The 144179-nt window shown below is 41.4% G+C and overlaps 1 protein-coding gene across 1 annotated transcript; it reads left to right on the top strand.

Annotated features, from left to right (window-relative positions):
- Window positions 1-30939: 30939 nt before the first annotated feature.
- LOC126101208 (uncharacterized) lies at window positions 30940-142682 on the top strand. The gene is made up of 6 exons (XM_049911902.1): window positions 30940-31073; window positions 46585-46692; window positions 84454-84615; window positions 116307-116582; window positions 133325-133510; window positions 142498-142682. The coding sequence occupies exons 1-6, from the start codon at window positions 30986-30988 to the stop codon at window positions 142680-142682; spliced, it is 1005 nt and encodes a 334-aa protein (XP_049767859.1). The 5' UTR covers window positions 30940-30985.
- The last annotated feature ends 1497 nt before the right edge of the window (window positions 142683-144179 follow it).

Below are 144179 nucleotides of genomic sequence, written 5' to 3'. Positions count from 1 at the left end.
CAGATACGAGTCTGCTCATAAAATTGGCATATTTCTAGCAAGCAAATGGTATTATTAGTCTTTACATCTTTATGGCGCCTTAATGGTGTGGTGTCCATAACACAGCACAATCACTTCCAATACAGATGGGCTTCGTTAACATTAGGCTCTCCTGTAAACATAGTTCTGTCGAAGAATACAAATATAGCTATATCTTTCTGAAAGGTAAAAATTCAGCTCATATTTTTTGTAAAATTACTTTTTGCTTTCCATTACTACACTACTGGCCATTAAAATTGCTGCACCACGAAGATAACGTGCTACAGAAGCGAAAGGACATGCTGTGATATGCAAATGAATAGCTTTTCAGAGCATTCTCACAAGGTTGACGCCGGTGGCGACACCTACAATGTGCTGACATCAGGAAAGTTCCCAACCGATTTCTCATACACAAACAGCAGTTGAGCGGCTTTGTTTGGTGAAACGTTGTTGTGATGCCTCGTCTAAGGAGGAGAAATCCGTACCATCACGTTTCCGACGTTGATAAAGGTCGGATTGTAGCCTATCGCGATTGCGGTTTATCATATCGCGATATTGTTGATCGCGTTGGTCGAGATCCAATGACTGTTAGCAGAATATGGAATCGGTGGTTTCAGGAGGGTCATAAGGAATGCCGTGCTGAAGCCCAACGGCCTCGTATCAATAGCAGTCGAGATGATAGGCATCTTATCCCCATGGATGTAACGGAACCTGGAGCCACGTCTCGATCCCTGAGTGAACAGATGGGGACGTTTGCAAGACAACAACCATCTGCACGAACAGTTCGACGACGTTTGCAGCAGCATGGACTATCAGCTCGGTGACCATGTCTGTGGTTACCCATGATGCAGCATCAGAGACAGGAGCGCCTGCGATGGAGTACTTAACGACGAGCCTGGGTGCACGAATGGCAAAACATCATTTTTTCAGATTAATCCAGGTTCTGTTTACAGCATCATGATGGTCGCATCCGTGTTTGGTGACATCGCGGTGAACGCACATTGGAAGCGCGTATTCGTCATCGCCATACTGGCGTGTCACCCAGCGTGATGGTATGGGGTGCCATTGGTTACACGTCTCGGTCACCTCTTGTTCGCATTGGTGGCACTTTGAACAGTGGACGTTACATTTCAGATGTGTTACGACCTGTGGCTCTACCCTTCGTTCGATCCCTGCGAAACCCTACATTTCAGCAGGATAATGGATGACCGCATGTTGCAGGTCCTGTACAGGCCTCTCTGGATACATAAAATGTTCGACTGCTGCCCTGCTCAACACATTCTCCAGATCTCATACGAATTGAAAACGTCTGGTCAATGGTGGCCGAGCAACTAGCTCATCTCAATACGCCAGTCACAACTCTTGATGAAGTGTGGCATCGTTTTGAAGCTGCATGGGCAGCTGTACCTGTACACGCCATCCAAGCTCTGTTTGAATCAAGGCCCAGGCATATCAAGGCTGTTACTACCCCCAGTGGTGGTTGTTCTGGGTACTGATTTCTCAGGATCTATGCACCGAAATTGCGTGAAAATGTAATGACACGTCAGTTCTAGTATAATATATTTGTCCAATGAGTACCCGTTTATAATCTGCATTTTTCCTTGGTGTAGCAATTTTAATGGCCATTAGTGAGTTTATGTTTTATTCATCTTACTTTTTCTTGTCAGTGAAAGTAATTTAACAGAGAATCTCTCGTTTCTGGTGCTCTCCAGTGGCACAGAAAACTGGAATTACTTTAAAAATATTATTGTCAAATTGACAATCATCAGTTTGAAAAGAAATATGGTTGATAATGAAAACCTGTCCTACACTTAATTAATTCACTCAAAGAATTAGTTTCATTTTTACTACACTTTTACAAAATACTAAACATTGGAAAAATAATTCTTTTACAAAACTGTTGGATAGCGATTACTGTCAGTTACGTTTCTCTTGCCTCACCTTTATTACAGTTACATATGTGGCACATAAACAATATTGTCCTTAAAGAAACTTTTCAGTTTTAAACTTTGACATGAGATAACAGTATCTCACAAGAGTGTTGTTCCTTGGAGCAAGTTTTAGTCTTTCGCCCCTGTAACAGGGGATAAATATACTTTCCCTTTCCCTCTTATTCCATTTTGTGTTGATAGCATTCAATTTGTGTGTGCTGTAATCTTTACCTGAAATTACCAAAATTACTTAGAAAGTTAAGGTTTCTCCAAATGTGAGAATATGTTCCAAAATACAAGATAAGGATGTTCATAAGCACAAATATTCAAGTCAAAATCAAATATTTTGTAATCAAGAAAATCATGTCAGTACAATATCTAATAGCATGTGTTTTATTACTCTACTGTACACCAAAATAATAAGTGTTACAAAAACCTGTTAAAAGTTAAAACTATTTTGGAATAGGAGGTTCTGACAACTAACTTAAAGTGCCATTTTCAAGGCAGGGATAACTATTAAGATATTAAAGAGACTCTGTTCATTTATAAGTATAGCATGTTCCACAGTAAAAGACCTTCCCGTGTTTCAGAGTACAACTTACTGCACGATTGATGTTGTATGGCTTAGCTGCCCACAGATTATGTAATCACTTTTAAAAATAAACATTTTATTCACTAGAAAACCTGTAAGTAAATAGTTAACAGTATCCACCAAATAACTTTGACATATAAATACCACATAAATAAGTAGAAATCATACTGTTTACAGACGCTGCACGAAACACAACCTCATGGCTCACAACAACAAAAACAACAGGAAATGCCAGAAATGCTATCTCTGGTGTATCTTGCTTCATTTTATTCTAATATTGACCACTAGATTTAAATACCATCGACAAAATTTCATGTGTTCCTGGCTATACTGTCCTCCAATAGAAACACATTCCCATAAATATAACACAACAGGATACTAGTTACAGAAGCACTTTTGCACAGCAGTCTCTTCCATGTACTGCATGGGAATGCAGTGTGGTAGTTTCCTGTTTTTTTCCACATGAAATACAAAGCGAAATTAAGGTTGAAGAGGAGCAATATCTGCCGGAAGAATCAAAGGGAGTAGTAACTGTGTCACTTGAGCGCAGTTGCAGATAGTTTAGTGATGCTCTTCATCTACTTACAAAATATTATTTTCTTACAAACTATTATTTTCGTAGAAGCTCTTATTTTCAAACCATTATTTTCTTATAAACTATTCAACTAGTCACATACAGATGCAAGCCACAAAAAGCAAAAAATTATTAAAAATTTTCAACTAAAATTCTATGCTGCGAATCATATCTCAAATCCATTTTACCATATGTTGCCACATAAATAAGTGTATCTTTCGGAATTTTATCATTAAAATTTGCACACAGCTTCATTGTAGTTTTCTGTGTAGCTAACACATTCATTCTTCTAGACATACTTATAACATAGACATTTTTATAAAGAAACAACTCCACAGAAAAGTGCAAAACATTCACTATCAAACATGATTTACTCGTTGCTGAGTTTCAGGCCTCTGCCTTGTGTACACGACACTTCACGAAGACTAAGTTCAGAATCAACTGAACTGCTTCATTTTTTTGAGTCGTTATTAAGTACACAGCCTAGGATCGAAAATGTTTTATTAAATTGCTAGCACTACCCATGCATAATGCACTTCTGACTTTGTGAGATTATAGCCATATACTTCAGTCGACGTATCCAATGAGTTTTGACAAAGTAAAGAAGTTTCCAATTCTATATGTGACAACCTTGGTCCGAGAACAAACAGAATTACACTGATTTCTAGTTTAATATTTTAAATAATATTACCCAGAATAGCTGTTAAACAGTTTAATTAGCTTAACATCAAAGTTTAAACCACCAAAATCGCTTCAGAAATAAAAAAAATTTCGTAATATTAATTTTCTGCGTCCAGAGAGCTTGCTTAACTGCTGCAAGACAGGTGTAGCTGAGAGCGACAGAGATAGAGAGATCAGAGTCGGAGCTAGTTATCTGAAGGTCGCGCAACTGTTATAAAGTAGTTAGCACTTTCTGCTTGCCTCCAGTGGAGTTAACGATCTCACATGGACAGGACTTACGCAATTTCTTGCGCACGCCGCGGCCAGCGGAGGTCGATATTTAATTTAATTTCACCATCTTTAAAAAATTCTAAGTCCCAGTTAGTTATTATTTTATTAAACCGTTCTGGCAAAATAATTTTAAACTTATTATCGAGCTGTAGACACATTTTATCACCATATCTAGTTTTTAAACTTTCACAGTCATTAATGTAATGGTGCTCATTTACATCAAGCTCACTAACCTTTTTCAACAAATTAGAATTGCTTGCATTATTGACCTTCTTCAGTAAAGTGTCCATTTATATAGAATAAAATTTTGATAAAGTTTTAAATTTTAATCTTTATAAATATGAATGGGATGAATTTCAATTTGACACATTTGTCGAAAGAAGTAATAATACAAGAGAGAAACAAGTTGAGTGTAATACTTGCAAAGAATATTTTAAACCATCATTAATTATAGAACACTTGAACAGTCTGAAGCATACTAAACATGTTGTGCACGAAAGAGAATCTATGGAGAAGAATACGAAAAGTACTTTGATAACTATGAAGAAACAGATATAGAGATATGGGAGGAAATAGAAAATTCCAATTCTCTCTTTTCTATGACAGTAAAACAAATAGTAGATTTTAATTTACCAATTAATAATTTACCTACAAAATTACAAAATTACATTAAAGCTTATTCGTTATTTTTGAAAGTTTATCACTCTTATAGCCAAAAAGTTAAACAATCTAGAATACAACAAAATGCAACTAACTAATTTATTCTGTTTGTATAAGGCATGTGATATGAATTTCTTATTTGCTTTAGAAGATATAGATAATTTTAATACCCATAATGCACTGTATCATAGTTATCTAAAACAATTCTTTTATCATACTGAAATGAAAATTCTTTCTTAACCTGTTAGTTGACCAGATTTGTAGTATCAACATCTCTGGTTATCTGATTGTATTCTAACTGTGTCTTTTCTTTAACTTCACTTTCTATTAACCTCTTCATTGATTCACCATTGAACTTTTGAATATTTCTGCAATTTAGAGTAAAGCCTTTTACCTTCTATTGTGTCTTATTGTCTCCTCGTAATAAAAACTTTTTGGTCCTGTTGAAGCCCAGTCAGTAATCCAATTATTTCGTAATTCATCTGTCCATTCACCTAACATACAACCTGTTTCCACAGTATTTTTACCATCATCAACATATACTACAGAATCGATATCCAAATGTATGACAGATCCTTCTAATTTATCTAACACATCGTATTATCTAAGTCTTGCATTTGATGTAGTGAATGTAGCAATGAAAATATTAGTAGCTGCACTGTTTTCCACGCAATGATACTTGAAATTATATCTCATTTGAATCATTTCCTCTGTGACAAAATTTACATCTAAGTTATCTAATCAATCATCCAACAGTATCTCATAAAAGCGCTGTAAATTGGTCACATATTCTGTTTGATTCATATTTTGCCTTTGTCCAAATTTGCCCCGTAATGAATTAAGACAAATTTTAGCAACAGGTCGTTTTCCAGGGTTTTCCTTCATTCTATCATGATCCAAGTCAATATTCAACTTCTCTTTCACTGTTTTGATGTATTCTTCATAACTTTCAAAATTATGAGAACTAGTATCTAATTTTATTTGCATAAAGTCTTTCACATAATTTTTAAACAGCATATTGCATTTATTTTTAAAGTCCCATACTTCATAGACTTCTAAAACCTTATATCCTTTTTCTACTGAATTCTTAACTTCATCAGTCATCCAATTTCCAATAAAACTTCTTTCTTAATTACTGTGATTGCATTTACTTATTTGTTCTTCTGCACATTTGACACACAAAGGAAATGATAAGTTTTCATTTTTATCGATTTGCATGCATACAGGTAAAACAGGATGATACAATCCTCTAGGAGCCAATACTTTACATTTTATTAAGCCATACCAATTTTTAGAATAATATATTGGCCTATGTATTTTTCTTGGATTTGCTCTGGATAATTATCATAATATTTCATAGTAGGATAAAGACTACATACGTCAATATATTTTATTTTTGAGTTAATACCATTTGCTTTAGCTCTTAATTTTATTGCATTTGTTCGTCCACCATAAAATGCATCTCTTGGATTCAATGGTTCAATAACTTCTGGTAACTGTTCAAGCTTTTTATATACTGTTGAGTTCACCCAATCACATTCCCACATTTCCACTAAATTGTATGCAGCATTTCGTATTTCTGCACTTCTTCTCAATGTCTTTTGATAAAGATCATCGATTGTTTCCTAATTATTGTTGTTAATTGTTTCACTTTTAAACATTTTTTACATGTCTATAACAACCATGGTACTGATAAACAGTATTAATTTCTTTGTCAAATCAATCTACTTTTGCTCCAACAATTCTGACTTCTGCACCATTAAGAGCATATGAGATATTATTGTTGTTTAAACAATTCAGTCGAGCTATCGATTATGAAATGTCCCTTTAGAAAAATTATAAATGACTGTGCTTAAACCGACACACAATATTTTTTACGCAACACAATCTGACTTCCAATAATCTCTACAAAAGAATGGCCCTGACTCACATTAACGTATATCTTTCACAAATCACTTACCTCACAAAAATCTTCATTGCTCAAATTACTGCAATATGGCGAGTGCCAATACTAAATAAAAGATTCTAACTACTGAAGGCACTAACTACTGATAGGCATACTTAGCAAATGAAAGATTTTGATAGAGAACAAACAATGTATTTACCTTAATAGTGTTCAAAAGTTATATATATATATATATATATCACTTCATGACGTCCAGTCTTACAAATTTACTGTCTGTGATGGACACATTTCCAGATCATTTGCTCTCAAAACTCCGCCATCTCTCTCCCCATGTCCACCACTGCTGGTGGCTCACCTCCAACTGCTATGTGCTGTTCACATCCAACTGCCCAACACTACAATAGCGAATATTGCAACAATGCCAACCAGCTGCAGACTGCACACAGCACAGTCAGTGATTTTCATATAGAGTGCTACAAGGCGTTACCAACTTAAAAACCTAAACAGCCTACTTACATAGCCCCCATACTGCCCACAAAAAATTTTACAAATTGCTTTGGGCAAGGGCCAATACAGATTTGAAAAAAAATTTTCATAATTACAAATTACAAAGATATCAAATGCACACGCTTATTGATGCAATATTGGTCAAAAGCAAAGATTTTCTCACAGTCCACAAAGACAATCCTGATCATTAATCACAGCAGTAACTGCAGTTTGTTTTTCAAAGTCTGAGCAGTAAAAGAAAAAGCACACCGAACTAATGGATTTCCATGCAGTCTTGAAGAAGTCGTGTTGTCCTTCCAACAGAAAGACAGTGCTGTCTCTTGACATGCAGACAGGTAATGGGCCACAACAGAGCAAACCCATAACAGAGTCAGCCGAAGTTTTGAAAAATATTGGTAGGTAGGTCATCACAGAGCAGACCCACTGTAGTCCTGGTAGAGATGGCCAGCAGCCATCTGTTGCGACTGTCCAGGTGCACAATCACCATTGAAGAGTCTTGTGGACAATATAGCAAGTCCATGAACCACCACTTGTGCACTCACAAAAATTTTTTTTGAAATGTCTTTAGAACCAGCAGTGCTGTTAACCAGTCCCTTGCTGAACCATTAACACAGGTGCAGTCACTAACAGTCCCCAACTTCTCACATATTGTGCATATAATACGACCAACGGAAATGTGTGCAGTGAAATATATGCTTACAAGTCACTTAATTTGATGAACTGGTGTGCGTTACAATTTTATAACATGAGAATACAATTACAAAGATACAGTAAACTTCATTAAAACTTAATAATACAGCTAACATTTGTAGTAATACAGGCTTTACAAAAGAATAGAAATAGACATATACATCAGTGTTGCAGGGATTATGACATAAGTAAATATGTAAAACATCAGAATAGCTTTCGAAAATAATGTCTAAACATCTGTACAAAGTAAATAACATATTATTAGAAAAATTTTAGAACATAACTCTTATCAGCTAAACACATAAAGAGAGGAAAAACACAAATACACAAGAGTACACAAACACATAGCGGAATAACACAAAAGGAAAGGACAGGGTATGTTTTCAGCGTAACATTTGGTACTGCAGTCAGACCCAAAACTTCATTCCATAGACCTTTCGTCTTATTTTAACATTTGCTGCTGCTGCAAAAAAAAAATCCTATCTAACCCTGCTGTCCCTAAACCCTACTGTTTTGTTCATATCCTTTCTCAAAATAAATATTTCTCATTGTACAATACACATTTTTGCCCAAATTTTTTTCATGTAACTTCTCAATGCATTCTTTCCCTATTCTTCATAGTTAGTTTCTTATATAGTCTACCCCCTCTTAAGCTAACTTAAATCTACTGAGCTCAGATATATATACTAAGGGACGAGGGAATGCAGCAACACATAACAAATTAACACAAACAGCAATGACAGAAAAATGCTAATTGGCAAAGTTAGTAGCAATAAATATAAATTAGCAATGCAAATGCAACATTACAACTAATACGATCCAATGTCCAGCAACAAGAAAAATAAATCAGTGGTAAAACTGGCTTAACAGAGTAATACAAAGACAAATTCAGTAACACTATGTCTGGCAAACAGCAGCAGCAAATGCAATAACTTATATCTAAACATGACAAAGTTCAAGTAGAACAAATATAACAGTAAAGATAGGAAATGTCTAATAACTATGTCACGTGTTAACACTAGTGATGCATCACCTTGTCCTACTCTACGAAACAAGTTACCAATTTGTTGAAAAAATTATCTTTGCAATTCCTGTGAAGGGAAATGTCTATTTGTGCTCTCTTTTCTAAGAAAGTACATCATAAAATTATTCTTTACTGGGTCTGTAGACAGAAAATAGTGATATTAGTACATCTATTAAATTTTATTTTAACCATTGCTGCAGTGCAACTAGAAACTAGACGTTAAACAAAATGAGCAAATATATACATAAAGCAAGGCGTGAAACGTCATTCACTAGGCAAATGACGTCTCCAAAGGCAGTAAAAATATCTCTCAACTAGAAAAACAATAGATGTAAAATGTTGCTCATCATAAATTAAGAGCTCCACAGTGTAATCATATGTTTTGAAGAAAGTCTCTTCGGGTTTGCTGCCGATCCTACAATCAACTTGACTCGATATTTCGGCGATCCAATTGGTCACCATCTTCAGGAAAATGCTGCTTCTGCTGATGAGACCCGCTGAGAACTGACGCCAGGTTGCAAAACGACGTCCTATATACGCCACCGTTCAGTACACGATACATGCGCCGCCCATCACGGTTTCTGCCTTCCGAAACAGGGAGGTGGCGCCGCCCTTAGTGAAACACTGCTGGCAACGATATATCTCAATCAAGGCCCCACCGAAGAACGTTCAGTTTTGATGCGAGATAACACAGGATTCCACGTTTTGCTAAGATGAAACCCATTGTCTCTGCTGATTAAATTATCAGCCATCCTAATTTCAATCGCCTCTTTATAGACACTGTTCCAAAAACCGGAAATGTTGGCAACCACAACAGTTTCCTCAAATTTCATTTTGTGTCCCTCATTTAGGCAGTGTTCTGATACCGCCGATTTTTCCGGCTGTTGTAGCCTCGTATGACGGCGATGTTCCACACACGTGTCATGCACTGTGGGAATAGAACGGCGAACACAAGCTTTCCCACATTGACAAGGAATTTTTGTACACCCCCGACAGCCGCGGCCCGTAATTAAAGGCTCTGAGGCGGAGCCGCTCCAAAATATATGTTAAAGTACATTTCGCAAGAACGTATTACATAATTTAAATTATCAGGACGAATTTCGCATATTTGTCATTCCGATTAAAATAACGACGGTCAACGTTTTTGGAACTGTTTGTGTCGATAGATGTTTTCCGAACGGTTAGTAGTGTTTAGGCTGCGCCTTTGGAATATCCGGAAGCTGCATTTAGTAGCGATTTGAGGGCGTGGCTTCTACATAGTACTGCTCTTTATGGGAGACCCGAAGGCTCAGAGCTTGCAGCCTAAGGGTGTCGTACCAACCACCACACGTTTTTCACGTTCCACTATCTATGTAATAAAGGAATGTAGAGTGGACGAAACTTCGCTATCCAGTCTCTGTCTCTGCACATCTCTATTACGCTTCGATGCGTCATTAATTGACGTTTAGTATTATTGTTTTGATAATGTTTTACATAGTTGTTTTGTTTCTGCCATTGGCTACTTTATCCACATTTAGAATAAGTTTGCAAATATCCCGCAAGAGTGCACTAGACTACAGTAACATAACAGTACTGCCATCTATCGAGAGTTTCATAAGCGATTAGAGGACAAAGCGCGCGAAATTTGTCCCGTTACTTTACTTTCCTTGCTTGCTGATGCCGACTGCTTTCGTTGATACCGTGTGATATTAGTAAGTTTCTTTTTTGGAGTGTATTTTGCAAGATTTTAGTGAGTTTTACTTCCTTGTGAATATCTGCGACATACCGCGAGTGTGAAACCAGCGCAATATGAATTCAGTGTGCAATTTAACAGGCAAACACTTGGAACACGGCCATAGGATGAAAGTGAAAGAACTTGGTGCACCCAGACCCGATCTAACGATCAATCAAGAACAGAAACAGTGCAAATCTAGGCAAGGATACAAACGCAGTTTTAATAGAGTAATGTACGATGCAGCTGAGTGGTTGTGTGGTTTTGAAATGAAAAATGCATTTTTCTGTTTCACCTGTCCTCTTACAAATAGTACTGATAGTGCCTGGACTGAAACTGCTATCACTGACTTAAAGAATTTTCACGCAGAGGTGAAAAGACATAATTCCAGCGAAAAACATTTCAATGGTTTCATTGAGTTTTCAATGCTAGGGAAAGTGGACATTATGTGCCAATTATACGGTGCTTACCGCCTTAATAAAGATATATAATTAAAATATACATGATATATAATTAAAATGTATAAGAAAATCGGTATATGAGGGTAGACTGATAGACTGTATCAAATTTTGCGGCAAATTCGAGCTTGCCACGACGAAACAGAAGATTCCAAAAACCCAGGAAGTTTTCGAGGATTAGTCTGTCTTATGGCAGAACTGGACTGCATCTTGAAGCAGCACATTGAGAAATCTGAAAACCGTGTTTTCTTAAGCCTATCGAAGACAATTCAAAATGAACTCCTGGACTTAATTTATGAGGTATGCCTCAATTCATCAGGAGTGAACTGTCGAAGGCAAACTTTCTCGCAATAGGAGTTGATGAAACTACTGACTGTGCAAATTTGTCACAAGTGGTCCTAATAATTCGCTATGAGCTACTGGGACAAATAAATGAAAGATTTATTTCCTTTGTACGAAAAGTCATAATACAGACAATGTAACTGCAGCTGTTCTCAGCGAGCTAGAGAAAATGAATGTACATGAAACACCTGAAAAACTGATAGCTCAGTGTTACGACGATGCTCCTGTAATGAGTGGCCATAAAAGTGGAGTTCAAACTCGAATTACAGAAATGTACAGGAATGCTCACTTTATTCACTGTTACGCCCATCAGTTAAATTTAATTGTTGAACGTTGTGTGACGGGCAATGAACAAGTGCGGATCTACTTTAGCGACTCGGAAGGAATTTTCACCTTTTTTTCCCGGTCTTCTAGCCGTACAGCCATTCTTGACGAAGTAGTGAAGATGCGTATTCCTACCTGTCCTCAGTCCAGCAGATGGAATTTTAAATCACGGAGCGTAACCACTGTGTACAAATACCAAAAGAAAATTATTGAGCGCTTAAAAAGAATTATTGATGATGATGATGATGACAGTGATTACAAGACAATAAACAAGGCCACAGGACTGAAGGGTTTCCTGCAAGACGAAGATTTCCTCTTCTGGTTAAATTTTTTTAATTCAGTCGTGTCTCATTGTGACATTCTCTTTAATCAACTGCAGCAGAGGAATATTGATGATTTCACTGCCTCGTGATGACTGGGTGTTGTGTGATGTCCTTATGTTAGTTAGGTGTAAGCAGTTCTAAGTCCTAGGGGACTGATGAGCATAGATGTTAAGTCCCATAGTGCTCAGAGCCATTTGAACCTATATTGATGCAGTGAAAACTGTTGAATATGTATCGCACTTTGCAGATTCTATCCAGCAAATTAGGGCCTCACTTGAAACTGACGATCACTGGGAACAGGTAGAACCAACTGCAAAATGGGGACGTATTACAGAATCAAGAATAGTGTGTGCACAAAACGTTTGCGACCTCATCACAACTCAGATCAGAGAACGATTCAGTTTCAATGATCACTTATCGATTGCACAGCTGTTGGATCCATCATTGTTTGCTAAACATCAAACTATTTTTCCGGAAAAAGAGCTTAAAATAAAATATGGAGTTTCAGTCTTCGATCGCTATTCTTTATTTTCAACTACCGGTTTCGGGCTAGCTGCCCATCTTCAGATCAATTGTTGTAGTTACAGAGTAACTTGTCCGTACAGAACACACAGTTCACTGTCATAAGTAAAGTAAATTTACTTTACTTATGACAGTGAACTGTGTGTTCTGTATGGACAAGTTACTCTGTAACTACAATTGATCTGAAGATGGGCAGCTAGCCCGAAACCGGTAGTTGAAAATAAAGAATAGCGATCGAAGACTGAAACTCCATATTTTACTTAATGAACGATCGCGGAATTCCCAGTGAGACAACTATGTCTAGTTTTAATAAGCTTAAAATACCTGTTAATTTGTTCAATTTACAGTCTTCAGATCTACGTCATGAGCTGAACGTGTTGTACAGCCGAAAAGATTTTATGAAAGTGTCAGGTGCTTTGACCTTGTTGAACTATTTTTACGATAAATATCTAGCTAAAGCTTTTCCTGGAAGTGTAAAACTTCTGAAAATAATAGTAACCTTCCCTATGACGACTGGAGAGACAGAACGCTGCTTCTCTACGTTAAAGCGAGTGAAAATATTCATGTGCAACACTATGAATGAGAACGGACTTTGTGTGTTTGCAATGTGTTCCCTAGAAAAAGAATTACTGAATCGGCCAAATTTCAAAGAAATGGTCATAGACCATTTTGCTGCGCAGAAGGGGAGACGAGCTGACTTCGTCTATAAACAAATGAATTGAGGTAAGTAAAAGTGCATTCATAGTTGATAAGAGGTAATTTCTTTATATGAAGTCCTAGTTAACCTATTAAGTGAAGTGAGTGAAAAAGGGTAGTGTCATGTTTAGCCAGTCATAAATGTGATGACATTATCCGGAACGTATCACTCTTGGTACCAGTACAGAGTGTTGCGCTACAGTGTCACATTTTGTGTACTTCAGCACAACAAACCGTACTAAAAATGACGTATTTTGGAGAGATCTTTAGTGCGCTATTTCACATACATTCATATTTTCATAATACACAATAAATACGAACTGTTCGCTTCTCAAACATGTGAATTAATATGTCAGTTGCACGGATTGCTCATGCCACCCAATCACAGCACAAGACCTGTGACATCACCAAAACATCATAGCATCGTCATGCAAACTCGTAAACTTCGAGCTTTGGAGGTAAATTACAATAAACACCTTAAATTTAGAACTGAAAACACCAAAAATATTAAGCAGCCACAAAGTTCACATTCATCACATTAGAGATCTCTCCGAAACGCGTCTCTTCATATGATTTGCTGCAGTGTCAGAAAATGTAATGATGACGTATAAAAACACTAACCAAAGATTTTAGCTTCTAATGTTATTTAATACCTGATTATAGAAGATACAGTACGTATAATTATGGTTAGAGAGTGATCTGCCCGCCCCCCCCCCCCCCCTCCACACAAATTCTTAGTTGTTTATGTCAGACTAATGTGTAGCGTAACCTGAGGTCAATGTTGGCTCCGATCGATAAATGTCGCAGCCTTCCCCAGTAAAGAAACCATGAGCCCTGCCTGAACCCAGCTTTCCTAAGCCCCAAATCATCCTTCACAGAGCCGAGCAAAGCCCTAATCTTATAAGGTGGACGGAACTCACTCTTAATGTTAAAATTCCATAAAACTCATCCAATATTAAACGATAAGCCTCCAGGATAAGGAAGAAAGACCACAGATCTATGTTCCTCTTCGTACACCTCCGGAGATGGTCCAGACTCCATAGCCCAACGAACCTGCTTCTCGGTGTATCCATTTTCCGTAAAACTGGACGGATTTTAACGAATTTTAACATTAATAGTGTATTCCGTCCACCCTCTAAGATTAGGGCTCTGCTCGGCTCTGTGAAGGATGATTTGGGGCTTCGGAAACCTGGGGTGTACAAAATTCAATGTCAATGTGGGAATGCTTACGTTGGCCGTTCTATTCCCACAGTGCATGACACGTGTGTGGAACATCGCCGTCATACAAGGCTACAACAGCCAGAAAAACCGGCGGTATCAGAACACTGCCTAAATGAGGGACACAAAATGAAATTTGAGGAAACTGTTGTGGTTGCCAAAATTTCCGGTTTTTGGAACAGTGTCTATAAAGAGGCGATTGAAATTAGGTTGGCTGATAATTTAATCAGCAGAGACAATGGAATTCCTCTTAACAAAACGTGGAATCCTGTATTATCTTGCATCAAAACTGAACGTTACTTGGTGCGGCCTTGATTGCGATATATTGTTGCCAACAGTTTTTCACTAAGGGCGGCGCCACCTCCCTGTTTCGGAAGGCAGAAACCGTGATGGGCGGCGCATGCGCAGTGTATTGAACGGTGGCCTATATTGGACGTCGTTTTGCAACCTGGCGTCAGTTCTCAGCGGGACTCATCAGCAGAAGCAGCATTTTCCTGAACATGGCGACCAATTGGATCGCCGAAATATCGAGTCAAGTTGATTTTAAGATCCGGCAACAAACCCGAAGAGACTTTCATAACTTATTATGCAGGGAAAGCCTACGTAATCACATATGTTTTCAAGTCTGAGTGTGTCGTATTTGCGATGCTTTCTACAAAGAAATGTCAAAAGCGAGGATAATGGCCTCTTTTTTTCTCCACCTAATGGCTTTCTTTTTTCAGGCGACTATCGCTGAGCTGGGCGCCCACAATGCATTACATCAAGGTCACATACCTTTCTTACCGAAATTTACAACAGAAGGTTCCGCTACAATGACAGTTTGATGTTGTTGTTGTTGTGGCCTTCAGTCCTGAGACTGGTTTGATGCAGCTCTCCATGCTAATCTATCCTGTGCAAGCTCCTTCACCTCCCAGTACCTACTGCAACCTACATCCTTCTTAATCTGCTCGGTGTATTCATCTCTTAGTCTCCCTCTCCAATTTTTACTCTCCACGCTGCCCTCCAATGCTAAATTTGTAATCCCTTGATGCCTCAGGACATGTCCTACCAACCGATCCCTTCTTCTAGTCAAGTTGGGCCACAAACTTCTCTTCTCCCCAATTCTATTCAATACCTCCTCATTAGTTACATGATCTACCCACCTAATCTTCAACATTCTTCTGTAGCACCATATTTCGAAAGCTTCTATTCTCTTCTTGTCCAAACTATTTATTGTCCATGTTTCACTTCCATAAATGGCTACACTCCATACAAATACTTTCAGAAACGACTTCCTGACACTTAAATCTATACTCGATGTTAACAAGTTTCTCTTCTTCAGAAACGCTTTCCTTCCCATTGCCAGTCTACATTTTATAAGTGATTCTTCTTAGTGTTGTAGCTCTCTGGGGCACTGTGGGATGCTCTCAGGGACACTCTGGGATGCTCCCTGTGTGAGTATCGTCTGGGTTCTTATCAATGTGTTCAAAATATTTTTTTCTTTTTTTTAAAATCATCTTCTAAAGGGTGCGGGATTTCCGACTCCTGGGGAGGTGGGTGGGTAGTTCTTTGGTGTGACGTCATAAGCGAGTGACTGCGTGTGAGATCGCTCTCCAAGTTTTTATATATTTTTAGGTTTCAGATATATATTTTAACGGTTTTTGTGATAATATTTACTATATAAGTGACTTATTAGTGGTTTCTTCATTCACCTCTGCCTTTCTTGTGTTGTGACCTGATATTTGTGAGTGTTTCATATCGAGCAACGTAATCTCTTACCTGTGTTTGCATTCCGTGCTGACCAGTTACAGCTGTAGCTTCGCATCAAAAGCGAAGTACTAATTAATTGTTTGTGTATAGTGGTTTATTTAGGAACTATAGTAGTCTTCAACCAGAGTTTTTTGTGTTTTCTGGTGAAATAATTTCAGAAGAACCTTTTGGGAACTGTTTTCAGCTTCGTTACTGTCTCATTAGATGTTTGATTCTCTTTCTGTATTAGTCTTCTGTTTTATTCACATTTGTTGTTTATTAATACTGTTAGTAATAGTAGTTACTTCCCTTGTAGAGTAAGTTTGTGTATATTGTAGTCAGTTTTTAACATCTTCTTATTGTAGTAGCGGAACTTAGAAAAAGTGAAATTTTACCATGAGGGAGAAGTGTGGGCTTTGCCATAGGTTGGTGAGTAGTAGATTGCGGTGTGAGACTTGTTCGAAGTATTTTCACTTGGGGGAATGCAGTGGGGAAGCCAGTGGGCATTCTGGTGAGATCCTCTTCTGGAACTGCAGGTTATGTAGCAAGAGTAAGTTGATAGAGGAGCAGGAGCGTAAGATCTGTGCCCTTCAGGTGTAGTTGAAAAACGCACAGGAGGAGCTAGATAGGATGAGGAGGGAGAAGGGGGTTGGGGAAAGGGAGCTGGCTGTTGGCAAGAGATCTGCTAGGAGAAGAAGATTTTCAGATAGTTTTACTATTGGTGTTTAGAATAGAAATGACAAACTGTCAGAGTCTAGTGGAGAGGAATCTCTAGCAGCTGTAGATGTAGGAAGTATGCAGCAAACCTCGGTAGTTACTGTGCCTAGAACAGTTGCAAAGTCGAAGAGGAAGAAGAAGGTTCTTCTGTTAGGTAGTTCTCATGGCAGAGGTGTAGGCCAGGAGTTGCAGGAAGTGCTGGGGAGTGAGTACCAGGTCACCAGCATTGTGAAGCCTAATGCAGGATTGGCTCAGGTGACTGTTAACATAGGGGGGTTATGTAGGGATTTTACTAAAGAGGATCAGGTAGTGATTGTGGGTGGGGCTGGTAACAGTATTGATAGGGATGGGGAGTATGACATAGATGGTGACCTGGAAAAGATAGCCACTCAGACTGGCAACACTAATGCATTTCGTGGAACTGTTTCAGCGTCACGATCGGCTTCTTCTTAATACAGCCGTCAGGCGTAATTACATGAGACTTGGGGGTGCGCTGATGACAGAAAGCATGGGTCACATTTCAGTGGTGTCGGTGGAGGCTATCAGCAGGACGGGTTTCACTAGACATGGCCTGCACCTCAACAGGTATGGGAAGGGGAGGTTGGCAAAGCTTATAGGTGACAGCATAGGTGGGGTTGGTGGAATCACTCATGGGAAAATTCCTACAGTAGTGCGTGTTAGAGCTGCACCTTTTTTAGATTGAAGTCAGCTGATAGGTATTCCTGCTTAAGGGAAGTCTCTCTAACAAAGGAACCACTTTTGACAAAGCTTAGGTATCCGAGTAATGAGGGAATTAGTATATTTCATCAAAATGTACAAGGTATTAGAGATAAAGTTAGTGAACTGCTTATAGATGTTGACTCTGAAATTATTGTTATATCTGAACACTTCTTAAATAAGGGGATGATTCAGAGGCTTCCTTTACCAGGATACAGGTTGGCTGGCAGCTTTTCGAGGAGCTCTTTGTGGTGTGGGGGAGTAGCCATGTATGTGAAAAACGGCATCCCATTTGAGTCAATTGATGTTTCAAAGTACTGCACTGAAAAGGTGTTTGAATGTTGTGCAGATGTGGTTAAATTTAACCGAGCTAAACTTCTAACTGTAGTTATTTATAGATCCCCAGACTCCGATTTCACAACATTTTTGCTAAAGCTAGAGGAGGTTCTTGGTTCACTTTATAGGAAATACAAAAAGTTAGTTATATGTGGGGACATCAGTATTAATTGTATAAGTGATCGTGCAAAGAAGAGGATGCTGGTAGACCTCCTAATTCATATAATCTTATGCAAACCGTATTCTTTCCAACGAGAGTGCAAGGGAACAATAGAACAACCATAGACAAGGTTTTTGTTCATTCATCATTACTAGAAGGGCATTCTGTTAGCAAAAAGGTGAATGGCCTTTCAGATCATAATGCACAAATTTTAACTCTAAAAGATTTTTGTGCTGCAACACGTGTTAAATATAGCCATCAGCTGTTTAGGAAAGCTGATCCAGTTGCTGTAGAGACCTTTGTAAACCTTATCAAGGAACAAGAGTGGCAAGATGTTTATAGCGCTGATACAGTAGACAATAAATATAATGCTTTTCTCAAGACTTTTCTCGTGCTCTTTGAAAGTTGCCTTCCGTTAGAACGTTCAACACAGGGTACTAGCACAAACAGGCAGCCTGGGTGGCTGACTAGAAGGATAATAATATCTTGTAGAACAAAGTGGCATTCATATCAAAACGTTAGATACAGTCAAATTCTAAATGCAGCAGCCCATTACAAACAGTATTGTAAGGTGCTTAAAATGTTATTAGGAAGGCAAAAAGTATGTGGTATGCAGATAGAATAGCTAAGTCTCAGGATAAAATTAACACCATATGGTCAGTCGTAAAGGAAGTGGCTGGTCTGCAGAGACAGGTCGAGGATACAGAATGAGTGCGTAGTGGGAATGTCCGTGTTACTGATAAGTCGCATATATGTACAGTATTTAATAATCACCTTCTGAATTTAGCAGGTGAACTAAATAGAAACCTAGTCCCAACAGGGAATCATATAGCGCCCTTAGAAAAAAGTGTTCCGAGACTGTTACCTGAAATGCTCCTCCATGATACTGACAAGAGGGAGATTGAGTTAATAATTAAATCAGTAAAGACCAAGAACTCTCATGGATATGACGGGGTATCTAGCAGAATACTGAAGTATTGTTCTATGTATGTTAGCCCAGTACTTAGCCGTATATGTAACTTTTCCTTTAGGAGTGGTCGGTTTCCTAACCAATTAAAGTACTCGGTAGTGAAGCCACTTTATAAAAAGGGAGACAGGGATAATGTTGACAATTATAGACCTCTCTCTATGCCATCGGTGTTTGCTAAAGTTATCGAGAAGGTTGTATATGCAAGGTTATTGGAGCATTTAAATTCACACAATTTGCTGTCAAACGTTCAGTTTGGTTTTAGAAATGGTTTAACAACTGAAAATGCTATATTCTCTTTTCTCTGTGAGGTTTTGGACGGATTAAATAAAAGGTTGCGAACGCTAGGTGTTTTCTTTGATTTAACGAAGGCTTTTGACTGTGTTGACCACAAAATGTTACTGCAGAAGTTGGACCATTATGGAGTACGGGGAGTAGCTTACAATTGGTTCGCCTCTTACTTTAGGAATAGAAAGCAGAAGGTAATTCTCCGCAATACTGAGAGTGGTAGTGATGTTCAGTCCCAATGGGGTACTGTTAAGTGGGGCGTTCCCCAATGGTCGGTGCTGGGGCCACTGCTGTTTCTTATTTATATAAATGATATGCCTTCTAGTATTACAGGTGATTCAAAAATATTTCTGTTTGCTGATGACACCAGCTTGATAGTGAAGGATCTTGTGTGTAATATTGAAACAGTATCAAATAACGTAGTTCATGAAATAAGTTCGTGGCTTGTGGAAAATAATTTGATGCTAAATCACAGTAAGACTCAGTTTTTACAGTTTCTAACTCACAATTCAACAAGAACCGATATTTTGATCAGACAGAATGGGCATATTATAAGGGAGACGCAACAGTTCAAGTTCCTAGGCGATTGGATAGATAGTAAGCTGTTGTGGAAAGCCCATGTTCAGGATCTTGTTCAGAAACTAAATGCTGCTTTATTTACAATTAGAACAGTATCTGAAATAAGTGACACTTCAGCACAAAAAGTAGTCTACTTCGCATATTTCCATACGCTTATGTCATATGGTATTATTTTTTGGGGTAATTCTTCTGATTCAAAAAGGGTACTTTTGGCTCAAAAACGGGCTGTTCGAGCTATATGTGGTGTAAGTTCGAGAACCTCTTGTCGACCCCTATTCAATAGTCTGGGAATTCTGACATTGCCCTCACAGTATATATTTTCTTTAATGTCGTTTGTTGTTAGCAATATTAGCCAATTCGCAAGAGTTAGCAGCTTTCACTCAGTTAATACTAGGCAGAAATCCAATCTGCATGTGGAATGCACTTCCTTGACTCTTGTGCAGAAAGGAGTGCAGTATTCTGCTGCATCCATTTTCAATAAGCTACCACAAGAACTCAAAAATCTTACCAGTACGCCAAACTCTTTTAAGTCTAAATTTAAGAGTTTCCTCATGGCTCACTCCTTCTATTCTGTCGAGGAGCTCCTGGAAGAGCTGAAAATTTAAGCAAATTCCAGTGTTACATTGTTGATTTTCTTTATTTAAATTTACGACTTGTCACCTGAATATGTTTCTTTATATTTCATTTTATCTGTCTCTAATATAGTGTTATAATTTCATGTATTGACTCGTTCTATGACCATGGAGACTTCTCCTTAATTTGGTCCCATGGAACAATAAATAAATAAATAAAAATAAAATAGCCTCTCTACTTCGACCATCATCAGTTATTTTGCTCCCCAAATAGCAAAACTCCTTTACTACTTGAAGTGTCTCATTTCCTAATCTAATTCCCTCAGCATCACACGACTTAATTCGACTACATTCCATTATCCTCGTTTTGCTTTTGTTGATGTTCATCTTATATCCTCCTTTCAAGACACTGTCCATTCCGTTCAACTGCTCTTCCAAGTCCTTTGCTGTCTCTGACAGAATTAAAATGTCGTCAGTGAACCTCAAAGTTTTAATTTCTTCTCACTGGATTTTAATACCTACTCCGAATGTTTCCTTTCCTGCTTGCTCACTATACAGATTGAATAACATCGGGGAGAGGCTAAAACCCTGTCTCACTCCCTTCCCAACCACTGCTTCCCTTTCATGTCCCTTGACTCTTATAACTGCCATCTGGTTTCTGTACAAATTGTAAATAGCCTTTCACTCCCTGTATTTTACCCCTGCCACCTTTAGAATTTGAAAGAGAGTATTCCAGTCAACATTGTCAAAAGCTGTCTCTAAGTCTACAAATGCTAGAAATGTAGGTTTGCCTTTCCTTAATCTTATTTCTAAGATAAGTCGTAAGGTCAGTATTGCCTCACGTGTTCCAACATTTCCACAGTTTGATACAAATAAAATTTCACAAGTCAAAAAATTACAGTAGAAATGTGTAGAAACAAAATCCTATAAATATAACAGTGTCCAAAAAATTTTGGCCGGCATTGTGATACACTCACGCATGTACACACATTTCATAATTCTTAAAGTACGATTCTTGGTTTCCAACATCCTTTTCCACAAATCAGAGTCCTTAACCTCTACTCATTAGTCGTTACCTTATTACACATATAGATATTCATCAACACTTCTTCATCTTTATAAATATGTAGCATAATCAAATTCCTCATATAGCATCAGCTTATTGATCATAAACATACCTCAACAGCATAATACACATCGTCATCATAATAATAAAATCATAACACCTCAGCCAAATCTCAAAAACGTCGTAGCTTTCTGCAATAATTTGAAAACCTAAAAAAAATTCTCTGCTCTATTCCATAGTGTCATCTACCTCAAACGTACATTAAAATCATCATCCCATACCAAACAATCAATAGTTCCGAAAAAATATGAACAGTTCACTAAGTATAGACAAAATACAATTTCATAAGTGTGAAGTTATCCAACTGTGTAAGTGCATAAACATGTGTCACTGAGGTAGTAAGAAAAATGTTTGTCTCCCTCAGTTAAATGATCAGATAGCTGTGTAATTTATGTGTTAGAGAAACATGGTACCAATGTGTAAAGTTGTATAAGCAAATACCATATTAGCTAGGGCTCCTTGTGCTTGTCAAACACATGTTACACAAAGTAGGCATGGACCTTGTACAGAGTTACTATTATCTATAATTTTTATACCCAAGTGTTTGATCTCCAATAACATTAGTTAGTTCCTGTGTAGATGGTATATGGCCTTGTATTTTCAACACAGTACTTCAAAATGAATTGGGAATCATAACCTTTTGCATAGTGAGCTATTAATGTGTGATAACTGTTCTTTGTAGAACAAAATTCTTAATTTGTCTTAAATTTGTAAACAGTATCACCTTTAAAATTTTGAACAATTATAAGATTTGGAATATGTGTTCCGATTTCTTGAGTTGTTTTGTAATCAGACCACATGTATTTCTCAGTATAGGTACAATTCACTTTTTTAGGGAAATCTTTTTCACAACATTTAAACTCTTTACCACCAACTGTTTTATTACACGCAAAGCACTGGTAAATATAAAAATCTTGGAATTCTCCATTAACATAGCAACCTTCATTATTACAATTTGGGCAACCTTGCATCATAAATTCCTCACGAAATTTTCTTTCACAGATACCACCTTTTTGCAACACGGGTTGCATATAACATTCATGATTTCCGATTTCCACTACTTGTTGACAATTTCTACAAAGTTCAAAGCCACATTTATGTTATTTAGATCTTAAACAAATCTTTTGACATCCTTCACACTTGTAAGCTGTATCACAGACTTCTTGGTGATTGTTCAAGCATTTTTCGTTATAACAGTATCTATTGCATTTCTCAGAATAAATCATATTTTCTTCTCTTTCATGTTCTGCACCTATGCATAATATGCATATTTTTCGCTTTATCTTACACATCTGTGAGCAATCCTTGTTGTTATATGGCTTGTTGCACTTACTCAGAAGTGTACTGATCCCAAGAAAGCAGTCATACTATTAATTACATCCAAATGGTTGTGATCTTCATACAGATAAATCTTTATATCTTTCTCAGCACCACTATAGATAACCGCATTGAAATTTTCAGCACATACAACATTTATTTTTATATCCAACAATTCTTCAACATTTTAATGTCATTTTAAGTGAATCCTACTTCATTGTATTCACCCAACTGATTACATAATATATTGGATAACTCTTTCTGTAATTTATATTTATCTCCTTCTCTGATTTTCTTTATTCCATTTGTCAAAGCAACAATTGCAGATCTAGGACAGCAAAGATTATCATCATTTTTAATATTTGTGATGCACCTTTTAGTCTTTTTGTCTTCAGCTAGATTTATTATTTTTTTAAGCCCGCTACCTGTAGGAATTTCTAACATCTGAATATTAAACGATGTTTCTGCCACATCAACAGTTTCATCAGATGTTAAGGTATCCCTCATTTTATTGCATAAGACTTGAACGAATTCTTGAGTATCATTTGATGCATGATAACCTGTAGAAATTGGACAAAACAGTTTTGGATTATTGACTGTTACATTCAGCTTATCTCCTTTCCTTAAATTAGTCCTCTTTTTAGCCACATCTACCATGGAACTTAATGCTTTCGTTATGTAATCTGTTTTCTCACTAGCAGTATCCAGTTTGGAATGTTAGCATCGTTAAAGACAATTTTATACTCAACAGACCATCCTTTAATTTCAATAATATCATCATCAAATCTGTAAAAGTTATTTATATTCAGTACACACTTTGGTCTTAATCTAGTTTTTAGGAATCCATCTCGATGAAATTCAAACTCTTGTAATACAATGGCATTAATGAAATCTGATTTCTTTAATGTACTGTGTCCTTTAATACCAAGATTTTTAGCTCTAGCTTTGAGTTCACTTACTTTCAATTTTTCAAGAGTTCTTGTGGGAAGAGGTAAATTATTTGAAATAATTAAGTTGATAAGACCATCCTTTCTAAGTGCACTATATCCCTGTAAATTATTCATTCTGTAGTAATCGCAAAGTTGAGCAACTGTAAAACCTTTCAGAAAGGCTTCCATTTATTAAGGATAAATATTAATAGATTTGAAAAATTTGAAATATCCAACAAAGATTGCTACTAATTTATTTAAGATAAGTTTTAATAGATTAGAAAAATTAGAAATCAGCAGCAAAGTTGACTACTTATATATTTAAAATAGATTTTAATAGATTTAAAAAGTTAGAAATCAACAGTAGAGATAAATTTTAAATATACTAAGTATGTAGTTCATTTTTAATGTGTGTACTTGTCTGTAAATGTTTTCTGAGATCGCTTTTTATGATTGAAGCGATTTCATAAATTCACTGTAGCTCCATTTATTGACATATGGTCACAACACACTACAGATACGTAGAAAAACTCATAAAGTTTTGTTCGGCTGAAGCCGCACTTCACGTTTCTGCCGTCAGAGCGCTCGAGAGCGCAGTGAGACAAAATGGCGACAGGAACCGAGAAAGCGTATGTCGTGCTTGAAATGCACTCACATCAGTCAGTCATAACAGTGCAACGACACTTCAAGATGAAGTTCAACAAAGATCCACCAACTGCTAACTCCATTCGGCGATGGTATGCGCAGTTTAAAGCTTCTGGATGCCTCTGTAAGGGGAAATCAACGGGTCGGCCTGCAGTGAGCGAAGAAACGGTTGAACGCGTGCGGGCAAGATTCACGAGTAGCCCACGGAAAATTGGCTCATGCCACAACTGGAGACCGACAGTGCTGACTTCATCTTTCAACAGGATGGTGCTCCACTGCACTTCCATCATGATGTTCGGCATTTCTTAAACAGGAGATTGGAAAACCGATGGATCGGTCGTGGTGGAGATCATGATCAGCAATTCATGTCATGGCCTCCACGCTCTCCCGACTTAACCCCATGCGATTTCTTTCTGTGGGGTTATGTAAAAGATTCAGTGTTTAAACCTCCTCTACGAAGAAACGTGCCAGAACTGTGAGCTCGCATCTTCGATGCTTTCGAACTCATTGATGGGGACATGCTGCGCCGAGTGTGGGAGGAACTTGATTATCGGCTTGATGTCTGCCGAATCACTAAAGGGGCACATATCGAACATTAATAACCCTGTACTTCTTTTCCACACTCACACTCTATTTTTCTTTTTTGTGTATATTCTAGTTGACAAGTCTTACATCTACTTGCGAGTTTGTGCCTAGATGTATGGCTTACGTAAAAACAGCCAAGGTCTCTAATTTGTTGACAGCCAATGCATTTTTTAAAATGGTTTAACTGCTGTTGTTGTTGTTGTTTGTAAAAAGAAAGAAAATCTTTCATGTCCTTAAACGTTACCAAACAACTCCTATCATTAGACTACATTAATGATCTAACTAAAAATCACTTAGAGAAAATGTACTCTTTAGACCTGATAACGCCTGAAGAAGTAGAGCTAATTGACGAAAGAAGAATTGAAAGAAACAATAAATCAAGCTCTTGATGATTGCGTAAATGAAAATAATTTAAGTTGAACTAGATTACAATTGTTGGATCGAATAAAAATTGAACATCACATTAACAACACAAAGATCTGTAATTGCTTTAAAGAACTAAGACAATGGGAAAGCTGTAAAGAACCGATTACACATAAAGAAATTAATGTTACAATTTCTTATTGATTTACAAAAGTCAATGGTCGGAAAATCTGACCGTCAATTTTCTGCTTTTTAAAGTATTCATAGACAATACAAAGTTCATCACCTTTCAAATTATATAAATCATTTACAGCTTCGTCAGTTAATCGATTTATGGAATTAGAGACTGTATCTTCATCATCAGGATAACACACATTTATAAAATATGAAATGGTTAATTTTCGAATTCATACTGTACGATAGCTTGAAATAGAAATAATTTTTAATAGATGTGTAACCTGAAGTTACACTTATTGCCTGGTCTAACTTATAAAATAACTTTATCTTTATTTACCTAACTGTTGTGAGAATTATCAGAACCTAACCATTTAACATAAACTTTATCTCCTTTCTTTCTTTAAACTCTTTCAACTAAGTATACATCTGGATATCTCGTTTTCTGTAGCTCTTCTTCATAAAAATTACCTTCGATATCTTTCAATTTACATGTGATCGGATTAGAATGAAAAACATCTTCAATAATTTCTGTTGACCAATTTGCTGTATATCCTTTTTCAAAAAGGCCTTTAAGTTTACTACTTCTAACTTTATCACCTTTTTCAAATTTAGCCTTATCATTAGGCACAATGATGTCTATCTTATCGTTCTTTTCATTAACTTCTATTGGCTTCATTTTTATAGTTCGATGAACTGTTTTATTGTATTCACCAATTAGATCTTTAAATGTAACCATTTATAATTCTTTGAAAAGCGAATTTCTTCCACATCTTATCTATAAGTGTTTTGTTAAATCGTTCAACAACAGATGCTTTTAATTCTGAAAAAGTTGAATAATGAGTAATGTTAAATTTCTTCATCAGTTCTTTAAATTCTTTGTAATAAAATTTTTTACCATCATCTGTTGGCATATTTTTTGGTCTCCTGGAGCTGAATATTTTTTCGAATGCATCAGCCACATTCTTACCTGTTTTATCTTTACTAGGAACAGCCCAAGCAAATTTTGAAAATACATTGATAACAGTCAAAAAATATTAGTATCTTCGATTTATGTTCGAAATTCCGTTCAAATTGCCTGAATCCATTTCGACTAAGTTGGCATGGCATAAATCATCTGGATCCAGAGAAGTTACATTTCTTCATGTAAAATTTTTCTCATTGGCTTATGTAATTTATTCATTATGTCTTCACGAATATTACCACTCACAAATTTTGTATTACGAATTTACTTTTCGTCATTTCACAAATTGTACAAAGACCTTCAATTCTTTGTCTTCTATTTTTAGTTGTTACTCTATGTGGATTATGTGTATCAGTAAATTACTTACACTTCAAACAATAAATGTGATAGTCATGCAAAGTGTGGTTGTCCATTTATATATAGATAAAATTTATTAAACTTTTAAATTATTTCACCAAATACAATTATATTTACATCCACAGGAATAGTTTTAATAGAGTCTTTCAACTTTACAATTAGAAAATTTGGAAAAACAAAGTTCAACAATCTCTTTTATCAAATATTTAAATTTATTACCTGTATTTGATTCTATTTTATTTGGATTATTATCAGAATATATAGTTCCTGATTGAATAAATATATCGGCATAATTTGAGCGATCAGAACTTGTGAATAGTGTGTTCATGTCATCCATAGTTATTTGCTGTTTAGTTAAAAGATTCATTAATCCATCAGTTCTTTCATATGTTCTATTACCATTTGTTAATTTATCGCCTTCAAATTTTTCAGGTAATTTACCAACAAATTTAAATGTACCAGCAGGCTTTAATCCAAAAACTTTATCTTCACTATGATTGTGTTATTCTAACATTCTTTCACTTATGTTTATTGCTTTAACATCCTTGTCTTTTAACTGTTTTCTTTCATCATAATTATCTAACAACTTTGTTGTTTCCAACTCGCTTAATGTATAATCTCTTTTATCACTTTCAAAATATTAAGGAACCATTTGTTTTTCAACTTCTCTATTTTCTTCAATAGCTTTCAAAACATTGTCACCCAGTCCTTCGATTCCTTGTTTTACTTGTTCAACAGCATCGATAACTGGTTGATCTTCTTTTTTAAAATTGTCATGCTCTGTTCTTGGCTGTTTTTTCCATTTTTTAAACTCTTCCTTTAAATGTTCTGTTACTCTCCTGTTCTCTCTGGCTTTTTTTAACCATTTCTTGATCGTACTTTGCAAACATTTATTTATGAATAAAAATCATTGATTAAAATATTTATGTTGTTAAGAATTGTTCTATTTTATTTCTAAGGTTACCTTCATTTGTTTTTCTAGACGCATTTATTCAGAAAAATCCAAATTCATCATTCCAACATTTGCTACACATTTCTTTAAAATTATCAAACTTTAAATCTCCAGCAACAAATTCGTGATGAATAGGATTTAAATTTTTAACATTTGTCTAAATATATTTTAAAAAATTAGGCTATGTCTTACTAATTGTTTTGGTATTTTTGAGTAAGTTTGAGCAAAGTAAAAACAATCTATTCCTTTATGTCTTCCTCTAGTAAAATATTATCTAACGATATCTTGATTTTCTAGAATGAAATCATCAAATACAACAACTGAATTATATTCACATTTATCTAATGGAATGATTTCTTCATTATTTCCAATGTATGTAGCTATCTTTTCATTGTGCTTATACTCATAGACTTAAAAATCCAAAAATTCCCATATCTTTCTTTGAACCACAGACTGTAGAGATTGTAGGATTTGATGAAAAAAGAAATTTTGCGTTAGATTTTACAAATTTCTATAACTGCGGAATTTTATATGCCTTATTTCATTTTCGCTGCTTTCCAGACGAAAAAGAAATATAATCTGTTATTTGACTCTTCCTTATTCGATCATGTTAAATTACAGAATATCATTATTAAAAATGGCAGAAACGAAATTTTTCCTCAAGAAATGTGGAATCTAGATCCGCCAAATAATTATTTAAGAGCTTATGATGCTTTCTTAGATTTTAAGAGACCTACACAATTGAATGGTGATGTTAATGTGAGTCCATTCATCTTTATTGAAAATTATCCTGTCTGTGTTATAAATATGTCTAGAAGAATGAATGTGATAGCTACACAGAAAACTACAATGAAGCTGTGTGCAAATTTTAATGATAAAATTCGGAAAGATATACTTGTATATGTGGCAATGTATGGTAAAAAGAATTTGACATATGATTCGCAGCATATAATTTTAGTACAACATTTTTAATAATTTTTTTTGCTTTTTGTGGCTTGCATCTGTAAGTGACTAGTTGAAAAGTTTGTAGGAAAATAATAGTTTGTAAGAATAATAATTTGTAAGAAGATGAAGAGCATCACTTGCAGAGAATACACTAGCGCACAGAACCACATGGAACCTGCCTTAGGATTGTAGAGCACAAAAACTTTTTACAGGTCGAACCAGTCATTTTCTTCGTATGTGGGAAATAGAACATTAGTTCACTGTAAAATATATTTTCCTTATTAATTAATTTAATAGTCTGTTAATTTCAAACTATCAGTGTTCAGTCACTACATTCGTTGTTAAATATTACCTGCACGTGAAACCAACAGCACAGTGTAACCTGCAAGATTAAGATGTCTCAGGTATCTTCCAGGGACGTGAAGTGATATCTAACGTTCCACTTTATGCTTACAACAATTAAAAGTCTTAAATTTCCCTAGTAATTAAATTAAATTTGATGTTTAGATTTACAACGCTTGACTATTTCTAAGGAAAAGAAACATTGTTGGAGAGGAATAATCGCAGGCGATGACGAATGACATGCACATTTTGCACCTGTTACTTATTCGAGCTACCAAAATGCAGAGGAGTTCTTGGAGGATATTGTCACACTTGTCTCTCAAGGTGGTTTACAGTTCTTTCAAGATTCGGACGGCTGCTGTTCGTTGACAAACACGTCTGCCAAGAATATCCCAGGCTTGCCCTATAGGGCTTAGAGCAGAGGGGTACATAGGACATTCCATACGTTCAATACCTTCATTTTCCAGTGTGTGCAGTACCTCAGTGGCCCTGTCTGGGTGGGATTTGTCACCCATAAACAGAAAAACGGGACCCACCGCACCCCTAAACAGGTGGACATGGTCCTGAATAATCTCCCTACAATGCCGTTGTGCCGTAAAGTTACCTCGTGCAAAGACATGCAGCGGTGTTTACCCATTGTGTATAACGTCTACTCACACGAAAACTCCTTGATCATGTCGATTACGTATATGAACATTCCACTGTGACTAACATGTTCCCGGCTCTCTCCACTGTAACTGGTGGGCACAATCACTTACATTGTCAAATGGGATTGGTCAGAGAACACCAGTCTGCACTATAGTTGCTGACCCCAAACAACCAGTTCCCTACGATAACTATCTCTTTCTTGACGATGGAGTGGATGAAGAGAGTTCCATATAACAGGCTTCTGAGCATACAAAACATCCTGATTTAATCGTAGCGAAATGATTCTGGCAAAGACACGCTTGCAAGATGTGCCGCTACCGGTGTCGGAGTGTGATATTTGTTCCTTTTCCCTACTAGGGCTACGTATCGATCTATATGCTCATCCTCGACTGCCAGCACTGAAATGGTGTCTTTCAGACATGTTGCCGTACCATAAGGAATGTCGCACTAATCGGCCATACAGCAAACTTCTTAAAACACCGTAGTGCACGTACTGTAGAATGTATACATATCGCTATTGCACAGGCTTCGCTGCAGTTAACACGTCCTTTCCTCTACATTTCCTTTTACTGTCATTCGTCAGGCAATTTGTCGGTTGTTCCGTAGCGACTGGCAGTTGTTGATTAACAGGTCTCAGTTGTTCAAAAAAATGGCTCTGAGCACAATGGGACTTAACATCTGAGGTCATCAGTCCCCTAGAACTTAGAACTACTTAAACCTAGCTAACCTAAGGACATCACACACATCCATGCCCGAGACAGGATTCGAACGTGCGACCGTAGCAGTCGCGCGGCTCCGGACTGAAGCGCCTAGACTTGCTCGGCCACCACGGCCAGCTGTCAGTTGTTCCTCAGAAACAGTCAAGCAGCGTATTTTCAGAGGTGCTACCTGGCAAACAAGCGAACATCGTTGAGGCTGTGTCATATACCGCATAAAAATCATGTTACGTCAGCAGCATTGCATTACTTACTGCCCTGTGATGACATAAAGTGTTCGAAATGAATACTAAATTTCACTTGAAGTACCTTGCCTTCTGTAACATGGGGATGCTGTTTTAATAACTGTTTTCTTTTCTAGCAGGAAATCGTCTTTTCGAAGAAGTATTTTGTGTGCCAGGAACGACCTTCATGAAGGGGTGTAACAGATGTATGTGCAGGGAGACTGGCACGAGTGCATATTGCACCGCAAAGGACTGCTTAATGCAACTACGTTCAGGTAAGTTTAAGCATGCAACAGCTAGAGCGATAATATCCCCTAAACAGTAGAGATAAGTTTATCAGATAACCTACCATATTGTCCTTTCTTCTTGCCAGTGTTTTCCTCACACTCTTTCCCTCATCGACTCTGTGCACGACTTTATCAGTGAATACCTTACCAGTACACCTAATTTTCTACATTATTCTGCACCACCACATGTCAAATGCTTCCATTATCTTCTGTTCCAGTTTTTCCACAGTCCATGTTTCACTAACATACAATGCTGCGTTCCAAATTTACATTCTCAGAAATTTCTTCTTCAATTTAAGGCCTTTGTTTGGTATTAATATACTCCTGTTGGTCATAAAAGCCCTTATTGGCAGTGCTAGTCTGATTTTTATGTCCTCCTTCCTCCGTCCGTCATGGGTTAATTTGCTGCATAGATAGCAGAATTCCTTACCCTCATCTCCTTCGTGATAACCAATCCTGATATTAAATTTCTCGCTACTCTCATTCCTGTCACTTCTCATTGCTTTCGCCTTTCTTCAATTTACTCTCAACTCATATTCTTTAGTCATTATACTGTTCATCTTCACTCACACTGACAGGGAATTTTATCGCTGATGTCCTTTGTCCTTGAATTTTAATTCCAGTCTTGAACCTCCCTTTTATTTCCATCATCGCTTCTTCGATGTGTAGACTGAATAGTAGGGGCGAAAGTTTGCATCCCTGTCTTATACACTCTTTTTAATCCGAGCGCTTCGTTCTTGGTCTTCACGCATAAAACGTGACATGTAAGTTCTGTTTCTTTTTGTACTGTTAATCAGTTTTCAGTCTTCAAACTGTATTTCTAAGTTTTCACATAAACAAAATGTTACCATGTGTGCTGCTGTCAAATAAAACTTTGCCTGTTACTTCACGTACTAAATGCTGTTCATCATAACATCCAGCTGAATATACTTTAAATGTTAAGTAGCCTACGTATGTTGATGCACTACCAGGTGGTACTCTTGTGTAATGTTCACCTTCCCGCAGTTGCTGTTCCTACCTGTGGTTTCATATGTATTAGCAGCAGTCTATGTTCAAGAGCCTGCCGGCTTAGTTCTTTCACCTCCCCTGCCCTTAGCTGTATATGTTCAATGTCTCCTGTTATTCCTACTTGGTATGAGTCCCTCATACTTGAGCGATGTAGTAGGATGTGTTGTCAACAATATCATTTGTAGACTGATTGTATTCTACCAACTAACCGAAGTCTGCTTCCTGACTTTACCTACGATTGAACCTATGTGATTGTTCCTTCTGTGTATTCTTTTTTCAATTTTTGAAGCCTTTCTCGCTTGATATTTATCTTATACGTGACATGTAAGTACTGTTTCTTTCCTGTACTGCTAGTCAGTACCTACACTTTTATATAAAAATATTTTTCCCATAATTTTGTATCTGTGTCATAGGCCAATTTTAGTATTTAATTGCTGATGAAGGGACTCATAGAAGTGTTGAAACCTGGTCAAAAAAATTTTGTGACTGAGGGCTGTAATTGCTTTAACTTCGAGGTGAAGTGCATGGCAGGCGGTGCGTCATACTTACCAATTATTAGGGTGTTTTTTCATTCCATTTATGTATTTAATATGGAAAGAATGATTATTTCAGTCTATCAGTGCATGGCTCAGCAAGTCTATTCTTGACACCACGTTCCCATGGGAGGGATAAGTAGGAGGCTGTACTATATTCCTAGAGTCATCACATAAAGCCGTTTCTCTAAACTTCCTGAGTAGACTTTCTCAGAATAGTTTCTGTCTATGTTCAAGAGCCTGCCGGCTTAGTTCTTTCACCTCCCCTGCCCTTAGCTGTATATGTTCAATGTCTCCTGTTATTCCTATTTGGTATGAGTCCCACATACTTGAGCGATGTAGTAGGATGTGTTGTTAACAATATCATTTGTAGACTGATTGTATTCTACCAACTAACCGAAGTCTGCTTCCTGACTTTACCTACGAATGAACCTATGTGATTGTTCCATTCCATTTCTCTAGTACGTTTTACACCCAGTTATTTGCATGAGTTTAAAGATTCCGACTGTGACTTACTAATATTATTACATTCGTAGGACACTATGGGCTGTTTTGTGAAATACCCAGTTTTACATTTCTGTACACGTGAAACAAGTTGCCAATCTTTGCATGACTTTAAAATCCCTCTGACTAATATTTGTACAGCTTTGTTCGGACTGCACTTCGTTGTAGACAACTACATTATCTGCGAAAATTGTGAGGTTGCTATTTTCCATCCCTGTAACATCATTAATATACAACGTGAACAGCAAGGGACCCAGCACACTTCCCTAGGGTATACCCACAGCCACTTCTACATCTGTCATGACACTCTCTCCAAGAAAACATGCTACATCTCCCCTACCAAGGAATCCTCAATCCAGTCACAAATTTCGTCTGATACCCTACACGATCATACTTTTGATAATAAGTTTAGGTGTGCTTCTGAGTAAAAACCCATTTCGAAAATCAAGAAATACTGTACCTATCTGACTACCTTGGTCCATAGGTTTCAAGATGTCAAGTGAAAAAAGTACGAGTTGTGATATCTCCACCATGAGTGGGATTCTTAACTATCTTCTATATAGTTTTCCGATAAGGCATTTACTATCGTTTTACAGGATATATTGTCATGCCCAACACTAACAAAACTTTAATTGTCCCAGTTGATTTTCGTATGATTCAAATATCCTTCAACAATTACAGTATGGTTAGGGAAATTATGAACAAGCGAAGTGAGGTTTTCTCTATTGTTGTAGGTTACACCAAGATATCAGTCTGGTGATCGATAGAAGGACCCTAATCATAATGATATGCCCACGCTTGATACTTATTGTTGCCAGAAGTATCACACATGCAGCTGTGACTTCTATCTCAGTGGATTTGAATTTCTTCTACACTGCAACAAATACACCACGTTCATTACACATTTGCCTGTCCTTTCGGATATGTCTAAGTTTCCCCAAAGTTCTAACCACTGTCAACTTCAGGCTTTAATCTGCTTGCTGTACCTAGTATGTTATAAAGATGTGTGGGAGCTGTTGCTCAGCCTGTATATTGCTAGATTCAGAAGCAAAAAATTATTTACATACGTAACAATCTCACAACTGTAAGTAATAGATTCAAATGAATTCATACAAAATATAGGTTACCGTTCCTGTACCTGGATAGATTGTAATGACAACACACATTTCGTCTACATCATGTCCATGTCTTAACTTACCAACTGACAATATTGCTCAGTGTTTGCTGGATTCGAAGTCAGTTATTACAATTTTAGTCATTCCCTCGGTTGAAATGATAATTAAATGGACACCCTAGCTGCAAACAGGCGTTGATGTACTTCATTGGGGACATACTGAAAATGTGTGCTCCGACCGGGACTCGAACCGGAGATTTCCTGCTTGCATGGCAGAAGCTCTAGCCATCTGAGCCACCGAGGGCACAGAGGATAGTGCGCCTAGAGGGACTTATCCCTTGACCGCTCTCCGTGAGACCCACATTCCCAACATGTCCACACCACTACATCGTATTGCGCCTGATAGATGTTTGCCCATCGTACTCATTACTTGTGGCAGATTAATGTACCAAGTCCTGTAAGAGTTCGGGCATAGCGTGTGCGTTCGCACAAGAAGGTCAATGGCCGGGAAGCCATATTTTAACTATATATGGCGGTAGTATCTGTTCCCGAAAGAACAGATACCATGCAGCTCTGCTAGAAATGAAATGATAATTAAATGGATACCCTAGTTGCAAACAGGCGTTGATGTACTTCATTGGGAGCGTGCTCTATCCTCTGTGCCCTCGGTGGCTCAGATGGATAGAGCATCTGTCATGTAACCATGAGATCCCGGGTTCGAATCGCGGTCGGGGCACACATTTTCAACATGCCCTAAAGAAAGAAAAATCAACGCCTGCAAGGTCATCTACGGTAACTGTTCTTTCAGGAACAGATAGTGCCATCATATACATTTCCTCGGTTGTTCAATACAACAGTATCTGAGGCGGAATATTCACTGTTTTGGACACAAAACTTACCTTTCAGTAAATTTACCAAATTCATTAATTTGTAGATGCAACTGAATGATTTCGTCTTAAAATTCACTGATTTCGATACATCAATGATAGTTAAAATTCACTGATTTCGATACATCAATGATAGTTTTGGACGTTCAGTTGGCTGATTTAGATAAGAACTCGGTGATTTCAATCCCAACTTGCGATTCCGACATACAGTTGATTGATTTTGATGCATAATTTGTTGATTTAGACACAATACTAACTGCTGACAATGTAAAATTTACTGTTTTCGAAAGAGAATTTGAATCCAATGGTCACAAGGAAAATGTGCTTTATTTATTACTGTTCCCACAAGTAATGTTATTCCCTCGGTCCTAAGAACAAGGAGCAGTGTGTTGAAAAGACTTAAGGCGGTCCCTACTAAAGAAATTGCTCTTCAAAGTGGAGTTTGCATGGAAAACAGGCAGCGGAAGAGATCAAGGTAGTAAAAATATAAAGACAAGAGTATTTTGCAAAAACAGTTGTAATGGAGAAATAATAAGAACTGTTGCTAGAGAAAGAACGGAACACTGTTGATGTGCAAGTATGGCTACAAATTATTATTTTAAACACAGACTATGGAAAATCTGGGTAGCACAGCGGGATACAGGGTATCTGATGGAAGGAATATAAGCACATGTAAAGATCGACTATTAGTTTATGCAAACGCGACCGGGCGATCGAGGGATAGTAGCAATGGCGAGTGTTAAAACGTGTAGGGCAGGCAAAAGGTCAAGAAAAAATAATAACTGTATTGCACAGACTTTTAGAGACGTTGCTCCTGTAAGTGCAGTTAATGTGAAAAAAAAAAAACTAGAAACTGTAGGAGACTCTAGTCAAACAAAAGAGAAACTGAGGTACTTAGCGAAACAATCGTCACAAAGGATAAATACAAGATGCTACTGGGAAAAGAACAGGCCACTGGTGATGTGCAAGCAAATCTTACTTTAAACACACTGAGTGGAAAAATTTGTAAACGATAGGAGTGGAAGGGTGAATTGCAATACCTGCATTTACAGGAAATAACAATGGAGTGTGCGATGTGTTGAGTTTTGTCTGTAAGTATATTGAATAACTCTATGCATGTTGAATAACTCTATGCATGTTGTTTGTTAAAAATGTAAGCGTTGTTATAGATCCTTGATCGTAAATGAAAAAGCTCAATCCTGCATCCAAAAATTAAAAGAAGTACGTATACTTTATCAAATTACGTGACTTTTTGGTATTAAACTTTTGTGTAGCACTGTTATTGAAGTTCATTTGTTCTATGGCAGCAAAAGATACGCATATGACATGTTAGCAGCACTGATTTTGTGGGTGTCAATATGCATGCAGTGGCATGTCTTGTCTATGGAGTCTCTATAGTGGATTTGTTACATCTTCCAAGTGATCTGGATCCAAAACTCATTAATACTGTGACATACAACAAGAAATACACATTGGTTTCCATGATTCTTCCGAAATGTAAGACATGTTTCCACAAGCTTTATTTATGGTCGCCTGTGGATCTGCGAAATATCTAAACTCTGTGCATTTCGGCGAAAGAGTCTGTGAAGCTCTAAAAAATTTCGAGAACTTTCAACAACCAAGTCCGGTCGCGGAACGGGGAGACACTCGGCTCTAGTTTCCAGAAACACGAATCTCATTGGTGGACACACGACTACTTGCTCATCAGGTGCTCTGTGGCTACCCAGAGAATACTGATGCTAATCGAATCACCCCAGATTAAAAAAAAAAAAGACTGTAACCACACAGTTAATAAACTACTGAAGAACCAACTGCCACGCACTTTAGAAATGTTATCTGATAAGATCATGAACTCATCAGGGGCTTATAGTTGGAGGACCAGGGCATTTAAGTTGAATAATTTAATTATAACCATAAAACCTACTAAAATCATAGCAATTTACTCAAAACACATTAACCACGAGATTGCAAAAAAAACATTAGAATGGATTTAGATAAATAAACTAAAACAAGGATCAGAAAAACGAATCGTTGTTAATGTCACCACCAGCATGATACTGGACAATTAAAACCTAGAAGGATTCCTTACACATAAAGAATACGAAATTCGTTTTCAAACGTGATGAACAATATTAGCCCAAACAGAGCATACAACACATCAAAAAATGAAGGATGGAACAGAAAGATTCATCACCAGACCGGTGAACTCCGATTAATTAACTCAATACCGGAACTAAACCATAATGGTTACGAAAAAGGTCCTCTTTGAAATAACACTTAGATTGCTGATAACATGCCTACTAGTGAGTGAAGCGCGTAGGTAAAATTATGAAAACTGAAAGTGGAAAGACGGGAACGAACTCTACGTCCTCTATTATAGCACCATCACCGAATTCGGGAGTGTGCATTACATGTTCCTGATTACCATCGCAAATACCATTAAGATCAAAGAAGAACACCGAAAACTTGGCAGAAGAACGAAGTCAAGAAAAACCCTTGAAAGCGCGGAATCCGAAAGAGAAAGAACATCCGAATGAGAATGTGAAATGGCATCGAAAAACGGAAAGCGTCTCTACATTTTGATACCCTTCCTACAGACCTCGGAAAGGCACTACGCACAATCGTACCAGCCAGCACCAGGAAGGGCCAAAGTGCTCATCCAGTGAGCCATCTGGAAGTCAGATCACTAACTCCCGCCATCACGTAGAACGTGTATCCACCAATGTTATTCGTGTTTCTGGAAACGAGAGCCGAGTGTCTCCCCGTTCCGCGACCGGACTCGGTTGTTGGAAGTTCTGGAAATTGTGTAGAGCTTCACAGACTCTTCCACCGAAATGCGCAGAGGTTAGATATTTCGCAGGTCCACAGGCCACCATAAATAAAGCTTGTGAAAACAGTCTCTCTAGATTAAACCACACAGGGATAAAAGCAAGTGGACAGCTGAGGAACACGCCGAAAGTTTACCAACAAGCAGAATTCTCATTTCTACCGTCACTGGTTTCCCGAGCTGCTAAAGAGTACCCCAGTCGCTGGTTCCACCGCCATTGTTCAAGGTACGTGCAGGATCATCCACGGGAGACTTGCTCAGCTACCTGTGGGGTCCAATAGATTGTAATCTGCGCTCTGAGTGAAGTGCAGCTCCTCAAGAGCTTGAGAAACGTTCCACCTGTTTCTGTTCTCAGCGAAGAGAGGATCCCTTGACCAAGGCCAGATGCTTTGAAGAGAGAAACTACCACAATAATTAAATATTAGATTAGGTACAGACCTAACCTCTCATCTAATAAGCGCACAAAACAAGTGAGAAGTCGTGAAATAGAACCGGAAAGAGATAATAAATGGAGCAAGAGGTTCCTGCGTGCAAATTCACAATGTCAGTCGGACAAAATGTGTGGAGAACTAAAACAGGGGGTCGCCTAATTGAAGATATGGATCTTCTGTGTACTCTATATTGTGTTAAGAATACAGTCACATATTCTACTGTACGGTAAACAAAATATGCCATATAATATATCCGTTTGCTAAAAGTGGTTTCCTACAAATAGCGTTATTTCACAAGTATTAAGGGAAAATATTCCGGAGGTAAAATAGTCCCCCATTCGGATCTCCGGGAGGGGACTACTCAGGAGGACGTCATTATCAGGAGAAAGAAAACTGGCGTTCCACGGATCGGAGCGTGGAATGTCAGATCACTTAAACGAGCAGGTAGGTTAGAAAATTTAAAAAGGGAAATTGATAGGTTAAAGTTAGATATAGTAGGAACTAGTGAAGTTCGCCGGCAGGAGGAACAAGGCTTTTGGTCAGGCGAATACAGGGTTATAAATACAAAATGAGATAGGGGTAATGCAGGAGTCGGTTTAATAATGAATAACAAAATAGGAGTGCGGGTAATCTACTACAAACAGCATAGTGAACGCATTATTGTGGCCAAGATAGACACGAAGCCCACAACCACTACAGTAGTACAAGTTTGTATGCCAACTAGCTCTGCATATGGCAAAGAAATTGAAGAAATGTATGATGAAAGAAAAAAAAAATTATTCAGATAGTGAAGGGAGCCGAAAATGTAATAGTCATGGGTGACTCGAAATCGGTAGTAGAAAATGGGAGAGAAGGAAACGTAGTAGGTGAATATGGATTGGAGCTAAGAAATGAAAGAGGAAGCCAACTGGTAGAATTTTGTATAGAGCGTAGCTTAATCATAGCTAACACTTGGTTCAATCATAAAAGAAAGTTGTGTACATGGAAGAAGCCTGGAGATACTGACAGGTTTCAGATATATTATATTATGGTAAGACAGAGATTTAGGAACCAGGTTTTAAATTGTAAGACATTTCCAGGGGCAGATGTGGACCCTGACCACAATCTATTGGTTATGAACTGTAGATTAAAACTGAAGAAACTGCAAAAAGGCGGGAATTTAAGGAGATGGAACCTCAATAAACTGACTAAACCAGAGGTTGTACAGAGCTCAAGGGAGAGCATAAGGGAACAATTGACAGGAATGAGGGAAAGAAATACAGTAGAAGAAGAATGGAAAGCTTTGAGAGATGAAGTAGTGAAGGCAGCAAAGTAGGTAAAAAGACGAGGGGTAGTAGAAATCCTCGGGTAACACAAGAAATACTGAATATAATTGATGAAAGGAGAAAATATAAATATGCAATAAATGAAGCAGGCAAAAAGGAATACAAACATCTCATAAATGAGATCGACAGGAAGTGCGAAATGGCTAAGCAGGCTAGAGGACAGATGTAAGGATGTAGAGGTTTATCTCACTAGGGGTAAGATAGATACTGCCTACAGGAAAATTAAAGAGACCTTTGGAGAAAAGAGAATCACTTGTGTGAATATCAAGAGCTCAGATGGAAACCCAGTTCTAAGCAAAGAAGGGAAATCAGAAAGGTGGAAGGTGTATATAGAGGGCCTATACAAGGGCGACGTACTTGAGGACAATATTATGGAAATGGAAGAGGATGTAGATGAAGATGAAATGGGAGATACAATACTGCGTGAAGAGTTTGACACAGCACTGAAAGACCTGAGTCGAAAAAAGTCCCCGGGAGTAGACAACATTCCATTAGAACTACTGACGGCCTTGGGAGAGCCAGTCATGACAAAACTCTACCATCTGGAGATCAAGATGTATGAGACAGGCAAAATACCCTCAGACTTCAAGAAGAATATAACAATTCCAATCCCAAAGAAAGCAGGTGCTGACAGATGTGAAAATTACCGAACAATCAGTTTATTAAGTCACGGATGCAAAATACTAACGCGAATTACTTACAGACGAATGGAAAAACTGGTAGAAGCCGACGTCGGGGCAGATCAGTTTGGATTCCGTAGAAATGTTGGAACACCTGACGCAATACTGACCCTACGACTTATCTAAGAAGCTAGATTAAGGAAAGGCTAACCTACGTTTGTAGAATTTGTAGACTTACAGAAAGCTTTTGACAATGTTGACTGGAATACTCTCTTTCAAATTCTGAAGGTGTCAGGGGTAAATTACAGGGAGCGAAAGGCTATTTCCAATTTGTACACAAACCAGATGGCAGTTATAAGAGTCGAGGGACATGAAAGGAAAACAGTGGTTGGGAAGGGAGTGAAACAGCGTTGTAGCCTCTCCCCGACGTTATTCAACCTGTATATTGAACACGCAGTGAAGGAAACAAAAGTAAAATTCGGTGTAGGTATTAAAATCCATGGAGAAGAAATATAAAATTTGAGGTTCGTCGATGACATTGTAATTCTGTCTGAGACAGTAAAGAATTAAGAAGAGCAGTTGAACAGAATGGATAGTGTCTTGAAAGGAAGATATAAGATGAACATCAACAAAAGCAAAACGAGGATAAAGGAATTTAATCGAACTAAGTCGGCTGATGCTGAGGGAATTAGATTAGGAAATGAGACACTTAAAGTAGTAAAGGAGTTTTGCTATTTGGGGAGAAAAATAACTGATGATGGTCGACGTAGAGAGGATATAAAATGTAGACTGGCAATGGCAAGGAGAGCGTTTCTGAAGAAGATAAATTTGTTAACAGCGAGTATAGATGTAAGTGTCAGGAAGTCGTTTCTGAAAGTATTTGTATGGAGTGTAGCCATTTATGGAAGTGAAACATGGAAGATAACTAGTTTGGTCAAGAAGAGAATAGAAGCTTTCGAAATGTGATGCTACAGACGAATGCTGGAGATTACATGGGTAGATCACATAACTAATGAGGAAGCTTGAATAGGATTAGGGAGAAGAGAAGTTTGTGGGACAACTTGACTAGAAGAAGGCATCGGTTGGTAGGACATGTTCTGAGGCATCAAGGGATCACCAATTTAGTATTGGAGGGAAGCGTAGAGGGTAAAAATCTTAGAGGGAGACAAACAGATGAATACACTAAACATATTCAGAAGGATGTAAGTTTCAGTAAGTACTGGGAGATGAAGAAGCTTGCACAAGGTAGAGTAGCATGGAGAGCTGCATCAAACCAGTCTCAGGACTAAAGGACACAACAACAACAACAACAACAAGGGAAAATGCTATAAATTGCTACTGTTCCCACAAAATAATGTTACTGCATACATGAGCCATGCTTGGGTAGCACAGTCGGTAGGGCACTTGCCGACGAAAGGGAAAGATTCCGATTTCGATTCTCGGTCGGCACACAGTTCTGATGTTCCACGAAGTTTCTTATCATCGCACACTCCGTTGCAGTGTGAAAATCTCTTTCTGGTCGTAGTAGTTGTTTTAACACTCATTATATCTTGCCATTTTAAACATGAAACAAGGATGTAAATTGAATTTTCCTCTAGAACAAGCAAGATATTTCGGATTTTCCCGCCATATTAGAATGTCCTGTTCCCCTGGAAACTACTACATTTGAGGAACAATTATTTGGCAAGCAATTTTGAGTCATATATTATACTAACTGGGTAATAAATTAAGATGCTGACACCAATAAATTGCAAAATACATAATAATGAAGTAGTTGTGTTATAAATTGTAGTAACAATACTGTTTGAAGCACCTCTTTTGGACTGTTTTTGGCGGAGAAGTCTTTGGCAGCCATTATTTTTGGGTAAAAAACCAAAGACATGGCATGGCAGGTCATCAGTTGTACCATATCTGCCATAATAGTTAAACCTGGCAATCACGCATGCTGCATGAGCGTTATAGGAACACATCTGACAACCTCCCAGGCTGTCACAGCTTCCTCAACCAGTAGGACAACGATCCTAACTCCAATTTTTGGATTTACTGCTTGTGGTGGGGAAAGGCAGCTATTTTTGGGTAATAAAACATTGAGGGTTGTGATAGATAATCAATTCCAAAAAGAGGATAAAGATTATACGGATGGCATATCTGGAAATGACGTATACCAGTTGATGATAACTTTCTCATCCACGCAGATGTCTCTGCATTTCAGAGCATTAGGAATACAAATATTTTGAATTTTTAGACACTTTTGACTCACTCTATTGCCCGACAACGGAGTGTAATGGTGAGCTGGAGGGGAGACTTAATGTGACCCTGAGAGAGATCTAACAACAGTTCGGCTGCCAGACCTATGTCACTGTCCTACTGCTGATGGAATGATGTGTTTTCTGACACAAACTACAATGCATGCTCTACAATCATAACAAAAGCCTGTGTTCAGCTTACTAGCTAAGTCACATACCTGTGTTGCTATACCCTTGGAATCCGCTGTATTTACTAGCTACCAGTGCGAAAATGTATACATTGTGCTACGAAAGTAGCCCAGCACTGAGTTAATTTACACTATCTGTGACCTTCTGCATTTTGTGAATGAACAGAGGTATCCGGGTTTCACACAGCTACCTTGTTGTTTGTTGTGTTGTGGTCTTCAGTCCTGAGACTGGTTTGATGCAGCTCTTCATGCCAGTCTATCCTGTGCAAGGTTCTTCATCTCCCAGTACTTACTGCAACCTACATCCTTCTGAATCTACTTAGTGCATTCTTCTCTTGGTCTCCCTCTAAGATTTTTACCCTCCAAGCTGCCCTCCAGCCGGCCGAAGTGGCCGTGCGGTTAAAGGCGCTGCAGCCTGGCCCCGCAAACCGCTACGGTCGCATATTCGAATCCTGCCTCAGGCATGGATGTTTGTGATGTCCTTAGGTTAGTTAGGTTTAACTAGTTCTAAGTTCTAGGGGACTAATGACCTCAGCAGTTGAGTCCCATAGTGCTCAGACCCATTTGAACCATTTAAGCTGCCCTGCAATTCTAAATTTTTGATCCCTTGATGCCTCAGAACATGTGCTACCAACCGGTCCCTTCTTTTTGTCAAGTTGTGCCACAGACTCCTCTTCTCCCCAATCCTATTCAAACCTCCTCATTAGTTATGTGATCTACCAGTCTAATCTTCAGCATTCGTCTGTAGCACCACATTTCGAATGGTTCTATTCTCTTCTTATACAGACTAGTTATCGTCCATGTTTCATTTCCATACATGTCTACACTCCATACAAATACTTTCAGAAACGAATTCCTGACACTTAAATCTATACTCGATGTTAACAAATTTCGCTTCTTCAGAAACACTTTCCTTGCCATTGCCAGTCTACATTTTATATCTTCTCCACTTCTACCATCATCAGTTATTTTGCTCCCCAAATAGCAAAACTTTTTTCTATTTTAAGTGTCTCATTTCCTAATCTAATTCCCTCAGCATCACCCGACTTAATTCGACCATATTCCATTATCCTCGTTTTGCTTTTGTTGATGTTCGCCTTATATCCTCATTTCAGGACACTGTCCACTCCGTTCAACTGCTCTTCCAAGACCTTTGCTGTCTCAGACAGAATTGCAATGTCATTGGCGAACCTCAAAGCTTTTATTTCTTCTCCATGGATTTTAATACCTACTCCGAATTTTTCTTTTGTTTCCTTTACTGGTTGCTCAATACACAGGTTGAATAACGTCGGGGAGAGGCTACAACCCTGTCTCACTCCCTTCCCAACCACTGTTTCCGTTTCATGCCCGTCGACTCTTATAGCTGCCATCTGGTTTCTGTACAAATTGTAAATAGCCTTTCGCTCCCTGTATTTTACCCGTGCCACCCTTAGAATTTGAAAGAGAGTAATCCAGTCAATATTGTCAAAAGCTGTCTACAAATGCTAGAAACGTAGGTTTACCTTTCTTAATCTATCTTCTAAGATAAGTCGTAAGGTGAGTATTGCCTCACGTGTTCCAACATCTCTACGGAATCCAAACTTATCTTCCCCGAGGTCGGCTTCTACCAGTTTTTCCATTCGTATGTAAAGAATTTGCCTGAGTATTTTGCAGCTGTGACTTATGAAACTGATAGTTCGGTAATCTGTCAACACGTGCTTTCTTTTGGATTGGAATTATTATATTCTTCTTGAAGTCTGAGGGTATTTTGCCTGTCTCATATATCTTGCTCACATGATGGTAGAGTTTTGTCAGGACTGGCACTCCCAAGGCCGTCAGTAGTTCTAATGGAATGTTGTCTACTCCCGTGGCCTTTTTTCGACTCAGGTCTTTCAGTGCTCTGTCAAACTCTTCACGCAGTATCGTATCTCCAATTTCATCTTCATCTACATCCTCTTCCATTTTCATAATATTGTCCTCAAGTACGTCCCCTTGTATAGACCCTCTATATACCCCTTCCACCTTTCTACTTTCCCTTCTTTGCTTAGAACTGGGTTTCCATCTGATCTCTTCATATTCATACAAGGTCTCTTTAATTTTCCTGTAGGCAGTATCTATCTTGCCCCAATTGAGATAAGCCTCTACATCCTTACATTTGTCCTCTAGCCATTCTGCTTAAGCATTTTGCACTTCCTGTCGATCTCATTTTTGAGATGTTTATGCCTGCTTCATTGAATGTAATTTTATATTTTCTCCTTTCATCAATTAAATTCAATATTTCCTCTGTTACCCAATTATTTCTACTAGCCCTCGTCTTTTTACCCAGTTGATTCTGCTTAAGCATTTTGCACTTCCTGTCGATCTCATTTTTGAGATGTTTGTGCCTGCTTCATTGAATGCAATTTTATATTTTCTCCTTTCATCAATTAAATTCAATATTTCCTCTGTTACCCAATTATTTCTACTAGCCCTCGTCTTTTTTACCTAGTTGATCCTCTGCCGCCTTCACTACTTCATCCCTCAGAACTACCCATTCGTCTTCTACTGTATTTCTTTCCCTCATTCCTGTCAATTGTTCCCTTATGCTCTCCCTGAGACTCTGTACAACATCTGGTTTAATCATTTTATCCAGGTCCCATCTCCTTAAATTCCCATCTTTTTGCAGTTTCTTCAGTTTTAGTCTACGGTTCATAACCAATAGATTGTGGTCATAGGCCACATCTGCCCCTGGACATGTCTTACAATTTAAAACCTGGTTCCTAAATCTCTGTCTTACTACCACATAATCTATGTGATACCTTCTAGTATCTCCAGGATTCTTCTATGTATACAACAGCTACCTACGCCGATATTAAGACGTTTTTCTAACTTCAAATGTTAACATCAGTTCCCTCACTGCTCCTTTTCAAAATTTTATCTCATGTTACGTGCATTAATATTTCTCACCTAATTTGACTATAGGTTCTCGGTGAATCAGTTCATATAGTTTCGTATGGTTGATATTTTCTAGTAGCGATCTGCCTTTTTAGCTGGCAAGTCTGAATTCTGTTAAACAGTTCACCATCAATCTCTCAAGTTATTACTTACTTTAATGTATGTTATAAGGTCTTGGTGAGTTTCGAGCAACTACTTAATTTTCTAATTTTTATACATACTTTGTTTCATAAAACACCCAAGGACATGATTAACCTGATTGAAACAGTATGGCCGGCCGGTGTGGCCGAGTGGTTCTAGGCTCTTCAGTCTGGAACCGCGCGACTACTACGGTCGCAGGTTCGAATCCTGCCTCGGGCATGGATGTGTGTGATGTCCTTAGGTTAGTTAGGTTTAAGTAGTTCTAAGTTCTAGAGGACTGATGACCTCAGATGTTAAGTCCCGTAGTGCTCAGAGCCATTTGAACCATTTTTTTGGAACAGTATGATTGAACATAGCTCATGCAATGAAAAACTAAATTTTTCGGTACTTGGCTCAAATATGTTTTTTTTGTAACTTTTTGTTGATACGAAAGTGTAGCAGCAGATGGTTTTCACAGCATGTAACCCAAGTTCCATTTTCCAATACAACGAAAGCTGACGCCGTGGGTTTTAATAATTGTTCAAATGGCTCTGAGCACTATGGGACTCAACTGCTGAGGTCATTAGTCCCCTAGAACTTAGAACTAGTTAAACCTAACTAACCTAAGGACATTACAAACATCCATGCCCGAGGCAGGATTCGAACCTGCGACCGTAGCGGTCTCGCGGTTCCAGACTGCAGCGCCAGAACCGCGCGGCCACTTCGGCCGGCTGAGGGTTGTAATAAATATCAAGCATTACTTTTGGTGTTTTCCATTTTCAGTGTGTTTTCCCGCTGGGAGTGTGAAAATAGTTGACTGCAACGTTTGCATCTGCGACCGTTCAAAGACATGGGTTTGTTCGAGCTTCGACTGCCGACCACGATTACACTGTGCGTACCATTATCCTCATATCATTATAAATGACCTATTAATTTAGCTTTTTTGTTGATTTTTAAGTTTTTGTTTCTGAAAACGACTTCAGAGTTTTTTATCAGTAAGTTGTTTGTGCCTGGGCCAACACAATCGATTACTAATGTGTGGTCTACTGTCCTCGAGTGTCTAGTTTCCCCTAGGTCCTCATGTGTCCGGACTCTTACCTTTAAGTGTGAAATTGGATTTCTAGAAACATTTAACTGTAAGCTTGATTAGCCACATGGTGGTTTTGTCTTTTAAGAAACTTCAGGTGTCGTTCTTATGGTGTTTCTGAACGTAAAATGAATAACGTTCTTGTGATGTGTAGCTCAAGCTAGCTAAAACGAACAATTCTTATCATACGTTTCACTTGTCGCGAAGGGAAACTTCAGGTTCAATTTGAGTAGAAGCATCAGAGGAAAGGAATCCGGATTTTGATGTGAAGCTCACTAAGATAGCAAGTTGTGCCAACGTAAGTGGATAGCTCTGGTACACTGCCCGATTGTGCAGCTACAAGTAAATAAATGCTGTAGCCAGCTGTCAGCAGTACATTCTCCATCTACATCAATATTCCGCAAACCATTGTGAAATGCGTGGCAAAGTCTTCTTCCCAGTTAATCAGTTATTAGAACTTCTTTACGTTCCAGTCACTTATATGGAGACCGGAAGAGGGATCTCTGCGTCTTCTAATAAATCTGATGTCTCTGGAAGGACCGTGGTTCAGATCCTTGCCATGCCATCCAGATTTCCATTTTTGTGGCTTCCCAAAATCGCTTAAGTAGAATGGTAGAATGGTTCCTGTGGAAGGGCTAGATCGTCCGCTTCCCCATCGGTCCCAGTTGGAACTTGTGCTCAGCCCATAATCATCTTGCTACCGACACGACGCTGATATCTCTCCTTCCAGCCTTCCTTTTGTCGATGCATGAGAGATGTTCGTTAGCAGATATCTGGTAAACTATGTGATCAAAAGTATCCGGACACCTCCAAAAAATACCTTTTCATATTAGGTGCATTGCGCTGCCACCTACTGCCAGGTACACCGCATCAGTGACGTCAGTAGTCATTAGACATAGTGAGAGAGCAGAATGGGGCGCTCCGCGGAACTCACAGACTTCGAAAGTGGTCAGGTGACAGGGTGTTACTTGTGTCATATGTCTGTACGCGAGATTTCCACACTCCTGAACATCCCTAGGTCCACTGGTTCCGACATGATAGTGAAGTGGAAACGTGAAGGAACACGTACAGCACAAAAGTGTACAGGCCGACCTCGTCTGTTGATTGACCAAGACCGCAGACAGTTGAAGACAGTCGTAACGTGTAGTAGGCAGACATCTATCCAGGCCATCAAACATGTATCACAAACTGCATCAGGATCCATTGCAACTACTATGAAGGTTAGGCGAGAGGTAAAAAGAAAGTAGGATTTCATGGTCGAGTGGCTGCTCGTAAGCCACACGTCACGCCGGTAAATGCCAAACAGCACACCGGTTGGTGTAACGAGCGTAAACATTGGACGATTGGACAATGGAAAGAAGGTGTGTGAAGTGACAAATCACGGTACACAATGTGGGGATCGGTTGATAGGGTGTGGGTATGGCGAATGCGCGGTGAACGTCATCTGTCAGCGTGTGTAGTGCCAACGGTAAAATTCGGAGGCGATGGTGTTAGAGTGTGGTCTTTTTCATGGAGGGGGCTTGCACCCTTCGTTGTTTTGCATGGCACTATCGCAGCACAGGCCTACATTGATGTTTAAAGCACCTTCTTGCTTCCCACTATTGAAGAGCAATTTTGGGATGGCGATAGCATCTTTCAACACGATCGAGGACCTGTTCATAACGCACTGCTTGTGGCGGAGTGGTTACACCACAGTAACATCCCTGTAATGGACTGACCTGCACAGAGTCCTGATCTGAATCCTATAGAACACCTTTGGGATGTTTTGGAATGCCGACTTAGTGCCAGGCCTCATCGACCAACATCGCAACCTCTCCTCAGTGCAGCACTTCGTGAAGAATGGGCTGCTGTTCCCCAAGAAACCTTCCAGCACCTGATTGAACGTATGCCTGCTGTAGTGGAAACTGTCATCAAGGTGGGCCAACACCATACTGAACTCCAGCGCTACCGATGGAGGTCGTCACGAACTTGTAAGTCATTTTCGGCCATGTGTCCGGATAGTGTTATTTTCAGCCACTTCCTCACTCCAAAAATTTGTGAACCCGTTGAATGTATATTCGAGAGCCGCCACTGCCTAAGTGACTTGCATTTCTGTATTCCCGAAATTTACTGAACAGTTTCGTACTTCCTTCTTTCGTCGATGAGTTGCAGCATTCCTGTTTTACCCATTATTTCCTTGCATTTACCTTCCTTGTATATGTGTTTTCCTTTCCAACTTCTGTGATTACCCTTTTTAGAGATGTCGATTCTTTTTCAACTGAACCACCGTCTGAGCTAATCGTTATCGCAGTATCTGTACCCTCGGAAAACTACAAGCGTTCCAGTTATTCCTTAATACTTCTATCTCCCACTTCTTTGGGCAGTGACTCTTTATGACCAGCCTCTTAAACTTCAGCCTACCCTTCATCATTACTAACTGAATTCTGAGTATATATCTGCTCCTCTTTACGCCTTACAGTCCAATATCTGATTTCCAAACCACCGTCTCGACGTTATGAAATTCAGCTGGAATCTTAGCGTATCTCCACCCTTTCTTCAAGTATTTCTCATCCTGTTCTGATTCTTGAACATAGTATTCGCTATTACAAGGTGAAACTTACTGTAGAGCTAAGTAGTTCCCACTCCTCTCTCTCATTCCTACTACCAAGCCGAAACTCTCGTGTAATCCTTTCTTCTATTCCTTCCTCTGCAGCCGCATTCGAATCTCAGATGACTTTTAGATTTTCGTCTCCCTTTTCGTACTGAATTACCCGTTCAGTATCCTCACAGATTTTCTCTATCATTTCATCTTCTGCTTGCGACGTTGACATGTATACCTGAAGTTGTCGGTGTTGACTTGCTGTCGATTCTGATGAGAACTGTGCTATCACTCAACTGTTCGCAGTAAATAATTCTCCGACATACGTTCTTATCCATAATGAATCCTAGTCCTGCTATAACATTTACTGCTGCTGTTGATATTACCCTATACACGTCTGATCAGAAACCCTTGTCTTCTTTCCATTTCACTGAATTAACCCCACTACATCCTGAGTAAGATTTAGTGGTTCCATTTTGAGATTTTCTAGCTTCCCTGCCACGTTCAAACTTTTGACATTCCACGCTCCTCCTGGTATAGCGTTACCCTTTCGTTGAATAATACTTTTCGTCATGGCCATCTGCCCATAGGCTGTGCTCTCCCTGAAGTCTAAATGGGGGACTAATTCGGAACATTTTGCCAGTGGAGAGGTCACGATCACACTTTGTCAATTACAGGCCACACGTCCTGTGGATACGTATTATGTGTCTTTAATGCAGTTGGTAATGTTTCCGCCCTTTCGAGCAGTCTCCTACCCCAAGAGTGCCATGCAGATCTGTCCCTTCCTCTGCTCTCTTTGGAAAGGGCGTCGGGAGAAGGACGGTGACTTCTTTTGCCGGAAGTCGTCGGCCGTCTTTGCTGATGGTTTTTATTCAGAATTTAAGCGGTACTGGGGTTACAGCCGTAAGGAATGAATTTGAAGACATCACACGCCGGAAAAGAAAATACGATCGCTTGCATAAAAAGCCAGGATGAAATTCGAGGAATCATATAGAAATTAGCCTCGCTGACAAACATCTGGACGAAAATGGAGGTAATTGCTGAAGTGCTAAATTTCATGTCCACTGCAAAAATGATACCAACAGTACGTTACGACATCTCATGTATCTGCGTTCCCACCAGCAACCGCGGAAGAGGTTCTTCGCGAAACCTTTTGAACAATTACCTAGATGCGAATGCTAATATCAAACATTTAGAAGGAAAACTGAATAGTAGTGAGAAATTGGAGGGAATACAAGGAACCTGTAATACTGACGGCCTACAAGGGCAACGCTACGGTCTTAATGTCACGTGCGAGCGACAATAAGAAGAGTTTTGATCTTCTGAAAGACGTTGCCTGCTGACTAATATATTTCGAACATTCAGATAACACCGAGAGGAAGTTATGACAGTGTCAACGAATCAGGCGTGCCACATAACGTGATTTAGGGTCGTTTAACTCCGGCAGCGCTACCACCACGACTGTACGTCCTTCTTAAAATACACAAGGAGGACGTTCCTCTAAAGCCCATAGTTCTGGGGCACCAACATGTCTGCCTGGCAAAATATTTTGAATAGATAGGCAGTAAATACGTAGGGAAGAGTGAATACCACACCCTCATCTCAGCTCTCATTGCACAATACCCTATTCAACTGTGACCCCTCAATACTAATATTTTTGCCGGTTTAGAGTAGTCTCTCTATCAGAGTTTCGATTTCTGAAGCCTTGGAAATGCTCGAGGAAATTTCGAAGATCGTTTCACTGGACATTTTAGGTACGTTCTAACGTCAAACTGTTTACTGTTAGCCGGAAAATATTTACGAAGAAACCGGTGGGGTGGCGTAGCAACAAGTAGTCTGTCCTTGCTTGTGGCGAACATGTGCAATGGAACACTTTCAACTAAAGGCACCAGAATCCGCCAAGTTCTAACCAACGCGCTTCTATCGATACGTCGACGACAGACGCGATTAAGGTGTGGCCTCATGGAACGAATGAACCTGAAGATTATCTGGAACATCTAAAGTCTATCAATGCTAATATAAAATTCACGATTGCACTTGAAAAAGAGGACCAACTACCTTTCCTTGTCGTGTTAATCAACAGAATGCCGCACTGATTACTTTGTCACAGTATGCCTAGAGATCCGCTCACGGTTGGCCTCTATCTCCATACAATGAGCCACTTTCATTTGTCAAATGTCTCTGAGCACTACGGGACGTAACATCTTAGGTCATCAGTCCCCTAGAACTTAGAACTATTTAAACCTAACTAACCTAAGGACATCACACACATCCATGCCCGAGGCAGGATTCGAACCGGTGACAGTAGCGGTCGCGCGGTTCCAGACTGAAGCGCCTAGAACCGCTCGGCCACTCCAGCCGGCTTTCATTTGTCATAAAGAAATTCGATGCTTAAGTCTCTGCTCCACAGAGCTGGAATTCTTGCAGACGAGGGGAACACCACCGAAATAATTTAACACCAACGAACACTGTTAGGAAGGAATGGCTACTCTAGACAGCGCAATTGAATGAGAGCTTCAGTCAAACGCAAGAAAGGCTGAGAAAGAAGTCGAGACTGAGAGAAAGTGAGGACAAGAATCTCTTACCTACCTTATGGTGGCCCAATATCCGGAAATATCGGGGAAATCATACGGAAACATGGCAGCCAGTGTGTTTCGCTCCAGTTAACAAAGATAAAAAGTCTTCGTAGTAATGCCGAAGATGATCTACGTCCCTGGAAGTCGGGCATGTAAGCATTCCAGCCGACTGTGGCATATCTTACGTTGAATGGGCTATTATAGCAACTTATGGCAGAGGTAAGTAACTTCAGCGACACACCCGACTAAAACGCATGAAAAAATCAGCCGTCGGCAAGCACAGACGCAAATTAAATGAAAAATTGAAATATTATGACATGAGAGCCGTGGCGCGAACACCATGACCCTTGGTCACCGTAATTAAGAATGGTATCGAAATAATCATGTCAGAAAACTAATAAACTGGGACGGCGGTTTCAGTTTAAGTAAGGATTGAGCTGAGACACTCAATTTGTGAACCTCACGCCGGACATCATTTCCACCAGAGCCGAGAAATGCTAAAAGAACGTTTGTTTAAGAGAAATTCATTACTGGTTTGGCAATAAGTATCAAAGTTGCCCATATATGGCCACTGAAATTCATGTTAGATAACAAATGTCATTCGGCGGGACACTCTGCTGCGACTGACATGTTTGACAGCAACTGCAGGTGAACGAACAGCACTATGACTTTCACGTTATCGCAGCCCCAAACACTGCATGAGCAGAGTTGTATCTGTTCCATGCTCCCCAAAAACATGAATTGCTGCGTGAAACCCAGGTTACATTTCGGTTTTTCAGCTCTCGTATCATTATGAAGAAGGTATTTAAACTATTGAGTATAATTTACGACTTGCAATGTTTTGTTATTCCGATTTACAATGTAATGGTCCTTCGCACATGTATGCATATCGGAAGAAACCACGCATCGTAAATCGTAATAAAACACGTACAGCAATATCGTACTTATCCGCCGTCACTCGAAAAAGGACTTTCAAGCAAAGTGTCTTGATCTGTGCTGGAATACACATAATGGATGTGCGAGTAAAGGTTGTAGACACATGGTTGACGACATACGTAAATGGTCGCAGGTCGTGCTCGGATACCTCGATGGTAAAGCGACCGGTCTCGACAAGCGGAAAGTCCGGGTTCGAGTCACGGGCCAGGACAAATTTTCATTGTCGTCATTCCTTATACAGCTCATAATTGTCCATATTCGCAACTGCGAATACATTTTGTACAATTCTTTTGAAGTGGACTTTTTGGAGCACACTGTTTACATTTCGTAACGAAGCCAACGATGACACGTGTCCTTCGTATACGACATCATAATATGAAAAGCACGACCCTCTTTCCATCTTCCCACCCCTCCACCATCTCTTCCCCTTCCCCTATTCCCTTCTTCAGTCAGTCACTGTGTACTCTTAAGATTAGACCGCTGATCACAGCATAATACCTTACAGACCACTAAAATGGAACAGTCAATCACAGTGTAGGTACCTTCGCTGTACTGAAAAGTATACGAACGATGTGAATGTTTTTTTCTTGTGCCATATTTACTCCAAACTCCAGAGAGAGAATAAGGCAAAGATGGACAAACAAAGAGGAAAGAAATGCAGTAGAAGAAGAATGGGTAGCTCTGAGAGATGAAATAGTGAAGGCAGCAGAGGATCAAGTAGGTAAAAAGACGAGGGCCAGTAGAAATCCTTGGGTAACAGAAGAGATATTGAATTTAACTGAAGAAAAAGAAAATATAAAAATGTAGTAAACGAAGCAGGCGAAAAGGAATACAAACGTCACAAAAATGAGATGGAGAGGAAGTGGAAAATGGCTAAGCAGGGATAACTACAGGACAAATGTAAGAATGTAGAGGCGTATATCGCTAGTGGTAAGATAGTTACTGCCTACTAGAAACCTTTCGAGACCTTTCGAGAAAAGAGAACCACCTGTATGAACATCAAGTTCTCAGATGGAAAACCAGTCCTAAGCAAAGAAGGGAAAGCAGAAAGGTGGAAGGACTTTATAGAGGGTCTATACAAGGCCATATACTTGAGGGCAATATTATGGAAATAGAAGAGGACGTTGATGAAGATGAGCTGGGAGATACGATGCTGCGAGACGAATTTGACAGAGCACTGCGAGACCTAAGAAAAAATAGGCTGTGGGAGTAGACAACTTTCCACTACAACTATTGATAGCCTTGGGAGAGTGAGCCATGACAAAACTCTACCATCTGGTGAGCAAGATGTATGACACAGAGGAAATACCCTCAGACTTCCAGGCGAATACAATAATTCTAATCCCAAAGCAGGCAGGTGTCGACAGATGTAAAAATCACCGAGGTATCAGTTTAATAAGTCATGGCTGCAAAATACTAACACGAATTCTCCACAGACGAATGGAGAAATAGGTAGAAGTTGACTTGGAAGATCAGAAATGTTGGAACATGAGGGGCAATTCTGACCCTACGACTTATCTTAGAAGATAGGTTAAGGAAAGGCAAACATAGGTTTCTAGCATTTATAGGCCTAGAGAATGCTTTTGGCAGTGTTGACTGGAATACTCACTTCCAAATTATGAAGGTGGCAGGGGTAAAATACAGGAAGCGAAAGGCTAGGTACAATTTGTTCAGAAATCGGGCTGCAGTTATAAGAGTCAAAAATGGCTCTGAGTACTATGGGACTTAACAGCTATGGTCATCAGTCTCCTAGAACTTAGAACTACTTAAGCCCAACTCACCTAAGGACATCGCACAACATCCAGTCATCACGAGGCAGAGAAATTACAAGAGTCGAGGTACATGGAAGGGGAGCAGTGGTTGGGAAGGCAGTGACACAGCGTTGCAGCCTATCCCCGATGTCATTCAATCAGTATACTGATCAAGCAGTAAAGGAAACAAAAGAAAAATGTCGTGTAGGATTAAAATTCATGGAGAGGAAGGAAAAACTTTGAGGTTTGCGGATGACATTGTAATTCTGTCAGAGACAGCAAAGAACCTGGAAGAGCAGTTGGCCGGAATGAACAGTGGCTTGAAAGGAGGATTAGTGGCCGAGCGGTTCTAGGCGCTTCAGTAGGGAACCGCGCTGCTGTTACGGTCGCAGGTTCGAATCCTGCCTCGGGCATGGATGTGTGTGATGTCCTTAGGTTAGTTAGGTTAAGTACTTCTAATTTCTAGGGGACTGATGATCTCAGCAGTTAAGTCCCATAGTGCTCAGTGCCATTTTTTTGAATGGAGGATCTAGAATGAACAACAAAAGCAAAACGAGAGTAATGGAATGTAGTCGAATTGTCATGTGATGCTGAGGGAATTAGATTAGGAAATGAGACACTTGAAGTAGTAAATGAATTTTGCTATTTGGAGAGGAGAGCAAAATAACTGATGATAGTCAAAGTAGAGAGAATGTAATATGTAGACTTGCAATGGCAAGGAAAGCGTTTCTGAAGAAGAGAAATTCGACAACGTCGAGTATAGATTTAAGTGTCAGGAAGTCTTTTCTGAAAGTATTTGTGTGGAGTGTAGGCATGTATGAAAGTGAAACATGGACGATAAACAGCTTAAACAGGAAGAGAAAAGAAGCTTTCGAAATGTGGTGCTGCAGAAGAATGCTGAAGACTAGACGGGTACATAACGTAAATAATGGGGAGGTACTGAACAGAATTGGGGAAAAGAGGACTGTAAGGCACAACCTGACTGAAACAAGAGATAGGTTATTAGGACACGTTCTGAGGCATCAAAGATCACGAATTTAGTATTGGAGGGAAGCGTGGAGTGTAAACGTCGTAGAGGGAGACCAAGAGAGGAATACACTAAGCAGATTCAGAGGGGTGTAGGTTGCAGTAGTTACTGGGAGATGAAGAGGCCTGCACAGGTTAGCAGAGTATGGAGAGCTGCATCAAACCAGTCTCAGGACTGAAGACCACCACAACAACAACAACAACAACAACAACAACAACATACCCCAAACACTAAACGGATGTAAATTGCGGTGTTTTGGCTGTGTTCAAATCTATCTGATTGCTCTAAACTGTTTGCCACGGTCTAAAGTATTTACATAAAAATTATGTAGCGGGTATAAATTGCAATATTTAGTACCACTTTACGGTTGTGTAAAAGTAAGCGAGCTCGAAGTTTTTTTCAAAAATGACGCCGTACCTTGTGTATGTAAAACTGTAAATTTCTTTTCCTCAGGTACAAAGAATTTTCAAACTAATAATTACCTATATCTAAAGTGTTCTATAGTGCTCTTCAAGTGTTACAAGGCAGCGAGACAGGCATTAGGAAGACTGAACTCGCTGAGTGTTTTGCTGGTCCTACAACTGTGGTTTTGACGTGGAATCCAGTTGGCGTAATGGAGAGAAGTCTTCAGGAGCAAAGAAAAGGTGGGGCATACCTGGAGAGAGTGTTATAGATGCATTTCTTTTAATAGCACATGTAGACAACATGGTAAGTAACATCGGAAGTTTCATGAGACTTTTCACGGAAGATTCTGTTTTCTGATTTTAGCGAAATGCAGGAAGACCTGCTGAGGATCGATGCGTGGTACAGGGGATGGCAGTTGACCGTCAACACAAACAAACGTAACGTGTTGTGTATACACAGACAGAGAGACCCATTACTCTATGGTTACACAACTGCAGAACAATGAGTGGTAACAGTTGCTTCTCTAAAAATATCTAGGACTACGCATACAGGGAACACCACATAAAATTAATTGTTGGAAGGGCAGACAGGTACCACACTGGTTCATTGGAATAACCGTCAGATACTGTAGCCCATCAGGAATGGTGGTAGCTTACAAAACCCTACTAGAATATTGCTTATCAGTACGGGATCCGTAAAACGTATAATTCATTGAGGAAAATGAGGAGAACTAAAATAGAGCTGAGCATCTCACTACAGGTTTATTTAACAACCACGTAAGTCTCAGACGACTGGTCAACCAACTCCACTGGCAGACACTGCAAGAGAGGCGTTTTGGATCATGGTGAGGTTTACTATTAAAGTACCGAGAGTGTACAGTCCTAGAAGTGTCGACAAATGCGTTGCTCCCTCCTACGTGTATCTCGCGAAAAGACCATGAAGATAAAATTAGGGAGATGAGAGCCCACATCTTATCCTAGCCTAACAATCATTAGATCTTGCTAAACACATAGTGTCGGGGAAACGAAGTTGGTAGTTTCCTGGTCTTAGTGCATGATGTGCTACAAACTGATTTCTCAGACGACAGGTGGTTTTATATTCCTTAAAGTAAGTGTTAATGCTTCTTTTTGTAGTTCCTATACACTGAGTTTAAACTTCAAAGGATATGACATACACCTGCTGTGAAAAGTGCTGGGAGTAGGTCCTTGACAGTTTCCAATATTCGGGCACCTCTCTTGTGGTTTTAGATCTACGTCAGTACTTCAGTACTGTGTTTTCTAAATACTTTGTTGAGAAGGTCCATGACCGTTTATACAAATGGGAGGATAACTTTCACTTTAGTTGGCTCTATTCCCTTAGAAGGTCTAGTCCAGTATGAAATGCCCGTAAATTCTTTCCGATTTATATTTACATTCTATCACTGTTTACAATGCACAGTTGGCTTATTAATCACTACATTGACCGATACTAGCCAGCATTGCTGATACTACCTGTGTCTGTACTACTGCATGTCGGGGTGTGAATTAGAGCTGATCACTGACAGAAAAGTCTATATGAGCTACATGTTCCCCATAAGCTGCTGTCAGCTAAAGAGAGCTGTTGTGTTCTGGAGGAGCGGACATTAACTACTTGAGATATACCGGGGCGAGGAGGCGGCAGCTTAAGACGTTAGAAGCCGCAGAACATCCGTAGTACAGACAGAGCAGATGGGAGGCTACGCTCTGGTGGACCAAAAAAATACCTCGGGGTAGTGTACCTAGTGAAAGACCTTTGTGAGTGCAACAAGGGGGAGAAGACATCCTTTTTTGGTGCAAAGGAATGCGCAAGGTCACAAACAACTGTCGAGAGGTAACTTCCGAGGAATCTTCTCATGGGAAGCACTGGGGTACTCTTCTCACTGAAAAACAGAGACGCGTATTTGATTGTCGGAATGCTAAAACTGTAGGACAGGACGTGGAAACGCGCAGAAAATCTTAAAGTAGTATGAACTTCCGGCGACTGGCTGGCAGATTTATGACCGGTGTAATTGGAGGTAACGTTTTTGCAACGGCTGCCGGGATTCTTCACCTGAGTACAGGTTTAGGTGTCATATGTCCTAGGGGGAGTGGGCGTATGGTGTGGCTACAGTTACCTGTGCGGATAGTCGAAGACACTTGCCGCTGGTGATCGATCTTAAGATTTCGCTGATGATAGCTACAAGGGAGAATTTGGTGGTTAGATTTTAAGATTTGTCTTGCAACAAGCAGGACGGGAAATCGTTTCTCTGTGAAGAGCGTTATCATTATGTTTACTTGTGTGACGATTCTTTACTTCTCTTACACACACTGAAATACTTCTTTATGGAAGAATACTTGAGCTGAATTTCCGTTGCAGGCTTGTGAGCAAAGAGAAATCTTGACTCATTTTCTGTCTTGTACTGAAGGAATTTCAGCCTTAGGAGATTGCAGACGGCATGTTGTGTCTATTCTGTAGGAAGACATTTACAGTTACTCTATGTACGACATGCTCACAGTGGCCTACAACCCAACGAGCAGATTATTGGTGCAGTATAATTGCTGTTCATACTTCAGTAGGTGATATGCACACTTCGTTTCAGAAGAAAGCGAAACCCTCACAGCAAATTTGTTTGTCTACTGAGCTTTTTGTGAAAATGTCAGTCAGGTTGTAGGTCTCCTTTTTGTCATTGATAATCAGTATCAGCCAGCTTTGTCACTGTCTGATAAAAGGGACCCAGTCTGAAGAAAGTCAATCACATGTTTTCCCAATCTCGAAATTACATTTAGTGTGGAATGTTACATCGGTTGCTTGATATTTATACAATGTTTTTCTCTCAGCATGATTTTTGAGAGTAATTCATCTACGGCATCCGAGCTTTGATTCATTCTAGTAGCGTACCGATGGAAGTAATTGGTTTGATTTGCTAGACTGAAGTGAAGTAAAACCACAACGCGATACTTCATTTAACGGAAATCCCTAGGTATAGGCTGTCAACGGCAGGGTCGTTTAATTATCTGTGGGCCTGAGAATTCCACTGTGCAGACAACATTACGCAACCACATATACAAATGCTGTTGTTTGATCTTCAGACGGAAGACTGGCTTGAAACAGTTCTCCATGGTACTTTATCCTGTGCGAGCCTCTCCATCTCTGAATAAGTACTGCAGCACACATATTTCTGAAACTGCTTACTGTATTCATCTCTTGGACTTCCTCTACGATTTTTACCTCCCACACTTCCTTCCATCTCAGAATGTGTTCTATCAAGCGATCCCTTCTTTTGGTCAAGTTGTGTCACATACTTTTGTCTCCCCAGTTCTGTTCAATATTTTCTCATCAGTTGTGTGATCTACTCACTCATTCTTGGAGATCCTTCTATAGCACCACATTTCACAACCTTCTATTCTCCCCTTATCTAAACTGTTTATCATCTATGTTGCACTTCTATATATGGCTACAGACCATGTAAAGACTTTCAAAAGACTTCCTAACACTTAAATCTATATTCTATGTAAACAAAATTCTTATCTTCAGAAACACTTTTCTTGCCAATGACAGTCTAAATTTATATCCGCTCTACTTTTCCCATCTTTAGTTACTTTTCTGCTCAAATAGCAAAACTCGTCTATTACTTTAAGCGTCTCGTTTCCTAATCCAATTTTCTTGGCATTCGACTACATTTAGTTATCCTTATTACGCTTTTGTTGATGTTTATCTTATATCCTTATTTCAAGAAACTGTCCATTCTGTTCAGCTGCTCTTCCAAGTCCTTTGATCTCTCTGGTATAATTACTATGTCATTGGCAGACCTCAAAGTTTTTATTTCTTCTTCGTGAACTTTAATTCCTATTCCAGATTTTTGTTTGGTTTGCTTTTCCGATTGTTCAGTGTACTTAGTGAATAACATCGGGGACAGGTTACAATAATGTCTCACTCCCTTTTCAACCAATGCCTCCCTTTCATGCCCATTGACTCTTATAACTGCCATCTGGTTTCCACAATAGTTGTAAATAGCCTTTTGCTCCTTGTCTTTTACCCTGATACCTTCAGAATTCTACAGTATTCCAGTCTACATTGACATAAGCTTCCTGCAAGTCTACAGATTCAATAAATTTAGGTTTACCTTTCCTTAATCTAGCTTCTAAAATTAGTTGTAGGGTCAGTATTGCCTCGAGTGTTCGTACGTTTCTCCGGAATCCAAACCGATCTTCCCAGAGGTCTGCTTCTACGAGTCTTCTCTTGTGTTGAGAAGTCGTGTTAGTATTTTGCAAACGTGACTTATTAAACTGATGGTTCAGTAATTTTCATACCTGTCAAACAATGCTTTCTTTGGGGATGAAATTATTAAATTCTTCTTGATGTCTGAGGGTATCTAGCTTGTCTCATACATCTTGCTCACTAGGTGGATGAGTTTTGTCATGGCTGGCTCTCCCAAGGCTGTCAGTAGTTCTGACTGAATATCGTGGAATCTTGTTTCGACTTAGATCTTTCACAACTTTGTCAAATTCTTCTCGCAGTATCATATCTACCATCGTATCTCTTACTGTGTCCAATTCCCTTTCAATAATATTCTTTTCAAGTTCATCTCCCTTGTAGAGACACTCTATGTACTCTTTCCTCCTTATATGCTACAAACAGCACCAGCGTTTACACCCTACTTATCTCTTTGTCACAGCATGTGTTTCTTGTGAATGCTGTTCTTCATTTATCGAGCTCGTGTTCCTAGTATTGCTGTTTACCAATTCATTTAGCCTGATTCACCAATGTTTTGACCACTTTTCTTTTCTGCATGTGATGATGACTGGAATTTCTGCAATAGCAGATCATGCACTAGGACTGTGTATCCCTGACACAACTTAACGTAAAAGTAGAATTCGTATTAGGTAAGCTGAGGTCCTAAGTATTAAATAAAACAAACAGCAGTAACTATTCCCCACTACAAATCCATACCATACATCACTGCAACTTCGCTGTTTTAGGGAACAGGATGATAATGTCACGAACAGACCGTCCCATGGGTACATAGTTCCGCTTGATGAGCTTGTTTTCAGTCTGTAACGGCTTTCTGAGTCATTAAAACTCCTGATGATGTCTGCAGGATTGGGAGACGACATGTGAGGATCAGAATTATTCCTTGGACCACAGCCTAACGCCTATAATGCTAACATAAGCTGTAACACCCCACCCGTCACTTATCTGGTTTTGGTGTGAGTTCACCCCAGGTAATTGACTAACAGATCAACAGAGAGTGCAAAACAGCCGCAATGTCGGATAACGCAAAGAACGTAATAAGGCCCTGTGACTCCTGATTGAACTGTGGTGGCAGTGTTGACATTAACTGATTTAGAATTGATCCCTCTTAATTAAAAGGGGTGCACATTGATGTCATATTCAGCTATTGAACACCAGACGCAAATGTTGAACATATTATTACGAAAGTGACTTGGGATTTCAACTACTTGATTGAAAACAGATGCAGTCGATTAGCACAGATTTATTTTTAACTCACGACCTTCAATCATCACATTACGTGACTCTCCTAACAGGCAGTGGTAATAAATTGCGTTTGCGTGGAGTAAAGCGCGAGAACTCAAAAGTAATTCCAATCGACTGACCCAGGCGCAATGCGAAGTGCGAAAAGAATCTACACTACACGGCCCATGAAACCATTGTGGAAAATTTGTCGACGTGATCCAACAAATTAATCAGTGGCCAGAGAGGGCGCAATATCACCAAATACAGCATGTCATCGTTGTGCATACTTAGGTTGACCTCGTCGTGCTGCAAGGTTGCGCTCGTCTATTCACTCCTAGCTATCTTGCTCAGTACATAGGTGAACCAAAACTTCCTATCTCCAAGCCCAATGGTACCATTTGCTAGGTCCTAAACTGCAGAGATGCTCACTCGTTCCCAGGCAAGCTGAGTAATGAACGCCACGTCCGCACTTTAGGCAAGCTGGGAACAGAAGAACTCTATGAAGATATCTCACAGTCCGGTCTTCGCCTGAGTTTCCTGTCCAGCAAAATCACTTACACCAATTGCAGCGCAAGTCGCGTTCATTATGCATCACTTGCCAGTGCTGACCAATGCCTGCTCTGGGAAGTGAACAAAATCCCCCAAAATTTCCCTTCCTCTCAACTTCTGCTATATAGCTCCTCCTAGGCCACCCATCAAGGTAAGCGTCTGCACAAACACCAAGTTTTCCGGAATTCTGACTCCCAGGAGAGTACTTAAAATTCTTTGGTCTTACGTTCCCATTGGAGGCCGGCGTGTTTCATTCTGTCGCTCTGCCCCTGATTTGCTTCAGACTCTGTGGACCGTGAATTCAGCATGAAGTTGCTATAGTCACAAACACGCATATTTTGACCTCTGTTGATCACTCCACCATAGCTTTGCGGGGGCTGTCTCGCATGTTTCACAGAAAACAGGTCGACGGACATCTATCAACAGGCGTACAAGTTCTCCGTCTGTATCCCGGTACACCAGCATGGAGTTGGGGTCAACCACCCACTTACTGTCTCTCATCTTAAGGCGGCTGGAGGCCATGCACTGTTACCATTTTCTCAGAGCTTGAGCCACCCTAAGCTGCCTATTGTCGCTTCACTTAGCCGCTTCCCTGGCGGCCACGGTCAATTCTGAGTACTTCCCTGGGGTAAACTAGCCTCTAGTAAATCGACGTGTTTCCACAAAGTTTTCATGTCGTGTGAATTACTTTAAAACCATCACCTGATATTAATTATTCTAATATGTTCATACTATACCCTCTACAAGATGCATTGTGCCTTGTCAGTAATTTTTGTTCAGCCCTACTGTTCGCTCAACATGAGTTAGTTGATCTTTAATGACTTCATGTAAGGGTCATAGTTCTTGCCATCTTACATAGCCCCTCTCTTCAAATCAGTTTTGTAGTACAGGTGATGACTCCTATGGTGTTACCATCTGTGGTACAAAATTAATATCTCCATAACTGTTATTGTAATCCATTCGCATGGTTAGCTATGGGCGATTGATTACCACTGCCTCCTCTCTGATGCACAATACCACTTATTTCTGGGGTACCTGCCTTCAATGAGTGGATTTACTGTTATAGACGTGGTCATTATTTAGTCTCATTTTACTTTAATCTCTGTCGATTCCTGAGACAATTATTGGTCAGAGTACTCAAAAGAAAACTACAATTATATTACAAGGACACATGTTGCAACAGGCAAATACACATGTTTAAGCACCTCTGTGCTTGTCATTTGAATGGCAAGACATGCAATGATATCTTAAGGTCCATTCACTCTCAGTTATCCATCCCTACTCGACTTAAATTACTAAAAACATACATGAACAATATTCGTGTAACATTTTCTGAAGTTGATAGTGGTTGCTTTCATTCAATGATATGTGACTGCCCGTTTGATATTTTATAAATATAGTTTTTTTTTGTGTCTCACTGTCTCTGGACGTTTATATCGTGCGTGGTGTAAGTGTCATCTTTACACAATTCAACAAGTTCTAGCCCAGCCCAGTGTCTGGAATTGTGTACACACATGTACCTTTTTTTTATACATATCTATGAAACACAACCAAAATAAGAAAAATCATTACGTATTTAGCAACCACTGTTGTGTATTTGTAACAAGGTATAAGTATGAAATATTGTTCTAACACAAAGAGACGTGGCACGACAAATGTATGACGTTTGAACAAATGGCACATTTATAACATCATAACCTTCTTGTAACATAATTCATAAACAGAACAAATGAGCACTTTACGTTTTCTTGTGGTGCATGTTATTCATTTGAATCCACACTGACTCACTCACACACACGACACAAGTTTATTGCAGGAACGGAAGTGACATTAGTTCTGACTAGCGTGTTGAGGGATGGCTAACTGCTGAGAAGAGAGCAACGTCGATTACCGAGATCGCGCCACAGGCACCCGCATCTTCTTGAGGCAGGATGGCTCTCTCCTAAGAGCTCGTTGTTTACATCTTATCAGACAGGCACAAGACCCTATCGGTGCATCTATGATCGGTGACCTCACGCGGCTCAGCCACAAGTCTTTGCTCGTTCTATAGACGTTTTAGGGCAAGGGAGGGACCGTGATCAGACAAGAGCCTAATTTTTGCTCAGGCCTTCAAAGTTGGTGTCATTAGGCACAAACGGTCATCTGGGCTGTCGCTCCACCTGACGTGGCGAGCAACAAATATAGAAACCTTTTTGGACCTCTTCATTGCTGCCCCCGAGCGGCAATGTGTACTGAGACCAGGTCCGACCTCTTTGTTAGAGATGCTAGATCTCACCTCTCCTTGGCTGCTGAGTTGACCACCGGCCCCGTTGAGTCAGGGCGTGGTCTGCATGCCATCATCATCGTCAGCTGTGTGCTCCCCTCATTGCTGTCGTCCTCGTTCCTTGTCAGCTCGTGTGTGGTGTGCCAGGTGTCGTAGCTTCAACTCCCTCTTGCTCAGTTACGCCACCTTAACACACTAAGACAACTAATTTTAGTACATGGAAAGTGCTCATGTTTAACCATCAGTATCATACCTTTTTTTTAAGACAATGAACTGGTTTCATTACAAAAGGAATAATTTTACTTGTTTGTAAATCCACTTCAGGATCAATTAAAATAGAAATGTAACAGAACTTTTTTTATACATAAACATAAAAATATACAAGATAACTTCCTTCACAGTCGTTCACACACACACACAGAATCAAGGGATAGGGAATCAATATTATCTGGACAGGATCCCATTACCATTTCTAACTACCAGTTCCTACAACTAACACGGTGTTGGCCAACCCGACTAGATATTTACTATTTACTACTTTTTATCTCTAATCTTGGTTTTTTTCTTGAGTTCCCTATGTGGCAGACGTCCCTCTTACTATGCCTGCGAACATGTATAAAATACAGCAAACTTAGACATGTGTCAGTCTTACCAAGATTTTTTGTTGGAAGTATGGATAGCGTCCTTTTTCGTGTTCTATTGCGACACTTCTTCTCTCCTCTATTTTCTTCCCGTTTTCTCCTTTTGTCACGAATGGTTTTATAAGGCCTGTGAACATGTTTCGGATTAGCAATGTCATAATGGCACAACACAAATATAGCTCACTGCTCACACTCGCAGTTGTTACACCATCTTGGTATCAACAAGTATTTCTGGCGTATCAATGCTGCTGTTCACTCTGTAGATGATTACATCCGGTTGTTTTTACCATGCACTGGGTGCGATAATTCACGCAACTGCGCATAGCTGTCCACCTCTTACGTATTCAGGGGGATTCGAGATGCGTCGGTGCGTCCTCGTAACGACCTATGGGACTGGCCACCTTAAATATGTTCTCCAATGACGGAGATATAATCACGGGGAACTTTTCTGTTGTTTACAGGGTTCCTAATCTATCTTTTTCTAGGGGTACGAACAGAAATACTTGTTTTCCGTTCTTTAATCATGTGTCTTTACAAAATACTCTAGTGCACTTCATTTTCTCAACATCTAGAGGCGAGATATCATTCTTAATAATAAAAACACAAAATATAGGCACATATAAACGAGACATTCTACCACTAAGATCAGTACATATAGAAACAAACAAGACACTTTAGCAAAATCCTTATTCTAAGCCTATATTTACTACGTCTGCGCTCTGGTCTAGTCATTCGTAATCCTGCCCGTTAAGGTGGGATGGACCAGGCTTCGGAGGGCGGACTTCGACCTCTTCCTGGTTGTTATTTTCGTAAACATTATTCCTGTTCCTTCCCGATTGCTGATTACCGCCCCAAGTCCTTTGTAATTTATTATGTTGCACCGGAGAGTGTCGCTCATCTTCCATGTACCTTCTTTTCGAGTGGCCATTACTCTTATTTTGATTGTGGCCGTTGTAGTTCAGCACTGGCCTACTATCCCACTGAGGTCCATTATTGCGACTGTTGTTATTTTATTCACGCTGTCGGCGTTTCTCCCGCGCCTGTTCCTCTTGAAATGCGAATTCCAGTTCGCGCAAAATGCCCTTAAATACCTCAGTATCACTACCACTACGACCGGCAAGTGATTGTTGATACGAGATGGGAAGCTTCATGTAGCATAATCTGATGATTTCCGCACCGCTACATGGGTTGTCCAGGTACTGGTTCCTTTTTGTCATATTTCTCAAAAAATTTGACCGGACGCCGGTACCCTGCCCCTTACATATCTCTGGACATCATAATTTCTTGTTTGATCCTTTTTTGAATTTCTTTAGACCAATACTTGCCCAAGAAGGTATTTTTGAATTCTTCGAACGAGACGCTCGTCTTCGCTACATTTCTCATGTACTCAGCGGTCGCGCCCTCCATATGGGAGCACACAAAATCCAGCTGGCACATAAATGGCCAGTGTGGGGGCAAGATAACTCGAATTGTCCCATAAAAGTTTTTGGATGCAAGCTATTGCATTCGTCCTTGTAGTGATGGAACTTTCGGACTGATACAAAATGCTTGTAGTCAAACCGGTCATCATTCCAATTATCATTTCACCCGTTCTTACGATTCGTATGAACTTCGGGACGTGGACTAATTCGTTCCGACACGCTATCGTCATCTCTCCCCCTCTCTATGTTCGACAGTTGTTCGGTACACCTAATCAGCCGACAATTGTGCTCACTGGACTGCTGCGTGCTGTCCGTGTTTACCTCAGTCGTTACCTCAGAGCTGTGTATCAAGGCGTGGCTCCCTTTGCTTATAGTGTCAACTTTGTCACACCGTGAGCGGTTATGTGTGTTCCGTAAAGTGACGGTTCAGTCGATGCAGTAATTACACCCTTCTCCTTTCTTGATGTCTCTGTAATGAGACGTTTTACCTCGTCCTCTAAATTTCTTTTTAATATCGCCACCTCCTCTTTCAACATGTCGTTAGGCCCTATGTCCGGTAGCTCTTATTGCTTTTCTTCGACACGTTTTATCCGGCTTTGTTGCCTTGGTTACATGACCTTTCCTACTTTTGCCGTACTTTGCGTGGAGTCCCGAGATTCTCTCGCTATTTTCCTTGCACCTTTCACAATTAATTTGGCTTCAGTTGCCGTTCGTTTGATGATGGCAATCTCTACCTCTATTTTGACGCTGAGATTCTTTACCTTCTCTTTTACTTTCTTATGAACTTCCGTGAGCCTACCTTCTCTTTTACTTTCTTATGAACTTCCGTGAGCCTATAGTTCAGCTCCGATTTCGCCTTTTTAATTTCGGCATTAAGGTTCTCTTTCAGCTCCGAATTCGCCTTTTTAATTTCGGCATTAAGGTTCTCCTTCAGCTCCGAATTCTCCTTTTTAATTTCGGCATTAAGGTTGACCCTCGGCTCTTTCACCTCCGAATTCGCCTTCTTAATTTCGGCATTAAGGTTGGCGCTCTGCTCTAAGTTCACCGTTTGCATCTGTTGCAACAGGTCCGTAATGCTTTTGAGAGTAGCCGAATTTAGATCCTCGTTCTTTTGTGGTTGAAAATGCGACTCTTATCCTCTGTTCTGAGGAAACCTTAGATATCTAGACAAGTACCGTCTCCGCGCCCCTGTCGGATCACTTGTGAATGAATCGTTTGATAATGATCGGACACCGTTTTGTTCCAACACACTCTGGCTTCTTAGGCTGGATCTTTCATACTTATGGATTAATCCTGTACTCCCTGCGTCCCCCGAGCCCTCAGTATCAATGCCTGAAACAACGTCCTTGCTATTCAGCGCACTAAACCAGTCGTGAGACGTAGTATCAGGAAGTTTCAACTCGCGTTCGTCACGCTCATCGGTAGAGCTTTCCCTACTGTCACCCAAGTTCTCCCGAGTAATAGTCTGATTATATTCTGCCATTGTCTTGTCTTTTCCCCTCGTTATCATTTGCACTTTTATGTTACACGAAAACTCAATACCCAGGTACCCCTTACTCTCAATAATTAGATAACGCAAAACATATATCAGGACACAAATTGATATACTTGGTGTGAGCAGTGACCCGACAAATAGTTCATGAAGCATTCCCCAAAAGGGGTAGTACCAATGATTGTGTTCTGTGTGCTCAGCATCGGCTGATTACTGCACTGCACATCAAAAGTACTCCAACAAATCACAAATACAATGTAGAGGCACTTATAAATGTCAATTTCAAAGGACAGCACATGAGGAAGATAATGTAACTTATTGTAACTAGTGCTACCCGTTTTTCAATTAAAAATGGCTAAGCAATGGATCTCGTGGAAAAATTTCCTCTTTCAAGTCTACTTCCTATCAAAACCCGCAGTATTGTATCCTGGCATGGGTAAGCCATACGTAACACCCCACCCGTCACTATCTGGTTTTGGTGTGTGTTTACCCCAGCTAATTGACTAACAGAGAGTGCAAAACTGCCGCAATGTCGGATGACGCAAAGAAAATAATAAGGCCCTGTGATTCCTGATTGAACTGCGGTGGCAGTGTTGTCATTAATTGATTCAGAACTGATCTATTTTAATTAAAAGGGGTGCAAATTGATGTCATATTCAGCTATTGAACACCAGATGCAAATGTTGAACATATTATTAAGAAAGTGACTTGGGATTTCAACTACTTGATTGAAAACAGATGCAGTCGATTAGCACAGATTTATTTTTAACTCACGACCTTCAATCATCACATTACGTGACTCTCCTAACAGGCAGTGGTAATAAATAGCGTTTGCGTGGAGTAAAGTGCGAGAACTCAAAAGTAATTCCTATCGACTGACCCAGGCGTAATCCGAAGTGCGAGAAGAATTCTACACTACATGGCCCATCAAACCCTTGTGGAAACTTTGTCGACGTGATCCAAAAAATTAATCAGTGGCCGGAGAGGGCGCAATATCACCGAATACAGCGTGGCGTCGTTGTGCAGACGTCGGCCGACCTCGTCGTGCTGCGAGGCTGCGCTCGTCTACCCACTCCTAGCTATCTTGCTCAGTACATAGCTGAAACAAAACTTCCTATCTCCAAGCCCAATCGTACCATTTGCTAGGTCCTAAACTGCAGAGATGCTCACTCTTTCCCAGGCAAGCTGAGTATAGAACGCCACGTCCAAACTCTAGGCAAGCTGGGAATGGAAGACCTCTACGGAGACTTCTCACAGTCCGCTCTTCACCTCGGTTTCCCCTCCAGCAAAATCACTTACGCCAATTGCAGCGCAAGTCGCGTAAATTAAGTATCGCTTGCCAGCGCTGACCAATGACTGCTCCGGGAAGTGAACAAATTCCCACAAAATTTCCCTTCCTCTCAGCTTCTGCTATATAGCTCCTTCCAGGCCACTCATCAAGATTAGCATCTGCACAAACACCAATTCTGACTCCCAGGAGAGTACTTAAAATTCCTCGGTCCTACGTTCCCATCGGAGGCCAGCGTATTTCATTCTGTCACTCTTCCCCTGATTTGCTTCAGACTCTGCGGACCGTGAATTCAGCGTGAAGTTGCTATAGTCACGAACACGCATATTTTGACCTCTGTTGACATCTCCACCGTAGCTTTGCGGGGGCTTTCTCGCATGTTTCACAGAAAACAGGTCGACGGACATTTATCAACAGGCATACAAGTTCTCCATCTGTATCCTGGTACACCAGCATGGAGTCGGGGTCAACCACCCACTCACTGTCACTCATCTTAAGGCGGCTGGAGGCCGTGCACCGTTACCGCTTTCTCAGAGCTTGAGCCGCCCTAAGTTGCCTATTATCGCTTCCCTTTGCCGCTCCCCCGGCGGCCACGGTCAATTCTGAGTACTTCCCTGGGGTAAACTAGCCTCTAGTAAATCGACGTGTTTCCACAAAGTTTTCATGTCGTGTGAATTACTTCAAAACCATCACCTGACATTAATTTTTCCAATACGTCCATACTATACCCTCTACACGACGCATTGTGCCTTGTCAGTCATTTTTGTTCAGCCCTACTGTTCGATCAACGTGATTTAGTTGATCTTTAATGACTTCATGTAAGGGGCAGAGTTCTTGCCATCTTACACAGCATTATCGCAAATAAATGGCGTAAAAGAATGCTTTTTAAGTCTTGCCATGGTGACATTCAGTTGGGCTTTATGATATGCATCCTGCAATCGCAAGTCACATATTGACACTACCGCTGACTTACCTTATACACTCCTGGAAATGGAAAAAAGAACACATTGACACCGGTGTGTCAGACCCACCATACTTGCTCCGGACACTGCGAGAGGGCTGTACAAGCAATGATCACACGCACGGCACAGCGGACACACCAGAAACCGCGGTGTTGGCCGTCGAATGGCGCTAGCTGCGCAGCATTTGTGCACCGCCGCCGTCAGTGTCAGCCAGTTTGCCGTGGCATACGTAGCTCCATCGCAGTCTTTAACACTGGTAGCATGCCGTGACAGCGTGGACGTGAACCGTATGTGCAGTTGACGGACTTTCAGCGAGGGCGTATAGTGGGCATGCGGGAGGCCGGGTGGACGTACCGCTGAATTGCTCAACACGTGGGGCGTGAGGTCTCCACAGTACATCGATGTTGTCGCCAGTGGTCGGCGGAAGGTGCACATGCCCGTCGACCTGGGACCGGACCGCAGCGACGCACGGATGCACGCCAAGACCGTAGGATTCTACGCAGTGCCGTAGAGGACCGCACCGCCACTTCCCAGCAAATTAGGGACACTGTTGCTCCTGGGGTATCGGCGAGGACCATTCGCAACCGTCTCCATCAAGCTGGGCTACGGTCCCGCACACCGTTAGGCCGTCTTCCGCTCACGCCCCAACATCGTGCAGCCCACCTCCAGTGGTGTCGCGACAGGCGTGAATGGAGGGACGAATGGAGACGTGTCGTCTTCAGCGATGAGAGTCGCTTCTGCCTTGGTGCCAATGATGGTCGTATGCGTGTTTGGCGCCGTGCAGGTGAGCGCCACAATCAGGACTGCATACGACCGAGGCACACAGGGCCAACACCCGGCATCATGGTGTGGGGAGCGATCTCCTACACTGGCCGTACACCACTGGTGATCGTCGAGGGGACACTGAATAGTGCACGGTACATCCAAACCGTCATCGAACCCATCGTTCTACCATTCCTAGACCGGCAAGGGAACTTGCTGTTCTAACAGGACAATGCACGTCCGCATGTATCCCGTGCCACCCAACGTGCTCTAGAAGGTGTAAGTCAACTACCCTGGCCAGCAAGATCTCCGGATCTGTCCCCCATTGAACATGTTTGGGACTGGATGAAGCGTCGTCTCACGCGGTCTGCACGTCCAGCACGAACGCTGGTCCAACTGAGGCGCCAGGTGGAAATGGCATGGCAAGCCGTTCCACAGGACTACATCCAGCATCTCTACGATCGTCTCCATGGGAGAATAGCAGCCTGCATTGCTGCGAAAGGTGGATATACACTGTACTAGTGCCGACATTGTGCATGCTCTGTTGCCTGAGTCTATGTGCCTGTGGTTCTGTCAGTGTGATCATGTGATGTATCTGACCCCAGGAATGTGTCAATAAAGTTTCCCCTTCCTGGGACAATGAATTCACGGTGTTCTTATTTCAATTTCCAGGAGTGTAGCTTGATATGTACTTCTAGTGGAAGGTAAAAAATGTTATTTCATACTGAAAACTCCTCTTTGAAATGGATATCAAAGTCAGTCAAACAATATAATGACCCTCAAATTAATTATTTTCTTTCCAAATCTAAAATTATGCACAATTACATCAGTAACGCTAAATAGTGTAAATTTTACGTAAATATTTCACTGTTTTATAGCATACACACAAACGTTTCCGTCAAATTTTTGTATAAAACACCAAGGTGACGTCAAAAGGAAGTACCCCAATGGTATTTTCATTCCTAACCATATGTTAATGCATAAATAACATTCTAAATAGGCAAATAAACTTTCTAAGAAATCGGCGAACTAATGTAAAACATAAATAGTTAAAGCATCTTTTGCTTAAAAAAATGGTTCAAATGGCTCTAAGCACTATGGGACTTAACATCTGAGGTCATCAGTCCTCTAGATTTAGAACTACTTAAACCTAACTTGTTGTGACTTGGCAAGACAGCCAAGCCACTATGATTGGTAGTCGAAAAGCACGCGTTTAAGCTCACGCAGGCTGGCGTGAGGTCTGGAACAGGACAATGTAATTAATATAGCCAATAAGGTACGTTGCTGCTGGAATACTTAACTTTAATTCATAATTGGTGAACATCGGTCTGACGGTACATGCATCACAAGATAAATGGCAACTGATAATGGTGCCTTGCTAGGTCGTAGCAAATGACGTAGCTGAAGGCTATGCTAACTATCGCCTCGGCAAATGAGAGCGTAATTTGTTAGTGAACTCTCTCCAGCAAAGTCGGCTGTACAACTGGGGCGAGTGCTAGGACGTCTCTCTAGACCTGCCGTGGCGACACGCGAGTCCGTCGTATACTAGCGGACCGCGGCCGATTTAAAGGCTACCACCTAGCAAGTGTGGTGTCTGCCGGTGACACCACATAACTAACCTAAGGACATTACACACATCCATGCTCGAGGCGGGATTCGAACCTACGACCATAGCAGCAGCGCGGTTCCGGACTGTAGCGCCTAGAACCGCTCGGCCACAGTGGCTTGCTTTTGCTTAAGAAATGGAATTAATGAATTAGTAACTTAAACTTCCGAATATCTGCAAAGATACATCAGCAACGCAAATTATTGTATTTTTGTGTCAAATATCACAATGATACGAAGCAAATATATGCACGTAATCGTATCCATCAAATGTGTACCAGAAACATTGCTGTAGAATCTCTAATTAAGTGCCTTGGTGCTGTATTTATGTCAAAACGATTATGGTCAAGAGGCAGCAAGTTAAATGGACGATGTCATTTAACTCACCTGACCAAGCTTATAACTGCAGACAGAACATATTGGCTAACATTCTAGGCAAACACACATCAGCATTATCGCCAATAGCTGGCATACAGACATTCTGTATTACTGGAAAAAGTAATTAATTGGGCCCGCTACTCTTGTTCTGAGCCGCAATACACACTTCAATCAAATCTAAATTGTTCTATGATCCTTGACCAGTCTTACAATGCTTGTCACATATTACAATACTGTCTCCGCATCAAAAATCGTAAAGGGAATTCTCATTTCAATCTGAGTAAATGTTATGGAACACAATATCATCAACTAAGGGTTTTCGGTATTGTTTCACCACCAATTTATTGGGAGACAGAAATAATGTATGATCAGAATAATATAAGTGATGGTGTTAACTGGAAAATGTTGATTTTTATCATTAATGAGTTGGTCTAGTCTACATTATGCATGAAACTAATTGCTCTATTATTTATCTTCTCTCTAAAGCATCTTATAAAGTTATGCAATGTAAACATCACATAGACACATAAACAGAACGCACACACACACACAAAAACACACACACACACACACACACACACACACACACACACACACACACACACACACATACTACATAGCGATACACCATTTCAGGAACGAAGAATGTCTTAATACTACAGTGTGTCACTTAGCTGTAAAACTTCTCTTACCTCTGCACAAATGAAGATGGGGAGGAACCTCTTCAAAGGAGGTGACACTGTCCATGTCTCAAAAATTTGATCTCTTGGTAAAATTATTTACTTTTTCTCGACTAAAAAAGAAATATTGTTTGCTTGCATCAGAACAAAATTGCAAGGTTTCGAGCACCCAACACATTTTGAAAGCTCAGTAGAATGGTAACTTAAATACTCTCACATCTAAGCTATCGGTGTGACTTATTAAAATTCACGCAATTTCCTTATTGACAATACTTAAATGCATTATTTATTAGTAAGTGGCCATAGTTAGATCTCTGTACTACACACTAAATTCATTTACATATGTAAAAATTGGTTGAAAAACACTCATGGCCACAACTGCATATCTGACTTAAGGAGAAATGGGCACTGAGGAATTAGCAAAGCAAAGAATGCAAGCGTTTTATACTCACCAAATCATGTGCTAGATACATCTGGGAACATCTGGCTCAGTGGAGTAATTTAACTATTATTTATCTACATAGCAGTCATTGCTCTTATATGTAGTTTACCAGTTCCAAAGTCATTGTCAAGCTGATACATTTTTCTGAAAACTGATACATTTTTAGGCAAGTTGATACATTTTTGTTGCAAGTATATATTTATGCACACAACATCAAATATTTGAGTACGGTATTTCTACACTGGACTCATCATTTTCACTATAAACGATAAATTTCATGTCACACATTCATACACTACCAGTTTACCTTGCACCTTTTATCTCTCTTGAATGCTTTTTAGGCAACAGTGGTATATCTAGACTTGATAACTCTCATATGTGCCTCCAATTCTCTTTCGTTTCTTGGAATAATCCATACCTTGACTGAGAATGTCTACTCATGATGTAAGTTAAGCGAATTGAGACTGAAATGAGTGGGTAAACACCTGGTCAGTGAACGTTAAACAGGTGAACAGTTAATGGTGAATGATGAAGATATGAATGGTGAAAGTGAATGGTACATGGTACATGGGTGAATGGCTGAGTGGATACTGGTAAAAGGTAAACCTAACCTAATACCCTCCTCTCATATACTTTATGTGTTATCTATTACACGTTATTCATTAACCATCATCCATCCACGTACTCAAGCTGGCCGCGGTGGTCTAGTGGTTCTAGGCGCGCAGTCCGGAACCGCGGGACTGCTACGGTCGCAGGTTCGAATCCTGCCTCGGGCATGGATGTGTGTGATGTCCTTAGGTTAGTTAGGTTTAAGTAGTTCTATGTTCTAGGGGACTGATGACCACAGAAGTTAAGTCCCATAGTGCTCAGAGCCATTTGAACCATTTGAACCACGCATTCACCAGTCACAATTCACCAAATACTGTTCACCAATCATCTGTGAATTATTCACCCATTCACCATTCACCTATTCATCATACACTTCAGTCTAAAATTTCTTAATCAATATCATCATTAGATTTGCTTCAGGAAGCTGCGACTTTTTCCTTTAAACAATAGCAAATAATGAGTAACTTGAGTGTAATCAAGTAAATATATTAAAATGTTGTTGTTCCATTAAAACAGTCATTAAAAAGTAGAGAGGGAGAGAAGAAACTTATTATTATGGTGTATAAAATCGAGAGATGACCTTTACCGATTATGATAATAATGAGGCACATGTGGTTACATTGTATGTAATATCATGATGTTTTCACATGCCAAATGTATCATATTTCTCCCAAAATGTATCAGATTGCCCCAAAATGAGTTACTTTTCACTAATATTGTATTAACTCGCCCCCAATCTGTATCAACTGGCTCTGAAAGTACTTCGCCACTGAGCAAGATCAGCGCCATGCGAACCAAGACTGAATAAGATGATGACGATGATGGTGGTTATACTGATAGGAAAAATGTTTCACCAGCCCCCTCTTCCAGAGATTTGGTTGAATAGTGGCAGTATGATGTACATGCATAACCAAAAAGCGATTCCATTGTAATCACGTGGAAGTGGTGCAGATAAACTGCTGTTTTTGGGCACTAATGTTGTCACTGTTTTCTCTGATAATTCCCAGTGCACTTTACATGGTAAGTTAGATCTTAAATATTACCTGTGTGTGGTTTGTCCAAAAGTTTTGTGTATCAAGATAAATTTACACCATAGTACAGAGTCGAACTACAGTCATTTAGCAATCTATAATTAATTAATTTTTGTCAATAAGGAAGCTGTATGTAATTAAATAAGCAACTCAGTTGTGGAAAAATTGAATTTAATGGTCCTTGGAGGTTTCAGCGTATGTACAGTAATCCAACTAACATCATCAAGTTCCGTTGCTTATCCTAAAAGTTACTGTACATAATGTCAGTAAGGAACATACATTATTTTATTATGTAATTATAACAATTTACATTTGAAAATATTTTATTGAAGGGTCAACTGTGCTTGAAATTTATGTTGTATGTTCGAAACCCTATAAATTTTTTGGTTGGAATTACGATTCTTCGTGATCAGGGATTGTATTTGCATATTATCATAAGCAACCTGTGTACATAGGTTAGTTCTATTCATTAAATGATAAATAATTTTACTACAGACTGTTCTTTTGAGATATCGAGTCACCTTTTTGGGAGACGTTGTCGTATTGTCCAGTTTAAATGGTACAAACACATCCTTCCTTCCTTCCCTCCTGAAGTAGTGTATGGCTATGTAGTGTGCGTGTTTGTGTATCTGAGTGGTGTTTTACATCACGGATTTTTATTAGACATTGATGTTATGTAGTAGTTGGTTATAGGAAATACATTTTAGATTGCCACGGTACTCTAGTTATGACTGGTAAATACTACAGTAGTTCATTTTGTGAATAGCCTCATCTAGGGTCCCTCATCTGTACTAAAAGTCTATACTTACCTGTCAGTGTCACCAATCACATTTTTCTAGCAGTATTTTATTTTATTTCCACCTAAGTTTGTAGTGAAACATTACTAAAAAATGGTGACAATGTTTTCTACGAAATTACGTACTATAAATGTGAAGACAGCATTTGAACACTTAATATGCATCATGGAACAACAAACGTCATTCACCAACTTTCGTTAATGGCTGTAGAGTTCTCAAATCCAACGTGGATAAAATGAAATTTAGATTTAATTCTAGAGTGCGTTGCGGCTAACATCAAGAGTTGCCCTAATTAATTACATTCTTCCAGTAATTCTGGATGTATATTCGATTGTATGTTTGCTTAGATTTTAGCCAAGATATATTTTCTGCGGTTATAAGCTTCTTCAGGTTAAATTTACCTCACCGATTCATGAGGCGCAACTTGTAAGGTCAGTGTCTGTTTAGCATGTTACCTTATAGATAGATGGATGTAGACATGACAGTACCATTGAGACATACAACTTCACGTTTCACAGTCGTGTTTTTGGCACCAATTTGATGAATACGTGTGGGTGAAATGTATATGTGGGAAATAGGATTGCAATACCCGACATAAACGTTTCAATTTTTTCCGTTGCCGATGTATTTTTGGAGGCATTTAAAACGTTGAATGAACATTATGACACTTACCGAGCATGAAAAATGAGGAATCTTATTAATTTGAGACTCTGTTTTACCTGATACTCTGTACATTAATAGAACTGTGAGCACGTACGAGTGCAACCATCTTATTGTGGCCAGAAGTGTCAGGAGCATAAAGCAGCATATTGCAAATTTAAAATATGCAACACCTAAAGGCAAAATAACAGAAGCCACAAAAGCATGTTTTCTATAAAACACCTAGAGTGCAAAGGAGACACTACGGGGTGTGCGTTGGCTTGGGCAGTGACAAGAAATGTCATGAAGACTCTCGGAGTATTACATGAGATCACTTGGAGAAGCTGTGAGACGTGGCAACATGTTGGCAGTGACCACATATGGTCATACCAATGTTGAAGGGGCGGCACTTGGTGCACAATTCAGGTGCAGGAGCGGTGGCGTCCGACGAAGTGAGTTCAGTTCAGACAGCCGTTCAGGAGGGACATATCTGTCGGTCAGGCCCAGTGTGTGGACCCGCAGCATTTCCTCTGGGTCTGCTCGCTTTCTTACTTAGCCACATACTACTCCAGGAAACTTTGGACAATCAGGATTTGTGTATATTTAATCAAGTCATTTATTGATGTTTTTCTCATACGAGTGTTAAAGATTGTGCTTATTCAAGTGTTGCCTTTTCTTCGTATACTTCCCGACCGAGTTCCGTAAATCCTTCAGACTATTCTACTAACAATCTCCACGTTAGCTAACTGGGCGGACTATCCTCAGCTTCCTACGTCATTTAGAATGTACTCCGCTCGCTGGATGGCACAAGCAGCTGTTTTTATTTCATGTTTAGAAGATGTGCAAAATAATATTTAAAACAAAACTCAACTTAAGAGATAATGTATTGCTAATTTATTAATTACATCCCATAAGCAAATTCTGGTTCTTGCCTATTGATGAGAGTATATTTTATAATCATTCTCATGGTCCACAAGACGTTTACGTGCCGGTATAGCATATTATTTATTTATGCACAAGCGTTCAGGTACGAAAAAAACCAATGGGGCAGTTACTTTATAGTCCACCATCAAGTTTTCGACACCTGTTCATGCATATTCAAATACAGATCTATGTAAACAGGCAGAATACGGCACTGTTGTCGGCAACGTCTATATAAGACAAAAAATTTCTGATGCAGTTGTTAGATCGGTTACTGCTGGTACAATGACAGGTTATCAAGATTTAAGTGCGTTTGAACGTGGTGCTATAGTCGGCGTACGAGCTATACAACATCTCCGAGGTAACGATGAAGCGGGGATTTTTCCCGTACGACCATTTCGACTGTACTGCGAATGTCAGGAAGTCGTTAAAGCATCAAATCTCGGTCATCGCTGCCGCCGGAAAAAGATTATGCAAGAATGGAACCAACGACGACTGAAGGGAATCGTTCAACGTGACAAAAATGCAACCCTTCTCCTAATTGCTGCTGATTTCAATACTGGGCCATCAACAAGTGTCAGCGTGCGAAGTATTCAACGAAATGTCATCTACATGGGCTTTCGGAGAAGAAGGCCCACCCGTGAACCTTTGATGACTGCACGACACAAAGCAGTACGCCTCGCCTGCGTCCGTCAACACCGACATTGGACTGTTGATGACTGCAAACAGTTGCCTAGTCGGACGAGTCTCGTTTCAAATTGTATCGAGCGCATGGAAGTGCACGGGTACGGAGACAGTCTCATGAATCCATGCACCCTGCATGTTAGTAGAAGACTCTCCAAGCTGATGGAAGCTCAGTAATGGTGTAGAGCGTGGGCAGTGGGAGTGATATGGGACCCCTGATACGTCTAGATACGACTCTGACAGGTGACACATACGTAAGATTCCCGCCTTATCACCTGCGTCCATTCATATTCATTGTGCATCCCTACGGACTTGGGCAATTCCATTAGGACAATGCGACATCCCACACACCCAGAATTGCTACAGAATGGCTCTAGGAACAGTCTTCTGAGTTAAAACATTTCCGCTGGACAACTAACTCCCCAGACATGAACACTGTTGAGCATATCTGGGATGCCTTGCAACGTGTTGTCCAGAAGACATCTCCACCCCGTTGTACTCTTACGGATTTATGGACAGCCCTGCAGCATTCGTGGTGGGGATTCCCTCTAGAACTACTGCACGCATTAGTCGAGTCAATGCCACATTGTGATGCGGCACTTCTTCGTGCTTGCTGAGGACCTACACGATATTAGGCAGGTGTACCAGTTTCTTTGGCTCTCTTCATATATATATATATATATATATATATGTGTGTGTGTGTGTTTGCATATGATACAACGTTGTGATCATTCACGCAGAAATTTACACATTTTAACGTTGCTGACGTACTTTTCCAGATGTCCTACACATGGAAAGAATTACTTATACTTGGTAAGCATCACAGATGTGGAAAAATTTCATTGAGTTTCATACTTGCTTTGGAGACTAATTTTGTACATGGTAATAACACTGTTTACTGTTGCTGACAAGTGCGCTGTAAGCTGTACATTCGATCAGCAATGGGGACGATATCTCGTTTGAAATGCAGCATGTATGTCATATAACGCCGATTCGACGTTAGCAAGACGACTTGTTGGAACAAGCAAAACGCTCAGTCAGCGAATTCAGTTCTGCTTGCGTTGTCTGTCTGCCTTGTGGTACTTGCAAAGCATTACAGAGTAATTTACATGGGGAAAACAATAATTTCAGGCTTTGTTGTTCCTATGGTGAAGAAACTGAACATTGCATGTACACAAGTATTACTTCACGTAATTTTTGGGTAAAAGCTTTTGTCATTCCGCAAAAATTTCACTGTGTTTTGAGTGGACTGTAAAGTACTTTCAAGTACTACAAGTTGCGCTGTTTACTTACTTTAGCGTACAATTACTTTTGATCGTGGTGCAAAAAATTCAGAGCTGTCAGATAAATGTAGGATGAGGCGAAAATACAGCATGCTGCAGCCTGTAAGTAATTTTTTTGGGATAAATATTGAACAAACAAGAATTCAGGACATTGGGACACAGTCGCATGCTGTAGAGTGCAACCAAGAAGGCTACACTGTGATTGCATTTCTCATTTTAATCGTCTGTAACATAGTAAACTGGGTTTGAACATCAAATTTTAATAGTAATCTGTGAGAGGAGTGGAGCAGTGGCCGGGGAGGCTGCGGCGGCGAGGGTTTGTTACTCTGCGTTGTGCGATTTATTTAATGATGTCCACCTATCCCAGTAAAGCGTCCATTCACCACCCGTTGCTCTGCATTCGTAGGTACTATGTAGACGACGAGAAAAGCAGCTTTGAAGAAAACCACCGTTCTTACTTACAATTACACAGTCCGCGTAACTCAAGTAACAAGATAAACCTGTAAATCTCTGTTAATAATGGGCAATGTAGATACTGATGTTTTATTACGGTCCTTTTCATTTTTTGCTTCACCAAGCCCACATTTACGTTGGTAGTACATCTACTACTAGTTCGTGCAGATTAAATCACACATAAGACAGTCAGAAATGTGCTAAGTCCAATCCGAAATTTTACGAGATTCACACAGCCAATACAACGTTACAAAACGAGTTCACATTCGGTCCTTTTCAGTGGATTTATCGAAAGAAGATGCTCGCCAAAATGTTCTGTACATGCATACGGAACACGCCACACCGAATATTCACAAACGCCGATAGTCTCACACGCGGTTTATTCTGCAACCAACATTCCAAAACCTCTGAAAACTTCACCGTAATGTCTGTAATTGCATCTGCTATCACCGCGATGTAAATCGAGCGTGATTTAAACCTCACTTCTTGATCTTACAGATAATTTTTTCGGACACATTTAACACGACCTTCTCGTCCGACAGCGAGTCTACGACTGCCCGCATGCCGTCGCTCACAGAGCATATACACTCCTGGAAATGGAAAAAAGAACACATTGACACCGGTGTGTCAGACCCACCATACTTGCTCCGGACACTGCGAGAGGGCTGTACAAGCAATGATCACACGCACGGCACAGCGGACACACCAGGAACCGCGGTGTTGGCCGTCGAATGGCGCTAGCTGCGCAGCATTTGTGCACCGCCGCCGTCGGTGTCAGCCAGTTTGCCGTGGCATACGGAGCTCCATCGCAGTCTGTAACACTGGTAGCATGCCGCGACAGCGTGGACGTGAACCGTATGTGCAGTTGACGGACTTTGAGCGAGGGCGTATAGTGGGCATGCGGGAGGCCGGGTGGACGTACCGCCGAATTGCTCAACACGTGGGGCGTGAGGTCTCCACAGTATATCGATGTTGTCGCCAGTGGTCGGCGGAAGGTGCACGTGCCCGTCGACCTGGGACCGGACCGCAGCGACGCACGGATGCACGCCAAGACCGTAGGATCCTACGCAGTGCCGTAGGGGACCGCACCGCCACTTCCCAGCAAATTAGGGACACTGTTGCTCCTGGGGTATCGGCGAGGACCATTCGCAACCGTCTCCATCAAGCTGGGCTACGGTCCCGCACACCGTTAGGCCGTCTTCCGCTCACGCCCCAACATCGTGCAGCCCACCTCCAGTGGTGTCGCGACAGGCGTGAATGGAGGGACGAATGGAGACGTGTCGTCTTCAGCGATGAGAGTCGCTTCTGCCTTGGTGCCAATGATGGTCGTATGCGTGTTTGGCGCCATGCAGGTGAGCGCCACAATCAGGACTGCATACGACCGAGGCACACAGGGCCAACACCCGGCATCATGGTGTGGGGAGCGATTTCCTACACTGGCCGTACACCACTGGTGATCGTCGAGGGGACACTGAATAGTGCACGGTACATCCAAACCGTCATCGAACCCATCGTTCTACCATTCCTAGACCGGCAAGGGAACTTGCTGTTCCAACAGGACAATGCACGTCCGCATGTATCCCGTGCCACCCAACGTGCTCTAGAAGGTGTAAGTCAACTATCCTGGCCAGCAAGATCTCCGGATCTGTCCCCCATTGAGCATGTTTGGGACTGGATGAAGCGTCGTCTCACGCGGTCTGCACGTCCAGCACGAACGCTGGTCCAACTGAGGCGCCAGGTGGAAATGGCATGGCAAGCCGTTCCACAGGACTACATCCAGCATCTCTACGATCGTCTCCATGGGAGAATAGCAGCCTGCATTGCTGCGAAAGGTGGATATACACTGTACTAGTGCCGACATTGTGCATGCTCTGTTGCCTGAGTCTATGTGCCTGTGGTTCTGTCAGTGTGATCATGTGATGTATCTGACCCCAGGAATGTGTCAATAAAGTTTCCCCTTCCTGGGACAATGAATTCACGGTGTTCTTATTTCAATTTCCAGGAGTGTATGCTTCGAAAGAAAAAATATGAGAAGGATCTTTGGACCTGTTAACAGCGCGTAGCGTTGCGCAGTTGGAGGTGAGCCGCCAGCGGTGGTGGGTGTGGGGAAGTGAGATGGCGGATTTTTGAGAGCGGATGATCTGGATGTGTGTCTATCAGAAACAGTACATTTTTAAGACAGCATGTCATGAACTGCTATATATGTTATGACTTTTGAACACTATTAAGGTAAATACATTTTTTGTTCTCTATCAAACTCTTTCATTTGCTAACTATGCCTATCAGTAGTTAGTGCCTTCAGTATTTTGAATCTTTTATTTAGCTGGCAGTAGTGGCGCTCGCTGTATTGCAGTAGCTCGAGTAACGAAGTGATGTGTGAAAGGTATAGGTTAATGTTAGTCAGGGCCATTCTTTTGTAGGGATTTTCGAAAGTCAGATTGCGTTGCGCTAAAAATATTGTGTGTCAGTTTAAGCACAGTCATGGATAAATTTTCTAAGGGGACGTTGCATATGTCGACCCTTAGCCGAGGATACCTCACTGGAATCATCTGTTTTTTTCTTGTAGTTTGTGTAATTAGTGTAGCTATTGTTTATTGCTAGCGCGTAATCATAGAGAGAATGTCCTTTGTAGTTGTAGTTTTTCATTGTTGTACAGTAAATCAGTTGCGGCATGCATGTAGATTTGCACCAAGTATTTCGCAGCTGCGCTTGCAATTAACTAGATATTATTTTCAGTGCAATGTTAATGTGTTCTCTTATTTTTGCTATTCAAATTGTGCTTTTCTGTGTTATCGTGTGAAATATTGTGACAATAATGGCGTGTGAAAAACGTAACACTAGGCTCCAAGGCAAACTGAGAAATAATAGTGACGACGAGCGTAGCTTATCAGCACCACTGTGTAATGAATTAACAGGCATTCGAATTAGTAATTTGGTAATTGTGCATAGGGAAATGGAGCGGGCGGCAAATTATGGTGTAGACAGTGAAACAAGTAGTGAACAGGGAAGCATTATCGATCGATCGGTCGGCAACAGCTCGCCTCAGGAAACGGGAATGACAGAACAACAATGCAAACCAGCCATAGACTGCACACAGCACAGCCAGTGATTTTCATACAAAGCGCTACGTGGCGTTACCATTATAAAAACCTAAACAGCCTAGTTACAAGTGAACCGCTATTGAGGAAATTGAGTGAGACAGCATTTCTCTCAAATTGTAGAGCGATTTCACTGCTTCCTAAGCTCTTTTCGCACCAGGGCCATAGACACAAAATAAGGAAGATGACGGCTAGTACAGAGGCAGTAGAACCGTAGCAAAGCAAAGTGATCCTGCGGCTCTGCCAGAACTGTGAAAACGCTCCTCTGTCCCCCTCCCCCCCTTCCCCCCCTCCCCCACAACCCCTCGCACCACCACCCCTCCTTCGCCTGTAAAAATAACCTCTTGTAAATTTTCAGTAATCTGGATACCTAAGTAAACTAAATTACACATCTCTTCCACCTTTTTTGCTTGTTTCTTCCGGCGTTAACTATCGAACTTCCTTTCCTGTTACTTTCTGTTGTCGGTTTTCGCACCCTCTCTGTGCCTCGGCCCTCGGTCGGGGCTAACATCGCTATTCTCGCGCTAAGGCACTGACGGTCTCAGTCTATTATCTCATCCGCCCCCTCCATTTGTATGTGGAACAGGATAAGTTGTGACTGGCAGTAGTTCAAAGTACAATGTTGTCCTGAGCAGTCCATACTGTATATTGAGATATTTTTCATAAGAGTCGAACAGAAATGGTGTAAGAACCTTCTCGATTCTAAAATGTTCTCTAATTACAGATTAAGGATGTAGAAAGAAGAAATGCACTTTGTCGATATAAACAGTAATCAAAAACTGAACCTAGCTACTCACTTTTTTATCCTGTGTGTCTTTCTAGATGTGGACTGCGAAACAAATGCAGCAAAGTTTGACGATTCTGAAACGTCGATTGAGAACTGTCGGCCAGGCACCACATTTCGACGAAACTGTAACCTGTGTTACTGCTCGGAGGATGGTACGTCAGCAGTATGCAACACCCAGCCTTGTACCGGAACTGAAGGTAAGTTTCTGCCTGCCAGAGTGGATTTTAGTAGCGCTGTGTTACGGAAGCGGTGGGTCAGCTCCATCAACATCGACGTCACCCATTTGGCAGCCAATGCTAGACGGAGACCTTTTCCATTAATCAAAGACTTCTGTTACGCAGCCATATGGCTCAGTTTACATCACTTCATCTTCTCTGTTTCTTCCACACTCTCCGAAATCCTACAGATACAATTTTAGGTCCGTCTATCATCCATGTACATGGCCCATGTCCAGTGCATCTGTATATCATTTTCTTTGCAGTCATAATTAGCTCTTTAGTACCTGTCTGATTCGTAATCCATTTCATGTTTTCCAGTGTGTCTCGTCATAGCATGTGTTATGCGTTGTCCTTTCTTCACTGAACAACAATCAATTACTGAACGACTTCCGCATAAAAATTCGCCGGCTGGAGTGGCCGAGCGGTTCTAGGCGCTACAGTCTGGAACCGCGCGACCGCTACGGTCGCAGGTTCGAATCCTGCCTCGGGCATGGATGTGTGTGATGTCCTTAGGTTAGTTAGGTTTAAGTAGTTCTAAGTTCTAGGGGACTGATGACCTCAGATGATGAGTCCCATAGTGCTCAGAGCCAGCCATAAAAAATCCATATAGACCTTCCATCTTTCAATACTAATAATTCACGCTAATGGTAAAATTACTTTTCCAAGCAACTGGGAAGATCAGCGTTGGAACCCAGCTATGATTATTCCAGGACATTTTTTAATCCTTTGTTTATTTCATGTCCTATCTATTAAGTTACTGTCTTCATCTTTCCTGAGAGCTGGTTCTTCGATTTCTTGTTATTATTTTCGCTTTATTCATCATGCTTTACTTTAGTTTTATTATAATCGATTTTGAGGCTTAGTTTCAAACCTGCCCTTTTAAGATCTTTCATTCACTGTTGGATTTATCTACAGCAAAGACTGTTATCAGATTAATGAATATGATTTACGCTGACGTGGCAAAAGTTACTCGATACCTCCTAATGTAAGGTCTATATTCCTTTTGCGCTGCGTAGTGCATCAGCTCGACTTGTTGTGTACTCAACATGTCGTTGGAAGTCCCCTGCAGAAATATTGAGCCATACTACCTCTGCAGACGCCGTTATTGTGAATGTGTTGCCGATGCAGGAGTTTTTGCACTAACAGACTACTGAATTATGTACCAAATATGTATGATGGGATTCATGTCGGGTGATTTGGGTGGCCAAACCGTTCGCAAGAATTTTCCAGAATTTTCTTCAAACCAATCGCGAAGAGCTGTGGCTGGGTGGCATGGCACATAGTAATGCATTAAAATTCCATATTGTTTATAAGCATTAAAACCTGAATTGTTGCACATTGTCTCCAAGTAGCCAGAAATAATCATTTTCAATGAATAATCGGTTCAATTATAACAGAGGACCAGTCCATTCCAAGTAAACACAGTCACACTATTATGGAGCCACCAACAGCTTGTATAGGTGCTTTGTTGGCAACATTGATCCATGGCTTCGAGAGGTCTGCACCATACTCGAACGCTAATATCAGGTCTTACCAACTGAAGTCGGGACTCACCTAAGCAGATCACGGTTTTCCAGGCACTTAGGGTTCAACCGAAATGGTCACGAATCCAGGAGAGGCGTTGCAGGCCGTATAGTGCTATTAGCGAAGGCACTCGCATCGGACGTCTACTGCAATCTACCATTAACGCCAGTCGTAGCGCGTACCTTCGTCGTACCTCCCACAGTGATTTCTGCGATTATTTCAGTCAGTGTTGCTTGTTTGTTAGCACTGACAACTGTACGCGAACGCCACTACTCTCGGTTGTTAAGTGAAAGCCGTCAGCCACTGCGTTGTCCGTGATGAGAAGTAATGTCTGAAATTTAGTATTCTTTGCACGCTCTTGATACTGTGGATCTCAGAATATTGAATTGCCTAACGATTTCTGGAATGTAAACGCCCATGAGCCTAGATCCAACTACCATTCCGCGTTCAAAGTCTGTTTATTCCTGTCGTGGGGCCATAATCAGGTCGGAGACCTTCTCACATGAAACACGTGAGGGAAATGACTGTTCCACCAGTGTACAGCCCTTTTATACCGTGTGCTAGCGATACTACCGCCATCTCTACATGTGCATATCGCTATTCCATTACTTTATGTCACCTCAGCGTAGGTATTCAGTCAAAAATTTCAGTGCTGATGACTTTTCCGTGTTGTATAGTCGTGGTCCATGAAACTTTTCCATACCTAACGTTTCGTCCGTATCTGCACTGGGCATTCTCAGATGTGTTTCTGGTTTCAGTGAGTCTTTACAACTGGTGGATTGGGCGTAGCAGTGTGACATAAGTACTGTAAAACAAGGACGTGTAGAACTTTATACACTACTGGCCATTAAAATTGCTACACCACGAAGATGACGTGCTACAGACGTGAAATTTAACCGAAAGGAAGAAGATGCTGTGATATGCAAATGATTAGCTTTTCAGAGCATTGACACAAGGTTGGCGCCGGTGGCGACACCTACAACGTGCTGACATGAGGAAAGTTTCCAACCGATTTCTCATACACAAACAGCAGTTGACCGGCGTTGCCTGGTGAAACATTGTTGTGATGCCTTGTGTAAGGAGGAGAAATGCGTACCATCACGTTTCCGACTTTGATAAAGGTCGCATTATAGAGTATCGCAATTGAGGTTTATCGTATTGCGACATTGCTGCTCGCGTTGGTCGAGATCCAATCACTGGTAGCAGAATATGGCAGCGGCGGGTTCAGGAGAATCATATGGAACGCCGAGCTGGATCCCAACGACCTCGTATCACTAGCAGTCGAGACGACAGGCAATTTATCCACATGGCTGTAACGGATCGTGCAGCCACGTCTCGATCTCTGAGTCAGCAGATGGCGACATTTGCAAGACAACAACCATCTGCGCGAACAGCTCGACGACATTTGCAGCACCATGGACTATCAGCTCGGAGACCATGGCAGCGGTTACCCTTGACGCTGCATTACAGACAGGAGCGCCTGCGATGGTGTACTCAACGACGAACCTGGGTGCACGAATGGCAATACGTCAGTTTTTCCGATGAATCCAGGTTCTGGTTACAGCATCATGATAGTCGCATCCGTGTTTGGCGACATCGCGGTGAACGCACATTGGAAGCGTGTATTCTTCATCGCCTTACTGGCGTATCACCCAGCGTGATGGTATGGGGTGCCATTGGTTACACGTCTCGGTCGCCTCTTGGTCGCATTGACGGCACTTTGAACAGTGGACGTTACACTGTAGATGTGTTACGACCCGTGACTCTACCCTTCATTCGATCCCTGCGAAACCCTACATTTCAGCAGGATAATGCACGACCGCATGTTGCAGGTACTGTACGGGCCTTTCTGGATACAGAAAATGTTCGACTGCTGCCCTGGCCAGAACGTTCTCCAGATCTCTTACCAATTGGAAACGTTTGGTCAATGGTGGCCGAGCAACTAGCTCATCACAATACGCTAGTCACTACTCTTGATGAACTGCGGTATCGTGTTGAAGTTGCATGGGCAGCTGTACCTGTACATGGCATCCAAGCTCTGTTTGACTCAATGCCAAGGCGTATCAAGGCCGTTATTACGGACAGAGGTGGTTGTTCTGGGTACTGATTTCTCAGGATCTATGCACCCAAATTGAGTGAAAATGTAATCACATGTCAGTTCTAGTATAATGTATTTGTCCAATGAATACCTGTTTATCATCTACTTTTTTTCTTTTTGTAGCAATTTTAATGGTACTCATGTAATCCTTCTGGGAGACAGAAAGCTATCGACTATCGTCTGTCCAAGATAAAACTTAATTGTCGCTTCTGTAGAGCTACTGTCGATTTATCACTAAGTTTCACAGCTTGTTACTTTCTGTTAAGATTACCTCTGTGTGTGCATATTTCATTGGCTTCTTTATACAGCCCTGAATAATGCACTGTCCAGTAGCATTAATGTGACCACACGTCATATGGCTGAAGAACCACCTATTGTAGTGCGGACCGCTTCAAGACGTACAGGGAGAGGCTGAATGCGGTCATGGAAGGTAGCGACACGGATGTGCAGCCATAACGACTTCAGTGCTGAGCGCAGCTGCGGTATATTTCTCGATAGAAGGTCCATGGCGCACAGGCCAGGGGGGATGGTAGCGCGAATTTCGATTGGGTTTTAATTCGGCGAGTCTGGTGGTCAGGGGAGTACGTTAACCTCATCCTGGTACTCTTCGAACCACGCACTTACATTGCAAGCTGCGTGACACGGTCACTGTTCTGCTGGTAGATGCCATTACGACGAGGAGGAACAAACTGCATGTAGGGGTGGACACGGTCTCCAAGGACAGATGTGTACCTGTGCTGATTCATTCTGCCTTCCTTAATGACGAGATCACGCAGGAACTGATTTGTAAACCTTCTTCGGATCATAATGCTCCCTCTTCTGGCCTGGACCTCTCCGACGATTGTTGCAGGGTGCTTGCTATCAGACGTTCCATGCCATACAAGCATAAAACATGATTCATCTTGAAAAGATTACCTGTCACCATTCAGCGGAGGTCCAGTTGCTGTATTGGAGTGCAAATTCCAGCCTCGGTCGCCCATGAACTAAAGTCAGCACGTGTCCGTGAACCAGGCACCTGCTGCTGAGGCCCATATGTACTAACGTTCGCTGAACGGTGTTGAGGAGACACTGTTGGTAGCTCCTTGGTTTATCTGGACGGTCCGCTACCCAACAGTTGCAAGTCTATTACCTCGTACACATCTCCACAGCTGACGTTCACCCATGTAATCTACAGCCTGTGTTGCATCACAGCTGCCTGGGCGCCGGTTTCAGATAGCGTCGTTTTACCATCCACGATATACTTTAATCACAGCAGCACGCGAAGGTAAAAATGGTTCAAATGGCTCTGAGCACTATGGGACTTAACTTCTGAGGTCATCAGTCCCCTAGAACTTAGAACTACTTAAACCTAACTAACCTAAGTACATCACACATATCCATGCCAGAGGCAGGATTCGAACCTACGACCGTAGCGGTCGCGCGATTCCAGACTGCAGCGCCGAGAACCGCTCGGCCACCCCGGCCGGCAGCACGCGAATGTTTCACAAACTTAGCCATTTAGCAATTTCTTCGATCCATGGCTCGAAGCCCAATGATTACGCTCTTCTAGACATGAGATAAATTGCTCCGTTTCCGCAATACGACTACGGCTGTATTGTTTTGCTACGGTCGCAGGTTCGAATCCTGCCTCGGCCATGGATGTGTGTGATGTCCTTAGGTTAGTTAGGTTTAAGTAGTTCTAAGTTCTAGGGGACTGATGACCTAAGATGTTACGTCCCATAGTGCTCAGAGCCATTTGAACCATTTGACTGTATTGTTTCCTGCATTCCATCCATACACTTTATATAAGCCCCCCCCCCCCCCCCCCCACACACATACACTGACTGCCACCTGCCGCCTGGGAGTGGTTATTGCACATTGAGGTCGAACATGGGTGGTTGTCACATTAATGGGACTTCGCAGTGCAGATCGTCATTGCAGATAGAATTTTGGTTCCAGGAAACTTCACTTCACGGTTTGTGTCTGCAGAGCATTCTCTGCTACAGCTGATTTTTCTTTTCTCTCTTCATTCAGCCTTGAAATCAAGCCTATCTTGGTAGATCCAATGCAGACGTTACCATACATACACCGAATTTTATACACCCCATGCTGATAAAGGAAGGCGTTTATCCATTATAGCTCAGAGTGCTTGATGTACACTGCGCAAGAGAACTCAAGGGTTATTTATCGTAAAAACCAATAATTTTCCCATGTAGTGACATAGAAGCGTTATACACTACTAATCATTAAACTTGCTACACTAGGAAGAAATGCAGATGATAAAGGGGTATTCATTGGACAAATATATTATACTAGAAGTGACATGTGACAACATTTTCACGAAATTTGGGTGCATAGATCCTGAGAAATCAGTACCCAGAACAACCACCTCTGGCCTTAATAACTGCCTTGATACCCCTGGACATTGAGTCAAACAGAGCTTGGATGGCGTGTACAGGTACAGTTTGCCCATGCAGCTTCAACACGATTCCACAGTTCATCAAGAGTAATGACGGGCGTATTGTGACGAGCCAGATGCTCGACCGCCATTGACTAGACGTTTTCAGTTGATGAGAGATCTGGAGAACGTGCTAGCGAGAGCAGCAGTCGAACATTTTCTGTATCCAGAAGGGCCAGTACAGGACCTGCAACATGCAGTCTTGCATTATCCTGCTGAAATGTAGGGTTTCGCAGGGATCGAATGAAGGGTAGAGCCACGGGTCATAACACATCTGAAATGTAACGTCCACTGTTCAATGTGCGGTCAATGCGAACAAGAGGTGACCGAGACGTGTAACCAATGGCACCCTGCTAAAAGTCCTTGGATCTCTACCAACGCGAGCATCAACGTCGCGATACGATAAACCGCATTCGCGATAGGCTAAAATCCGACCTTTATCAAAGTCGGAAACGTGATGGTTCGCATTTCTCCTCCTTACACGAAGCATCACAACAATGTTTCACCAAGCAACGCCGGTCAACTGCTGTTTCATCATCATCATCATCATCATCATTTAAGACTGATTATGCCTTTCAGCGTTCAGTCTGGAGCATAGCCCCCCTTATACAGTTCCTCCATGATCCCCTATTCAGTGCTAACATTGGTGCCTCTTCTGATGTTAAACCTATTACTTCAAAATCATTCTTAACCGAATCCAGGTACCTTCTCCTCGGTCTGCCCCGACTCCTCCTACCCTCTACTGCTGAATCCATGAGTCTCTTGGGTAACCTTGCTTCTCCCATGCGTGTAACATGACCCCACCATCTAAGCCTGTTCGCCCTGACTGCTACATCTATAGAGCTCATTCCCAGTTTTTCTTTGATTTCCTCATTGTGGACACCCTCCTGCCATTGTTCCCATCTACTGGTACCTGCAATCATCCTAGCTACTTTCATATCCGTAACCTCAACCTTGTTGATAAGGTAACCTGAATCCACCCAGCTTTCGCTCCCGTACAACAAAGTTGGTCGAAAGATTGAACGGTGCACAGATAACTTAGTCTTGGTACTGACTTCCTTCTTGCAGAAGAGAGTAGATCGTAGCTGAGCGTTCACTGCATTAGCTTTGCTACACTTCGCTTCCAGTTCTTTCACTATGTTGCCATCCTGTGAGAATATGCATCCTAAGTACTTGAAACCGTCCACCTGTTCTAATTTTGTTCCTCCTATTTGGCACTCAATCCGTTTATATTTCTTTCCCACTGACATTACTTTCGTTTTGGAGATGCTAATCTTCATACCATAGTCCATACATTTCTGATATAGCTCTGAAATATTACTTTACAAACTTTCAATCGAATCTGCCATCACAACTAAGTCATCCGCATATGCAAGACTGCTTATTTTGTGTTCACATATCTTAATCTCACCCAGCCAGTCTATTGTTTTCAACATATGATCCATAAATAATATGAACAACAGTGGAGACAGATTGCAGCCTTGTCTTACCCCTGAAACTACTCTGAACCATGAACTCAATTTACTGTCAACTCTAACTGCTGTCTGACTATCCATGTAAAGACCTTTAATTGCTTGCAAAAGTTTGCCTCCTATTCCATAATCTTGTAGAACAGACAATAACTTCCTCCTAGGAACCCGGTCATATGCCTTTTCTAGATCTATAAAGCATAGATACAATTCCCTGTTCCACTCATAACACTTCTCCATTATTTGCCGTAAGCTAAAGATCTGGTCCTGACAACCTCTAAGAGGCCTAAACCCACACTGATTTTCATCCAATTGGTCCTCAACTAATACTCGCACTTTCCTTTCAACAATACCTGAGAAGATTTTACCCACAACGCTGATTAAAGAGATACCTCTGTAGTTGTTACAATCTTTTCTGTTTCCATGTTTAAAGATTGGTGTGATTACTGCTTTTGTCCAGTCTGATGGAACCTGTCCCGACTCCCAGGCCATTTCAATTATCCTGTGTAGCCATTTAAGACCTGATATTCCACTGTATTTGATGAGTTCCGACTTAATTTCATCCACCCCAGCCGCTTTATTGCACTGCAATCTATTGACCATTTTTTCCACTTCCTCAATTGTGATCCTATTTCCATCATCATTCCTATCCCATTCTACCTCGAAATCTAAAACATTACTGATCGCATTTTCACCTACATTGAGCAACTCTTCAAAATATTCCCTCCATCTGCCCAAGGCATCCACAGGATTCACCAGCAGTTTTCCTGACCTGTCCAAAATACTTGTCATTTCCTTCTTACCTCCCTTTCGAAGACTGCTAATTACACTCCAGAATGGTTTTCCAGCAGCTTGACCCATAGTCTCCAACCTGTTTCCAAAGTATTCCCACGATTTCTTCTTGGATGCTGCAATTATCTGTTTGGCTTTGTTTCTTTCTTCAGCATAACTTTCTCTGTCTACCTGGGTTCTGGTATGTAGCCATTTTTGATACGCCTTCTTTTTCCTTTTACAGGCTGCCTTGACTGTATCATTCCACCAAGCTGTTTGCTTCATCCTACTTTTACACACTACTGTTCCAAGACATTCTTTAGCCACTTCTAGTACTGTGTCCCTGTACCTTGTCCATTCCTTTTCCAATGACTGTAATTGACTACATTCAACTAACTGGTACCTTTCTGAGATCGCTGATATGTATTTGTGCCTGATTTCCTTATCCTGAAGTTTCTCCACTCTTATCCTCCTACATATGGACCTGACCTCCTGCACTTTCGGCCTCACAATCCCAATTTCACTGCAGATTAAATAATCTATCTTATCTTGATCTGTCCCTTCACAATGCGAATATACTGACACAATCCTAATTTTCTTGCTAGACACTGTCAAATCTATCCACATCAGTCGTTCGTTTACATACCTTATTGCAACTATGCTGGGTTCCATTACTTTCCTGATGTAAAGCCCTACACCCCATTGTGCTACTCCTTCTTTGACTCCTGACAGGTAGACCTTGTATTCTCCCACTACCTCTTCTTTCTCACCCCTTACCCGAATGTCACTAACAGCTAAAACGTCCAGCCCCATCTTACTTGCAGCCTCTGCCAGCTCTACCTTCTTCCCAGAGTAGCCCCCATTGATATTAATAGCTCCCCATCTCATTACCATTTGTTTGCCAAGTCGTATCTTAGGAGTCCCTGGTTTGTCAGTTAGAGGTGGGACTCCGTCACCTCCAAAGGTCCGAGGCATTTTGCTCTGATTATTGCCAGCATCATATTTAAAGTACCAGGGAAGCAGGTTGCTAGCCTTACTTGCCCCGAGTCCCATTGGGTTTTACCCCTAATGGCTGAGGGACTAACCGGTGGATTTGGTAGTCTTTTCCGTATGAGCACAAAGGTGACCACAACTCAGAATATGTCCGAGATGCCCAGCCGTATTCCCAAGTAACTGGTATCCTGTCTGTCGGGACCACTTACTTGGCCACTCATACGTTGCCCGAGGTTCATGAACTAGGACATGACTACAGGAACCCACACCATGAACCACTGCTGTTTGTGTATGAGAAATCGGTTGGAAACTATCCTCATGTCAGTACGTTGTAGGTGTCGCCGCAGGCGCCAACCTAGTGTGAACGCTCTGAAAAGCTAATCATTACCATATCACAGCATCTGCTTCCTGTCGGTTAAATTTCGCGTCTGTAGCCCGTCATCTTCGTGGTGTAGCAATTTTAATGGCCAGTAGTGTATTTTGTAGTGAGCATCGTGCTGGAGCAAGGTATCGATACCCACAGCACCCAAATGACTGCACAAAAGAGAGTTAGGTAAGGAACTGAATTCGCAGATTTCATTGTTGTCCTATGTGCAATTCCACGTGAATTGATTCAACTCCACATAAATAATTATTAGAAAAATTAACTAATGTTCACCAAAATCTGTAACCTGGATGTTGTTGTTGTTGTGGTCTTCAGTCCTGAGACTGGTTTGATGCAGCTCTCCATGCTACTCTATCCTGCGCGAGCTTCTTCATCTCCCAGTACCTACTGCAACCTACATCCTTCTGAATCTGCTTCGTGTATTCATCTCTAGGTCTCCCCCTACGATTTTTACCCTCCACGCTGCCCTCCAATACTAAATTGGTGATCCCTTGATGCCTCAGAACATGTCCTACCAACCGATCCCTTCTTCTGGTCAAGTTGTGCCACAAACTTCTCTTTTCCCCAATCCTATTCAATACTTCCTCATTAGTTATGTGATCTACCCATCTACTCTTCAGCATTCTTCTGTAGCACCACATTTCGAAAGCTTCTCTTCTCTTCTTGTCCAAACTATTTACTGTCCATGTTTCACTTCCATACATGGCTACACTCCATACAAATACTTTCAGAAATGACTTCCTGACGCTTAAATCTATACTCGATGTTAACAAATTTCTCTTCTTTAGAAACGCTTTCCTTGCCATTGCCAGTCTACATTTTATATCCTCTCTACTTCGACCATCATCAGTTATTTTGCTCCCCAAATAGCAAACCTCCTTTACTACTTTAAGTGTCTCAAATCCTAATCTAATACCCTCAACATCACCCGACTTAATTCGACTACATTCCATTATCCTCGTTTTGCTTTTGTTGATGTTCATCTTATATCCTCCTTTCAAGACGCTGTCCATTCCGTTAAACTGCTCTTCCAAGTCCTTTGCTGTCTCTGACAGAATTACAATGTCATCGGCGAACCTCAAAGATTTTATTTCTTCGCCATGGATTTTAATACCTACTCCGAACTTTTCTTTTGTTTCCTTTACTGCTTGCTCAATATACAGATTGAGTAACATCGGGGAGAGGCTACAACCCTGTCTTACTCCCTTCCCAACCACTGCTTCCCTTTCATGTCCCTCGACTCTTATAACTGCCATCGCGTTTCTGTACAAATTGTAAATAACCTTTCGCTCCCTGTATTTTACCCCTGCCCCCTTAGGATTTGAAAGAGAGTATTCCAGTCAACATTGTCAAAAGCTTTCTCTAAGTCTACAAATGCTAGAAACGTAGGTTCGCCTTTCCTTAATCTTTCTTCTAAGATAAGTCGTAAGGTCAGTATTGCCTCACGTGTTCCAGTATTTTTACGGAATCCAAACTGATCTTCCCCGAGGTCGGCTTCTACTAGTTTTTCCATTCGTCTGTAAAGAATTCGTGTTAGTATTTTGCAGCTGTGGCTTATTAAACTGACTGTTCGGTAATTTTCACATCTGTCAACACCTGCTTTCTTTGGGATTGGAATTATTATATTCTTCTTGAAGTCTGAGGGTATTTCGCCTGTTTCATACATCTTGCTCACCAGATGGTAGAGTTTTGTCAGGACTGGCTCTCCCAAGGCCGTCAGTAGTTCCAATGGAATGTTGTCTACTCCGGGGGCCTTGTTTCGACTCAGGTCTTTCATGCTCTGTCAAACTCTTCACGCAGTATCGTATCTCCCATTTCATCTTCATCTACATCCTCTTCCATTTCCATAAAATTGTCCTCAAGTGCATCGCCCTTGTATAGACCCTCTATATACTCCTTCCACCTTTCTGCTTTCCCTTCTTTGCTTAGAACTGGGTTTCCATCTGAGCCCTTGATGTTCATACAAGTGGTTCTCTTATCTCCAAAGGTCTCTTTAATTTTTCTGTAGGCAGTATCTATCTTACCCCTCGTGAGATAAGCCTCTACATCCTTACATTTGTCCTCTAGCCATGTCTGCTTAGAAATTTTGCACTTCCTGTCGATCTCATTTTTTAGACGTTTGTATTCCTTTTTGCCTGCTTCATTTACTGCATTTTTATATTTTCTCCTTTCATCAATTAAATTCAGTATTTCTTCTGTTACCCAAGGATTTCTACTAGCCCTCGTCTTTTTACCTACATGATCCTCTGCTGCCTTCACTACTTCATCCCTCAAAGCTACCCATTCTTCTTCTACTGTATTTCTTTCCCCCATTCCTGTCAATTGTTCCCTTATGCTCTCCCTGAAACTCTGTACAACCTCTGGGTCTTTCAGTTTATCCAGGTCCCATCTCCTGAAATTCCCACCTTTTTGCAGTTTCTTCAGTTTTAATCTACAGGTCATCACCAATAGATTGTGGTCAGAGTCCACATCTGCCCCTGGAAATGTCTTACAATTTAAAACCTGGTTCCTAAATCTCTGTCTTACCATTATATAATCTATCTGATACCTTTTAGTATCTCCAGGGTTCTTCCATGTATACAACCTTCTATCATGATTCTGAAACCAAGTGTTAGCTATGATTAAGTTGTGCTCTGTGCAAAATTCTACCAGGCGGCTTCCTCTTTCATTTCTTAGCCCCAGTCCATATTCACCTACTACGTTTCCTTCTCTCCCTTTTCCTACACTCGAATTCCAGTCACCCATGACTATTAAATTTTCGTCTCCCTTCACTATCTGAATAATTTCTTTTATTTCATCATACATTTCTTCAATTTCTTCGTCATCTGCAGAGCTAGTTGGCATATAAACTTGTACTACTGTAGTAGGTGTTGGCTTCGTATCTATCTTGGCCACAATAATACGTTCACTATGCTGTTTGTAGTAGCTTACCCGCATTCCTATTTTCCTATTCATTATTAAGCCTATTCCTGCATTACCCCTATTTGACTTTGTGTTTATAACCCTGTAGTCACCTGACCAAAAGTCTTGTTCCTCCTGCCACCGAACTTCACTAATTCCCACTATATCTAACTTTAACCTATCCATTTCCTTTTTTAAATTTTCTAACCTACCTGCCCGATTAAGGGATCTGACATTCCACGCTCCGATCCGTAGAACGCCAGTTTTCTTTCTCCTGATAACGACATCCTCTTGAGTAGTCCCCGCCCGGAGATCCGAATGGGGGACTATTTTACCTCCGGAATATTTTACCCAAGAGGACGCCATCATCATTTAACCATACAGTAAAGCTGCATGCCCTCGGGAAAAATTACGGCCGTAGTTTCCCCTTGCTTTCAGCCGTTCGCAGTACCAGCACAGCAATGCCGTGTTGGTTATTGTTACAAGGCCAGATCAGTCAATCATCCAGATTGTTGCCCTTGCAACTACTGAAAAGGCTGCTGCCCCTCTTCAGGAACCACACGTTTGTCTGGCCTCTCAACAGATACCCCTCCGTTGTGGTTGAACCTATGGTACGGCTATCTGTATCGCTGAGGCACGCAAGCCTCCCCACCAACGGCAAGGTCCATGGTTCATGGGGGGGGGGGGGGGGGGTAACCTGGATGTGGGTATGGAAAGCCTGTTTCACTACTGAGATTTTGATATCAGAATAAGATTTATTTGAATCAAAGACATTTATGTGAAATGTGATTACGCACTTGAATAATGAACGAATGTTAGTCTCAAACATAAAGAACAAGTGAATTCTGCGACTGTATGGTTGGCAAAATTCACCATGATCCCTACTGCCCTCTTTGAGATACCGTGCAAACTAGTTGGTATCAAAGGGAACAAAATCAGATGTAAATTAGTATACTATGCTCCATTAATTGATCACTCAGGAAAAACTGCTATGAAGCATGTGAAATGATTCATACTGCGATTTCGACACGCTTGAGTCTTCTGAAGGGGGCATTTGAACAGCCTATTAACTCGTTGAATGCCTGAGCTGCGCTTATTACCGCTAATGTTGTCATTGTTGGAATGACCTACGACTGCCTCGAATGGAGGCCATTCCTGGAATCAGGATGTCAGCACAGCAGGTCGATCAAAGCACACCAGAGTGAAGTCTCCACTAGCATCGCGTTTACAAAATTACCATGTTTTGCCTCTGATTGTCCAGACATCGCCTGAAATAGCCTTCCAAGTGGTCCGGAAAAGAACTTCCTCGTTCCACTCAGCAACCACCAAAATCCACAGCGTTCACTCCACCAAAAGCCCGTCATTGCCAATCCTGCCCAAGCAGCAGACGTTGTGTCAGTTACACTCCCGAAACTAGCGCCGTGGACACCCGCCACCTTAGCCGGCCTGTGTGGTCGTGCGGTTCGAGGCGCTTCAGTCTGGAACCGCGTGACCGCTATGGTCGCAGATTCGAATCCTGCCTCGGGCATGGACCTGTGTGATATACTTAGGTTAGTTAGGTGTAAGTAGTTCTTAGTTCTAGGGGACAGATGACCACAGATGTTAAGTCCCATAGTGCTCTGAGCCATTTGAACCATTTGAACTCCCGCCACACATATAGTTAAACCGTATCCTCCAGTGGAATAACTTCCCATCACAGTAAATGGCGCCTTCCAGCGTGAGCTGAGGTCACGGCCAGGCCACCAATCACCGAGTTTGCAGACGGCGCTTGCGGGAAGCCATAGCCGTTTCGAGCGTGCGGTTGATCTAAGATTCTGTTACAGTATTCTGCGCAACGGATTAATCTGAGATGTACCCTTTACCCTGTGGCTCTTGCAAGATGCAATTTCCACCCCCAAATTACTACAGAATGCAGACAGACGCTCCTAACGTTCTAAAGAGAAATGCCTAAAAAACTTTCAGCAATAAATATCTTCTGGAGTCGTCCGCTGTAAGGAAAGGATACTAAGGTACGGGAGTAGTGCTAGTTAGTGTAAGAAAAACATGAAACTAACGAAAATTATTATTTATTTTGCAAAAATTCTGAGAAATAACATTGTCACTTTTAGTTATGAATTGAACAAGTTATATCCTGGTTCTTTTCGGAATGTGAAGTTACCTCTCAAGGGTAGGATTCGCTTACTAAATTTCCATACAAACTTTAAGATGGTTGTTGACTGAGCAGAATGACTGAGAGGGGCTCCTACTCAACGTGAATAATTATCCTTTAGAATGTCACTGGGTACTGTCGAGGCTGTCGTGTGTGAAATGCAGTGAAGTTTACTGTTGTGGAGGAAATATGGGGCTCGCAATAGGTGTAGCGCACAATACCGTAAACTGCGATGACTGCTGTCTGCGCCGCTCGCTGCTGACAAATAAGATAACTCTCGTTCTATCTGGATTGACCTTCGCCAGTCAAACTCTCCCTACATCTTCATGAAGTCAAGGATTCCTATTCGCCCCTAGTCTAACTATTGGCGTGGTACACCGGTCAGATAACCAGTCCACCGTGATGCCACTGAAAAATTCGCTCGCAGGTGTTTAACTATAACTCTGTCCATTCACACCGCACATAAGTATGTCGGCCAACACAGTGATCAACGCTTAATCGCAAGGACGCAATGTAGAGTGTCGCACTTCGATTCGCTCTCGACAGAGATGCTCTCCCAGTGAAGTACTGAGGAGAGACTTGTTCCTCGCTCCAAGAGCGACAACAGAACGGCCCCTCTCCACACCAGACGTGAAGGGGTATATCTTTCGGTCTCTTCCATTACTCCTTCAGCTCAAGGCGTCAGAAATATCGGCTGCCAATCAGCATTGCTCTTCTAAAACGGGAGAATGACGTTTCGTTTAAGGCGACCAATCTGGAAACCTGTAGCATTGGCGTTTGGCGTTTGCTGTCTCCCTGTGAAAATCTCTGAAACTGCGTGCTATGTGTAAAGAATGCATAGGCTGGCCGCTCCCACACAATGTAGCGGAATTTGCTTTTAAGCCGAACACAGGGTCGTTCCCCCTTTTCACTCGGGCCCACGCTGTCTGCTCTACATGCTGGGTTGTCCTCTGAAGGAACCAGCCTCCCGGTGCATGGTCTGCCTTTCTCATACTAAAAGCTCCTGTGACTGTCGTGTCTGGAATGTATGTGTGTGCACCAGCATCGAGTATGTCAACCATGGTGCGCTTACTTGTTATTTGCATATAGTTTACATGAATTCATACAACACTGACTTTATCTTATCGTGTTTGGGCTCGAATGAAGCGTCTTGATGTGCGAAATATGATTGTGAGGGCGGAATATGTAAGCAGTGAAGGTCAGGAGACCATGACGTCTTAAACGTGGGAGCACGCGAACGTGTTATACTCGTATGAAGAAAGTGGCCAGAGGGTCTGGTACCCTGCGGAGTTGAGCTCACAGTTCCAGGAAGGCCAGTAAATAGGGCGTGCCGGCACTGTAGCTGGAGCTACATCATTTGGCCGTGTATCCATCGGAACACGCCACTCCCACTGCACGGCTGTAAGACTACTGGCGAAGGCGCCATTGTCGATTCTTCCCATCCTTCAAAGAACTGGTCAGAGGCCCTCGACTCACTAACGCACTCCTTAGCTGTGTGCCTCGGCCTTACGAACCGACAACAAAAAACAAAGCAGAAGAAAAGCAGCGGTGAGAAGAGAGTTGCGCAACCCAAAGTAATTGGAATATGAAACCATTTAAGTACATAGTACTCAATGACTGTATCTGAATATTTAAGATCAGTGCACACACAATAAATATTCTTGGCATAATCGATAAAATGTAAGAGGGATGGACCGGAAGGTGAATTATTATTTTCGATAAAGAGTGTTTTATCTCTATTTTGTGTGGCGCTGTATAGAGGTAACTGAAAAATAAATTTTGATTAGAGGAAGTTAACGGGAGTGCCGTTAATTAAAAGAAACAGCCAAGTACAAAAAAAATTATGAGTTTAAATTATGAGATGGCACAGATAAATTTACCACTAAGAGAGAGAAAATTAAATAATTCGAGATTTTGTCTCACCTCCTTTGATACCGCTGGGGTAGACTGACCGCAGAAATCGTTTGTTGGCCGTATGCCGATCATTAATATTACGCGTTTTGCACAGAGGTGCTGCCCGGAAACTGCGTTTACAGATCGGCTTAACAGATCTCAGGGACGGAAGAGTGGCTGCTACAAACTCGAACACCAATGGTGTTCGGAACTCGAACACCAATGGTGTTCGGCAGCGGGTAGCAAATGATATGTGGGCAGTCTTGCAGTTCTCCTGGCTGAATCATAGAAAGGTTGGCAGGCAAGGTTAACGTTATTGAAATGAAACATTGATAAACAATAACAGTTATTCATATATTGACGATACTTTTACATGTATGAATACTGCACACACCTTCAAAAGGTTACATAATGATTCGAGAGCAACCATTAAGAGAGCCACTGACAAGAGCCGAGACATCAGTGGCGAACAGGTCTCAGGAGAGAGAGAGAGAGAGAGAGAGAGAGAGAGAGAGATTGAGAGGGAGAGAGCCAGAAGCCACTCATGGTTATATACATACAGACAACTGAAGGCAACTTTACTGTCATTCTCTTCCTCTTCTGGAACATTCTTGCGTGGAAAAATGTTCGAGAGACTTGGCAACGCTCCTTTCCGGCGCGGCTGATCGCCTAAAATTTGACTGTTGTCACCGCATGCGCTGTGTCTGATGCGTTATTTGCCAACTAAAAATTACTATTGCTTTCTCTTGCAAGTTTTAACATCTGTAAGCTCTTCCACATTTAAGAAAGATTAATTACAATTTTAAAATACAATACAACTTAAAAACAATACATGGAATTAATACAAAAATACAGCGTTTCTTACGTAGGTTTACGTAAATTATTTTAGTTTTTGGGGCTTACATTTATTTATTCATAAAAAGAAACATTTCAAAGGGTCACCGATCAAGGAGATGGACGGGCTAGAAAGGCCTGATTCTTTGATTATGCTTATCTTCCTAACTTTAATGAAAGCAGCAGTCATAGTCGGAATCAAAATTCACGGAACCTTCAGCTGCTTCCTGTTCCTTCTGATGTTTCTATAGTTTCTAATGAAATGTCAATGTTCAAAAAATTAACTGACGCATAACACATGTGTAGGTTTCCACCAAAAGTGTGTTATTTCGGTTGGATACCACAGTGTTTATATTTCATCTTTGCAAGGTTGAAAAGATTAGCTGGATTCAACAATGCTGTGAAACTCTGGAAACCACACAAAGACAAAGGCTATTAGATAGCATATACCGAGAATACATAGCGACAATGCGAAGGCAATTGACAGTTATTATTGAAATTGAAAGAGTTGCAGATTTAAGTGAATAGTAACTGTGAATAATTGTGTCAGTGAAGATATCAATGAAAACTGATATTACTAACTACGATCGCACTATGCCGTCAGTCAGCTCTATGCATCCACTTACATTGTACATGCGCTGTCTTCCATAGCTACGGTAGGGCTGTACGTTCCTCCAGGCTCCTGGAAAGCTGCATATTTTACAATGATCGATATGTCTCTTAAAATACTTGCAGTAAGTTTTAGCAGCTAAAATTTTGACATTGTCTTTCTTTCGGTGGATTCTTCCCATGTAAAAAATTTCAGAACTGGTTAGGCTTTGTCTGATTGGACAATTCCCTTGTAAGAGAGAGCTTTGTCTGATGCCAACAAGACAAATATTAGAAACTCTGTTTAGATACACTAGTATGTAGTTGAAGATATTTTAGTGTGAGAGGCAGGTGAATGGTTTTAACGACCTGCTTGCAACAAGTTAAGTATTTTTGAACACACTGAGACCTCCTGTAGTACTTCGACATACTTAGAGGGAACTGAGGGCCTTAATTGAATACGGAGTGTCTCTCCTTCAAAAGTATAGTTGTTTCAAAAATGGAATGGGCAAACGCCAACAACGTAAAAGGTAACAAGACGGTTCCTATTAGTCAGAGCAGCCAAAAACAGAATGCGCCGGGTGTATGTGGCAGGCGGTGAAACGTGTGACAGGATGTACCTGCCGTTTGCAAGGCTGCTACCATAGCAACCATCAAACAGAGAGCGCTCTTGGTCTACCGAGCGAGGTGGCGCAGTGGTTAGCACACTGGACTCGCATTCGGGAGGACGACGGTTAAATCCCGTCTCCGGCCATCCTGATTTATGTTTTCCGTGATTTCCCTAAATCGCTTCAGGCAAATTCCGGGATGGTTCCTTTGAAAGGGCACGGCCGATTTCCTTCCCCATCCTTCCCTCACCCGAGCTTGCGCTCCGTCTCTAATGACCTCGTTGTCGACGGGACGTTAAACACTAATCTCCTCCTCCTCCGCTCTTGGTCGCGCCCTCTATTCCAATCACCACTGTCAAACGCTAAACTGCTGTAGGTAGCAGTCGCTACAGCCTGCTGCAGATAACGCATGAGGCCAGTAACACAGCAATTTTGATTCGTTTTCGTAGTGTGCTTTCTTTCTCTTTGCGGGGCGTGTATTTTGCGCTGCAGAATGCCTGAAGCTTAGAGCGGAAAGTGTGCAAATAAGTATGATTAGTGAACAGGTTGTTAAGAGAACTGCCCACTCACGTTCTGCGTGGTTGCACACGCGAGTTTGTGCGTCGCCAAGAACGGGATGGACTATGGTGCATATCTACTGCTTCTAACGAAGGTAGAAAAGAAAAACACATGCTTTGAATGAAAACACTGTCGTAAATATCTTTAATGAAAAATACTACGCAGAGTAGGACTGGCTCGACCATCTAAACTACGGACACTCGGTAAAAAGAGAAAGACAGAAGAAGGATTAACGCACTTGGACTCATTTCGACAAGATGCTGCTCGTCGCCACATACACGAAATTATGACAGAAAAGAACATCCAACAGTAAACTCTTTGCGAGATATAATTATTCTTTGGCAATAGACTTCTTTGCTAGCAGTTGTCAGAGCACTCCGTCTTAGAAAAAAAAATTAAAAAGATCTACTGGACACAAACTTACATTGTAGGGAAGTGATACCGTTCCGTACGTTCTCGATTTTCAAGAGACATTGCTACCCTTTTGAAGACATTGTGTGGCCCCCATATCCGTAGGAAATCTCATCATGATACCACAGGGTATCCCTTTGCACAAGTATGCATACTACAGTCTGTGTTATATACACTACTGGCCATTAAAATTGCTACACCAAGAAGAAATGCAGATGATAAACGGGTATTCATTGAACAAATATATTGTACTAGAACTGACGTGTGATTACATTTTTACGCTTTGGATGCATAGATCCTGAGAAATCAGTACCCAGAACAACCACCTCTGGCTGTAATAACGGCCTTGATACGCCTGGGCATTGAGTCAAACAGAGCTTGGATGGCGGGTACAGGTACAGCTCCCCATGCAGCTTCACCACGATACCACAGTTCATCAAGAGTAGCGACTGGCGTATTGTGACGAGCCAGTTACTCGGCCACCATTGACCAGACGTTTTCAGTTGGTGAGAGATCTGCTGAATGTGATGGCCAGGGCAGCAGTCGAACATTTTCTGTATCCAGAAAGGCCCGTACATGACCTGCAACATGTGGTCGTGCATTATCCTGCTGAAATGTAGTGTTTCGCTGGGATCTAATGAGGGGTAGAGCCACGAGTCGTAACACATCTGAAATGTAACGTCCACTGTTCAAAGTGCCGCCAATGCGAACAAGAGGTGACCGAGACGTGTAACCAATGGCACCCCATACTATCACGCCGTGTGATACGCCAGTATGGCGTTGACGAATACACGCTTCCAATGTGCGTTCACCGCGATGTCGCCAAACACGGATGCTACCATCATGATGCTGTAAACAGAATCCGGATTCATCAAAAAAAATGTTTTGCCATTCGTACACCCAGGTTCGTCGTTGAGTACACCATCTCAGGCGCTCCTGTCTGTGGTGCAGCGTCAAGGGTAACCGCAGCCATGGTCTCCGAGCTGATAGTCCATGCTGCTGCAAACGTCGTCTAAATGTTCGTGCAGGAATTGAGACGTGGCTGCACGATCCGTTGCTGTCATGCGGATAAGATGCCTGTCATCTCGACTGCTAGTGATACGAGACCGAGTGGATCCAGTACGGCGTTCCGTATTACCCTCTTGAACCCACCGATTTGATATTCTGCTAACAGTCATTGTATCTCGAGCAACGCGAGCAGCAATGTCGCGATACGATAAACCGCAATCGCGATAGGCTGGAATCCGACCTTTATCAAAGTCGGAAACGTGATGGTACGCTTTTCTCCTCCTTACACGAGGCATCACGACAACGTTTCACCAGGCGACGTTGGTCAACTGCTGTTTGTGTATGAGAAATCGGTTGGAAACTTTCCTCATGTCAGCACGTTGTAGGTGTCGTCACCGGCGCCAACCTTATGTAAATGCTCTGAAAAGCTAATCATTTGCATATCACAGCATCTGCTTCCTGTCGGTTAAATTTCGCGTCTGTAGCACGTCATCTTCGTGGTGTAGCAATTTTAATAGCCAGTAGTGTAAATTCACATCAATGATTCAGATCCATTTGAGCACCCATTACATATCGAGTATGACAACTATATGTATATCATACTGGTTATTGTAAGAGAGTGCCCGCACTATTGCTTTGTTGTTGTTGTTGTCTTCAGTCCTGAGACTGGTTTGATGCAGCTCTCCATGCTACTCTATCCTGTGCAAGCTTCTTCATCTCCCAGTAACTACTGCAACCTACATCCTTCTGAATCTGCTTAGTGTATTCATCTCTTGGTCTCCCCCTGCGATTTTTACCCTCCACGCTGCCTTCCAATACTAAATTGGTGATCCCTTGATGCCTCAGAACATGTCCTACCAACCGATCCCTTCTTCTGGTCAAGTTGTGCCACAAACTTCTCTTCTCCCCAATCCTATTCAATACTTCCTCATTAGTTATGTGATCTACCCATCTAATCTTCAGCATTCTTCTGTAGCACCACATTTCAAAAGCTTCTATTCTCTTCTTGTCCAAACTATTTACCGTCCATGTTTCACTTCCATACATGGCTACACTCCATACAAATACTTTCAGAAATGACTTCCTGACACTTAAGTCTATACTCGATGTTAACAAATTTCTCTTCTTCAGAAACGCTTTCCTTGCCATTGCCAGTCTACATTTTATATCCTCTCTACTTCGACCATCATCAGTTATTTTGCTCCCCAAATAGCAAAACTCCTTTACTACTTTAAGTGTCTCATTTCCTAATCTAATACCCTCAACATCACCCGACTTAATTCGACTACATTCCATTATCCTTGTTTTGCTTTTGTTGATGTTCATCTTATATCCTCCCTTCAAGACACCATCCATTCCGTTCAACTGCTCTTCCAAGTCCTTTGCTGTCTCTGACAGAATTACAATGTCATCGGCGAACCTCAAAGTTTTTATTTCTTCTCCATGGATTTTAATACCTACTCCGAATTTTTCTTTTGTTTCCTTTACTGCTTGCTCAATATACAGATTGAATAACATCGGGGAGAGGCTACAACCCTGTCTCACTCCCTTCCCAGCCGCTGCTTCCCTCTCATGCCCCTCGACTCTTATAACTGCCATCTGGTTTCTGTACAAATTGTAAATAGCCTTTCGCTCCCTGTATTTTACCCCTGCCAACTTTAGAATTTGAAAGAGAGTATTCCAGTCAACATTGTCAAAAGCTTTCTCTAAGTCTACAAATGCTAGAAACGTAGGTTTGCCTTTCCTTAAACTTTCTTCTAAGATAAGTCGTAAGGTCAGTATTGCCTCACGTGTTCCAGTATTTCTACGGAATCCAAACTGATCTTCCCCGAGGTCGGCTTCTACTAGTTTTTCCATTCGTCTGTAAAGAATTCGTGTTAGTATTTTGCAGCTGTGGCTTATTAAACTGATTGTTCGGTAATTTTCACATCTGTCAACACCTGCTTTCTTTGGGATTGGAATTATTACATTCTTCTTGAAGTCTGAGGGTATTTCGCCTGTTTCATACATCTTGCTCACCAGATGTAGAGTTTTGTCAGGACTGGCTCCCCCAAGGCCGTCAGTAGTTCTACTGGAATGTTGTCTACTCCGGGGGCCTTGTTTCGACTCAGGTCTTTCAGTGCTCTGTCAAACTCTTCACGCAGTATCGTATCTCCCATTTCATCTTCATCTACATCCTCTTCCATTTCCATAATATTGTCCTCAAGTACATCGCCCTTGTATAGACCCTCTATATACTCCTTCCACCTTTCTGCCTTCCCTTCTTTGCTTAGAACTGGGTTTCCATTTGAGCTCTTGATGTTAATACAAGTGGTTCTCTTATCTCCAAAGGTCTCTTTAATTTTCCTGTAGGCAGTATCTATCTTACCCCTAGTGAGATAAGCCTCTACATCCTTACATTTGTCCTCTAGCCATCCCTGCTTAGCCATTCTGCACTTCCTGTCGATCTCAATTTTGAGACGTTTGTATTCCTTTTTGCCTGCTTCATTTACTGCATTTTTATATTTTCTCCTTTCATCAATTAAATTCAATATTTCTTCTGTTACCCAAGGATTTCTACTAGCCCTCGTCTTTTTACCTACTTGATCCTCTGCTGCCTTCACTACTTCATCCCTCAAAGCTACCCATTCTTCTTCTACTGTATTTCTTTCCCCCATTCCTGTCAATTGTTCCCTTATGCTCTCTCTGAAACTCTGTACAACCTCTGGTTCTTTCAGTTTATCCAGGTCCCATCTTCTTAAATTCCCACCTTTTTGCAGTTTCTTCAGTTTTAATCTACAGCTCATAACCAATAGATTGTGGTCAGAGTCCACATCTGCCCCTGGAAATGTCTTACAATTTAAAACCTGGTTCCTAAATCTCTGTCTTACCATTATATAATCTATCTGATACCTTTTAGTATCTCCAGGGTTCTTCCATGTATACAACCTTCTATCATGATTCTTAAACCAAGTGTTAGCTATGATTAAGTTGTGCTCTGTGCAAAATTCTACCAGGCGGCTTCCTCTCTCATTTCTTAGCCCCAATCCATATTCACCTACTACGTTTCCATCTCTCCCTTTTCCTACACTCGAATTCCAGTCACCCATGACTATTAAATTTTCGTCTCCCTTCACTATCTGAATAATTTCTTTTATTTTATCATACATTTCTTCAATTTCTTCGTCATCTGCAGAGCTAGTTGGCATATAAACTTGTACTACTGTAGTAGGTGTGGGCTTCGTATCTATCTTGGCCACAATATTTTCGTCTCCCTTCACTATCTGAATAATTTCTTTTATTTTATTATACATTTCTTCAATTTCTTCGTCATCTGCAGAGCTAGTTGGCATATAAACTTGTACTACTGTAGTAGGTGTGGGCTTCGTATCTATCTTGGCCACAATAATGCGTTCACTATGCTGTTTGTAGTAGCTTACCCGCATTCCTATTTTCCTATTCATTATTAAACCTACTCCTGCATTACCCCTATTTGACTTTGTGTTTATAACCCTGTAGTCACCTGACCAGAAGTCTTGTTCCTCCTGCCACCGAACATCACTAATTCCCACTATATCTAACTTTAACCTATCCATTTCCCTTTTTAAATTTTCTAACCTACCTGCCCGATTAAGGGATCTGACATTCCACGCTCCGATCCGTAGAACGCCAGTTTTCTTTCTCCTGATAACGACATCCTCTTGAGTAGTCCCCGCCCGGAGATCCGAATGGGGGACTATTTTACCTCCGGAATATTTTACCCAAGAAGACGCCATCATCATTTAATCATTGCTTTAGGTGAGGTATAAAAGTAACAGGGGAAGCGTATCATTCTACGCTGAGGAGTGCAACTGTTAATCCACAGTGGTATGACGTTCCTGTAACGCGAACTCAATACCGCATATTAACAAGGAGTGTAAGAAAACAAGCCAGTCTGGAAGTGCACAACTGTTGTTGCCACATCCATTCTTGCACGTGTACGCGTCCTCAGCTCGTGGTCTAGTGGCTAGCGTTGCTGCCTCTGAATGACAGGGTCTTGTGTTCCATTCCCGGCCGGGATGCGGATTTACTCAGCCCGGAGACTGGGTGTTTGTGTTTTCTTCGTCATTTCATCATTATCATCATTCGTGACAGTGGCTAGAATGGACTCGTTAAAAATTGGGACTTTGTATGGGCTCTGATGACCGCGCAGCTTAGCGCCCCACAAATCAAACGTCATCACACGTGTACACACCGACGAACAGACAATATCGCCCCACTCTACCCTTACTGTGCTTCGATGTCAATGACTTTGTTATTCCAATATAGATATAGTGTGTTGTGAGTGACAGTAATCGACTAGGTCTATCATTAGAAGGAGTGTTATTGTAACTCTTCAGGCTTTCCCGGCGATCTAATGACATCTTGGGTTGTCGGGTATTCTGCCGGATATCAGCGTCGTACTTGCACGATATTTCGGTCACGTAGCTCGAGACCTTCATCAGGTGCGACCTGAGACTGCTCCTCGAGTGGACCTGGTCCAGTATTTATGCCTATGGCCTTCCCCCTCCACCAACGGCTGCAGGCGCTTCCTCTGTGGTCCGCGCCTATTCCCTGCGACCTGTTGGAGCGTTGCTGCTCCGTTTTCCGTCCGCTGCGGTTCTAGGTGTTCCCTCTGCGGTCCGCGCCCACTAAACCCGCTCCTGGGGCTTTCATCTACGGTCTGGAGTACCAAGCGTTCCCCCTGCGGTCCGCGCCCGCTCACCACGACCTGTTGGAGCGTTGCCGCTCCGTTTTTCGTCCGCTGCGGCTCTGGATGTTCCCTCTGCGGTCCGCGCCCACCAGTCCCACTTCTGGGTGTTCCATCTTCGGTCTGGTGCGCCTGGCAGTCCGTCAGGGGCTTGTTTACCATCTCCATCTCTCTGGTTCTTCTGTTTGTGTAGTGTTGCAGCTGGCCCCATTGCTCCTTTAACAATTCCAGAGCCGGATCCCAGGCTCTGCTTAGCTGGTACCCTGTGTCACGATTCATAAGATCGTCAACCATTTTAATCTCTATCGATTCTCTTATGACACTGTCCCAGAATCTGGGTGTTTGTGCTAGAATCTTGGTATCCTCATACTTCATGGCATGATCTAGTTCCAGGCAGTGTTCAGCAATGGCTGACTTAAGTCACCTGTCTTAATCTAGTGTGCCTCTGATGTTCATTGCACCTGATCTCCACAGTTCTTGTCGTCTGGCCAATGTAGGACATGCCACATTGACAAGGTATATTGTAAATCCCTGGTTTTCGTAACCCCAGGTCGTCTTTGACACTCCCCAGCAGTCCCCCGATCTTGTTGGATGGACAGAAAACACACTTGATATTGTGTTTACGGAGGATCCTACTGATTCTGGCAGAAATAGAGCCAGCATAGGGCAGATATGCCACCTTCTTTGCTTCATCTTGGTCTTCTTCAGGAACCTGTGGTATAGTGGCTGGTCGGAGTGCCCTCTCAATTTGTCTGTCCATGTATCCATTCTTGGAGAAAACTGTTTTGAGACGTTCTATCTCTATGGGTAGATTCTCTTGGTCTGACAGGGCACGTGCTCTGTAGACCAAAGTCTTCAGAACTCCATTCTGCTGTGCAGGGTGGTGACAACTGCTGGCCTGCAGATATAAATCAGTGTGTGTTGGTTTTCGGTACACACTGTGGCCAATTGATCCATCTGCTTTCCTCTGGACTAGTACATCCAGAAATGGCAGCTGGCCATTCTTCTCCAGTTCCATGGTGAACTTGACATTAGGGTGGCATGAGTTAAGATGTTCAAGAAACTCATTGAGCCTATCCATCCCATGTGGCCAGATCACGAAGGTGTCATCCACATACCTAAAGAAGCATGTGGGTTTAAATGCGGCTGTCTCCAACGCCCTCTCTTCAAAACTCTCCATAAACATGTTGGCAACCACAGGGGACAGTGGGCTGCCCATAGCTACACCTTCAGTTTGCTTGTAATATTGGTTTCTGTACAGGAAATACGTGGATGTCAGTGTATGACTGAACAGGTCCAACAGAGCACCGTAAAATTTCTCTGCAATCAGTTCTAGTGAGTCCTTCAGTGGGACCCTGGTGAACAGCGATACCACATCAAAACTAACCAAGATCGGACATCATGGTTAGTTTTGATGTGGTATCGCTGTTCACCAGGGTCCCACTGAAGGACTCACTAGAACTGATTGCAGAGAAATTTTACGGTGCTCTGTTGGACCTGTTCAGTCATACACTGACATCCACGTATTTCCTGTACAGAAACCAATATTACAAGCAAACTGAAGGTGTAGCTATGGGCAGCCCACTGTCCCCTGTGGTTGCCAACATGTTTATGGAGAGTTTTGAAGAGAGGGCATTGGAGACAGCCGCATTTAAACCCACATGCTTCTTTAGGTATGTGGATGACACCTTCGTGATCTGGCCACATGGGATGGATAGGCTCAATGAGTTTCTTGAACATCTTAACTCATGCCACCCTAATGTCAAGTTCACCATGGAACTGGAGAAGAATGGCCAGCTGCCATTTCTGGATGTACTAGTCCAGAGGAAAGCAGATGGATCAATTGGCCACAGTGTGTACCGAAAACCAACACACACTGATTTATATCTGCAGGCCAGCAGTTGTCACCACCCTGCACAGCAGAATGGGGTTCTGAAGACTTTGGTCTACAGAGCACGTGCCCTGTCAGACCAAGAGAATCTACCCATAGAGATAGAACGTCTCAAAACAGTTTTCTCCAAGAATGGATACATGGACAGACAAATTGAGAGGGCACTCCGACCAGCCACTATACCACAGGTTCCTGAAGAAGACCAAGATGAAGCAAAGAAGGTGGCATATCTGCCCTATGCTGGCTCTATTTCTGCCAGAATCAGTAGGATCCTCCGTAAACACAATATCAAGTGTGTTTTCTGTCCATCCAACAAGATCGGGGGACTGCTGGGGAGTGTCAAAGACGACCTGGGGTTACGAAAACCAGGGATTTACAATATACCTTGTCAATGTGGCATGTCCTACATTGGCCAGACGACAAGAACTGTGGAGATCAGGTGCAATGAACATCAGAGGCACACTAGATTAAGACAGGTGACTTAAGTCAGCCATTGCTGAACACTGCCTGGAACTAGATCATGCCATGAAGTATGAGGATACCAAGATTCTAGCACAAACACCCAGATTCTGGGACAGTGTCATAAGAGAATCGATAGAGATTAAAATGGTTGACGATCTTATGAATCGTGACACAGGGTACCAGCTAAGCAGAGCCTGGGGTCCGGCTCTGGAATTGTTAAAGGAGCAATGGGGCCAGCTGCAACACTACACAAACAGAAGAACCAGAGAGATGGAGATGGTAAACAAGTCCCTGACGGACTGCCAGGCGCACCAGACCGAAGATGGAACACCCAGAAGTGGGACTGGTGGGCGCGGACCGCAGAGGGAACATCCAGAGCCGCAGCGGACGAAAAACGGAGCGGCAACGCTCCAACAGGTCGTGGTGAGCGGGCGCGGACCGCAGGGGGAACGCTTGGTACTCCAGACCGTAGATGAAAGCCCCAGGAGCGGGTTTAGTGGGCGCGGACCGCAGAGGGAACACCTAGAACCGCAGCGGACGGAAAACGGAGCAGCAACGCTCCAACAGGTCGCAGGGAATAGGCGCGGACCACAGAGGAAGCGCCTGCAGCCGTTGGTGGAGGGGGAAGGCCATAGGCATAAATACTGGACCAGGTCCACTCGAGGAGCAGTCTCAGGTCGCACCTGATGAAGGTCTCGAGCTACGTGACCGAAATATCGTGCAAGAACGACGCTGATGTCCGGCAGAATACCCGACAACCGAAGATGTCAGGAGTGTTATTGTTGTTCATTGCAAACTGTGACAGATGAAGGTGCGAAGAAGCGAAGGAAGAAAGGGAAAGGAAGACTATCAGAAGAAAATAAGAAGTGGAGAAATGCTCACACGACCTATATTATAGCTTCACTGTAGTGAAGGCACAGGATTTCACATACCAACAAACTGTATGTAAATGCAAATACGCTTAGCAAATGTATACCTTACGACCAAAAACTTTTTTGTAAGTTACACCACTGTAAACAAAACTATGAACTATGCCTAACGCAAATTAAGCTTGTTGCAAGACTAAGGCATGGCACCATAGATATTCTGCAGAAAGCAGACGTCACGTAACCGTGACGTACTTTGTTACAAATGGCGAAGGTGAAATTGCGTAGATTTGTAACAATACTTTCTCCAATATCTTTTGTGTATCCGGTAAAATTCACCAGCCTTTAGGAAAAATCAAACAGACTGGTAACGAAGTACATGTTGAAGAAAGGTGTAGTAAGAAAATTGATAAAAAATTGGGTTCTTGTTCGTGAGCACATAAAAAAATTTCGAAGTGCTGTAAGCCACTATGGGAGGCAGGATTCAGGGAACATATACATTTTGCAGGTTGTACAAGGCTTTTAAAAACCAAAATAATGACAGCAATGTTCCGTACAGTTTTTATTATCTGGTATTTAATAAATTTTTCGATATTAAACTGTCCTTCTGCCATAGAGCAGTCACAAGTACGGCATGTGAACTGTTAGTTTTTCAGATAACAGCACCTTCTGATACAGTTGAAACAGGGTTCAAAAATATACTGGAACGTCAACACTTGAAAGCTGAAAAAGCCGAAAGGATGTGAAAAAGAAAGATTTTAATGAATCTCAGATTCCTAGAACCACGAGTGTGACATTTGCTTTTAATTTATAAAGGCTACTGTCTTTCACGACCTTAACTCTTATTAACGTGTACTACCTAAGACAACTGTCAAATTTCAACCTTCATACCCACTTCCGCAATAGCATCAGTAAAATGAATATGCGGCAGGGAGGAATATCAGGTAGTCGAGGGACTGAAATTGCAACCTCGGTCTTTTAGCCACTTAAAGAAATTGAAACTACAGACAAACTCACAATATGGAGTCATAACTGTTGTAGGCAGAATAAAATTAGAGTAAAATTTTGTTGCTATATTTAACTTGAACTGAAATGTGCACAGAAATAAATTACAAGCTCCCAGTCAGAGAACTTTCCTTTCTGGGCTGCGACCGTGATTTTGTCGCTATTTAAAAACGGAAAAGGTTTAATAAACGCAAAAGTCAAGAAGAATTAAAATAAATGATAGAAAATGGTAAACTGACAAATTCATTTCAAGTAAAAATGCTAATCAAAGCTGATTATTTCAACTTCAAAAAAGTAGCAGATATATTATTTAACATAGCACAAATTTACATTACAAAACTTTAATGGGTAAAAGTTACTTATGGTAAACCAGGCTAAAACGTGCTTAAAAGAACCTTCAGTGAATTCGAACAAATATCTGAAACTGATATTTCTGAGAAAGACGTGACCAAAAAGATAGTATCAGTAGGAAAAATAGCTATGTAGTTGTGCAAGTTACTTATTACAGAAGATAAGAATACCGATTTGAAGACTGGCTGAATTTTTGGTAAAACCTGACAAACAGTTTTATGAATGCATCACATCTTAAAATCCTAAGTATGTGTCAGTAAGGTGGTATTAATGAACTTCAATAGTTTTCCATCAATAAACTCGGATTTTACGCAAAATCTATGTTTTGTGTTATTGGCTCACTTCTAAGCCTCAGGCACTTACAGCTCATTTTAGTTCAAATATTGTGAATATATGACACACTGCATTTTCTGACCTTTGCTTTTTTTGAGCTTGTCTTGTTTAATTTACATACTTTTAATTATTGATCACAGTGCAATATGTCTTAAATTATATGTCTAAACCTAGTTTCAATTAGAAAATTGAAAGAAAGTAATAACCAAAGAAAGCATGCACTTCCTGGAAATGTTAGTAATGGCACTTATATACTCATTTTATTCAGCTCTTGAATTCTTTAAAAGTCACTAATATTGATAATGCTGTTGTTTCACATGTGTCCATTTTCTAAAATAAAATCTGTGTGATACGTGTATTTGACAACAGCTGCTGAAAAGCATTGAGGCCACATGCCATGTTTGTGAGCATACACTATGTGATCACATCTGAGTGTTCATGAAGCACACCGGAACCTGAGTCCAGACAGATGCTAGTGGTTGGTTCTTGTGTGACAATAGGCTAAGTCTTTTGTAGTTTTATTTTACATACGTACTTCCCATTTCTGTTCTGCACAGAGGACATATATAAATAAATACAAATGAAAATGGACAACACTATTAACCGACTATGAGGGTGGCATCCCTTTATCAAAAATGCTGACGTATTTCCTTGTATGCCAATGTAGTCTGGAGTTCTACTCCACCAAAATTTTAACATCCCTCAAATTCCTAGAACATCATTCAATCTTCCCATCTCCCCTCTCCCATTCGTATCCTGCTAGTTATTAATTTCCACCTAGCTTCTCTCTCACACTGAACACCTGCAGCATTCCCACACTTTCCACATACTTGACAACAATCGAAACAATTCTTTCATACCTGGTTACCAGCCCTGTATTCTACCACATGTGTACTAGTACAAACCCCCAGCCTTACACGTATACTCTCCACATCTTATCCCAATGAAACTGGCACCACTTACTCATGTGTACAGTCTCTTCCAGCTCCAACAGAATACTACCTTAGCTCTCTATGCCAGACCTACTCAGCTGCCACTTTCCTCCTTCCTTTCCCTACAGTCAGTATGGAGTAGTCCTCCCTGTTTTTTGCAAAATGCTCTGTCACAAAATCCTCTCTCCTACTGCTTATTTCACATAGCTTAATGCAGTAAACTGGAATGTTTCTTTATATTACAAACATTGACAACAATATATGAGTTTTAAAAGACAAAGATATTTTATTTAGTTTTATCAACATACAACTTCGTTTTTTTAACAATTAAAAAAAAGTACAAATATTTTATCGTTTTAAGTCGTCTTTGTAACTGTAATCCCATACCTTGTGACTGCTCTTGGCAGAAGAGTGCTGCCAACCCACCTTGGCCCCAACGATAAAGGAAAAATATAAGTAAACATACTAATATTTCCCATGTGAATTTTCTTCTAGGAACATTACTACCACTGCAACCGAAATGTGGAGATGAAGGTGGATGCAAAGATAATACACATGGAGAAAAAGATGGCACTGGAGGTAGAGTTGGAGGTAAAGGAGGCGGAAGTGGTGGTCAAAGGAGGAAAGGGGTAGCACTTCAACTGGTGGTTGACCAACTCCCATGCCTGCCAGGAGATATTGTTTATGAAGATAACTGCTTTAGCTGCTATTGTTTAGTGGATGGTGCTAGCATCTTGTGCTTAAGTATGGACTGTGAACTTGAAGACATGGGTGAGTTGTATCTCAGAAATAAACCACATTTAATTTTTTTCATATTAATTGTTAAGAGTAAGACACATCTTGAACACACATGAAACCCTCTGTTGCTCTTCAGCACTACACAATGAGCGACCAGAAGTCATCAGATATATCAAAGGTCACTGAATGACCATTTCAGTATTGCTACATCTTACTTGTACATCCATGCTACAGTCATTTCTTGATCCCCCACTGCTACATATCCCCCATCAGAAAGGTTCCAACAAACCACTCTGTAATGACAGCCACGATGCAGGAGTTTGTATCGTCAGACATTATGAACATTCATATTACAGATCAAAATAGCTGTAAGAAAACATATCGTAAGTATACCACACATACGAAAAAGTCTTACGGACGCTATTTTGGTAACAGCATACAATAGAAACTTAAGTAATATGTTGCATGTCCCTGGGGAATGTGATAATTAACAACATTGTGAATAATATGCACTACGTGATCAAAAGTATCCGGACACCTAGCTGAAAATGACTTACAAGTTCATTGCGCCCTCCATCGGTAATGTTGGTATTCAATATGATGTTGGCCCACGCTTAGGCTTGATGATAGCTTCCAATCTCGCAAGCATTCGTTGAATCTGGATGGTTTCTTGGGGAATGGCAGCCCATTCATCACGGACTGCTGCACTGAGGAGAGGTATCGATGTCGGTCGGTGAGACCTGGCACGAAGTCGGAGTTCCAAAACATCATAAAGGTGTTCTATAGGATTCAGGTTGGACTCTGTGCGGGCCGTTCCATTACAGGGATGTTATTGTCGTGTAACCACTCCGCCACAGCCCTTGCATTATGAACATGTGCTCGATCGTGTTGAAAGATGAAATCGTCATCCCCGAATTGCTCTTCAGCAGGGGAAGCAAGAAGGTGCTGAAAACATCAATGTAAGCCTGTGCTGTGTTAGTGCCACGCGAAACAACAAGGGGTGCAGTCCCCTAAATGAAAAATACGGCCATACCATAACACCACCGACTTCGAATTTTACTGTTCGCACTACACACGCTGGCAATGACCTTTACCGAGCATTCGCCATACTCACACCCTGCCATCGGATCGCCACATTATGTACTGTCATTCGTCACTCCACGCAACGATTTTCCACTGTTCAATCGCCGAATGTTTACGCTCCTTACACCAAGCGAGGCGTCGTTTGGCATGTAACGGCGTGATGTGTGGCTTATGAGCAGCCGCTCGACCATGCAATCAAGTTTTCTCAGCTTCCGCCTACCTGTCACAGTACTTGCAATGAACCCTGATGCAATTTGGTATTCCTGTGTGATGATCTGAATAGATGTCTGCTCATTACACATTACAACCCTCTTCAACTGTCGGCGTTCTCTGTCACTCATCAAATGAGGTCGGCCTGTACGTTTTTTGCTGTACGTGTCCCTTCGCGTTTCCACTTCACTACCACATCGGAAATAGTGGACCTAGGGATGTTTAGGAGTATGGAAATGTCGCGTACAGACGTTTTGACACAAGTGACATCCAATCACCTGACTACGTTCGAAGTCCATGAGTTCCGCAGAGCGTCCCATTCTGCTCTTTCACGATGTCTAATGACCACTGAGGTCACTGATATGGAGTACCTGGCAGTACGTGGCAGCACAATGCAACTAATGTGAAAAACGTTTGTTTTTGGGGTAGTCCGGATACTTCTGATTACATAGTGTAATTACACTTATAGGAGTTCTGAACGGTGAGCATTGTTATGTATGAGAAAATTTCGTCACATTCAATTGACAGCAATAGCCATTTACAGCTCAACAAAATGTCAACCTGGTGCAAAAATGGACAGCTAGCTTTATGATACAGAACAAGAAAGTTGTGCGGTCCACAGTACTTGAAAGTGTGGTGTTGTTTATCAGACTACTGGGTACCATCTATTGTCAGCCTGCCTAAACAGATATGTGTGAGTAACAATGTGAACAGATTTGAAGCAAAGTGGCCATACAGGTTTAGCAGTAAGTAAAGCAAATAGGAGACTGGAATACATTCTGGTAAAAGAGTGTAACAAATATGTTGACAAAGCTCAAGTCGAAGACTGTAGAAAAAAGTCATCATACCTCTGGTAGGAATGTGCTCACTAACATGAAAAACTGCCACTTTAGCCGGAATCTATGATTATTCTTCAGGATGCTATTGAAAATCCTACAGAGGTTGTGTAGGTGAAAAGGAACAGATACTATTTCATAGATTAGTCACCCATTTCGGTCTCGGAGGGCCTCAATAAACAGTGCTCTCGGTAATCTAAAGGCATTTTGCAACACTTCGATCCTGAAGCGTCTGCTGAACGCCATCAAGGGAATTAAACCGTCGTAACTTTACTCTCCTTGACGTCATCAAGTATCACCCCTCATTATAAGTGTCATCATAAGCCCACAAATCTCTACCCTACCTACACTCATCCATTTTCGTCTCCTCAACTCCGCTTTTTTCCTTACTTGCAACAAATCATTGCAAAATATTAAAAAGGAAGAACCAATCAAAATTCCAAGACAGTTGAGCCAACCCAATTGTGTTAATGCGGCATTAAAACCCCCATCTAACCCTCTTCCCCTATCAACACCCAATCAAAAGTTCTAAGATGGATGGACCAGATCAAATGTGCTTTATGCCACATCCTGTTCCTGTCTTTCCAACGAACCACAGTGAACTATTATAATGAAGCATCCAAACAGAAAGTAGTTTCAATAAACCAATTAAAAAAATCGAAATAGTGGGACTAGCTCAGTTGTGCTTCGTACCCTACTACCGTACACCCCCTCCCCCCCGCCCACCCCTGTCCAGCCACCACTCTAGTAGTAAAATTATGTGTAAAAGTTATACCAAATAGCATTATTCTGTGATATTTTCATAACTCTGTACCACACACACACACACACACACACACATTGCATCTTCTAACGTCTCCATCCAGTCTCCTTTAATCAGGGCCAAGGGTTTTAGTCACCATTAAACTGAAAGAGCCACATCTAGGTAGCGGGTAAAAAAGAATTATGTTTTTACCATTTCCACATGCACTGAAGAGCCAGAGAAACAGGTACACCTACCTAATATCGTGTAGTGCACCCGCAAGCACGAAGAGATGCCGCTGCACGAGGTGGCATGGACTCGACAAATGTTTGAAGAAGTGCTGGAGGGAACTGACACCAAGAATGCTGCAGGGCTGTCCATAAATCCGTAAGAGTCCGAGCGGATGGAGATCTCTTTTGAACAGCACCTTGCGAGATAGTCAAGATATTCTCAATAATGCTCATGTCTGAGAAGTCACGTGGGCAAACTGAAGTCTTTAAACACAGGGGAGTGTTCCTGGAGCCACTCTGTAGCAATTCTGGAAATGCGGAGTGTCGCATTGTCCTGCTGGAATTGACCAAGTCCATCGGAATGTTCAATGGACATGAATGGAAGCAGGTGATCAGATCGGATGATTACGTATGTGCCACCTGTCACAGTCGTATCTAGACATTTCAAGGATTCTTTATCACTCCAACTGCACATGCCTCACACCATTACAGACCCTCCACCAGCTTAAACAGTCCCCTGCTGACATGAAGAATCCATGGATTCATGATGTTGTTTCCATACCCTTAAACGTCCATTCGCTCGATATAATTTGAAACAAGGCTCGTCCGACCAGGCAACATGTTTCCCGTCATAGTCAGTCCAATGTCGGTGTTTACAGGCCCAGGCGAGGCTTAAAGATTTATGTCGCTCAGTCACCAAGGGTACACGAGTGGGCCTTCGGCTGTGAAAGCCCATATCGATGATGTTTCGTTCAATGATTCGCACGCTGACAGTTGTTGATGGCCCAGCACTGAAATCTGCAGAAATTTGCGGAAGGGTTGGACTTCTGTCACCTTGAACGATTCTGTTCGGCCGTAGTTGGCTCCGTTCTTGCAGGATATTTTTTCGGCCGCAGAGAAGTTAGAGATCTGATGTTTTACTGGATTCCTGATATTGTCGGTACACTCGTGAAATGGTCGTACGAGAAAATCCCCACTTCATCGCTACCTTGGAGATACTGTGTCTCATTGATCGTGCGTCGACTATAACACCACGTTCAGACTCACTTAAATCTTGATAACCTGCCACTGTAGCAGCAGTAAGCGATCTAACAACTGCGCCAGGCACTTGTTGTCTCATATAGGAGCTGACGACAACAGCGCCGTCTTCTGCCAGTTTACATATCTCTGTATATGAATACGCATGCCAATAGCAGTCTCTCTGGTACTTCTGTGTATAAAGCATGTAACCCAGCTGAATTGCGTAAAATGACGCCAAAAAGATTTCCTAACAATGCTTTAATTCGTGACCATCATAACCATTGGTTGTCTGGCTCACCTGGCACATGTGTTACTCTCATTGGAACGTATATGTCATTCACTATGGAAAAACAGAACACGTATAAAACATACTTTTCACGAATAGTTAAAACCGAAGTTTGGTTATACAATATAATTAACAAATTAGTAATGAGTAGTTCTCAAAAATGAGTTTTGCTTTAAATATTCTGCAAAGCCCTGTCGCCTGTCTTCGTCAAATGAGAGCTGCTCTGGTAAGACCCTCAAAGTCCAATTGCTGTAGCATAATGTAAGATCCCACAGAGGTTTGAATTAATTGGCAACCACACCATGGCATTTAGCAAACATCAGAACAGACTAAAAGTCTGCAAAAACGCATAAGAAGGACAAAAAAGCAGTGTTTATGTTGTGTATCACAATCTTAACTTCATCACATTGTTATTTTACACACACATTCATCTAGTACCTCAAACATTGCTGTGGACTTTCAGATTAAGTGCCACAGTGCTATTTTCATACCTAAAAAGCAATACCTTTTCTACATTCCAAGTTAGGACCAATGGACTGAAGCTACCTATTTCAGTCTTATAACTGTAGAATATACGTGTTAGTTAAAATACTAGACCTCAGTTCAAAAAAGGAAAAGCCAATTAAATGTTGCAGAGCCATTTCCTTGCCTAAACACATGTGGTTTAAGGAATACAAAACATTTAGATTTAGGCCTATGACATCGAAGCTACACATACCTGGATTAAATACTGGGAAAACACAGAAACAAATGCAAATTCTGAACGTAAATATTAGAGGACGCTTATTATGTAACACCCTCAAATTAAATACTGAAGTGTTATAGTGATATCAAAATAGGCAAAGGGTATTCCATCTGATGTCATTTACTGTCACACATAACCTATTTTATTCATAATGTTTCACCACTAATTCACTCCAGTTCACTTGTAAAACGTAATCAATGATACTGAGCAGCAATAATACAAATGTTATGACCTAGCCAAAACAAACTGCTGGAGTCGGCACTATGGCTAACTAAAACTATTTAAACTACAATAAGATTTTAGGAAGGAAAGTAGAAGATATTTTGTTATGAAGTATCGCCTAAACTACAGGATACACACATAGTCCATGTCCAAATATTGGTTAGAGATGTAACACTTCCAAAACAATGGCTGAGTCGATATACTGAAAGTAAAGAAAATTGTTTATCATTTATCGAGTACAAAAACAAACACATGAACGAACATGCAGGCTGCTTATCATAATATGCAAATATAACTACAGTTTTCTGCAAAAATTGGGCCAAAATAAATTTGTATTATTTATAAAATAATGTACACTTTGCAACCACAATGAACCTTCGAAATAGTACTCCCATAAAGGAACTGTCTGTGTTACTTACTTACCTGCGATTGACACTACTCATCAAAAATTTACGGTAAGTAGCACTCGTTACACAATGAATGTTCCATAGAAGTACCATGCTTCCAAGATCTGTGGACTTCCAAATTAGATATTTCCAGATTGAATGTATAAGTTACTAAAATTATAAGTCAGTCATCAGGATTTACTCAAAAGATGTTAATGTAATGAAACGTGATTATGGAGGCATCGAACTACCTAATGGAAAGTTACAACTAAATTTCACTAATCTCAGAATACTACTCCACATAATGACAATTAAACAGCTATGACAAATGGAAAGTTGACATGGAGGACCACCATCATCATTTAATGAGATCAAGCGACAGTGAAACAGTGATACTGACGTTTTGTTGAACAGCGCAACTGCACAGACCTAATCCAAGCTTGTACCTCCCGCTACATGCTAATAAAATATAACAGAACGAAGTCCAAAGATGTAACCGCAAATTCAAGTCAAACGGTGCGTAGAGAAGAGTATACTGTACCACTTCCAGTTTGCAAAAGGAGCGGCGGGAAAAACGACTACCTACAAGCCTCTGATGAGTCGTAATTTCTCGTATCTTATCTTTGTACTCCTACCGCAAAACGTATGTTGCCAGCAGGAGAATCGTTCTGCAGCCAACTTCTAATGTCGGTCTAAATTTTCTCAACAGCGTTCCTCGATAGAACGTCACCTTTCATCCAGTGATCCCCATTTGAGCTCCCGAAGCATCTCCATCATACTTGAGTGTTGTTCGAATCTGCTCGTAACAAATACAGCATCCCGCCTTTGTACTGCTTCGAAGTCTTCCTTTAATCCAACATGGTACGAATCCCAAACACTCTAGCAGTCTGAAGAGAAGGCACACTAGTGTCTCTTTTACAAATGAGTCACAGTTTCCCAAAATTCTCCCAATGAATCGAAGCCTTCCTTAGCACAATCCCGACATCCTTGTTCCTTTTCACATCGTCTTGCAAGGCTACGATACTTTAACGATATGACTGTGTCAAGGAGGATATTAATAATGCTGTATCCGAACGTAACAGGTTTGTTTCTGCTACTCGTCCGCATTAACGTACATTTTTCTACGCTTAGACGTAGCTGCCAGTCATCACACCGACTAGAAACTTTGTCTAAGTCACCTCTTATACTCCTACAGTCAGTTAGCTTCAACACTTCCCTGTCCACCACATCATTATCAGCAACACCCGCGGATTGTTGCCCACCCTGTGTGCCAGATCATTTGTGTGTATACAAAATAATAGCGGTCCTGTCACACTTCCCCCTGGGGCGCTCTTGACGATACTCTTACCTCTGAGGGACACAAGCTGTCGAGGACAACGTACTGTGTCCTGTTACTTAAGAGGTCTTCGAGCCACTCACTCATTTGGTGAAAAGTGTGGTCCGTTTTGATAAAGAGGACCTTAAATGTATATATACCTTATACAAGGGTGAGTCAAATGAAAACCTTAAATTTGTAATAACAAATAGAAATTTCACCCCGTTAGCCTGTAAGTTGGTAAGCGTGCTACAAACAGCGTGCAGAATGGCCTGTAGGTGGCAGCATCGTGCAGATGCACACATGCCGTCGCAGTATCAGTATAAAGATGGCCGCCCCACTTGCGACTCGCACCAGGGAAGAACAGTGTTCTCTTATTCGGTTTTTCCTTAGTGACGGTGTGAAACCTATTGAAATTAATCGACGAATGAAGGTTCAGTATGGTGATGCATGTTTGTCACAGCAGCAAGTCTACGAATGGAGTAGGAAGTTCGCAAATGGTGTGACTTCAGTGGAAGATGCTCCTCGTCCAGGTCAGGCACAACGAGTTGCGACTCCACAGAACACTGCAGCATTTGAAGCCATAGTGAAAGTAAACCGCCGAGTGACACTGAATGACATTGCAGCATGTTTACAGATTAGTCATGGGTCAGCACACCACATTGTGCATGATGTGCTCCAGTTTCACAAAGTGTCAGCAAGATCGGTGCCACGGCAGCTGACTTCTGAAATGAGAGAACGACGTGTTGATGCCTGTGGAGAACTTCTACGGCGCTTTGAATGAGAACGTGATGGCTTCCTTGCAAGAATCGTTACTGGGGACGAAACCTGGGTTCACTTCCACCGACCACTTCCTCATCCACCATACTCACCAGACCTTGCCCCAAGTGATTTCTAGACGTTAGGACAACTCAAGGAAAGAAGTTCCGTTCTGATGAAGAGGTACGCCATGCGGTGCATAGGTGGTTGCGCGGACTACCAAAAGAATTTTTTTTATAAAGGAACTTACACACTATGTAAGCGCTGGAGGACTTGCGTTGAGCGTGGGGGAGATTATGTTGAAAAGTGATACGACTTTGTACCACTTCTAAACAATAAATAATATTTAAAAAATGTTTATTTGAAGACAGAGCTGAGTTCTGTTAGCAAAGAGGCTATACATTGAACTCCAATTTTAATATATGTATACATATACACTCCTGGAAATTGAAATAAGAACACCGTGAATTCATTGTCCCAGGAAGGGGAAACTTTATTGACACATTCCTGGGGTCAGATACATCACATGATCACACTGACAGAACCACAGGCGTATAGACACAGGCAACAGAGCATGCACAATGTCGGCACTAGTACAGTGTATATCCACCTTTCGCAGCAATGCACGCTGCTATTCTCCCATGGAGACGATCGTAGAGATGCTGGATGTAGTCCTGTGGAACGGCTTGCCATGCCATTTCCACCTGGCGCCTCAGTTGGACCAGCGTTCGTGCTGGACGTGAAGACCGCGTGAGACGACGCTTCATCCAGTCCCAAACATGCTCAATGGGGGACAGATCCGGAGATCTTGCTGGCCAGGGTAGTTGACTTACACCTTCTAGAGCACGTTGGGTGGCACGGGATACATGCGGACGTGCATTGTCCTGTTGGAACAGCAAGTTCCCTTGCCGGTCTAGGAATGGTAGAACGATGGGTTCGACGACGGTTTGGATGTACCGTGCACTATTCAGTGTCCCCTCGACGATCACCAGTGGTGTACGGCCAGTGTAGGAGATCGCTCCCCACACCATGATGCCGGGTGTTGGCCCTGTGTGCCTCGGTCGTATGCAGTCCTGATTGTGGCGCTCACCTGCACGGCGCCAAACACGCATACGACCATCATTGGCACCAAGGCAGAAGCGACTCTCATCGCTGAAGACGACACATCTCCATTCGTCCCTCCATTCACGCCTGTCGCGACACCACTGGAGGCGGGCTGCACGATGTTGGGGCGTGAGCGGAAGACGGCCTAACGGTGTGCGGGACCGTAGCCCAGCTTCATGGAGACGGTTGCGAATGGTCCTCGCCGATACCCCAGGAGCAACAGTGTCCCTAATTTGCTGGGAAGTGGCGGTGCGGTCCCCTACGGCACTGCGTAGGATCCTACGGTCTTGGCGTGCATCCGTGCGTCGCTGCGGTCCGGTCCCAGGTCGACGGGCACGTGCACTTTCCGCCGACCACTGGCGACAACATCGATGTACTGTGGAGACCTCACGCCCCACGTGTTGAGCAATTCGGCGGTACGTCCACCCGGCCTCCCGCATGCCCACTACACGCCCTCGCTCAAAGTCCGTCAACTGCACATACGGTTCACGTCCACGCTGTCGCGGTATGCTACCAGTGTTAAAGACTGCGATGGAGCTCCGTATGCCACGGCTAACTGGCTGACACTGACGGCGGCGGTGCACAAATGCTGCGCAGCTAGCGCCATTCGACGGCCAACACCGCGGTTCCTGGTGTGTCCGCTGTGCCGTGCGTGTGATCATTGCTTGTACAGCCCTCTCGCAGTGTCCGGAGCAAGTATGGTGGGTCTGACACACCGGTGTCAATGTGTTCTTTTTTCCATTTCCAGGAGTGTACATTGAAATTGTAGTTTAATGTATATATGTATATTAAAATTGGAGTTTAAGCTATTGCCTCTATGGTAACAAAACACAGCTCAGTCTTCTAATGTAAGTTTTATCATTGCAGAGCAGAAGAATCTTAAAGTTGGGTTGAATAGTTTATAAAGTTAACGGGTTCAAAGTACTTTTGACAATAACCATCTTTCTCCTATTAAAATGCTATATAAAATCAAGTCCGAATTTCTTCAGCATTTCGAAGCATCCCATGTTCTTCAATTCGGTCTCTGTTTTTATTTTTTTTAATTAATCTACCATTTCATTAAAATACTTCAATTTACTTAAGTGATCAAGACCTTTTCTTGAATCATTGTCACCTTTGCGTTTAGCAGTGGAATTTTATGATTTATCAAAATTTCATTCTGATGAAGACAGCCTTAGTAGGTGTCGAAACGCAGGTCGATGTACCTAATAGTTATTTGCAACCAATTACCTGTATAACCATACGTTGAAACTAGTATACCATTGAAACTGCGTGGCAGATCAAAACTGTGTGCCAGCATAAGGAAAAGGTCTCGGGTTAGAGTCTCGGTCCGGCACACAAATTTAATCTGCCAGGAAGTTTCATATCAGCGCACACTCCGCTGCAGAGTGAAAATCTCATTCTGTTAGTATGCGGTTGCTGACTAGCAGCCATGTTTAAAACTGCTTTTTTTTTAAAAAATTATTTCAACAGTCAACTTCAAACTATGGCAATCAGATTCATTTATAAACCAAAACAGAATACACATACACTATGAGCTACTGTTTAGGGGTCTTAACACTGGTTCCCACATTAATTTCAAATAGACTTCTGATGGATGAGACGTCATAAGTGAGTTTGTGTTAACTCATGATAATATGGCTATACAGTCTTGGATGCTAATAATCTTCTCCTCGACGTACAACATACATTGTCGTTTATATGACGTTTATTTACAAATACGTTAGAGTTGTGTCGGTTGGACTCACTGTTCCAAGGTTATTACAAATAAGACATTTCACCGTACAACATCGTTAATGCAGTAAAACTTGAATATACGATTTATCGCCGTTCCACAGGTGAGCCATTTTTGTGCTCAGATACATAGTACAAAATGCTGGTCGCCTTCCAATGTAGATACGGCTTTTATTGCCGGGAATTTCCGAAGGGATATTTGCTTCCCTTCGATGCAGCTCTTCTCATTTAAGCGGAGAGGCCGCATTCTTAAGGGAAACAGAAACTGTCAGGGAAGAAAGGAATCCGAAAGCAATTGGCTATAGCCTGTAGCAAGGGAATATTCTCAATATTTGGCTAAACTGAAAGTGGGAAACCATAAAAATCGTTTTCAAGGATGACGACGGAAGGATTCGAATCATCTCTGCTCCCAACTCCGGTGATTGCTAGCTGTGCCTCAAAGCGTTGAGCCATCGCGATCCGTGGAGGTTATGAAAAACTGTTTCTACATATATATTTTTTTTCAAATAAAATACCGGGTGATCAAAAAGTGAGTATAAATTTGAAAACTTAATAAACCACGGAATAATGTAGATAGAGAAATAAAAATTGATACACAAGCTTGGAATGATGTGGGGTTTTATTAGAACAAAAAAAATAATAATAAAGTTCACAAAATATCCGACAGATGGCGCTGGACAGCAAAACGTTAGTGACTGCTCATGACAATCGTGTAGAAAAGGAGCTGTAATGAGAGAGAGAATCAGATGCGCTAGCAGTCGCAGCATGTTGACGTTACCTGAAAAGGCGCTTTTAGTGAAGCTGTATTATCAGAATGAGAAATGTGCTAGTTCAGCGCTACGATCCTATCGCCATAGGAAGGGGATTCGAACGGGTAAAGGTCCGTTGACAAATTCAGCTTGGCGAGAATGATTTCGAAGTTCGAATCCACGGGTTGTTTAGACGTTAGACCCCGTAGTGGTCGACCGAGCACAAGGCGTAATGCTGCTGAGACAGTTCAGGAAGAAATGGAGACTGTAGCGAGTTTGTCAATGCACGGGGAAGTAAGCGCTCGTGTAGTCGCACGACGCACCGGTATTCCATACACTACTGTTTCGTTGGCACTGAGGCGTACCCTCCGATGCTGTCCTTACAAAATCCATCGGCATCATTAACTGTTACCTGGCGATTTAGTGAAGTGGAGGGCATTTGCGGTGTGGGCGTTTCAAAGTATGGCGGAAGATGACGACTGGTTGAGTAACGTGTTGTGGATCGACGAAGCTCATTTCACGCTCCGAGGGTCTGTCAACGCCCACAACTGCAGAATTTGGGCTACCGAAAATACTAGAACTGTCGTGGAAACTCCATTGCATTACGAGAAAGACACGGTATGGGTTGGATTTACCACATCTACCGTTATCGGGCCTTTTTTCTTCGAGGAAATGCGTGATTCTGGTTTTGTAACTGCTACAGTGATGGGTGAGAGGTACACCGATATGTTACATAATCGCATCATACTCAGCCTTGCTGATAAACACCTGCTGGAACGTACTATATGCAGGATTGCGCTCCACCCCATATTGCTAGACGCGTGAAAGTTCTCTTGCGCGCGTCGTTTGGTGGTGATCGTGTGCTCAGCCGCCACTTTCGTCATGCTTGGCGTCCCAGGTCCCCAGGCCACAATCCGTGCGATTATTGGCTTTGGGGTTACCTGAAGTCGCAAGTGTATCGTGATCGACCGCCATCTCTAGGGATGCTGAAAGACAACATCCGACGCAAATGCCTCACCATAACTCCGGACATGCCTTACAGTGTTGTTCACAACATGAGTCGTCGACTACAGCTATTGTTGAGGAATGATGGTGGATATATTGAGCATTTCCTGTAAAGAACAACACCTTTGCTTTGTCTTACTTTGTTATGCTAATTATTGCTATTCTGATCAGATGAAGCGGCATCTGTCGGACAGTTTTTGAACTTTTGTACCTTTTTTTTGGTTCTAATAAAACCCCATGTCATTCCAAGAATTTGTGTCAATTTGTAACTCTCTATCTACATTATTCCGTGATTTATTCAGTTTTCTAATTTATACTGACTTTTTGATCACCTGGTATAATGTTTCACAATAAAAGATGGAAATATGATGTTGCATGTTTTTCATTTATTTGCGCATGTTTCGTCATGTGAAAGTGCATGAATGCATACATATTGTAAGATTAAATTGTGCAGGGAAGTCGTGGTTACAGTTATTATAGTATTAGACGAGTGTGAACACATTTAGGACGAAAGGTCATTGAGGCATTTATCCCACTGACGCACCAGGCTGAAGATACACGTTTGGTACAGCACGGTATTCTGCTGCGTGAAGAAGTCCGCAGCTGCTAGCTGCACATGCTCGTCCGACAGGAATCTTCGACACTTCAAGGCCTTTTTTAAGTTTCCGAAGGCGCAATAATCGCATGGACAGAGATCTGGAGTGAGGGGCACGTGCTCGAGTGTCTTCTACTGGAGCTGGAGTATGTTCCGCGTTACGCTATTTGCAATATGGTGACGTGCGTTATCATGAAGAAGCAGTGTCCGTTGCCGTACCATTGCGCAACGGCGGTTTTCGACACTCATGTTGCCTCTTATATATTACAAGTTCTCCGATGGAAATGAATAACAGCACGCTGGTCCTATTTAGGCTCACCTGACAATAACGTCCCCATAGTTCACAGTTTCCGCATTTGCAGCACGCTCATTGGAAAGACACTAAAGCCACACTAACCTCTTACCTATATGTCGGTGCTTATATACCCGCATCGGAGTCGTGCAGCGTTGCATATACTCTGCAGCTACGTCCCCAACTGGAAACTATTTGATCGCTTCTTATAACTTTCAATTTCACTTCACAGCAGCTAGGTCATGTGTAATTTCACTTGGCCGAGGCAGGGAGGGGGAGGGGCATCCAGACCTCCCGAACCCTCCCCTTTGGTTAGGTGTTTGACTCATCTATCTGGGAACCTATTACATTTGCTCGTACCGTCATTAACAGTCTGCAGATAACACTACCGTCCATATGAAGGCTGCACCGAAACACGAGACCGAACGAGGACCGATGACTGCCGTAGGATTTTGTAGTTTATCCTGGACGTAAACATATGAAAATAGGTGAAGATGTAAAACAATTTGTACTTCGAGATAAATCTCTAACCCTTAAAAGGTGTCACTATAATATAAGTTCGATTCTGAAACCGTTTCTTACCGAAACTAGGACGAGGTTTTGACGAATAATACAGATAATTTAGAGTGAACATTATCAACCCGACTCGAGAACCATTTTGTATTGCAAGATAAGTAAGGCTTATAATTTAGACACGTGAATAATATTGTTTGGCTTGTTACAAAGATTAAAATGTCCCCACAAACAAGTGCAATTTATGCTATAATTTAAATCAACAGCAGTGATGTGAATTTCGTGGGGTTATAGAAGAAATCTTTGCATATTTTGTTTGCCAGTATGTGCTTCATATGCTTTATTTTTAAATGCTATGACACCATTTGTTTTTTGTACTCGGAAGCTTACGTACTTTGATATATAATACACCTAATTTCATTTTGGACACAAGATCGAATTTTGTCATTCGTGATGAGAGATTTGTATTCACACCTGTGGATTACGACAGGCAACATGTATGTGTTTTCAGGATTCCGCCCCACAGTAGCTGAGAACGGAAACTATATGTGATCCCTTTGTTGTCCGTCCGTCCATGTCTCTCTGTCCGACTGTTACGAACCCTTTTTCACCTGAGGGTTACACGTATCAGGTTGAAATACGTCACATATTAAGGTCTATAGTTCCTTGAGGAGGTTGGGGGGGGGGGTGTAAAACATTTAAACTTTTAAGTCAGTGGAGTCAAAAGATACGGCTGTTTACGTCAAAAATTTTAATACTCGCACACTCGGTCATCAAAAAACCGTACAGTACTTCCCACTGACCTAGAACTCTGGAATTTGGAAAGAAGCAACGCTTCGCAGTACATGTAAATTTAAAAAAATCCGAAAATCATTAATTTGTAATTCTGCCACGTAAAAAAATAACTTTTTGTCTTTAGAACTTACACTGCATTCATCAGCCGTCAAAAGTGTAGTACAAAAATATTACTGCATGCAAAAATAAAGTGTAAGTTATAGTCATGTTTTAGTAAGTAAATAAAATACATTATGGCATCTCTTGTCTGTAAATATATAAACTGAAATCTTCTGCACACTTATTTTTATATGTCCGGGCCAGTTTCAGGAGAAACTGTAGAGATTTTGTTACGGTCTTGGAATTCCTGTGACCGATATTTGTCAGCATCGGAAAGCGATAACAGAAAAAAATTCTCGAGATTCTCGATTCTCGGACTAGATGAACTATCTATATATACTATTAAGCCCTCTGTCCGCGAGTCCTACTCGCATTTGTCCAATACTTTATGCATACTGTTGCTCTCCACACGAAAACATCTATTTGAGAAGGAAATTTAGTGTTGTATATCTGTTTTAAAGTATATATGAGTGAAGTTACCACACTTACGTTATAGCACGGCAGCTATGTTACATCCTTAAAGAGTAAAATAGTACCTACTGCAAAGCCCCCACCCCCCTCTCATATTTGTGGAGTTCTTGAATGACTGTGATTCACCTAGTCACGTGGTATTATGGCTATTATGGACTGATGAAAACTCTATGCAGCAGTGTATTGGCGGCCAAACACGCACTGCAGTCCGTTAATGTTTATCTGCTATGCACAACTGTAGGTGCAACCATATTTACTGCATATTTTATACGTAGGCAACTTACGTCCTTTAATGCGACGACTTGTTTATAAGACCCGATAAATGTGCTTTCGACGGTGATTCGTCATTTAGGCAGGTCGGACATTCTCTGAGACTTCATAAAGCACTTAACAATAGCTGTAATGCCGAACTCGTGATCGCATGTAATAAATGAATAAAAATTTTACAGTGAAATGGCGGAATTATCTTCAAAAACTTCTACACGACTGTGGTCCACCACGAAAAATTAAAAAAAAAAATCATCCTCAATAAAGATTTTCTAAATTGACAGAACAACATATCACGACAACACTGTCACCTTTCTACCAACGTTCTCATTGACTTTCTTTGATCATCTCTATTAAATTTTCGTATCTACTGTATGCCCTTTGCAGCATCCCCCTGATATCATTCATTCTATGCAGTCCTCGTACGTCATAAACTCTCTTTATGCTGCAATAGCACCATAAAATTGTTCACACTAGCCCCTTAAATGCGATTTACTTTTCAGATGCAACACACAATTCCTAAATATTCTACGTCTTATATTGGCCCTCAATACAACTAATGTAACCTTTTCGTCCTACATCAGACCACTTCAGAGCTACCTATAAATATTAAATAACAAATATTAAAATGTAGTGATGCGCTGGAGATTTTCGCCGTTAATCTTGTAATGGGCTTTAGACAGCTGCCGGTCATCATGCAAACCGGAAATTCTCCTCAAGTCGATCCGCATTTTATTACGATAGTTTAGAGATGGAATTTCCCTGTGGACTTTGTCAGTGAACAAAATAAATCGTTTACTTTTACTGAAAACAGTGAATATCCTTGCATGCTTCCTTTCGCACTCCGGATGAAGCATTCGGTTGAACATTCACAATGGTTTGATGAGAAATTCGTCGGTCCAGCAGCATACATACGAAGAGACTCAATGTTTTGGCTGTTGGCCGGTAATGTGGTACAGTATCGAATGCCCATTGGAAATCTATTAGGACCAGAAACTTGTCTTCACTGGCATCTTCTGTTTGCACCATACTATGCGTCAATAAAGCGAGTTACGTTTCTCGTGTGTAATTATCCGTGAAGACATGTTTATTCGTTGAGAGACCATTTTCTAATAGAAACGTCATAAAGTTCGAACTGTAAAACATGTTGTAGGCTCTGATAAACGTTATTGGTTACGTAACAAAAGGAACCACTACTTTGTAGATATTTGCCAGACATACTAACTTACTTATAACTCTCCATTTGCGTTCCAGACTCAGGCGGATGGCTAAAGAGATAAAGGGAGTGTGTAACAATCATTTTTTTTTCTTTTACAGGGTCGGCCCCACTGCAAACCTATGCGATTAACAGACCTAAGGCGGCGGATGTTCCATTGGTGACTAAGCAAGTGAAGTGCAGGTCGTCAGCAAAAGTTTTCTCGGAAGGCTGCAACTCCTGCATTTGCGTGGATGCAGACAGCAGTCCCGTGTGCACGAACTGGCCTTGCACGGATTCTGGAAGAAGTAAGTAACCTCCATTCTTTTGAGCTAAACGTAAACTACAAGCAGTATCTAGACCATATACTGTACGTTACAAAGAGCTTATCAGTGCGCAATCACTTACTGCCTGGCAGTGCAATGTATTCTGCTTTTGCGAGGGTACTGCGTGAGAGTTTCTCTTTTATGACGCGTTAAAGACTACTTGTGTTGGCCACAGGGACGTATTCCTGTGCTCCTTAAACTCGTATTCACACTGGACGAGGTAACTAACGTCGACGTGGACCTGTACGAGTTTTGAGACGTCACTTCCAATTACTTCTTGTTGATGAGCCATTGCTTTGCATTGCAAACAAAATATGTTCTTCGATTTTTTGGCATCGTGCTACGAAAGGTTGAAACAAATAATGCTCTCTATGTCACAAGCAGAATTTCTGAGGCACCGTATTGTATTTGCCGTTTTCTGCTGAAGCCCACATATGATGGGTTTTACATTATACCTTAGACCTAATAAGAATGTGAGTAGGCGGGGGGGGGGGGGGGGGAGGTGTTAGGCGTGTTCTAGCGAAATGAGAGGCATTTATCCCAATATGTAAACAAACTGGCTAGTTGCCATAGCCTAATTCAGTGACCCATATGCAAACAAGTTACACACTTGGGCTCTTGTTTTGTTTAGTTAGGATGTAATTGATTGGCTATATCTATTATTATTATTACCATAATTTGTAGCCAATATGGTCACAGCGTAGTGTACTTCTGCTCAAGTTTACTCAAGTCTTTATTAATGGTCAAGTGCTTTTAACATAGAGTGATAACTGTCATTTTAATGACAATGATTTATCTTCAACTTTTATAGTCCTGTCTTCCTCAGTTGCGTGTAATATTACGGTATATTAATAATTTTTACTTATGGACCGTCTGACAGCAACTGAAAAAAACACAATTTTAGTGCCATACGCGTTTCGCCTTTATTTTCTGCAAGGCATCATCAGTGGCCTGGAATATGTACATATGTTAGCAATTTTATTTACATTTTTGTCATTGTGCCTATAGGTTATAAACAGTTCTGGTGGTTGGTATTTCCTATTAAGAAGTAACGTTTTGAACTGTACTTGCAGGTTGCGTGGACAATTTCCTACATATTACGCTCCTGTTGCATTTTTGGTGTTGTTCTTCTTCTTATGAACGCCAATTTGCGGTTTTTCCCCCCATTCCACAACACTATGCACTGAACGCTTGTTTTAAAGCAATGTTTTGGTTTCTGTTACCGACTGTCAAAGGTTTTTGCCAAAGATCGAATGTTATTGCCAAACTTATGAGTGTAACTATTGAAGTATCTGTGGTCTGTTTGTATATGCATTTGTGTGTGCGTTTGTGTTTCTGTGTGTGTGTGTGTTTTTTGGTGTGATATGTATTTTTTTGTGCTGTGTGTGTGTGTGTGTGTGTGTATGTGTATTTTGGTGTTATACACACACACACACACACACACACACACACACACACACACACACACAGCAAAAAAATATATATATAAAACACCAAAATACACACACACACACACACACACACACACACACACACACACACTGCACAAAAAAATACATATCACACCAAAAAACACACACACACACACACACACACATACACAAACGCACACACAAATGCATATACAAACAGACCACAGATACTTCAATAGTTACACTCATAAGTTTGGCAATAACATTCGATCTTTGGCAAAAACCTTTGACAGTCGGTAACAGAAACCAAAACATTGCTTTAAAACAAGCGTTCAGTGCATAGTGTTGTGGAATGGGGGAAAAAACCGCAAATTGGCGTTCATAAGAAGAAGAACAACACCAAAAATGCAACAGGAGCGTAATATGTAGGAAATTGTCCACGCAACCTGTAAGTACAGTTCAAAACATTACTTCTTAATAGGAAATACCAACCACCAGAACTGTTTATAACCTATAGGCACAATGACAAAAATGTAAGTAAAATTGCTAACATATGTACATATTCCAGGCCACTGATGATGCCTTGCAGAAAATAAAGGCGAAACGCATATGGCACTAAAATTGTGTTTTATTCAGTTGCTGTCAGACGGTCCACAAGTAAAAATTATTAATATACTGTAACAATGATTTATGATCCAAAAGTGCTATCCCCTTCTGCTCACTGGTGCAATGTGCTCCTATTGGTCCCACACCATGAGTCCCTGCACCACAGCCCACCTTATGGTCCCTGCGATACTGAGAGGCGACTTGTCATTAGTAGTCTGTACCTCGCTCGAGCAACAGCACGATCACGAAGTGCCGGAAATCAACCACCTCTCCAAGGAGAATAAAAAGTGGAAGACAGTTCATTCGAATTTGTTACTTTATTACTGTTATTATTATTATTTCTCACTGAGTAATATTTTGCCCTGCTGTGCAGCGGACTTCTGATGATAATGCAGTCAACCAGACTGATTTGTGGGAGCCATAGCCATTCAGTTGTCGCAACACCTACTCAGTTTGCTAGAGTTTATGTTTCCACCACCTGTTTTTTCCAGCTGTGAAGCTTCACTGCAGGACCAGCAGTGGCACACCGGCGACATATCGCACAATAATTAGATGGAACTCTTCTTCTATCACCATGACTTCCCACTATCACAGACATTGGAAACCCCACCTGTGTGGTCACATTGCCATACATCACTTATGAGATCCTCTCTACTCAAATTTATGTGCAGACTAAGTGTGACTGCGAGTAAGTGTGTAGTTGTGTGCATGTCCTCTGGTTATGAGTTGAACACGCTAATGGTGTTGGAAAATCCTCAGGTTAGCAGCAAGAATTTTATGCTTACATCATGTGAGTGGTGGAAGTCACACGAAAATTTCTTAAAGCTTGCATATCTGTTCAATGGTTAAACAAACACCCCCCATTCCCTCACTATGTTACTGGCTTCTCACACAGTGTTTGTTCATGAACATCGAAAGACAATTAAGATTTACTACAATGTGCATAGGTTAGCGTACACCTATTTCCAGGAAGTAACATTCAGATATTTTAACTTGGTGTGTGCTAGTTCTGCCATCCAGTGTCCTGAGAATGACCATGTCAGGTGGTGGGATTAAGTGTATGATTTTTTGGTCAAGGTGTAGCATGTCCTTTCAAACCAGATTAATTAGAGCTCTTTAGACGAAATTTTCAGTAAAAATTTTGATATGTGTTACGATGCTACATGCAGTATTTCTGGTGTGACACCACTACATTACGTGGCCAAAGAAATGCATACAAACCAACATACATTCATATCCCCCAATGTTATCCAAAATGAAAGGAGAAAATCACCTGTAAAAATATGTCCAATGTTTCAAATAAATCTGCATCAGCAAGATACATAGCTTGGTCAACAGTGTATTTGTTCTAATAAAACTGTGAATGCCCCTTTTACCAACTGATATGAAAATCACGATATATATATATATATATATATATATATATATATATATATATATATATATATATATTGGGATTTTTCCACCTCGTACAAATTCTAGGGATTGATCAATGAGAGGGTACGGGACATGATTTCCATGCTAGAGACCATCAAGCCATACTTCATCACAGTTTAATTGGCGCTGTACCATGCAGCCACATTTACAGTATGTGTAGTTTCACCCTAGAGGGTGGTACTGTCCTTCATATGACACGCCCTAGCACCCTCTCCTGCCACAGTAACTGGTGATGTTGTGTCCGATTCACTTCTCTTGCTGTCTCACCTTACAGCTGATGTGATACAACAAAGTACACAATGGTTCTGTATATGACAACAACCACAGCATACAGTGTTTGCAACAGTGTTTCGCCATTTATCTGAGAGAGGGTCGTTTCAGGAAGTGGAAAATCGTGAACGATGTATCTGACATGTTCTGGCATCAGACTTTGAGGAAACTGTGATTAACACCATGGAAGGCGACCACTGTATCAGTAACAGGCAGTTGGCAGACCGGTATAGGGTAAGCCAGATGACCATGTGGAGCATTGTTCATGACAATTATTACTACCCTTATCACTTACAGCATGAGCAGGGCATACTAGGAATAAACTGTCCACATTGCGACCAGGTTTTTCACTGGTTTCTTCACCAGGTAACCATGGTTTCAGGATTTGTGTCACCCATACCATTTACAGATGATGCCACCTTTACATGGAGTGGTATTTTCTAGTTCCAGAACAGTCATCTGTGTGGTAGTATGCAGATACCCCATGGTGTGGTGACAGCAAATCAATAGTATTGGTGGTTCAAAAAAATGGTTCAAATGGCTCTGAGCGCTATGGGACAACTTCTGAGGTCTTCAGTCCCCTAGAACTTAGAACTACTTAAACCTAACCAACCTAAGGACATCACACACACACCCATGCCTGAGGCAGGATTCGAACCTGCGACTGTAGCGTTCGTGCGGTTCCAAACTGTAGCGCCTAGAACTGCTCGGCCACCCCGGCCGGCAGTATTGGTGGAACCAGAATGTGTGGGTCAGGATAAATGGCAACTGTATTTTGGGATCACTTGTCCTTACACATCTCCTAACTGGCCGGAAATATCGGTGTTTCTTGTGGGTAACTTTGCCCTCCCTGCTGGAAGAAGAGCCACTCATGATTCGAATGGTTATGTGGCTGCTATATGCTGGTGCCCCAGCCCAATTCACCATTAATGTCTTGACGCATCTCAGTCATGTTCTCCCTGGACAATGGATCAGACGAGGTGGTTCAGTTACAAGGCTTGTTCGTTCACCAGATCTCAATCCATGTGCTACTTGATTATGGGGCCATTTCAAATGAATAATGCATGTGGAGCCCATTCCAGATGTGGAGACACTGGAGCAGCATATTCATGCTGCCTTTGAAACTGTTTGGGTGCAGCCTGCCCGATGTGAATGTGTGTGACATAAGATGTTATGATGGAAACCATTTTCAGCACATACTGTAACTGTGGTTTCATGGAACAATGTGAATTAGGCCGTAGTCCCTGTAGCAATGTATGGCTGAATAAATGGTCTATGCCATGGAAAACATGTATATCTGGACATAAGTTCATTACACCTTTTCTGTTCTGTAGCCTCTCGTCTATCAATCCCTAGAGTTTGTACATGGTGGAAGAAACGCCCTGTATTTACACAGAGAGAGAGAGAGAATAAAATATTATAGATTGTTTTATAGGTTTTAATGTAGTTACTATCTTTTCATTTCTGACATTAGACCTGCTACTTTAAAACTGGGAATGACTAAAAAATACATCATATATACAGTAATAATTCTGGGACAGCTAACAGCAGGTGAGGAAAAGAACTACATACAGTATACATATATACATGTTCATACAAAAGTGTACATAATATGTATATTACATATTAAATTTACGTGTATATACACACCTATTTATATACACTATGACAAACAATTCATGCAGGTATTCCACATACACCTACATATATATCAGTTATTTACAAATAAGTACCCATTCACACACTTAGTCACTCAAGTCCCATCTGCACAGATGCATCACTAGTTATCATATCGATTTTAGGTCGTGATACAGTATACACTTCATCGTCTCCCGATCAGATGTATACTTGTTGCTCTGTATGAGCAGAAGAAGAAGCCGCATCATGTCGCAGGCACTCCAAGTGATCATAAATCGTGAGAGCTATTGACGCTGCATGATGCTGGTTTTAGGTGGTTCCTGTAGTAGAAATACATACATCTTGGATTTCAGATCCACAAACACCACAATCTGTGACCCATTCGCCTTGTCTTCCATCAGGGCTACAACCTTTCGTTTCGATGTGTAATGCCCTAAGAATTATTGTCCATGTCTACCAACGTGACAGATTCTTCACGATTGTACATAATTACTAAATATGTTTGAGATGAAACTGTATATATCCATTTGCGAAGTTTGGCTTTGCAGAACTCATAACGAAATTACTACATGTTGACTTTGGAAACGTCCACTATACTCACACTATCATAAATAGCTCTCATTAATTCCATCAAAACCATAGACATCTCCAGAGCGACTAATCCTTGATTGAAAATTGTGGCCCATTTAAGAATTGGCCTGGCAACCAATCTTGTACATGATAATGCCCCTCCCTTTGTGAAATTGCATGAATTTCGCTACTGTTTCTCAAATTCTCCATAGTTTTCGATAAAACGGCATTATTCATTAACTAAAAACCCAGACTCTAAGTCACGCATCATGAGAGCCCTTTATTTTCGACAGTAATAAAAATAAATGCTCCACAATCAGCATGGCTGTATGATGGAGATAATGAGGGTGACTATGATCAGTTCCATTCCTAAACTGAGACACTTTAGAAGTTTCTATAGAGCATTATCTCCATTTACCGCTCCCCCTCCCCCCTCCCAGCACTGTTATCAGCTTGTGGATGGAACCTTGCACGCGAACTAGCAGGATATGCTATGCCTGCCTAGATGACATATTCTTCACTGGTATATCTCGCGCTGTTCGGGAGTGGAATGGTAGAGAGATAGTATGATTGTGGTTCGATGAACCCTCTGCCAAGCACTTAAATGTGAATTGCAGAGTAGTCATGTAGATGTAGATGTATCTGCTGCCACACTTTGAATCATCTAATTTGCGGATGTCCTCATTGGACAGCCATAGAAATTTTCCAGCAAGCAATTATTGTTGCATGATGTATCCATTTCAGTTGTTAACTTTGGTCTACATGATATAACTCACATTCTCAGATGCTTTGAACTGTCCATCCATTCACAGGTTATTCAGCTTGGTGTGCATATGCACACATTGGCAATGTTCCCAGTGGATGCTACGTCCAAAACAGAACGGCGTGTTGACATTTAGCAGTAATTCGTTGTTGACTCATGTTGTTTGCAACATTGTATCCCATGAAAGCTCTGGTGTGGTGTAAGAGAACGCTGGATCCAGGGTGTATGTGGTGAAGCACACATTCCAGAATTTCACGGACATATGGGCAAGTAGTCGTACATTCGAAAGCTCTGGTGTGGTGAAAGAGAATGCTGGATCAAAGGTGTATGTGGTGAAGCATACATTCCAGAATTCCACGGAAAAGTGGGCAAGTAATCGTACATTCATGTCCCTATATAGCTTTACACACCGTCTTACGCTAGAGATATTTAATTTCTACCAAACATTCACTGCACGGTTATGCACTGCATCAGTTATGGAATAATGTAATTGATACGGTATATCTCACTTCTTCTTCTACATATTTTTTAAAAATGACGCACCACAAAGGAATTTCCTGAATGGCATGAAAACCGGAACATGAGATGTACATGTACAGACATACAAATAAGTACAATTTCACAAAAATCGGAGACCTAGGCGTGAGAGAGAAATTCATAAACTGCGCAACTCAATAATGCGTTGTTCCACAATTCGCCCATGCTAAACAGTAACTCGGCTTGACACTGATAGATACTGTTGTTGGATGGTCTCCTGTGGGATCTTATATTAAATTCTGTCCAGTTGGAGTGTTAGACTGTCAAAATCACGCGGTAGGGTAGCCCTGCCCTTAATGCTCCAAACGTTCTCAATAAGGGAGAAATCTGGTGTCCAGGGTGGCCAAGGTAGAGCTCGACAAACACGAAGAAAGCCACTATATACTTTCACCGTTTGAGAGGGGGGAGGGAATTTACTTGCTGAAATGTAACCCCAGGTTGGCTTTCCACAGTGGGCAAAAATGGGGCATAGATGATCGTCATTGTACCATTGTAACGTTGAGCTTTGAGGGTGCCACAGATGACAACCAAGTTGGTACTTATATGCAAAGAAGTGGTACCCCAAACCAGCCCCTCACGTCATTCCACACTGAATCATTGCTGCATTGCATTCCAAAGATGGACTGACCACAGTTAAGCACTTCTACATGATGTTTTGGTTGTGTTGGTGTATATGAAAAGAAGGCATCTGAACGTATGGGAGAACAGCCATTGATTGTCAACTGTCAACTTTGTATCCGATGATGAGCGTGAAACCCAATTCACACAGATAAGGACCCTAAGCGAGCGCATCGTTATGCAGCATAACAAGATAAATCTGTTAAATACTAAAAATTTACAATGTCTTTGTAATTTCTGTTTTGAAACTGGTAGTTCGCCAGTTACTATAAGTTCTAAATTGCTGCTATGTTACAAAAATTGCTTATGTGAAGTAGTAAATGAATATGCATTTACATGAAAATGTATATCGCTATAGGAAGCGCGCTGCTTTGACGCTAAAGGTTGAATGTGTTTCCCCGTCCCCTTGGTATACACCCTATTCCCCTCTTCCTAGCCCGCCGATGTGGCTGATCGGTTCTAGGCGCGTCAGTCCGGAACCGCGCGACCGTTACGGTCGCAGGTTCGAATCCTGCTTCGGGCATGGATGAGTGTGATGTCCTTAGGTTAGTTAGGTTTAAGTAGATCTAAGTTCTAGGGGACTGATGACCTCAGATGTTGAGTCCCATAGTTCTCAGAGCCATTTGAACCATTTGAACTCCTGTTCCTCTTCTGTCGCGACCTCTTTATGAGGTGTATAATGAATGAAGTATTTTGGTTGTCCTGCTTGAAATACCAGTTCTATAATTGTGACCAACGGTGCTTAGAGAGTATAGCATCCCCTCTCCTCTTAAACCTACAGTTTAAATTCCTTGAGAGTCTGGGTTACCTTTTATTAGTTGTGGCACTACAAATCGTGTATAGATAACTACAGTTACGAAAAATGCTAACGTATATAGCTGTAAATCTGGGCAAGAATTTCACATCATCTTTTGACTGCAAAAGTTCTTAAATAAATTCTCCAAGTGTATCTCTTTGATATATACAATTCCTTTTGTAATAATTGTGAGATGGAAGCCTTGTATGACATTAACACGAGTTTTAAATTGAGATCTGGCTTATCTGCGCATGTGCGCTCGCACATGTATCAGGAGAAATAACTATTGCTAATGATTAATTTTTCTCTTATTTTCGTACAGCTCACAGTAATCCAAAACGAATGAAGCGTTCATCACAGCATTGCGAGCCTTACACATCGTATAAAAAGAGCTGCAACATTTGTTTTTGCAATATGGATGGCACCAACGCTGTCTGTACGAATCTCTCGTGTCACACTGGCGCACAGGGAGGTAAGTTCCTGGCCTACTCGTCTCTGTCTATATGATCCTTGTTAGTGTTGGTCACTGCTTTCATTTCTACGTCATTACTATCCGTCCTTTCAGAAAAAGTCAAACCGAAGATTTATCTAATGTTCTTGTATGAATACTATTTCCTTATTCTGTAAATACACTGTGGTAACAGTCAGAGAACAAAAAACCTCTTTTGCACCAGAGTAATAATTCTATTGTTAAGGCTTAGAATTTTGCAAAAGTTCCTCCGTGTGAGCTCGGAATGTAGTGGGTTAGCGCTGAGCTAACCAGGAACCACGGACCTTGCCGTTGGTGGGGACGCTTGCGTGCCTCAACGATACAGATAGCCGTACCGTAGGTGCAACCACAACGGAGGGGTTTCTGTTGAGAGGACAGACAAACGTGTGCTTCGTGAAGAAGGGCAGCAGCCTTTTCAGTTGTTGCAAGGGCAACAGTCTGGATGATTGATTGACCTGGCCTTGTAACACTAACCAAAACAGCCTTGCTGTGCTGGTACTGTGAACGGCTGAAAGCAAGGGGAAAGTACAGCCGTAATTTTTCCCGAGGTCATGCAGCTTTACTGTATGATTAAATGATGATGGCGTCCTCTTGGGTAAAATATTCCGGAGGTAAAGTAGTCGCCCATTCGGATCTCCGGGCGGGCACTACTCAAGAGGACGTCGTTATGAGGAGAAAGAAAACTGGCGTTCTACGGATCGGAGCGTGGAATGTCAGCTCCCTTAATCGGGCAGGTAGGTTAGAAGATTTAAAAAGGGAAATGGATAGCTAAAAGTTAGGTATAGTGGGAATTAGTGAAGTTCGGTGGCAGGAGAAACAAGACTTTTGGTCAGGTGAATACAGGGTTGTAAATACAAAACGAAATAGGGGTAATGCAGGAGTAGGTTTTAACAATGAAAAAAACAAATAAGAGTGCGGGTAGGCTACTACAAACAGCATAGTGAACGCATTATTGTGGCCAAGATACACACGAAGCCCATGCCTACTACAGTAGTCAAGTTTATATGCCAAATAGCTCTGCAGATGATGAAGAAATTGAAGAAATGTGTGATGAGATAAAAGAAATTATTCAGGTAGTGAAGGGAGACGAAACGTAAATAGTCATGGGTGACTGGAATTCGACAGTAGGAAAAGGAAGAGAAGGAAACGTAGTAGGTGAATATGGATTGGGGCTAAGAAATGCAAGAGGAAGCCTCCTGGTAGAATTTTGCACAGAGCATAACTTGGTTAAAGAATCGTGAAAGAAGGTTGTACACATGGAAGAAACCTGGAGATACTAGAAGGTTTCAGATAGATTATATAATGGTAAGACAGAGATTTAGGAACCAGGTTTTAATATGTAAGACATTTCCAGGGGCGGATGTGGACTCTGACCACAATCTATTGGTTATGAACTGTAGATTAAAACTGCAGAAACTGCAAAAAGGTGGGAATTTAAGGAGATGGGACCTAGATAAACTGAGAGAACCCGAGGTAGTACTGAGTTTCAAGGAGAGTATAATGGAACACTTGAC

Source organism: Schistocerca cancellata, chromosome 9, assembly GCF_023864275.1.
Source record: "Schistocerca cancellata isolate TAMUIC-IGC-003103 chromosome 9, iqSchCanc2.1, whole genome shotgun sequence".
NCBI classification, from domain to species: Eukaryota; Metazoa; Arthropoda; class Insecta; order Orthoptera; family Acrididae; genus Schistocerca; species Schistocerca cancellata.
Note: the sequence above shows the minus strand (reverse complement) of the source record. Positions and strands in the feature narration are given on the sequence as shown.

What these genes read in the sequence shown, in the direction of transcription:
- LOC126101208 (XM_049911902.1), top strand. Translation starts at nt 30,986, where the DNA reads ATGAAGGGGTGTAACAGATGTATGTGCAGGGAGACTGGCACGAGTGCA. An exon ending in CTTAATGCAACTACGTTCAG is followed by an intron (nt 31,074 to 46,584) that starts GTAAGTTTAAGC and finishes TTCCATTTTCAG; the next exon opens with TGTGTTTTCCCGCTGGGAGT. An exon ending in GCCTTGTACCGGAACTGAAG is followed by an intron (nt 84,616 to 116,306) that starts GTAAGTTTCTGC and finishes ATTTTCTTCTAG; the next exon opens with GAACATTACTACCACTGCAA.